The 121,896-nt window shown below is 40.4% G+C and overlaps 1 protein-coding gene across 3 annotated transcripts; it reads left to right on the top strand.

The window, feature by feature from the left end:
• Positions 1-252: 252 nt before the first annotated feature.
• Positions 253-99,956, top strand: TBC1D4 (TBC1 domain family member 4). Of its 3 annotated transcripts, XM_059493379.1 has the most exons (20): positions 253-735; positions 57,168-57,776; positions 59,113-59,202; positions 62,518-62,622; positions 65,164-65,296; positions 67,037-67,128; positions 67,906-68,016; positions 68,708-68,827; positions 72,304-72,378; positions 73,349-73,575; positions 75,529-75,678; positions 81,761-81,921; positions 82,839-83,048; positions 86,633-86,791; positions 88,106-88,264; positions 88,703-88,947; positions 91,688-91,847; positions 94,068-94,237; positions 95,939-96,115; positions 97,715-99,956. In XM_059493379.1, exons 1-20 carry the CDS (start codon positions 253-255, stop codon positions 97,940-97,942), a joined length of 3,864 nt encoding a protein of 1,287 aa, XP_059349362.1. In that variant the 3' UTR covers positions 97,943-99,956. The 3 variants fall into 3 exon arrangements, with proteins under 3 accessions (XP_059349362.1, XP_059349363.1, XP_059349364.1); XM_059493380.1 differs by lacking the exons at positions 253-735; positions 57,168-57,776; positions 59,113-59,202; ... (6 more) ...; positions 73,349-73,575; positions 75,529-75,678 and adding an exon at positions 78,956-78,995; XM_059493381.1 differs by lacking the exons at positions 253-735; positions 57,168-57,776; positions 59,113-59,202; ... (8 more) ...; positions 81,761-81,921; positions 82,839-83,048 and adding an exon at positions 83,358-84,963.
• The last annotated feature ends 21,940 nt before the right edge of the window (positions 99,957-121,896 follow it).

The following is a 121,896-nucleotide window of genomic DNA, read 5'->3' as shown; positions in this document are numbered from 1 at the left end:
GCCCGCTCGGGGCGTAGCCCCGCCGCTCCGCCCCGGGGCGTTGAGGAGGAGGAGGAGTGGGGTGTCTCGGCCGTCCTTCCCCGCCCCGCGGGCTGACCCCGCGCGGGCAGGCAGGAGGCGGCGCGGCGGCGGGGACGTGCCCGGCGGGATGCGCGTCTAGCGGCGGTCCCGGCCGAGCGCAGGCCCCGCTGGCTGCACCTGGCGCCGGGGGAAGCGGCAGCGGAGCCCCGCGTCCTGCGCCCGACACCCGCCATGGAGAAGCGAGGGGAGGGCGAGCCTCTCTCCCACCCCCTGGAGCCTGAGCCCGAGCCGCAGCCGGCGCCGCCGGGGGAGAAGCGCTTCAGGTTGTGGTACGTGGGCTCGTCGTGCCTGGATAGGCGGACCACGCTGCCCATGCTGCCGTGGCTGGTGGCCGAGATCCGCCGCCGCGGCCAGCGACAGGAGGCTTGCGGCGCCCCGGGCAGCGGGGTGCCGGCCCGCGAGGTGCTGCTGCTGCTGGGCTCGCCCACGCTGCGCTGCGTGCCCGCCGGCCCCGGCCCCGCCGCCGCCGGCCCCGGCCGCCCCGCCAGCCCCGCGCCCGCCGTCTTCATCTTCGAGCACAAGGCGCAGCACATCGCCCGCTTCATCCACAACAGCCACGACCTCACCTACTTCGCCTACCTGATCAAGGCGCAGCCCGACAACCCTGACTCCCCCATGGCTTGCCACGTCTTCCGGGCCACCGACCCCAACCAGGCGAGTGGGGGTAGCGGGCGGGGGCGCTCCCCGGGATCTCCCCGCTTGGCTCCTGTCCTCTCCTCGCCGGACGGGACCCCAGGCGCTCCGCAGCCGTGGAGGGGCTGGTGTGCCCGGGCGGGGCAGGGTGCTGCCTGCGGGGCGCTGCGGGACCGCAGCCTCCGCACGCCCACCCGGGGCGCGGGGCAGCCCGCCCGGGGCCGGCCGTGCCCGCCGGGCTCGTCCCGGTGTGCCCCTCCAGCTTCAGGCGGCTGCAGCGCCCTTGGCTTCCGCGGAAAGGGAGGGTGGTGGGGACACAGAGCCCTGCCTGGCCATGGGGTGCATTGCCAGCCCCTGCCAGACCGGGGTATCAGCCTCTGCGGAACGCAGTGCCCGGCGATATGAGGCCCCTTTCTTCCCGGGCCATCCTCCACCGGGAGGCCTCGCATCCTGCAGCAGCTCAGTGCCAAGGGCACGGTTTGCTCCACGATCAGGATTTGTGTTAGAGCGTCCCAGCGGTGCTGTCAGTGCCGGGCGGGAATGGAATAGTGGAGGATGGTGCTTTTCCTCAGACCCCCGTGGCACAGAAGCGATCGTTCGTGACCAGCGGGTCCTGTCGTGCTCACGGGTCACGCTAAGGACACGTGGCCGTGCTCAGGCATATGCAGTAGTGCTACAAACAAGGCTAGGTTTGGGTGGGGACATTTTTGATAAAGTGCCAACTGGAAAAAAAGACCTAACAGTAAGATTGTGTTTTCCTGACTATCTAGCCGGCTTTGGCTAACACATCAAATGTGCAGCAGACTTCTTTCTGATTTAGCATATGTGAGCAATAGTGGGTGGACAAGTCGGTTGGATAATCAATTTAGCAAGATGACAACAAGAAAAAGGCCTTTTGATAACAGTCCTTTGGTTGAGTAAGTCAGAATACCTTCTCCTCAGCTTTCACAAACTGGGGGAAGAACTCTTGCAGTTGCAAGTTAGCTGGCTTACTGCATGTACTGAACAGCTCCTAGGGTTTCTTTGTTTGTTTGGGTTTTCTTAAATGGGGAGGGTGGGAAATAGTAAGAAAACTACTGAAAATTTCTCGGTATATTAACCCTTTTATTTGAGGCAGCACACTTCCACAGAGAGCATGGAGGCGTTTAGATTGCATTCATAGCTGTGGCTTAAGGAAAGGCTTAGGACAGGCAGTATCCCAATGGAGGTAACTGTGCTTAACTTGTTGGCAACTGCTGTGGGTTCTACTCTGCCAGGAGAGCACGCAGCAAGAGCGTGGAGGGGATAATTTTCTGGCCGGGGAGGAGCCCAAATGTCCTTTTAGGAGTTTGGCAGTATGGACTGAGGCAAACTAAGGTTCATGCTGTTGGCAGAAGATGCTGAATCAAATTTATTTCTGGGGTAGGTCTGTACTGGTACCATGAGTTTGTAAAACAATTTTACTTTAAGATAGTGAATCCCTAGTACTCCAGTGAATGTGCAATGTACTACATAAATTTACATTTTGAAGGCTGTTTCTGACTACAGCTCTATCCATATGGCTTTCCTTCTTTCCTCATGAGGAAAGTGCCCTTATGTGCATTGAATTAAATCAAACTGATACTGTAGGTAAAGTCTTCCTATTGAAAGAAGTTGTTAGTGTGAACGTGTCTTGTTCAATTTTTAGTTATACTTGTTAAGATTTTTTTAAACTTTGTTATCATTAATAAAGACTATATCCCTCCCAGGAGCATTACTCAGCACATGATTTTGAACTACAGTGAGGGTAGTAAATGCAGAGCTAGCGATGTGATTCACAAGTGCCTGATTAACAGTCAGGTTTTATTAAGGTACCAAAAGGAAAAGGTGGATTCTTATGCCCACCTTCCTGCCCCCCACCCTGAGTTTTGTTATCAGTTTGCCCAGGCTTGGTTGGCTAAGCCTGTGCAGGTATCTAGCTGTTGGTCTGTGCTAAAGCTTAATCCTGAGTGGGTGAAGTCAAGCAGCACGTTGCTAGCTCTAAAAGTCTTCTTTCTAAGCTCTTAATTGTTTGTTATAGAATTGATGCTGTCCTTGCATGCTTTCAAGATCTTTATGCACTTCTGTTTCATAGTGGTTATATGAACCTTGTGTTGTGTATTAACTTAGAAAGTATTTTTCAGACAATCTCATTTTCCATCTTCGGCTGTAGTGACTTTCAGCCAGCCTAAGTTGGCACTGCTACTGAGAAAAGTGATCCTGTCCTCTTCAAGCCTCAACCCCTTGTTTCTTCCTCTCAGCTTTGTCCTCGTGGCAGCACAACTGTTTATGCAGCCATACAGCAAACAGGATCTGGGAATTGACTGGTGTTAAGCTTGCTTTTTCCTTACCTTCTCTGGAGTATTTCCAAACTGCTTCCCTCATTTGCAACCCTAATGACTGTTTACATCAAGGAAGGTGGATTGGAGGCACCTGGTATCAGTGAGTGGCTAAGAAGGGGAAGGGTCAGATAGCTTGTCCAGAAGTTCTAGAGAAGGTAATTTCCAGAGAAATTGTGGATACTCCATCCCTGGAATTGTTCAAGGTTGGTTAGGGCTTTGAGCAACCTGGTCTAGTGGAAGGTGTTCCCTGGCAGTGGGGGTGGAATTAGCTGGTCTGTAAGACCCCTTCCAAGCCAAACCATTCTGTGATTCTGTGGAAGTTATGCTAACTTCAGGTTCGCCAGGGCAATGCCATGGTATTGTCCACTTTGGCAGTATTAAGTTCGGCAGCATGCTAAGTAGCTCTGGAATGAAGGAAAGGTACAGGAGATGTCTTGGGGTCTCTGAGTTAGAAGACAGCTGGCCATAAGTAGATGTTAGTTATAAAAGTGAGACGTTAATGATTGGCTTTTGAGGAACTAGTGCTACCATGATAATTCAAAAAACAATGTACTGAGAGTGAAACTTTTGGCTTCAAGCCTGTAGCTTTGTCCACCAGCTGTACTGCACAAGGTTTAGGCTGCACATGCAATGCCTATGATCACAAAAAGGGCTGGTATTCATAGAAAAAAGCACTGCCTCTTGCCATTCTCTGCAAATTTCTTTACCAGATGGCCAGTGAAAAGCCAATGTAATATGTGCTCTGATGACATCAGGTGGGAAGATAACATCTTTTAATATTATTTGCTGTGACTGGAGAAAAATGAGAGTGAGCTAGCAGAATGAAACACCTTCATATTTTATTTGAAAGCCTGAAAATTCTAGGCAGAGCTGAAAAGTAGGAGCCAGTGGGGTGACCCTTGTTCTGGAGTAGTACTTTGGCAGATTGTCAAACCCAGAGCTTGTTGGCATTACAGTGGATGCTGAGATAGGTTTTCTGTGGGTATGTGTCTCTTTCCTTTGCTGTTTAATTACAAGGGGAGGCATCTGAAGCCATCTGACTGATGGAGATGGAAACAGAAATGTTTGCCCTTTTTTTTCCTCCCTCAGAGCTTACTACAGTGTTTGCTGCTTCTTGTAACTGTCCACAGCAGTAGCCAGCAGAAGTGGATAAGGGTAGTTGTCCATTTAGTGTTGCCTGGTACTTTCTGAGTAGCAGCCAGAGATTTGTTATTTTGTGTTGCTGTCATATGAGAATTATCAAGTATGCACAGACTGTATGTAGACATCAAATGACGGCATTGTCTCATTTTATATTTGACAGATTTTTTTTACAATCCTGGGAACAGATTATTTTTTTAACCCAAAAGTTAGAATTTATAAATATGGCAGGCATACTCTTCTTGCAGCCACTGAGAAAAGGCTGTTTAATTAGTATTTTTAAGCTCAACTTTAACACATTTTTATCATTAAATACTGATTGTGTTCTATAAACCAGATTTTAATTGTGTGGAACAATCAATGCAGTTTGACAATTGCCTTGAGTTCCCTGTTCTCTGGGGGAGAGGTTTGTGGTATGATCTCTTTCTGCAGGTTTTTTTTTTTGTTGTTATTATCATGCTGATCTAGATTGTGTGTTTCCTGCTTGAAACATGAATAAGCCTGTATGAGAGGATTATTTTTTTAACCTGAACTGCATCCTAAATCAAAGTATACTTTACTTGATTCTTATTAGTGAAAATAGTTGTTTCCTCCAGTTAAGAACTCATTTCATGCGTTTTGGTTTTCTCTTCTTAAACTTAAAAGCATGATGAAAATGTACTATTATAAGGTTTCAAAAGTAATCCAAGCTGGCTGTGGAAAAAAGATGTTCAGGTGGCCAGACCTCAGTTGAATTTAGTTCTTATGGGTATAATCTATAGCTGTGTTAAGGGTCTAGGCTTTCTCAAGGTGAAGCAGAAGTAATGGAGCCTTTTGGTGACAGTGTAAAGCTGTGATAAAAACTGGAGAGATGGAAACTTAGAGACAAGAGCCAGAGACAGCCCACTTGTCTGTTCCAAGAATGTGTTTCTTTTCTGTTGAATAATGTGTTTCAGTAAAGCAAGGATGTAAGACAATTGTTCTGGAAAAGCAGGACATCAGTACAAAGTCTAGTCAAAGGAGGCTTTTATGCTGTATGAATATCATGTTACATAAAGTTTCTTACTGAAGAATGTAAGTAAGAAATGTTTGAAGAACTAAGTTTGTCAAGTTTAGATGCATATTTCTGTTGTCCTTTGATTATTATGTGATATAGGAGCATGAGCTTAATGGCAATGAAGTCAAGGTGTAGGAAGTACATACATACAGCATTGTTGAAATTCATATTAAGGTATTGCACCGGTTGAGTTGTCTGATAAAGATGTGTTTTGAGTAGGTATAACAGACCTGACAAAATAGATACGCTCTATGTTTTGAAGGATTCTGTAGCAAATGAGAGAGCTCACGTTTGGTTGATAGCACAATTTGGTTGCAGGGGAAGGATTTTCCATGAGAAAGATATGTTGTCTCAGTTTTTACCAAGAAAACAAGTCTTGGAGAGGCCAAAAAAATGAACATTTTCTAAGTTCGTGTGGGTCAGAATTTCATTCATGGGTTGAGAAACTGAAAAGCAATGACTCAGAACAAAGCATGTATGTTAAGGGCTTGCAATGAATGCAGAATTGTTTGGTGAGCAGCCTTATTATCTCTAGCATGCACGGGCTATACAGCCTCAGATGAAAAGTCTTGCACTCTCTTTTTTGAAACAGAAAGTTGAGAGGTTAAGGTTTAATTTTTGATTTCCTTAATAGATTTGGCATTTTTTTTCCTGAAAATGAGAGTACTTTTAATTTTAGGATTGTAAAGTTATCTTTAAATTTTGGTTTTGAACATCCTGCCCATAATATTTTTTTTCCTACATCTCAAACAGAATAAATAATAAAATTGTTGAATGTTTCTAAACGGTGATGTGTAGCCTTTTTATTCCCGGCCAATGTTTAGGAGAGGAAAGATAATGGTTTTAAGTACCCTTGTCTGTCCTGTTAGTAGAAAGAATTAATTCCTTTTTCCTTTTGCAGTTCATGAAAACCACCTGTTATTTGTGGAGTAGAAGCAATGTCTTGTAGTTGAAGCAATATATTTTCAAAAAGGCCAAATAAAATACATGAAATTATGTATTTCACTGAGAGTGGCTGTGGATAAACAGTGACCAGATGATAGGGCTGTCTTTAAGAAAGGAGATTGTGTGTATCTAAGAATACCAAATCAAGGCTTCTCTTCTGATTATTTGTTTCTAGGTTGTTTTTTTTGGGGTTTTTTTATCCTGTCTGTCAATGTAGAGGCAGTTTCTTTTGAAAACAATTAAATAAAAATCTGACTTTAAAAAGATTTAGCTAGCATGTGTGTGTCGTCGCAGTAAGGAGAGTCGGATTTTTAGGGGTGATGGAAATCTCTGACCAAGATGCTTGAAGGTGGTTGTTTATAAAAGTGAATTCTAGAGGAGATTTAATTTCTGAACAGCCGTTATGAAATAGTGGTGTTCCTGATGCCTATCAATCTCTGCTCTTTGCTAAGGTTTGGTACAGCATTTGATGTGCACAGCTCACCGTTCCTTGGATCTCTTCCATGGATCTTCCCCACTTGGAGCTCCCTGAACATCTTGAGTTTCTCTGAGGTAAAGTGGTGAATAAATACCGCAGTGAATTGGGACCAGTTCAGAGATTGCTGTCTGCTCTGTAGGTCATGCAGATTTTCAGCAGCATTGGCATGGTCCCCTTGTGGTACCAGCTGTCCTCTGCCACCTGGTTTTGTTTCCTTTGTGGTTTCAGATACCATTTCAAGAGCAGGGACAAGGAGGAGTTTATTTCCAATGTGGCTTTTGTCATGTATGCAAACTGTGCCATCTTCCACTTGTATTATGTGCTGTTCTGAGGCACCTTTAGAGACCACAAGGAGATAAAAAGACCTACAAGACCTTCAAGGGTGAAAATCTACTTGCAGAGGTCATTAACTAATGTGGTGTTTCCAGGGCTGCTGAAAACCAAATTTAAGGCAGCAAAGTGAAGTTATTTAGTTCAGAAATAGGCTCTGTGCTTTCCCGTTCTCTGTCAGCTGTAATACAGTATCTGCCACCTTTCATTCTGACAAATACATACATCAAGACCACATGTAGTTATATGGGTTCTAAAATAGAGCATCACCAATGCAAGACAGCATATGATCATTTGACAAACAACTGTATTGTCCCTGGAGAGGTCAAAGTATAAAAAGACAATACTGAATTGTCACAGGGCAGGATAAAAATATTGGAGTGGTTACACCAGGGATGCAGGAACTATGTGACTTCCTATTTTGGGATTTGTTTTGAGTACCAGAGAACACACATAAGTTTTGGATGTGCCTGTTTTCACCCATGAACATGTTGAGGTTTTTTACTCCTTTTCAAGTGTATTAATCGGGTGACATCTTGTAGATCAGTGAGATAAGCAAATAAATATTCTTGATGGTCCTGTAGGTCTGAAATTACTCTGTTATTTCAGTCTTCCCCTTGGCATTGGTCAAAGGTAAATGTGTTTGGGCTGGATGGGTTTAGTTATGATAGTGTATTTAAGATTTCAGAGAAAAGAGCATAAAAACCCACACAAGCAACAAAACCACACACATTTGACTGAAGGGGCTCATTGCAGCCAATTAATTAGAGTCTTAAGTTTTATATTTTATAAAAGTTAATTATGTATCTTGAAAAATCCAGTTAATTTTTATTCTGAATGCAGTCACTCTCTATCAGTGCAAAGCCTATGGTTGTCTCAAGCCTCCCTCCCTTCCTTGCCTCTGCCTCTCTGTAGCAGCCACCCTGCTTGAAATGAGCAGCAACTGTGCCTTGCTGTTTGAGGCAAAGCCTGCTTAAAGCCATCCCTCTTAGGAGAAATGGGCTGCTTAGCCCCCCGCCCCCTCTCCCTGCTGCAGGGAATTAGGACTCAGAGTGAGAAGTTAATTACTTGGTCCTCTTCTGGAGAGGGTGATGCTGCCAGGATTTCCACTGCTCCCTTAGCAGACTCTTTCTGGAGGAAGAAAAAGGAAAAGCTTGGCACCAGCAAGACTATTAGGTATCATTTTACCTTCCCAAGATCAAGCTTTGTGTCTTGGCTTCAGCTGCAGTGCCTAAACGTGGTTTTTATGTCCTTTTGTGTGGTTTTAGTTGAGTGAACTGAAGAAAAACTTTCAACATGTACCTCAAAGGCTGTCACAGCATGAATAGATAAGGTTGAAGGCATATAGTAAATACATGTATGACATGTCCTAAATTTTCTGCTCAGAGCCTCAAAAAGATGTCATGAGCTTACAATTTTGTAGTTGTGTTACAAATCCTTTCAGTTTGGATTGTTTTAAGAGTGGCAAAATACTTCAGTTGAACCACTGCAAAAAAGAAACACTTTTTTTTCATTGTTAAATTTTTATTGGACTCCTAATGCTATTCAGAAACACTGCTTGATGCTTTGGAGGAATTGTATCTATTCAGCCACATTTTCTGACTTTATAAGCTACTTGTAGTAGTAGGTTTTCTTTTTTTCTGAGCAGATCTGGTTGCTTTCTCATGGAATCCATAACTTTCCTTTTAGAAATAATTTTATGTATTTGAAATTAGATAGGCTTTATAAAATAATATTTTCTAGAAATTTGGAGGGGTAACATGGTGAGAATTTTCTTCTGTATCTCTGGAACTGCTGAAGATAGGTAGGATTACACAGTATTGGACATGTGGCACTTTTGTGAAGGATTAAATAAATTTAAAATGCAAACATGAAAGAGAGTGTTGTTCAAAGCCACTGTGAAAGACTTGTAGAAGCTGTTGGATAAGATAAAACCAATAGCATAGAAGTGTGGCTTTTTTCCAGCTCTACCATCCCTAGCTCTGTGGTTTTCCCTCTCCCATTGCAACTGACTTTAAAGGTATATTTCAGTCATGAAGTTCATTTTTGTATGTTGATAAACCTTAAAGAGCTTGCTCTGTTAAAGTGACTGGGGTTATGTTTTGTTTCATTACTCTTCTTGGCAGGAATATGTAGATCTGCACAGCGCTGTTTAGAGATCCTTGATGAATTGAAAAACATGTTGAGGGAAGTCAGAATATTATCCTCCAGGGCACAGCAGTGACTGCCTTCCAGACTGTTCATGATTTTGTTTTTCCTAGCAAGATAAATAAATATTTATTGTTTTAGAATGCTGATGTTAAATATATTTCATGTATTGTGTGACACAGATATGGATTTCCTGTTATGTTAATTCAGAAAAAGGGCAAAAAGCTGCAATGTCCCAGGAACTTTGGGAATAGTCAGTGGTCTGTGGGTTCTTAAGTATTTCTGAAATAGAGTAAATACTCAATAACAGAGCAGTGAAAGACCAGGACGTGCAGTGCTAACTTGTTGAAGCATATTTTTATGTGCCTGTTCATGGTTGGTTTCTGGCTTTGGCTTGATTATTCCTAACAACTCCATCTCAAGTTACAGTAAGATTTCTAAATAAAAATAGAGTAGGCTAATGTATATTTAACAGTGCTGTATTTGCCAGGGAGAAACCAGTTGCTTGCTTGCTGCTTGGCTGAAGGGCAGAAATGAAGCATCACACCAACTCCAGCTAAAGCCCGTGCTGAAAGCTGATGTTTGATCTTCAGGTGCCATACAAATGCAAAGGTCTGCAATTGCTGCCTGCCCAGCTCTGTCACAGCGTGCAAAATTACAGCTTTGGTAGTCTGAGGTGAAAAAACTCATTCCTGCTTGTGTGCAAATTAGAACGGGAAGAGATTGTGTGTATGACCTGCTGCTGTACTTGGCAATGAAAACAAATAGCAGACTGCCCTCAGGGTCATGGTACTTCTGTGGCAATTAAGCAGTTAGGTCAAAAATTGCCAAACAATTTACTGTAAGTGTGCTCTACAAAAATGAAAAACCAAAACATAATTTAAGATCCTGAAATGCTGCTCTGATGTGCAAATCCCATAATGACTGATAAGAGAGCTTTCTGTGAAAAATACTGCTCTTTCTGTAAAATTTGGTTTAAGTTTTTGTACAAGACTTTTTATTTTTTTTTTTTTAATGGAGAACAATTTAAAACAAGTATCCCTTTTGTAGACAACATTTCAACACTTCTGGCCTGACTTTGTGGTCGTACTCACTGAGGGCCGCAATTTTCTGTGCAGCATGACTGCAAACTTTAGCAGTATGAAAAATAACTTGCAAAGAGGATACTTTTTTTGTAAACCAACTACATTATAAATAGACACAAGATGTTGGCTTTTCTTCCGCAGCAGTTTTTTGGGTGAACCTTGCCAAAAGAAAATCAAGTGAGCCTTTCAGTAGGAGTAACACGCCATACTTGTCTTTAAATTATTCATGGAGAAACACACCCAGATTATCCATGGCATATGTGTGCATATATTCAGATTTACCCTTGAGAAAATTTGCTGACCTAAACATGGGAGCCGAGTAGGAGCAAGGCAACATGATTAAAGCCAGCTGAGAAGGAGTGGGTTTACATCCTGGCACTGTGCCTTGGATTCCCTCTCTGCTTAATGCTAGGGAGAACTAAAAATAATATCTGCAGTTTAGTGGGGTAGTGTGAAGTTTACAAAATGAATAGGTTTCTTCCATAGTGACCTTCTGTCTGCTGAAATCACCACAAAAGGTGATATTAAGAAAAATAAATTAAAAAATACATACAGAGAGCTATCAATCTGTATAAATGGTGTGGAGTTTTTTAGGGAATTTTGTTTTGCTTTGTTCAATGTGTATGTTGTCCGTAAAATATACAGCATTACAGTTGGGAGTGTAGAGGAACATAGAGGCCAGCCCAGACTGCTAGGTTTGCTCGTTTTTTTGTTTCTTTACGTAACCAAGTGTTTTGTTTCTGTATGATTGCTCACTGTTCTGCATTTCATCTGTTTTACTTAAAATTGTAGCCTTGCTGGTTGTAGTTATATGGAAGTTTGTAAAGGGAACTTCATGTTTAGTGAAAATTAGAGGTTAAACCCCATTTTTAACAATACCATCAGTAGTAAGCTGACCAGGAGCTTAGCTTTGGTGCCATTTTATTTCTTATCTGAGTTTAAATTTTTGAGATTTGATAAGATATTTGATATGCTTCTGCTCTGAGTTCTCACATGACCACCATAAAAAGATTAGATTTTGAGAAGATAATTAATTCTTGTATTCCTCCAGCACAACAGACTGGGTGCTTTAGGATGTTACTTCTAGAAGTGTCAACCTCAGCAAGGCAGGGATTTATATGTACATGCTGCTGTTCATTACCTATCGAGTGACAAATCTGCAAGACTCACATTATTATCTGGATTATCACAAGCTTTCCTATTATGCTAAACTTGAAGTATCAAAATGAAATGTTGCAGTCCTTTTTCACTGTTTGCCAATCCTGCCTCCAATAGTGGAGATTCTTTTAGCTGTTTGGTCCTGCTGTTATGTTTTGCAATCCTACTGTCAGACTTTCTAGACCTAGTTTACCATCACCTGAAAAACTGACAGAGTTCCACTAGCTTTGACACTCATTTTGTGGACTTTAAAATTCTTACCACAGCCCTGTGGAGAGCTCAAAATATTCTGTGGAGTGCCACAGGTTGTTGCTGTCCTTGTGGAAGCACAGCACCCAGCCCTGTCCTGGGCTAGTCTGTTAGAAATAAAGAGTAGGGTTAACAGTGTCCTTTTACACAGGTCAGTTAATTCACTCCTGCGTACTGCTGCCACGTGGGCTCCCCAGCCATGGCACAGGGTGTCCGTGAATTGTGATGGATCACTGCTTCTGGAAGGGCTTTGGTTATGCACCCACAAGAGCCCTGCATGAAACTGTGCAGAGTCTGCTTCATGCTTTCATCCCTGTTTAATTGCTTTGGGTTGGTTTCAGGGGACTGTTCAGTGAACAACTTAAGACTGTCTAGAGGGCCCTGCTCTGAAATAGGATCCAAGGCACACAAATCATTGCCTGGATTGCAGGGTTTTCCTGCAGGATCACTAGCTGCTAGAAGATCATGCTACTTCACTACTCTGTTACTGCTTTAAGTGTCATTCTACTAACAAATATAGCAGTCTCTTACTATTACTGTGTCATAAAAATAATACTCTGGATGTTTTTTTTGTTTCTGCCTGTACTGTTCCTATTAAAATGTCAAAATATCTTTCAGCTCAATTGAATAAACAGGTGAGTAAGGATGTGATAGGTTTCTAATTCAGTTTCAGCACGGGTTGCTGTTGTCATTTGGAACATTGTAGAGATCTAAGAAAGCACCAACTCTATGTGCCAGTAGAAGTTTGCATAGCTTTGTGGTATGCACCCAGAGTGTTCTTCCAGGGAAGCACGCTTCCTGAAGGGGTGTTTTCTCTAGTTGACACCTGTGAGTGGTCACAGTGTAGGTAGGATTGGGAACCCCATATGAAGGTAATGGGGAATCTGGTACAGAAATCAGAGCTGCCCACAGAACAGTGAAGAACACAGATCCCTTTGTGATTGCCAACAGATGCATTACTTTTCAAATTTTTGGGCTTTTCCAGTCTTCTTACTCTATGTATGTAGAAGGTTACTGCTTATTATTTTCTTATGTCATATCTCTTGCTCCTCTGATTCTCTCATCTCCTTGAAATTGTCCCAGTCCAGGATTATAATCTTTGGGTTTTGAAGGAGTTGTTGGTACTGCATGCAGTACTCTGAATCATGAAGAGTCATGATTCTGACCATAAGGGAAAACAGATAATAATCCCTTTAACCCTGCTGCTTCCCACAAGCTGCTTGCCTCAAGTTAAAACTTGAAAGTAAAAAAAGCAGTCATTCATTCTTTTGATTGCTTGCTGCCAGAAGCTGAGCATTTCAGATACAGCTATCAGGAGTATAAAAGTTTTAACTTTATTCCTATTCATATTTCTTCTTTCAAGTTCCACATTTTAGAAGTATCACCAAGAGTAGCTTTTTTTTTTTTAATTGATATTAACAGTTTTTTTTAAGTGTAAATTCTGGTAGCAGCTGTTTATTGAATAGAAACTTGAACAAAAATGTGAAAGTAATAATGCATGGTGTTAATTTCAATTTTAATAGAGCTGTTCTAATGTTTTACTTGCTCAAAGTTCCTTTGCATTTGAAGTTCAGTTTCACCTTCATACCCTTTTATTAAAACACATGACCTGGCACAAATTTATTTTTAAGTTGTACTGCCAGTGGCTGATGGGAGGGGAAAGCTGGTCTCCTCAGTGACCGACACAAATGTATTCTGTTTCAGAAGGAAGGTATGAGTAACAAAAAAAACCTCAAACAGATAAAAAACCTCAGCCTGTACTGCAGAGGGAAGGGATGGTGTGCTGTATGGTAGAAATCTGTAATATTAGCAAAATAACTCCTGGGGCCTAATATGAGCAGCTGAGTCATTTATAGCTGGTAGAGAGACAAATTGCTGCTGAAGGATGTTTGTTATTGCATGGCTGCTGCTACAGCTGGTGGATTGCCTGCTTAAGAGCAAAGTAAACTTGAACCTGGTAAAAACTGCTGTGAAAAGTACACTGCAGATAAGCATGCTTTAATCTCTGGAACATTTAATTGGTTCAACAGCATTTTCTAGTGCCTCAGGTTTTCAAATGTGCAAACATATTTATTACATTGACATAATTATCAATTTCTAATTTATTCTTCTCTGTCAATCCACTGATAATAGTAGGGGAGAACACATTCTCTTGTACTATTAATGTAGATAGGGTTCATATATCAAATTATGGAGTTAATATCTGTCCTTGAAAGTCTCCTGACTATTACTTTTCTGCTTCTTAATGCAGTACCAGGCTGCTACTGTAGGTCCTGTGCAGATGGTCGTGTCTATCTAGTGAGGTTTGAATGTGTTTAATATGAGCCTCAGAGTATGCAGCTATGTAAAATTAATCCTCTCAAAAATTTATATTCAGTTTATCTCTGAACATCATGTCCATTGGTAGATTGTTTTGACAGATTACTTAATTAATTGTAAAATAAAGAGGGCTTTTACCTTCCTTAATATTTCCTTTGCCTCCCAGCTGCTTTTTTACAAGCAAAACTGAGCATCAAGAATAATTGCAAGCCCCTGCACTGTGGCAAAGGGTGAGTAGGTATAGTTTTTAACAATCCTTTAGCTCTCTCACTGGTCTTAAAGAAGCTGGCAAATTGGTGGGACTTCAAACAACACATTACAAAATTTCAGAGTGCCATTTTGGAGAGGGCAGCAGCATAGGTTAAAGATAAGGGCAAAAGTAGGGCAATTCCTCTGCTCCGTGGGGAAATGGTAATGCTTCTATGGCAGCCTGCTGGAGGAATGATTAGTGGCCAGTCATAGGAGAGGGAAGCTTTTAGTGTCCTGTATGATAATCAGGCTCCTGAATAATTAACCAGTGACTCTGACAAATACACTCCTCCCGTTTTTCTTGAATCTTGTTTTTTCTAACACTAAGCACAGTTAGTTGCAGGTTTGCTTACAGAGCTGTAGCACTGCAGCTACAAGTTTACAATATGAGTAACTATCTGAATACCTTCCTGGGCCTCATACCCTGTTAGCCATGTGACCATTTGTCTGCGTAGTTTGAATAACATAAAGGCAAAACCCCCAAACAGCAGTAATTTTTTCAGGTATATTACATCTAGCCACTCATGGATTTAGGTCCCACAGAGAACCATGCCCCCTATCTTCTGACCAGGTAGCTTAGAGTGCTCTGATACCTCTTTGCTACCCAGTAGCTTCTTCCTGATAACCTGGATGGTCTTAACCTGTAGTCCCAACATTAATGACAGAATACATCAGTGCATACCTCTTGCTTCAGCCTCCAGAGTATAAACTAGCAGATGGTGTTGGCTAAGAGAAGAGGGGACATTAACTACCTCAAAATTACTCATTAAAAGATGCTGTTGCATGAAAATGCTTTTGAATAGCTCAAGCATGGAAATTCCATTCATAAAAGCATTATTTCTTTGCGCCCCAGGAATAGGTTGGAAATAATTTTTTAATTATTAGACTAGATGTAATTTTTTTAGAGATGAGTAAATTAAATAAAAAAAGGTACTGATGGAGGTGGGTTGACTTTATGTGCAGAATGCTTATTAGGACTATAAACAAGATCAGTTATTTTCAAGAACAGATTGAGTCACTGGCAATTTTTAATAGTCCAGATTAACAAAAATGCCTGTTTCATGTCTTTGTTGAGATTTAATGCTTGTGTATTTCTCCAGCTTTTCAGTGAAGGATGATTGTGTCGCAGTAAAATTTCCCTCAGCTTCTACTATAATTACATTTTCTCAAGCATAAGTGGCTTTCACTTTGCTGTTTCAGAGTCTAAGTATCTAATGTTTGTGTTGCATCTTTCACTGTGTATCCCAAGAATTCCCACACATAGTGGTATAAAGCAAAAACATCCATGCCTGCAAAAAATGATCCATGATAACACTTGGACCTTGTGAAGTAATTTGGATGTCCGCAAGCAGAAGTGAAGTTTTTGCAGCTTGTTCTGCAGTTTCACATAAAGGAATCTGAAACTGTGGTGCTGATGGCTGCTTTGAAGAACACCAGTCCTGTTTCTGCAAACATCGAGCTCCTGTCTGTGGGACTGATCGTCTTTAAATGTCCAGCTCTCTCTATTGCATTGATAAATTCCTTTCCTTTAAGCCCTTCCTTCTAGATCCCCTGATGAGAACATGGGATCCTATCTATAATTTCTAGTAAAGGGCCTTACTACTTCAGGTTGTTTCCCAGCTGGTAAACACCCTTTGTCTGTGGCCTTGCAGTCCTTGCAGTCCTGCTGCCGCCTGAGCTGCAGTTCCTGCTTGAACACAATTGCCCAGTGTTACAGCTGGGCTGGCACAAAAATGCCAATTATCACACAGAACTACATTATTCTGCTGATTTTACATGCTTAAATACTTACAAGTGGTGATTCTTTCCAAGCTGATTTCTAAAGGCACAGGCCTTTCAGGTGTTCTTGGACAACTCTGGCTGACTTCAGGGACTTGGCTTGTCTGTGAATATTCTTGAAATTGGCTGCAAGCCCAATATTTGACTGGGTAGGTTAATCTGAATAGCACTATGGTTAGGCCTTGTTTCCAGATGAAAGCTTTTGGTAAATTTTGTTTTTCAGCAAGGTATGGTAAAAATTCTTTCATTTATTCACTAGCTGGTTTGCAATGTGCTTTAATAGAAAAGTGCATAAGATGTCACCTATCCTGTTCCAGCAGCAGCTTCAAATAATTGCAAGACATTCTAAGAATAAGCTGTTACTTGTTTTCCCACAAACGTAGGAACTAAAGAACCTGCTATTGGAGCTTTTCTTCCATACACCTCTTGTAGCTGATTACAGTTTTATGTAACCTTCTGATAACTTTGGAATGTTTTGGAAAAAGCACTTTTATTAGAAATGTGGCACAGACATTAAGAGTGAGTCCAAACTGAAGAATTCGCACAAGGCATTTCCAGGTGCCTTGAAAGAGTTGCTTGTGGTGATTCTATTTTTTAATAGAATCCAAAACTCAAGTAAAAGTGTATTTCTTCCTTAGCAGTTGCTGAACTATGTTGTGTTTTCTGTTGTATTTTAAGCACTGGAGCATTGTAGTTTCTCTCCAGATGGACTGACAGACCAGCAAGAGGAACTAGAGAGGAACCCTAGCCTTTGGGGGTAGGGGTAGCTCTAAAAATAGAGATTTCTTTTTAAGGTCATGTTCAAGAAGGATGGAAGATGTTGATGCAGTTATCTCATCCTTTGCCCATGGTCTCATATTCTTACTTCTGAACAAACACCAGGAGACAGAGCATCTTCCTGGCACAGCAGCTTTAGGGTTATGGAGAGGTGAGCCTCAGCAGCCCTGTTGGTCCTCTCTTGAACCTTTAGAGCAGACAGTAAAGTCAGGACACATGGACTATGTGTTGTGTGCAGTCTGGAGAGCTGGTGAAACCCATATGTGAGCAGTCCAGTGCTGAGCCTGCTTCTGCTAGAAGAGAGCCCTAAGGAGATGGTTTTCAGGTCAGAGTAAACTAGGAGGGAACTGCACATCTTAACCATAGCATCTAGAGCCAGGTGTGTGATAGATGTTCCCCTGATGCTATGAAAAAGGTAGATGAAAATCCAGCTATTTCTGTGAATTCAGAGATGTTAAGAAATATTAGAGTTTTATTAATTCCCTGTGCGGTTCAGTCACAGTAATTTCATTTTCAAGAGAAAGGCCTTCCAGTAGCATTAGAACATTAGAAGTAATTTCACAGCTTAAATGAACTCAGTCACGCCTCTGTAGTAAAGAGTGCATTACCCTTTTTATTGCCATCTGTGAAAAATGCTTTCAGCTGCATTTGAATTCGAGACACAATGGTTAGACTGGGCTGTGCACAGTTGAAAGTGACTGATCTCATTTTTGAGAAGGTATTTCCTGATAAATGCATCTGTTTATCAAATAGAGTTTCAGAAGGGAAGTGATTACTCATTTACTGAATTTGAAGGACAGGCTTTTATAGCCTAAATTTTAGGAACTGCTCTGAATATACAGCAAATACTTTTTAGAATGTTAGCATGTATTAAGGGCAGGTGTGACTGTCTTTGAGAGGAAAAGTCTGTCACTCTTAAAAATTCGCCATTTATCTTAAATGTGAATGTGAAATTCATTGATACCTCTGAGACATATATTGAGTATTTAGAAAAAAATTTTGGGCATTTCTTCAGATTTCCTTGGGTTTTCATTGATTAACACCTAGGTTACCTGTAAAGATAGGCTTGTCTGTCCATACACACTTCCATTTCTCTTTGAAGTTTCCAGGTCTGTCTGTTGGCAGCTTGGTCTCTTAGTTTTGTTTATAGAGAAACTGCAGCAGTTTTTGATCACTTGTAGGTATTTCTGAATTTGAAACAGTCAGCTTGGACAGACTGCATTTGAGACAGAAGCATATTTGGTGCCCTGTATCCATTCAGTATTACAAACTGCTTTAATAGGTTTAAAATAAATAGATCTTATTTTTAAGTATGAGCTGACATGTGAAGATCAAAATTCTTTGCCAGCTGTGGGCAGACACAAATGGGCCTTAGAGGGACAAAGGTCTCTTAAAATACATAACACTTTAAAGGGTCTGCATATGCAGGGTGGACCGTATGCTTTATTTAACAATTATACTTCTCTGAAGCATCAAATTTTACTTGGTTTTGGTTGTCAGCTGTTTTTATCAAATGGAGTTTATTTTGTACCTTTACAGGTCCAGCTAAATTGCCTTTCAAAAGAATTTTAAGAATCAGCCTAACATAAAAAATTCAGAGAGAAGCTGAAGTACAACTCTCTTGCAGAGAGAGGGTCATGGAGTCTGACTTCTTTTTGACATAATGCTGCAAAGAGTGAGTGCTATATAAAAAAACTCAAACACCACAACAGAATACAGACTTGATGGAGGATAGTCCTTCAGTTTCCATAACTTTTCACAAAGGTTGGAACTGGTGATGTGGAGCACTGTAAGCACTGTATCCTCACCTTTTGAGTAAGACAGTGACTTGGAACAAAAATTGTCATGAGTCTTATTGTTACATTAATATACATGTATATGCACACACCCCAACTATAGTATTTAAAGAGAGGAGAAATTCCATTCATTAAGATTGTTTCACAGTTTTTTTCTCAAGACTGTCAATGAGCCATTGAGGTTCAGAAAGCCCTGAAACAAACACTGTGATAGGAGCAGTTGAATGTTCAGTGGTTATTTACTGGCATATTGTTTCAATTAGGATTGCAACAGGAAGGAAATTTCCATGAGAGATTGCCTCACGTACCCATCAGAATACCAGTCTATTTTGGTTGTTCAGTGCAAGCTTTATATAGCTCTAACACGAGTTCAGCAAAATTGCTCTGTTTTGCACAATTAAGCTGCACAAATTGCACTGTTCTAGTTTTCAGATCAAAGGTAGGTGACAGATTTGTCTTTACAAGGTGAAATCTATTGGGATTGTTTCTTGATATCAGAAAATAAACTAGGTCCTTAGTTGGTAGTATGAGAGAGACCAGGAATGGTTTTCAGCTTATGATTCTGCTTTTCTCTGATTCTGCTTTGCTCTGTCCATGACATAAGGTGTAGGTTCACACTGCCTCCTACATGCTGTTTTTCATTAGAGAGTCCCCAGAGCAGGAGCAGAGCTGTGCTGTACCCCAGAAGACACCTCAGTCTGAGGAGCAAGCCTGCCTTGCTCAGTGGGCATCATGGAATGCCTCAACTCTGCCATACCGGAGTTGATGACATGTGTTACAGAAGGGAGTCAGAATCTGCCTCTGGAAACCAGGCAAACTAAAAAAATCCTTTTCCTCAGAAACTGGATCTGCTTTCTTACAAGAATTTTTTTTTTCTGCTGCTTTCTGCTTTTTTGAAAGCAGATGTTTGGCTGCTGACTGCTCGCTGATCCCCAGTGTGGAAAGATCCAGGCTACATCCTAGATCTGTGGATTAGCTGGAGTTGAGGCTGGTCCCCAAAGCACTGCTCCTGTCCTCTGAGCAGTGAATCAGAACATGATAGTTCCTGCTATCCAGGCCATCGCTGAGATGATACTATTTATTAAAACAATATTTTAAAAGTTACATGTAGTCTCACTTTACAGTGGCTCGAGGTCAACCATGTAGAACCTTCTAGTTTAGGGTTCCTAATCTACATACAGTCCTTTAAGCCTTTATTGGAAAGACCAGAATAGTTCTGAGGAACCCAACCTTCAGGCACCATGACAAGTATTGTGTTATGCAAGAGCTATTTTTAATGTATTAAAGATTAACATTGATGCATAAAGTTAATCGGGAATAAACATCCTGTGTTGGTAAGGTAAAAATCATTCTCCATTTGTTAATACCCCTATTTTTAAGGGATCCCAAATTAGATCCAAATCTTGGAGTTTTTTATAGCCAGACATTGGTCCATGGAGTAGTCAGTCAGGAATATAACTTTTTGTAAGAAATGTGTTGTTTACAGTGACTGACACTTTTTCCTTTGAATTTTCATCTTCATTATTAAATAGAAAAGGTAAATCTGTTCCTTCACTTTTCCACTGTTACACACGTAAATAGAGGTTGAAAAGAACCTAAAATCTAAGGAAGGACTGACTAATAATTTTTTTTTTTTTTTTTTTTACATCTAGCATGTGTACAGGCTGAGAAACAAAGTCATTATTAATTTTGGAATATTGGTTTGCATTTTGTGATTCCCAGTCTAAATTGGACACAAATAATGCCATAAAAGCACATAAAACAATAAGGAAATGATGAGCATTAGGACTTCCAGTGATGCATTCTGAAGGGTTTTCTTTAATCACAACTTGAAAGCAAAGTCATAACATTTCCAAGTACTTTTCAAGTGTTTTGAAAGTGTTAATTTTCAGGTATTTTGCATGGTTTGTAACCAAAACAAAAAACTCCTATGTAATTGGGGAAAACATGATGCAAGACTGCATGATTCTGCTGAACCTTTTTTTGGCTGCTTCTCTCATCAGTCAGAAACCGTGGTTGTACTTATTTCTGGAGTTTGCTTAAGCTCTCAACAATTATGCTTTATGATTAGCTACTACAAGCTCTCTTGTAGTCCAAATAAGCTTTTCTCAGAAGTGGAATAGGGGATCATAACTTGCACTCAAGAGGTTTCTTGGAAGAGAAATGCTCTTTGGTAAACATTAGAGAGGCTTTAGCATTGGCCCAGAATGGTAGGACTTGCATTCTTTCACATGCAGCCTCCCTTAAATGCCAGAAAGTTTTTATTGCTTCTGCAACTTTTTTCATTCACACAATCTGTCTACTTCCAGGGCCACCTTTTCCTCACCCATTTAGATATAAAAAACACAGCTAGAGCTAGTTTGCAGTGGCAAATGAGAGTAGTGGGTAACTTGGAGGCCTTGACCTTGGGGATATTTTCCTTGTCCTGCCCTTGCAGGAGAAGAGCAAACCACAGCAAGCATGTGTTACCTTGCTTCCTACTCCTGCCTGCATTCAAACCTTCTCCTGTTCCAAGCCAAATGCTGCTTCTTCTTTGGTGGGCTGTGAAATATTGGTAAGGATGTCGGGACAAAAATGCCTTTAGAAAGGCACTACATGCCCTGGAGGAGGAGGAGGAGGTTGCAAATGTGGCATCATTGGGCTTCCTTCCCTTCCGGCTCTCTTCCAGGGCAAAGGCAGTCTGTAAAGCTGTCCTGGTTCAGTTTATAATATTTCTAGCAGTTAGCAGGCTGCTAGCCAGGGTGTTTCAGTTTGTGTATAGTTCAAGCTGTCACATTTTAATTGAAGGGGAAGGATGTCAGTTATTTGAAGCTTCCTCTAAAGGTTTTCACAAATTTAAATCTGCTATAACAGTGATGTTAATTGCACCAATAAAACATTTGCATCTCAGCAAAAGCTTTTGCTAGCTCTCTTGGATATATTTCTTGAACTGTTTGTCTCACCTGCTTAAATTTAATTTCACTTGTTCAAGGGCTGTCAGGGTACCAAACTGGCTGAAAATATAATATCAGCCAGATACATTGGGAGGCAGCTTAAATTTTTAAACCCCAAATCCTGTAAAATACAGATAAACAGGGAAGATGTTTCTGCTACAGTCATTCAAATGAAGTTATTTATACTTCATCTGCTTCTATATTTAATTGTGTTGCAATTTAAGTTCCAGTAGCTTAGAAATATAGGAGTAAAATTATGATGTTTTTAAGCAATAACATTGTGCTGTTCTTTCCTGAAAAATATTAGTATATTAGATAAAATATGTCATAAGGGACAGGAAGGATTAATTTTGACAGTAAGCTTTGAAGTGATGTGGTTGGAAAAAAATTTAGCAGATGTGGATATTTGCTGAAGAATCTGGATTTGCAGATTATTAAATGTGGTATGAATTACAAATTAAGTCTACTTGAAGGCTTCTCCACCTTCTATGCCTGAAACTGTGTTCTTAGACTCCATATTCTGAGAAGTTTTTCGCCTCCGAAATGAGAAAGTGCTAAAGAGTAACTCTCAGTTTTGTTAGCTAATTGTGCCCTACTGTTCAGTAGGATAACTGGGTAACAATCTACAAAAGCATGCATTTTGCTAGTTACTATTACTTAAAAAACAGCCAAGAAAACATTTCCTCAAGAAAGGAAGAAAATGGTAGGTTTTTATTATATCTGTTACAATGCCTTTTTTTAATGTCTCTGTTATAATGCTTTTATTTTAAAATAAAAAATGTTTCTTAGGGAGATGGAAGCTCTTCTTGCAGAAGAGCTGGGCAAACAGCACCAGGAACTGCTAGAAACAATTTGGGAACAGCTAAAGGGAGAAGAGTTCAAGGGCTGTTCGTATCTAAGTTTGGGTATCCATTGGTTGAGTTGCTGTGGCTTTCCACTAGAAAGCTACAGACTAAGAGAAATCCAGACCTCTATTTACACGAGATGCTGTCATTCCCTAGCTTTAACTATAAGCTTTTAGGGTGATTATAATTTGCTGTATTTTAGGGTATTATTTCATATGTTCTTCTATTTTTGTAGGATGTGTGTTATGCCCCAGTCTGCTGACTTAGGGGAATTTGATTTTACGCTAGGTGATGTCTAGGAGTAACAACAAAATTCACAGGCTGTTCAGTAACAAAATTTTACTGGCAAACTTGGAAACAGTAAGGTAGAATAAGGTGCTTGGCAAATTTTAAAATGTATTTGTTTTGGTTGGAAATGCAACAACAGTGTAACGCTGAAGTGTAAAAACAGTTTAACACTTAAGAAAAGGTATAAGGGAAAGGAAGGAAAGGGTAGCAGTAGAGAGGTATCCAGGGTGACCACCCTTGGATCCAGCAGAGAGACCTCATTGTTGCAATTTCAGGGGCTGTTGGTTGAAGTCATAGTCCAAGTCTTGATCCATTGAGGTTGGAGAAAGCCTATGAAAGACAAAGCCCAGTGGGTTAGTATATGCTCAGCTTAGCTGAGAACACCCAGGAAATGTTGCCGTTAAATAAAGTATATGTCCCGTACTTTTTTTAATTTTAATTTAGTTTTTTTTTTAACTGCTAAATGGTTAAGCATATGCAAGCAATATGCAAGCATATTGTTCTGGATGGGACATCATCTTACAACAGGTCTGTAGTCTTATCTTCTTTTGTTGTAGCTACAGCTGTGCTTTATTTCACTGCAAGTTGAAAAGCTCGTATCAGACAGGTTTTGACAGGCAGATACAAAAAAGAAAAAAAATCAATGTAATTTAAATTAAATAAGGGCTTCAACTCACATTGCTGAGTATTTGAAAAGGCTGATTAGCATTTGCTTTATATAATGGAAACTTTGGCTAGGCTTTTTCCTTGGGAGCCAGTGACTGACAAAATCAACACCTTAATCAGCTGCTATGTTCCTCATGCACAGTCAAAGCCCTTGCATGTTTTGTCATTAACCAGGAATGTTTACATGTTCCTGACTGAAATGTTAGTTCAGAGCAGGTGTCCCATGGACCTGTTCTGCCTCCCAGAAAAGTTAGCTGCATTCATCTTGTAGGCTCTGCCCTCAGTTATCCTGATGAAACTCCAGACAAAATTTGCAGCTGTAGGAGAAAGTAGTGCAGTTGAAGGCAAAAGTTGCACTTTATTTGTCAGCAAAAAAAAAAAAAATACAGCTCCCCCTCTAAAACAACAGAACAATAGTGCTTGGTTTTTTTAATATTAAGCTGAGTTAACAGAACACCAATGGTGCTAAAAAAGATTGTATTATGAAAGGGAGGTTTTCATTGGAGTACCAGAAAGTAAACTGTCTCTGCTATTTTTTTGAAGCTACAAAAAAGCACATGGAGCTCCCGTTCTCCCATGCAAAATCTTTAGTCAGTTTTAGTATTCCTTGTTTTCCTCTACTTGCCTTTCTTTTTCTACTTATGCTGCTATGAGAGTTCCCTGGTGTTGCCTTCAGAGTAAAATATTTAGGGTGGTGATAACGGGATTGGCTCTTCAGAACAGGTTACCATGTGGGTTGTACTTAATGTGTCATCTGAAATAGTCCCTTTGGAGACAAATTCTAAAATGGTTTAGCCTTCAATAGGAAACTCTGATTAGAATAGCTACATTGTTGGGACATTGAATATTTTGAGGTGGACTTTGTACTGGATAAAAGCTTGAATGGAGATGAGAAATAAAAGAAGATATAGCCTATTTATAGAAATCATAGCCTGTTTATCTTTATAGATTTACAAGTTGCTTAAATCTCTGGTGTATAGAGTGTTTCTGTGTCTGGTAGAGCTGAGACATCAGTACTATGAAACTAGTACTTCAGAGATCTGTGAAAATGAGGGAGATAAAGGAAAGAAAGCTTGCTTTGGGCAATGGGTCCAAACATTTGGGGGGCTCAGGTGGAGTCTAATAATGATGTTCTTTCAGCTGTGGGAGAAGAAAGCTGAAGCTGGGGAAAAAATTTCCCTGTATTACACAGACAGAGGCTTTAGTGCACGATATTGTGCATCAAGTTGTTACCTTCTATCCAAAAAGCCTTCACCTGCTACCTTCACATTATAGCTGGGATTTCATATTGAGAGGTAGTGAGAGATAACAGGGAAAATCCTGTGACTGTGCACATATTTCACAAAACTACCATTTTGAAATGACATCTCCATCAGTCATACAAGGTGCATCTGTTTACCAGATAGGAGCAGGTATTAGATGTGTTATGAGCCCATTCCCATTAGATTCAGTGTGTTATGATGGGATTCATTCTTGGGGAAGAGTGCTAAAACAGTAAATGTTAAACTTGTACCAAGAAGCATATGAAGGCATCACTAGTTGTAACACCCTTGGAGGATAATGACATCAGTGAACAGCTTGTGCTGTGCTGGATGTTTAAAGTGTTTTAAGTACAGTTTTGAGTGGCAGATTTAATCTAATTAGCATGGAGCTGATAGCATTAGCAGTTGCAATCTCTCTTGCACAGCTGAACACTTACGAGTCAGCGCTGCATTGCAGAGGGAGTTGTGCAAGTATAAATAAAGACAGGATCTTGTCCTTGAAGAGCTTCCTAATTCAATTTTTGTATATCCTGATGAAGGTATCTGCTCTGTGAAGTGGCTCTTGACTCCAGCACCAAACAGATGTCAGTCCTGTGCTTGAACTTGCCCAGCTAGCTCCCTCCAGAGGGCACTGGCTCTGTCCACACTGGCCAGCATCTGCTTGGAGTTTTATATGAGTCTCTTCTGGTCACAGGACCTCCAAGGATAGGTAGGCACTTTGCATGGTTCAGGGAATAAAAACATGAAGTTGGAGTTGGCAGTCACAGGAGTGAAACAATGGCGTGGAGTTGAAGTGATTGTATCATGTCCTGGGAGTTGGCTGAATCGTGGAGTCACTGAATATCCTGAGTTGGAAGCTATGGGAATAAATCACATGGACTCCATTTTCTTCATGGGGGGAAAAGCCCATTCTTTATTCACATAACTCGTTTTCATACAATTTTACAGACCTCGTGTGTGACTGCAATTGGTTAGTTGCTTTCTTGCCAATTACTTTATTGGTTAGTAACAAGTTGTTACCCTGTATTGATTGATCACTGAAACCCCCAGTGTGTACATGCAGGAAAAGTTGTTTGTGAGAGATAGTTCTCATTTTTCTGTCTAATGGTGTAAAAACAGTTTATACAGGTGGCTAATTGTTTTTTTCACCCAGGAATAGATCGTTATGTTAACAAACTGCTCACACCAGGATTGCTTTCACATGGGGACTTGCAAAGTGCTAGTTTGAAACAGCCAGCCACTGATTTCAGTGCAACAGGAAGGGACCTACAAGAATCATCAGTTCCATTTCCAGCCCTGAACACAATCACAGCATGTGCCTGAGAGCATTTTTCCAATGCTTCTTGAACTCTGTCAGGCTTGGTGCTGTGACCATATCCCTGGGGAGCCTGTTCTGGTACCCAACCACCCACAGGGTGAAGAAACTTTTCTTTACGTGAAGAGTAGTAGGGGGTACTGAGGGTGGAAAACATATAAATTTTGGAGGTATAAGGGGAGAGAGGGTCAGATCTGATGTAGTTTTACTGTTTTTCTGTATTGCCCTGAAAGCAAGTGCTGCTGGGCTTCATTCTTAATGTCTGAGCAAGCCAAAGGGGCCAGATGGTGAAAGCCAAAAGGGTACTTGGGAGTGAGTTTGTAAGCATCGTGTGGGTGAGCAGGGATGAGATTGGGTCTGAAATTGAAAGCAAGTGGCAGGCTGAAAGGCATCAGAGGGCCTTAAGAGCACCAGTGAAAATATTTGGCCAGCATCTTATCCACAGTGAGCAAGAGGAAGCTGCTGAATGACTTGATAAACTGCTGAGGATCTGATTTTTTTAAAGGAAAGCAGGTGTGAGGAGACCTTTTTTGACTGACTGCTGCATTTCTCAAGAGGAGCTTACAGGCAGCTGTAGCCACTCAGTGTGATAGTATGAGAAGCAAATGACCGAACTGATCCCAGAAAAGCTTCTGGGTGTATAGGGAGAGCTAGTTGTTTGGAAGCTGGTTGCATCTAAAAGGAACAGCGTCTTCTTACTTTTGTAAATGAAGTGGTCTTAAACTGATGAAGAGGGAGCTCCTGCAGAGAACAACCGGGTTGGACCATCTTCATTCTGATTGATGTGGCAGTTTTGGCATCCATTTTTACAGCTCATTTCCTTTCCATTTATGCATGAAATAGGCCATTAAAAATTGTTATTTTTATTGGGGCAAGATAGAATGTTTGTGCATCACTGTTTAGCAGAATGCATCTTTAAGTAAATGAATTAGTTATTCCTTAAGAAAATTTATCTATACATTTATAAGATTGTAAGTTCTTTCCAGTATTTTGCAGGAATATGAAAAAAGTGCTGTCAATTCCTTGGGTTATAATTTATGTCAAAAAAGGAGTTTTCTAATGCTTCTCTTAATGAATGATGGAATGCTTATATGGCAGTTGGATTTTTCTGCCCTTGTATTTAATTAATGAGAAGAACCTAGACTCCAAATTGCAGAACCAGAAGTATTTCCCTAATGTTTCCACAATAAAGTTGTCAAATTGCAGGCAGATTAAAAGTATCATGATTAAAAAAAAAAAAAAAAAAAAACAAAAAACCATAGTAATCTTTTCTGCCAGGATTTGTGGAATTTCTCATTGCAGTTTAATATCACTAATGAAATCACTTCCATGCCAGACTAAAAAGAAGTGTCAAACTATAGAGACCCAGCCTATGCTAATCATAATCCCATGATTATGGGATTTGGTTGCTGACAGTGCTGATGTTCTCCTGCTCTGTTATGGTTGCTGTGTGAGTATGGAGTAAAGCTTTTTTTTTCCCTTTAATACTAGTATCTGACTTAAAAACATAGCAGCAAACATAGCCATGTGCTCTGGTTCTGCTGGGCACTTTTGTCCTGGGATTTCTGGTATATGTTTCTCATAGCTTGCAAGAAGGAATGTGTGCATCACTGATTAGGAAATTACTGCAAATGCAAAATACTAATTTTAAGATCTTCAGGTCTTTAGAACTAAACTGTTCTCTAGTACTTGTAGAACCTAAGTGGTATTTAAAATGCTTGTAAGGAATTTTCTGCTGTGCTGTCTCGTTACTATGATTTCTCTGGCTTATTAAGCAGGTAGGTAAGTAAGGCTCAAATGTTCTGCAGGAATAACAAGGTCAGCTATTGAAGCCAAGATGTAGCTAAAGAATCTGGTATGCAAGCAATGATGTAAACTGCCACTTAGTTATGAGCTACAGACATAGATTAAGAAAATAGATTAGTAATGGGAAGCGGGGGAAGAATCAGACAAAACTTGCATTATTTTTTACAGCATATATGGGGACTTCTTGTCTCCTTTGATTTGTTACAGTTAGAAATTACACGTCTGGTTCTTGCTGTTTATTCTTCCACTTGATTGCACTCAACAGCAAAGGTGGTTCAGGCTGCTCTGCTGATTAAGAATGCACATAACATTTGCACAAACATGAACTTCCTGGACACATGCTTCTGCTACCCATAATCCAGTACAGCACAACTGCAGCCACCAGCTTCCTAAGGAGTGTGTATTTTAACCTAAGCTCATTGTTTCATTGACCCAGCTGTATGTTGAACTCTTTTCACTCTTCCAGCAGTTTTTATTTAAAGGAATGTAAATAGAAGTATTCCATTCATAAGCTTAGTGTTTAAGAGGTCCAGCAGTGAAAATCATGATAAGATGGTGCTACTACACACATTAGAACAATGCCAGAGGAGATGAGAGGGACAGAAGAATTGTTGTTGCAGGAAGAGTTGAAATAGTCTGGAGAGAAAAAATCATCTGCATCAGTGTGTCTTTGCATTCTTCTATGTAATTTCTGGGATCTTGGAGCTCTGTTATAAAACTTTTTTAAAATCCTCCAAGTCTTACTACCTCCTTGTAACCCTGTATTAATCCATTGTGGTTTTCCATTGATTTGTGAGGATCATACCTCCATTAAGGCAAGAGATTACTTTTTAAAAAAAGTTTTATGTCCATTCCTTTGTAGTTTTTGGAGTTATTTAAACAATGTGCTTATGGAATGGGTGCCAAGGTTCCACATGTTCTCCATTTTTAAACTTGAGCACTAAAACCCAGTGAAATTATGTGCAGTCATGTACAAACAAATGATTTAGATCTAACTTAGCTACTGTAATGCTTACATTTAACAAAATGGTAAAAACGGAAGGATTTTGGCCCCCAATTAAGTTTCATTTATCAAAAATTGTAAGACCTTAGTTGGAAGACATTCTACACTTGTGCACCTCTCTGTATCCACTTTTTAGAAGCTGCACATGTTCAGTGTTTCACTACTCAAGCACTCGCTTTTATCATCAATGCAATAAACACTTGCATAGCAATACATCACTTATGTAGAAAAGTATCACTTCTTTCCTGCTTCCCCCACTGTTTCCCACCTTTCTGTCCATGTCCAGAGCTGAATGTGCGAGGCCTGGCCTCACAAAACATTTCTCATGCTGGATGAAAGAGGCTCCCTCACAGGGTGAGCTGTGGCTGCCTGTGTGCTTCTGTAGCTGCTTTCAAAAAGGGAACCTTTGAAGTGCTTCAAAGAACCCAGCGGTATCTGTACCTTTTGATTAAAAGGATGTTCAGTACAAATAGGAGAATATACTGAAATATTAAGATAAGCAAATTTTGTGGTCATGAACAATAATTCCTGGGGGGACCCGATGGTGACCAAAGTGTACCTAAGCAAAACTGTACTTTCACCCTGCTCATAAGGGCTGAATAAACAAACAAACAATCTTGATTAAAAAAAGAAAGTGGACTGAAACAAGTAGTGAATGTTGTTACTGTCCTGTGCTAGAAGAGACAAGTTATGGGTAAAGCTAAAATCTTAATGCTTTTGATTCTTTTGAATGTCAGATGAAATGTGTCAGGGTTTAGTTTTATATATTTTACTGCCAATACTGAATAAGTAATGGGTCTAGCTCTATCTTTTTAAGTGGGTAACCTTCCTAAAAATGTTCTTACTTATGTGGAGGTTTTTTTTCCCCTGTGGAAAAATGAGGTTAGAGTTTTGGCAGAGGAGAGTCGTCTCTAATGTAACAGAACTTAGTTCATCTCATGCCAAACACCAACACTTGATATCAATAATCGTCAACTCAGTATTGCTCTTGGGTACATTAATCATTCCCATTGTTCCATAACACAGTGGGAAAAACACTCTTTAACAATTGCTACCAGGGAAAATTGCACAGTGGGAGCTGAAGCAGTTCTTGCAGTTGTGTAACAGAACTCCAGAATGTTGGCACACTCTGGGCCTGGAAGGGGATTCTTGTTGGAGAATGCTAGCAGTGGATCCAGACTAAAGTGCACCATCATTTTCTCTCTTTGTGGTATTGAGTTACACTGCATGTGCAAAAATGTAATTCTTAAAGGATGTGTTTTTTCTGCTCGCTGTCCCAAAGAGTGTAACTGGTAGGGAATGTATGTCTGGCAGATTGTGACAGTATGAATTTGAATTTCCTTACCGAATGACTGTCACTGTCCATTTGATGGGTGATACATTTGTATTGTATAGTCAGATTAAGCTTTTATAGCATTTACTGGTGCTAGCCTATGCTTTAGAGCATGCGCATTTCAAGAGAAAAGAAGATACAGATTCTTTCCCTTCGGTTTCTTCCCAGTAAGAGTAACTAAAAGTCCAGAATATTCTCTTCCATGCCGTACCTCTCTTCATGTTGTTTTTACCACAAACTGCTTAGAAAGAGCAGCATCACATTCTAAGACAAATAGTTTAATTAAAACTTCAGGTTTAATTCTGACTTCAGAGGATCATTTGAGAAACAAAGATATTTCTGAGGAAGGCAAAAGATGATGTTTCCCCTGCTCCCTGTTAAAGGGATCTATTGCTTTACATTTGGAAAGGTAATTTGAAACTCTCTGATGCTTAGGTGCACTGTTACCCTGATGCTTTATGAAGTGGAGGAGGATGAGAATTCCCTATCTCCTAAATTGCTTTGTGAAGGGATAGAATGCAAGAAAATAGTGTAGAAGGTAGTCTCACCCCTGAGGAGTTGCAGCTGTACTAATCACCAAAGATTAGGAACAGCCCTGCCCTTAACAGGCCACAGCTGTGTCCAATAAGGATAAGTGCCCCAAAAGAGTGGGGTAGCTGGGTGAGGAGAGAGTTGGGGTTTGTTGGCTGTGCTGGGAAGAAGGATTCAGTGCTGTGAGGAGATGCACATGAGAAATCACTGAGAAGGTATGGGACTTTGCAATAAGATGACAACATTGTTTCAATGTGCCTTCCAGTACGTTTCCACTAAACCCAAGCTCTCCTTCGTTGGGCTGTGTCACTGGTGTGCAAAGCCTTCAGACCAGCTCTGGGACTGTTGGAGGTGCAGGTCAGAGCACGAGGTGTGTTCCAGCTCTTGTTGAGACCTGTCTGCTTGGCAGCAAAGGTGCAGGGAAAAGGGCTCAAGTGCTGACAGCTCCAGGGTAGCTGTGCCTTAGCTGTGTTTTACTTGCAATGGTAGCAGAGCAGGCGTGCAGCACTTCCCTCCCACCTCAGCCAGGTGTCAGCACAGCCAGTGTGGGAGGTGCTGTACAGAGCTGGTGAGCATCTTGTGGAGCTCTCCTGGGGGGTGATGTGGTCACTCATTAGCTGCAGAGGTGGCATTTGCCTGATAACTGTGCAGTGTTAGGTGTATACTTTGACTTCTGACTGGTCATTGAGACACAAGCATTTCTTCTCGGGGTCTCTTGCTGGTCAGAGTGACCCCGAGAAATGTTAGAAAGTCTCTTTTCCCAGCCCAGTGGTCGAAGAAGGAGTCAGAGCTCTTAATTTCTTGGTCTCAAGGTTGTTTATTGTATCTTATCTATAAAATTCTTTCTCCTGTCCTGCCGAGGTCCGCTCAGCAAGACAGTCTAAGGCACTCTGCCTGCCCCGGGCAGTGTTATGTCTGTATACTAAAAACTACATATGCAATGTTTACAATTACTTTCCAGTACCTATCATCTGTGTTAGACAGTGAGCTTCTACTCTAAACCAAGCTAAAAGTGCCAGCATCACAGCAGAAGATGGAGGCCAAGAAGAAGAAGGAGAAAGGCTGGACACACCCAGATTCCTCCATCTTGCCCCCTGAACCTCCATTCTAAAAACCCCAAAAATCTATTTTTCACCCCATGATAAATTCACTATCATTCTACTTAAACTTTTGTGGCTTATAATTCTTCATACAAGGTTGGTAATTGTTTTTGCCAAGGGCTAAATCAAAGGCACAGGGCTGAGCTCTGTGCCAAGGTCTCTGAGCCCCCTGGGCAGGGGCTCGAGTCCTCCAGGGCAGCCAGAGGAATTTCCTGGGTTCTGACATTTCTAAGTCTCCCTTCCATTAAGACTTTGAGTCTCTGGGGTAGTACAGTTAGATTCAAAGGGAGTTGGGGTTAGAGAGGGATTTCTTTATTAGGAATTGATCCACAGTAGAACTTATCAACTAATACATGTATAAGTTTTCTAATATGATCTCTTGAGTGTTTAAACATTTATTTCAAGTTGATAATTCATTCCTCTAGAGTGTTTGCATGCTTCCTTTCAGTTAGTTGTTTCAAAAGATTTTAAAAATAACCTCTGACTGGTTACATATTATTCTGCCTTTGTGGTTCCAGATACTAGGATCTGGGTAAGTTGCTAGCCTGAGCCTTATGCCTGAGAATAAATGTTACACCCACAAAAATAAACTTGCCCTGTCTCTGGCCATCCAAAACCAATTTTTGTTCTGGGTGCATTCATCTCATTTGCATGTTGCAGTGGGAACCACTGTGTTCAGTGCCCTTATCTTCCTGTCTGCTTGGTGCACAAGGCCTCTTCTGTTTATGTTGATGGTTTTGGAGAGATTGCCAGACTGAATAACTGATGTAGCAATAGTTTTTTATAGTGCTGTGGAATAGTTCCCTTGACTCCACACCATTTTCAGGACAAAAGTCAAATTAGGGAGTTATGCGCTGTTAGGAAGCGTCTGCCTATGTATCAGAAGCAGCAATGCTGTTCTTCCATTAGAGCTTTAATCTAGGAAAAAATCATGGCATCTTTTGAAATATTTCATGGTGTGATAGTTGGTAGTTGTGACCAAAATAAAGGGATTTTCCATTGTAGGATGTATGGTTGACAAGCTACATTGCTTGTTTGTTTTATTGGTCCTTTTCAGTAGGAGCTGTAAAGAGCAACTTCTGCCACTTAGCATTGGACTGGGCTCTCACTAAAGAACAGATCTCACTGCTGCTTGTGCTGTTCTCCCCAAAGCACTGGGAAAAAGGTGCCTGCTGCTCTTCTACCCTCTGTCACCATGAGCAAAATCCCTTACTATTTTTTTTCAGGCTTCCTAGGAATGTCTTTTCACTCCTGCCACAATTAAAGAAAAGCTTTCGTGTGAAGGATCTACATCTGTGTAAGCTGTAACTCCAACAGCATTCTTCATATTTAAAGCTCAAGTTCTTCACTCTTATGCAACTGTTTCTCCTTTGCAACTGTCTCTATAGCTGTAGTAATCTCTTGGATAATATCCTTTAGATGATAGCTGGGGGCAGGAGAAAAAAAAAGCAGCAGGGAGAATCTGTGTTAGTACAGGTGGTGTTACACTTGATTAAATACTTTGATAATGGCCCTTATGAGCCAGAAATTAGATGATATGATGTAGCTTGGGTTTTAGTTATGCCTTGTTTCTCAGACTGTGGCATTGGAAAGTGCTCAGAATGCCCTCACAATGCTGTGCAACTTGCAGCAAACAGGTTGTTTCCTACAGTTTGCTGTCAACATTTGTCGATGACACTCTCTAACCTTGTTTGCATCATTTCTCCCACAAACAGTTTTCCAGTTGTCAGAAGTTAAATTGCCAAAGATGATCTCTCCTGTATGGTAACTGCAAGGCCTTTGTATGATTTGAACCTTGATACAGATTTGTTAATTTTTTTCCCTTATTTTTTTCTGCAAATTTAGGTGAAAAAACAGCTTTTTTTTATCTAGTAGTTCAAACAGAATCAGTTACAAGCAATTGACAAGAATTTATCTTTCACAGGACTCTCTGTCCGAGTATTTTAGCTTCTCTTTTCAGGTCTGGTACACTTTGTTTTGTCTAAAATAATAAAAACCCACAACAACCCAAAAAATTAAGTTTCTCTGTATGTCTTCCTCAAGTAGAGAAGTTGGCTTTGGGGTGCAGAAATGTTTTCTTTGTATGTATAACTTTATCACTGCTATGAACCAAATTGTAAAGTTGTCTTTCTATAAAATCATAGAATGGTAGAATAATAAAGGAGGATTTCTTTGTACAACTTTCTAGAAAGATTTGTTTTTTCTTCAGCTTGCTAATACTTCTACAGTAGACTCTATTGTTTTCTGAAATATCATACAATTCTGTAGGAAACTGTCCATGCAAGAGACAGTTTTGGCAAAGCTGGTCTGTGAATTAGGGTCTGCCATAAAGAACTTTGGGCAGACTCCTTAAATTTCTTTCTTCTTAATCAATATTGTTGCCCAAAGTTAACCATTTGGACACAGCAGGACCACTTTGCGTACAGAAGGGAGTCTGTATCTCAGACTGATTTTAAAATGTGTAGTTGCTTTCTGTGAGCAAAGGTCATCAAGAAAACATTGATTAATGTCTAAAACTTGAGCAAGGATTTTTTGGAAGCTAGAGAATCCCTGCTATAAGGGAAGGGCTGGAAGGGCTTTCTGCAGCTGCCAGAGCTGTCAGAGTGTGTGTGACAAATTGTTCAGTAAATGCACATGAGCTGGTCCTATAGCAACTCACTGGAGCTTTGTGATGGGACTGCCTGAGGATGCCAGGCTTGCTAGACACAAATCAGCATAAGCCTCTTTGGATTTACCCTGCCAACCATAAACTCTGCCCAGGAAGGATCCAGAGCTGGGAGCAGGGAGCCTGCTCCCTGGGAAATCAGTGCCTATTTTCAGGCTTATGGACTAAAAAGGGAACAAGCTCTTAATGGCCATGTGAATATCATAGGAAATATCCTGCCATCCTGGCTGCTGATGCTTTGGGTGGTAACAAGTAGTACCCTGGTCAACGAGCTCAAATGGCAGTTGCTCATTTAGCCAAGCTTGAGAGTTAAAAAACCCTTTGGAAATTATTTTCTTTAGGAAGATAGGAAGAAGATATGATGGGTTTTCTTACCTTTTTTTTTTTTGTTTGTTTTTCCTTTAATGCAATTATTCTCTTCCCTGGAAAAGAAAGTTAAATTCTGGATAAAGGCAAAATTGAAGTACATAAGTTGTCATAATTAGGTAGTTGGATATTAGGAAGTACCCCTGTTGCCTCAATCCATTTTTTAAATCCTCGAGGAATTTATGAAGGATTTGCTCTAGGAAAAATACATTTCTTAAGAGTAAGCATTAATTTTTGACTTTTACAAGGCCATGAGAGAAAGGTAATAGCAAATATCTAGGAAGAGAATGGTAAGTAAATGAAAAGTTTTCATCCGCTCAGTATAATTTGAAATCCCAGATCAGGTTCAGTAAACTTGGTTCTCATTATAAACAAGTATTTCCAATTACTTTGGTGGAAGCCAGACTGGATTCTTTTTTCTTTATTGTTAGATATTTGAATAAACTGGTATCATGGTTTAGGAATGGTATTCTCTAGTTTATTGCTCCCACACTGCAGCTTCCTCCACCTCCCTCCTCCCTCATGCAGGTGGCTGGAGAGGAGAATTGGAGGCACCAGAAGGCAAAGATTATGGGTTTGAGATAAGAACAGTTTATTGGAAACAGCAATGAGATAAGAAAATGAACCATAACAGCAACACTACTAATTACAGAAAATTACATATAGGAAAAACCCCACCCAATAATAGATAATAATGGATGGCTCTGTCCACTGTATTTTCTCAACCAGATGGAACTCCTTCTCCCTGGAGGAGACTCTTTTCACCTTCCCCCCATCAATGGCACAGAGTGGTACAGAGTAACCTCTGTGTCCTGGCCATGGCCCCTCCCAGCTTCTGCAGAACCTGACCCTCTGCTGAATGGAACCAGGACAACTGGAAAGGGGAAGGCTGTGTTTATTTCTCTTCAGAATTAACTCTTGCCAGTTTGGGACACTTAGACAGTAACTTTGGGGTTTGTATATGAAGAGATAAAAATTGGAGCTGCTTGTAAGTGGATTCTCACTCTCTCTCAAGCTATTTCATGCTTTTTTCTTAGGTACCTACACCTGGCACATTACAGTTGGTGATGATCTACCAAATTGAGTCTGTGGAGTCTGGGGTGCCTGGCTAGATGTCAGTGAGCTGCAGGGCACTCTGCTGTCTAACTGCTTCTGCTGTGAGAATTCCGATTCTTCAGTCCAACTCGTTTCAGGGAAACACAAAGCTGTTTGGGGGTGGGACAGGGCAGGATGGGATTCAGCTACAGGTTTAAATCCCCTCTCCCAAATGAGATGGCCATTGTAGCTCATTCACATGGAGTAGTAAAACTCCTTTCCATCTTTTATTAACCACACACTAAATTATTAATCTGGTGTGTTCACTCACAATAAGTACTCTTGCCTAAAGCCTAAGAAAGTTGTGTTTTGATTGGCAGTAACAGAAGTACCGTGTGCATGAATTGCTTTAACTCAGTTTAGAAAAGACAGTCAGTATAAGACTCAGACTAAATAGTTAAATATTATATAGCTACCTAGGATTTGAAGATTCCTGGCTAGTCAAACACAGTACTTCTACAGTAGCATTTTATGTGCTGTTTAGAGTTCATTTTTCTGTTGAAAACAAGTATGCCAAAAAGTTGACTTTAATAATTTTTTTAATATTGAATTTGATTATAGCTTTGGTAGCTGTGGCATTGTCATACAGGATGGCAAAATCCTTGCTGTCTCTTCCAAGGTTGAAGATTTGTTTCTGTCCATGAGGGTTGTATAACACTCCTTGAGTTCAAACACTTCATCATTTCAGTCCTTGAAGGCACATAACAGATATTCTAGCTTGGTAGTATAAAGCCCTTGAAAAATATTTTGTAAAAGGAGGTGAGGGGATAGCTCTTATGCATTTGGAAAACCTAAAGTCTTAACATCCAGAAGCTCTGGATGTGCCCTGTGAGCCAAGCTGGTTGGATGTGTGAGGCTCTCTGCTGTCCTGCTGGGACACAGCTCCATCTGGGTACTCTTGTAAAGTTCAGCTGTAAGGCAGCACTTTGGGCTCAGAGGCAGTATCTAAGCTAGGGAAATGCTGTTCAGTGTTTTCAGTGTTCTTAAATAGTGGGTGGTGCTCAGTGACATGCTGCAAAGTGTAAATAGGAACAGGTTGAGTTTAAACATACAGAATTGATGTAGCATTGGAGATAATGAATAAAGTAGTCTTAATGTGCAACATTTAGCTTAGTGCTCTGGAGAGCTGTGACTGTAACTGGTGAAATGTGTCTGTGGCTAAGAGGGAGTAGGAAGGAGGGTTGAGTTTGGGAAGAAATCTTCATGCCTGAAAAAACACTGTGCTAGTGTTCATGTAAAACAGCTTCTCATTCACAAATTGAGAAAATCCAGATTGCTGCAGAACAAACACTCCTGCCACTTCATGAGTTACAGACTTTCTTGTTTTGATCCATTTCCTTCTGTTTAAAAGAGATAAGAAAGATGTATTATAATATACTGGGTACCTCAAAAGATTCAGCTAGGCCTTCAGCATTTCCTGGAAAATGAACGTGAACTCGTCCAGAGAGGTGGAGCCAGAAGTAAGAGGGAATGGAAAAACAGACAAATAAAATGCACAATAAGAATTTCTTTAAACTGCTTTCTATAAAGCAGTCTACAGTCTTTCAGTTTTCCTGCTAATTCTGTGTCCTTGGGTAGTTGCTGGGCAAGAAATAGTGTGTTATAATGTTTACAGTGCACACACTCGTGTGTGCATTGGCCAGCCAAGCAGAACAGATGCCCTCAGTACAAGCTTGTCAGTTCTGCTCTGGGTGACATCCCTGCTTTCCACAGCCACCTGGTCACTTCCTCCTCTCTGCACCCCACTTAGCCTTCCCCAGCACAGGTTACTCTGAAGGCAGACAAAGCAGTCAAACTTGGTGGAAGACATGAGCCTTAGGTGCTTATGAGAATGGAGAAGACAAAAAGGGACTGATTATGTCATTTCAGAAACCTTTTTTTCTGCCAGGAAAGGAAGTGTACAAGGTTCCTGTAGATGGTCCTTAATGTTTCACAAGGGACCTGTGATTGTTTCTTCCAGTCTCATGGCTGGACATGCAACTTTTTGGTTGTCAGAAGCCTGCTGGCACCCTGTGATCCCTTACAAAGGCAGATTGGGCACCTCCAGGTTAGCTGTGGAGACCCCAATAGGGTCTTTCACTCTGATTTTCTAAATAGTGGGTATTTTATTCCAAACACTTTCCTTTTGCTGTCTAGGTACTGGGAAGCTCTGCTTTTCCCTAAAAGGTTCAAATATCTGAAGCAAGGAATGAAGTTGAGGTGCTGCACATTGGGTGCAGCAAAAGAAAGCCATTAAATGTATGTTTGCTCTGTCTGTGCATGAGGATGCAATTTCTCAGGATTATCCTGCCATGCTTCATGATGCTGGGATGAAATACAACTGCCTGTGCATGAGCAGCATTCTTACATCCCTGACTGTTCCCCAGAAAATGACTACACTCACCTCTGTGATAGACTAGGCTCATTAAGGGTAGAACTAAGATATGCAATGTGGGATTCCAGTCTGAGTCCTGTTTCCAAAAACTAGTTTCATGTGAAAAGGAAGGAAAAAGCACGTTGTTATGGTCTGTTACACTGTACCTTTATTTTGATAATTTCATTCTGTGAAATGATAAATTATAATGTTTTATAAGCAGAAATCAGCCTTGCTTCCTGTGCTGGAATTTAATATAAACCAAAGGGTTTATGAAAAAATAAATCTCTCAGGTCCTGATTGCTGCTACAAGCACTTGTTAGCTTGTAGGAATAGTTAAGCTGGCTATGCTTTCAGCAAAAGTTCAGATGTGCAGATGTAGCCTACCATGTTGCCTGGTTTCTGAAATCCTGGAATTCTGAAAACAAGCTTTGAAAACAAGCTTTTGAGAACAATTGAATTTCTTCCCAGCACTACTGAGCTGCACTGAAGAGCCATAGGTAGGCAAATAACTTCATTCCTAAGAGATGAAGTTTTAAGTAGCATGTATAAATGTCCTGCCTGTCGTTCATGAGCCACCACAAATCAGATTATGCTCTTCATGCTACTTATGTGCTATGTAATGTAAATCAGCTTTACTAGGGAATGAAGTATATGAAATCTCATTTTTTGAAGTATGAAAAAAATATAACTTGATGCCTAAAAATAAACTTGGATATAAATTGAGTATTACTTCAGAAAATTAGAGCTTTTTATTTTTTTAATGCAGTTCTCACCAAATTTGTGATACTGCTTGGCAGTGCATTGAAGTGTTCCCAGTCAGAATTTGCTGTAAAGCACCTGTGTATCTTGTAATCTTACCTGCCCAAGTTCACCTTCAACTTGCATTGTTGCTGTGTTTTTGATTGCTTTGTGCATAAAGACTCCGTGCTGTATTTACAAAAAAAAAAAAAAAAAAAAAAATTTCATGGTGGCTATTTCCTGTTGCTGAAATTTGAGGGGCTGGCATCTTCCAATCTTCCGTCTTCCACCAGATTCCTGGAATGTGTAGAAAAATGATGCTAGCAGGAGCGACTTCTGAAACACTTAACAGAGATACTAGGTGGACTCTGCTGGTTCACCTTGTGTGAGCTGTTGTATTGTTTGCCAGAACCTGGCTGCTTTGGGAAGTGTCACTGTGCAGTTGAATGTACAGGTGACATAGGTGACTTTGAGGGAAAGCTTTGTCTGCTGTCATCTTCTTGGGAGAGATGGACTTCATTATTTGGTTCAAGTTTTGGGAAGAGAGACTCCTCCTCTTCTCTGTGCACATTTAACTTATTATTGGCTACAAGATGTAATAAAACCTCTTTTTTTTTTTTTTTTTTTTTTTTTTTTTTTGAGATAAGCTGCTCTTGTTTAAACATTCTGGTACAGAAAAAGCCTTTTAAAAAGTGGTACTAATTCTCATACAAAATTTCTTTTTTTAATTCTCTTTCTACTGCCTAGCCTCTATAATTACTTCATAGAAACTTACCACACACCTCAGATCATGACCCTTCATAGGCATTTAAAACTGATCTTACAGGTTGGTTTGAGAGGAAAACCTTCTGTCCTTTCACAGAACCCTGCTGACTAGAAATGATTGATCAGTCTGTCTGAACTCTTCTGGGCATGGCCATGGAAGGAAAGAGATTAAAGGCTGCACTTCTACAATAATGGAGAAACAGTGCTGGTGCAGGGGAGAGTTTACTGCCAGGGGTCTCAATTTCTCATTCAATTTTTCAGTGTCTCAGAAAAGCAAGTTCTTTTTTTTCTCCCCAAGCAATTATACTGTAGAAAATTAAATATTGTAACCTTATCCTTTTAGTGGTAAACTTGAGAGATCTACCAAAGAAATGAAATTGCATCTGTACATATAAAGAATACTGTGGTAAACAAATATTTTTTTCCCTCCAGAGTAAAATAAAGAATAATTTAGTAGCTTCTGCTTTTAAAATTAAAAAGCACTTGCAGAGGATCCTCGCAGAGCATAAGAATATGGCAAAACAGTGTGAATGGAGGTGAGCATTGCAGCCTCTTGGCCACACTTCTGTTCCAAGAGCCAAGCACTCTGCATTGTTACAAGGTTAATTTACTGCACCTTTGGTTGTGGGTGTTGCTTGGCCCCTTCCTTGATGACTTCAGGACCTCAATGAAAGAAAAAAAAAAGTCTTGCAGTCTCTTCTGGCTGGCCAAGTGGGAAGCTCTTGGCTAAGATGCTCAGCCTAATGTAGCTGATGATATTTGAAGGTAAAGATGACAAGATCTCAAGTTAAAATAAAAATAAAGCAAAGGCAGCCAGTGTTCTTTCAGGCTTGCAGGTGTGCAGAGGCTTCTGTGCAGCTCCTGATTCAATCCAAGCTGAGTACACAAAGCCTGAACTCATCTGTTTCTGTGCTGCTTGTAGTGGGGCTCAGGACACATGTTCACATCCCGTAGGTACAGCTGCCTTAGCACAGGGTGCTTTATCAGCAAAGTGCAGGGTGTGCTTTGTTAGATAGCACAGGATGGTGTTCAGATAAGCAGTGAAATGATATAAATGCACCTTTGTTCTCAATGTGATGAAGGGGCTTCTTGTGTTGTAAAAAGCAGCTCCCCCTCCCCTACTCAGTCTGTTAAATATTTTTTTAATTGTCTGGGAACTTAAAAGCTCTGAAGCTTCAGTTTAGTCAGTTTATGAGCAACACCTGCTGGGTACAGTCGCAGCCTCAGTTCTTTGTATTCAAGGAAAGTCTGCTATAAAGCCTGTGAAAGTGCTGGGGTAAAGCTGGGGTGGCAAAATGGATGTTTTTTGTAAATGAATGTTTGAAATTACACTCTTATCTTCTGTGGGTGTGAGCATCCAGCCAAGCTTAATAGAAATACAGTGATGTCTGCAATCCTATTTCTATGCAGCTCTCGAGATAAATCAAAGATTTAGATGTGTCAAAGTTGAAAAATGCCTGTAAGATCATCAAGGCCAGTTACCAATGTAGTGCTGCCAGGTTCACCACAATTTTTGGTCTCTTATCTTGAAAGAACACTGGGCAGGTGGTAGCAGAGAACCTCTTCAGCATCTCAGCTCTGAGATGAATCTCCTTCTTTCCAGCTGCATGTACAAACCCTTCTAAGCACCAGCTGTTGGGGAGTGGGGTTTCCCTTTCCAGTGGGAGTTTCCTCTGTCAGCTTGTCACCACTTGGTGTAAATAGGTGTACCACTTCTTGTAAATTTGAGGCTTTCCAATTATGCTGCATATAATTATAGGTTAAAAAACACTTAGGCTGTGCACTGTAGTTTTGATACATGCTTGGGAGTTTCAGTGTTGAGTTGACATCAAGTGTGTTTTTAGCAGCTTGCTCTTTTTAAAATCCTCTTTTTAAATCCTTCTAATTACATAAATATTTTTCCAAATGCCTGTTTGGGTTTTTTTGCAGAATGAAATTGTAGGATATTTCATAAACTAGGCAAAATGCTGCATTTTTTTAGGAGAATAAATCACAGCTATTGTACTGTAAATTTATAAACTATGAAATAAGACGTAATTTAAAGTTTGATGGGAGTCCCAGTTTCTGAGTAACAGGTGTGCATCCCCAAGTTTTATGAGGTGGGACTATTTGTGAAGTCTGTGTATTATGAACAGTTCTTATCTGCTTGGGAATTCACAACAAGCAGTCAGTGTATCATATAAACAATACAGGATTATTGACAAAAGCTGCTCACAAAGATGACTCTGCCTTGTTTATTTCTGGTAAAATACTTCTTGCAGTCAGCATTTATTATAGCCACATGACCTCATTTTGATCTTAATTTCCTGCTTCTGTTCATAGATAGAGAAAAAAAACCCTAATAAAATACTAGGATTTCCAGTTGTTCCTCACCAGTGTCCTAATCTTATACAATTTGTATATTTGCCATTGGAAATAAACTCCCACCTTCATGCTTCTTGTTGGAACAAGGTGTAATACCAGGATGTTACTACATGGCATGCATCTGTAGTTACCTAATCTGTTTCTTTGAAGTGCTGCCTTAAATCATCCTCCTACGTACCAATTTATCCACTTAAACCAGTGACTGATTTCCAGAAGTGACAATTTCTGACACTTTGGATCGTTTTGTTTTTTTAACTCAAAAGACTGTTATTCCTTGGTTGTACATAAAAATTTCATACCTGTCAATCCAGACTTTGTTCTGTGTCCCTGTAATTAACTGAGTTCGTGTGTAACAGTCTTTTTTGTTTTTTTCTTTCTTTTTCCTTTGATTAGCTCTTATTTCATGAATTACTTTCCTCTTGTGTTCTGATTATGAAAAGAGGGCACAAGTTTTAAATTTGCTGTTCAGTAGCTGTTTTTTACCATATGCTTTTTGGGGCTTACAAATTCCTTGCAGCAACTCTACTTAATTGTGTCCTCCTTGAACCCCTGTTTGCTGTGGTCAGCCTCAGAGCTGGCATCATCTAAATAAATTGGGCTAACAAGGATCATGAATTTGCTGCTACCTGTAAGGAACACAGTTTTTTAAGTGTTATGTGCTGGTAGCAATTCGAAATTGTTTAATTCCAAGACTGGTGTTTATATGTGATGCATCTTTGAAGGAGTCCAATAGATTGAACAAGGATTGTGATAAGCATAAATGGCATTAAATGGTTCCTTTCATACCTCCTGTGCTTGGGTAGAGGAGGTGCAGTACTTTAGGTGTGATATTAATTTGAACATCCAAGTCTCAGATAGTTATTCCCAGTGTTCCCATGAGGGAAAATAGGATGTTAAAATCTCTTTTTTGATGTTGAGCAACAGGGAGCAACCTCAGCTGGGCAGGTTGTGACACTGCAGAAAGCTGCTCTGAATTGTCACTTTGAAACTGTGTACATAGCCAGTACTGGATTTGGGAGCAAACATGCCTGTTCTTATATTTTCCTATTAATTTCACTTATGATTTTGTCATTGTTTGGTCCAATGGTTCATAACCCCTCCAAAGGTCTTCCCCACTTAAAAAAATAAACAGAACCCAAACAAAAAAATTTACATGCTGGTGGACTTGATGTCTTTTTATGAAAAAAATAATGAAGGGGATGTTCATATATTCAGTTTTATTTCTGTTCATGTAAATCCCTTTGAACTTCATTTTTGTCTATGAGTTCCGTAGTGGTTTCTCAAATGGATTATGTATTTTTTGGATTTTGCTTCTAGCTGAAGTCCACATTAATTTCTGAACTCTTAAAAGTTCTGATAAAATTCTCTTGATAAGGTATGGATCTGTTAAACCCGTTTCAGTGTATCATAACTCTATTTTGAATTTATCTAATTGATGCAAGATGTTTTTACAAGAGCAGAAACAAATAAATGATTTGTGTCCTCTGCTAGCTTCAGCTCCCTGAGAGCTCTTGAACAAACAGAAACTACAGCACTTGGGACTGTGCCAGATGGTTTAAAAATTCCCTAGAGAATAAATAAATCTAGCTAGTGTTGTATATTTCCATCACATTGGAGGTTACCCTTGTAGTTGAGATTTTTGTTGTTTCTCCTTGAAGTTTACCAGTATCTACTACATAGAAATGTATGGAATTGTTTTGGAAGCCTTTGTGGGTGTCACAGGTGAAACTGGAAGGCATACTTGTGAATCCCACCAGAGAGAGACACACCTTGTGTTCCAGGTTTGGATGCTGGGAATCATAGAATGGGTAGTTAAGAAATATGTTTAACTTTTATGATAAATTATTTCCACCCTGGCTCTGCAAAACAAGTTTCAGGCTTGACTTCAGTGAGAACAGGACATTCAGACATGACCAAGAATAGATTCCTAAGTTAGATAGTTCCCAGATCAACTAAGCTCCCCCAGGGGAGAGAGAGCTGATGAGCAGGAGGAATGAAGTTCACTGTTTAGGGCACCTTTTTTCTGGTTTCTGTTAATAGTTTGTGTGCTCACTGCTGACTCTCATCAGCAAGCCGACTTCCAGTTGCAGAGAGAGATCTTTCATAGTCTGAGCTATTGGAAGTAAAAAATAAGCTGTAGAAGGGCAAAGTTGTGGACAAACCTGAGTTTTAATTTCCTCAGTCAAGAGGGAACTGTTGACTTCCATGAGAGAACTCACATACTTATTTCTATTTCTGAAACTTTAAGTTATTTGAAGGCATATCTTGCTTTGATGGCAGCTGAGCATGACAAGTAATACCTTAGGTGAAATTATAAACTCTTGTAGTAAGCTGAAGTGAATGGGATTTACATTATCCTTACAAATAACTTATTTAAATGACATGAGAACACTGCTGTGTCAGTGACAAAATCACTCTTCCCTTCTCATCCCTTGCCCATCAGACCAGAAATAAGTTTCTATTTCCAGTCCAGGCAGGAGCCACATGATGGGATTTGTCACGTTACAGCTAAGTATATTTTTACCAGGCCCTAGGCATCAGGACTGTGCTGCCCATCTCCTTTCCAGGCAGGGAACATGCCTTGCCCAGGTATCCAGCTAAGATGTGCTATAGTACTGGTGTGGGGGCTGCCCTGGCTGGACACCAGACACCCTCCAAAGCCTCACTCTTGCTCATCCTCAGCTGGACAGGGGTGAGAAAATATGAAAAAAGGCTTGTGGGTCGAGGTAAGGACAGGGAGAGATAACTCACCAATTACTGTCGTGGACAAAGCAGACTCAGCTTGAGTTTAATTTATTACCAATCAAATCAAAGTAGGGTAATGAGAAAGAAAACCAAATCTTGAAAACACCTTCCCCCAACCCCTCCCTTCTTCTTGAACTTAACTTCACTCCTAATTTTCTCTACTTCTTCCCCCTCAGCAGCTCAGGGAATGGGGATTCATCACACATTGTCTCTGCCACTCCTTCCTCCTCAGGAGCAGGACTCCTCACACTTTTCCCGTGCTCCAGAGTGGGGCCCCTCCCAGAGGAGAAAGCTCCCTACCAGCTTCTCCAGTCTGGGTCTTTCCTACAGGTGCAGTCCTTCAGGAACAGGCTGCTTCAGCATGGGCCCCTCCCACAGGGTGTAGTCCTTCAGGAACAGGCTGTTCTAGCATGGCTCTCCTGCTGAACTCCTGCCAGCAAACTGTCTTCACTGCTGGCTTCTCTCTCTGTGGGTCCACAGGTCCCTGCAGGAGCCTGCTGCAGCCTGGGCTTCCCATGGAGTCACAGTCTCCTTTGATCTCCCACTGCTCCAGTGTAGCATCCTCCAAGGGCTGCAGGTGGATCACTGCTCCAGAATGGATCTGCAGGGGCACAGCTGCCTCACCATGGCTGCTCCATGGGCTGCAGGGGAACCTCAGCTCTGGCACCTGGGCACCTCCTGCCCCTCCTTCTTCACTGACCTTGGTGTCTGCAGGGCTGTTCCCCTCATGTGTTCTCGTTTTGCTGTCCTAGCTGCCTTTGCACAGGGTTTTCCTGTTCTCAAACACATTATCCTGGAGGGGCTACCACTGTCACTGCAGTGGTGGGTGGTGGGTCTGTCCTGAAGCTGACTGCCATTGACTTTGTTGGACACTGGGGAAACTCTGGGAGCTTCTCATGGAAATCACCCCTGCAGTCCCTTTGCTACCAAAATTTTGCCACATGAACCCAGAACTACTAAAGTAAAGATGCTGCTATGAAAGTTGAAGCAGTGTGGGCTTTGCTCTGCATTAATAATGAACTGAAATTCTAGAACTCCTGGGTAAATTTGTCATTGTGTTGCTAGGACTTCATAATACCAATGCTAATCGTCCTGTGAATATTGTTATCAAAAGGTTAGCTGCAGTTACTTAATGCAGCCTAGCTGTTCTTCTTACCTATGTGGTCTCAAGCCAGTTCCAAAAATCGTACTGTTAATGCTGTCAAGCAGTGCTGTGCAGCTGCTGATGCAGAAATACCTGCACAGTAAATTCAGAAAATAAAGTTTGATAGTACTGAAATGAGAAGTATCTACCAGTAGCAATTAGTGAAGCAGTGCAAAAGTTGCTTTACCTGATGTATAGGAAAATGGTGCCTAAAAAAATGAGTAGAACCTTCCTAATAAGCTCAGAAACAACTCCTTCCCACCCATCTTGACTGTATATACCTGTTGTGCTTTCTTAGTTACACAGTGATTAAGTGCCTCTATGCTCCCTTTTCCCCTTAAGTTTTGTAGAACCCATATTTATAACCAAAACAAAATGCTCTCACAGACTTTTTGGAAGTACATATGATGGGTCTCCTGGGTCTCTGTCGCACCCCTAGCTTATTTCATGTATGTCACTATTGGTGCAAGAATCTTGCCTTATAAAGCTGTTTCTCTGAAAGGTCCTTACTGTCTGTTTACTTTATTGACTGCTTTATATCAAAGCTTTCTGGGAAAGCATTTTCTTTTCTGTTCCCCAGGGTCTTGTGAGTTGGTTTTGTTTTGGTTTGGTTTTTTGTTTTTTTTTTTAATTATTAGTAGTAGTAACAGTAAATCTGTAGCTCTTTTAGAATTTCTCTATGTCAAAATGTAAAAGGACCATGCATTTAATTACTTTCAGCTATTAAATTTGAAATACTTCCCCATCCAGCTGTCTGTCTGGATTTACATTTGAATACTGTAACTACCTAATTATTTAATTCTCTTTACAGCGACTAACAAGCTGACGAAATCTTAATATTGTAAGCAGTTAGAGATTGACAAGATTAGACTAATGTGACTCCCAGGGAGAGCAGTAGTCAGTGCTTTGTCCTGTGCTAACTTTGCCTTCAGGTGTGGTATTCATTATTCCCCTGACTCCTAGGCAAAGTGGTGGTTTGAGACTTTGGTGCTGAAGGAAGTCTAGTTAGGTGGAAGCTCCCAGCACCTCATTTCAAAGCAGTTGGTAATTCAGCATCTGGATGAGTATGGCTTTGAAATCCTTCCTTGCTGTGTTTATGCTTGGGTTCTTTGCTGGTTGTTATCTGGGAAGAGTTAATTGTGCTGCTGGTTGCTCAGGCATTTGATACTGTCACAAGACAAGGCAGCTGCTCTTGTGAACTGTGAGATTAGCAGACAAGCTGGAACATGTACAGATGTGTGTTTCCAAAGTACTAGAAAACTATTGAACATTACTTGGCAGTGATGACAGAACTGTTGAAATGCTACTAGGTTGCAAGCTGTTTTCTTTATACTTTATTTATACTCTGTCCACATTGATGAATCATGTGCATTTGTCTTTCACAGTTTTTTAATGAATGTTCTTGTGACAAAAGGAACCTTGAACTCTTTTAACACTTTTTGTCTCTGCCACAGTATCACCTGCTGCATGAAACTGCTCTTGGTGTCCAACCTTCTGTAAGCAGAACCTTTTTAAAGGAAAGTTTGTAGTCTGAAACCTCCCACTGCAGTTGAGAGTTTGTGAGAAAACATCAAATAGGGAAAGAAGGAACTCCTTGGTTTCAAGTCATTGAGGAATTTCTAGCCTCATTAAGGGAGCTAGAAGTTATTGCAGTGCCTGACTTTTTGGATCAACTATACCCACATCTGCTAGACTGAATAAAATCTAACTTTTCCCATCTCCCAGAGCCAGCACTGAATTAAAACACCATCTTCTTCTTCAGTGATAATAGAAGAAAGTGGTTATTGTAGTGAATGAGTTATAAATGTGTTGTCATCCATGGGTATCATGGCAAGTTTTAACCAAATCTGGGATGATGCTCACTTTAGGGCTCTTCATGATCTGCCATGTAGGAAATCTTGATCTCTTGGCTCAGGAGATCTTGATCTTGGTCTCGGTCTCTTGGCTAGGGAAAACCAGACCAAAGCGTGTTCATTTCATAGTGAATCAACGTGTTAGTTAATATTTTAAATTTAAAATCTTGAGTACTTCTACCTGAAGCTACAGAATTAAAAAATTGCCACCTTCTTAAACGTGGTGCATGGAGCATTTATTTCAGTATTGCCACTTTAAATCTGCTAAAATGAAGTTCATGAGCTTCTGATCTGTATTGGAGAAGTAGATAGTGACCATAAATGGGCAAAATACTTCAATGAGCTCTCCAACTTTTCCTCCCACCCCCTCAAAAGGAAATGAATGCAGAGAATGTATTAATTGTTTGGGACTGTCCACGTGACAGCCTTATCTTCTCAGGCAAGCCCTTTTAAAAATAGGGTATGTGTTAAACATGATGGAGTTTTAAAAACAATATATTTAATAAACCTCTTACTAGAAGTGCCAAGTTAAGCTGACACACAGTTTTCAGGAGAAAATTCCTAGCTAATATCTGAATTTGTACTTTTGTAGCTTGTAAGAACGTGGGTAAAGAACTGCTGTTCCAAGCAAGCTGTACTTTGCTAAGTCTTTCCCTGGGAACTGTGTCCTAAACTTGGAAACAAACTTGCCTATGCTCAAAGTATGAAATTGGTGGATGAAATGAATTGTTTTACTAATCTACATATTCAAGAGCATAAGGATCATCATAAGACCTCTGTACTGACACTTCTGTGGGTTGCAGAGTACTCAAGCTGAGTGAATTTGAGCTGTATCTGAAAGGTGGAAAAGCATCAAGCCTGACTGGCCTAGACGTAGGAGCAAAATGCTGAGTGCAGAGCCTTCCTTGCACTGCTCCTCTTGTGTCTGGCTGTGCTGTCACTGCCATCCCTGAAGTTCTTGGATAGGCAAAATATTGCCTCTTCAGTGTCATTATAGAGCACTTGTTACTTGCCTCTTACATTGCAGTCTTGTTTGGTTGGTTTTGGTATTGGGGTTTGGTTTTTTGGTTTCTTTTTTTTTTCTTTTTTTTTTTTTCTCAACCAAGCACCACTGTCAAGTGTTTGAATGAGGAAAGGCACCTATTGTCTGCTCAGGCATCTAAACCATCTTGTAACTCTTAGATATTCTTTTCTGTTAAGTAACTTGATCCACCTTCTATCATTATACTGCTTACTTAAATTTGGATATTTGGCATAGAAGCACCTTGTGTGTGTGTGTAGCACACAGAATGTGTTAGGTGATCCACAAGTTTCCAGCTGCAAATTAACTGCTGTGATGGTTTGCTAAATGTGTGCTGTGTGAGCCTGGTACTTTTTTCTGCTTGTTGACTGTATCAAAACTCATCAGTGTAAGTAATTCCTGGGTTGTTCTTGAATAAGAATTATTTTGAAAACTGAATTTGATTTCATTTTAGCTTACCTATGTAAAAAAAGATCTCTCTTTAGGGTGGTGTAATAGTAGTCTTCAGCTTTGCCTTTGGCAGGAGTATGTGATCTCCCCAGTATGTGGCATGAGGCTGAATGTCAGAGCAAAATGCATGCACTGCTCTGTAGCAGCTCTTGAGAAGCAAACATAGCTGGGTCTTGACCAGTCATCTGGGAAAAATATAGGCCAGGCAAATAGGAGGAAGACTGTCTCCTGAAAGCAAAACTTTATTCCATGCAATCCTTTAATGTTCCTCTAGGCAATCAATCCTTTAATGTGTTTTCTGATGCTTTAAGCTTAGGCTGAATCCATGAGCCTGTAGAGAAGAAATGTGAAAGCACTAGCAGCCAAGGATGGCAGCTAGCTTGAAGCTCCAAAAACTGCTTTCACTGAAAGTTTCTTTGCCAGCCTCTGTGTTCCAGCTTTCTGCTACTGGGCTTGTGTTATGTTGTGTTGGCCCAGACATACAGCAGAATGATTTGGAGTTGATGGCAGATGCTTATTACTGCCTGCTGAGAACCTGACTTGGAGTTTTCTAAACTGTTATTTTTAGACTGTACAGTAAGTGCAGATGGGATATAGAAATGCTTAGTAATTTGGCTGTTACTCCTTTCTCTTTGGGACAGCATTTCTCTTGGCTGAAAATCCTCCTTATTTCTGTAAAAACAGAGATATCAGTATTCCTTCAGCAGTAAGTCAGCTGATGGAGGCAAATTCTTCTGTTCTAGTTTCTAAATACCTCTAGCATAAACCAAGTAAGCAAATTGCTTGTGTGACTGCATAAATTGAATGACATCAGGCTGGTCTTTTATCTTTTTATTGGAAAGATGCATTTTTAATGGTGAAAACTGGGAAGTGGAGCTCTGTCAGCAGAGTGGAAAGCAGCAGAATGCAGCAGTTTTAGAAGTACAACAGGTCTGAATGATCAGCGCTGGACTAACTGGATGGCAGTAAAAACATTTATAGCAGTTAAAGGAAAACAATTTTTTTTTCCTCTCCCACCCTTCTTTCTAGTTGAGAATAGTTACAGATATCTGCACTTTGGCTGGCATTTGGTTGTGGGTTTTTTTAAGATAAGAACTTTGCCTCCTTGACAAATGCCTGGTACATAGCAGGATATGATACACAGCTTGTTTTGTCTCTGTTTCACTGCTGTGGATGGGTTCTCCTATCTTGTGGATATGCAAGTTAACACTGACTAAAGGAGACTCATTCCAACTGCTCCTATTTTTTTCTCACATTGTGTTACTTTCTTATTGACAGATGTCAAACTCCCAGTACTTAGCAAAGCACAGGGTATTGATTTCTGAGCAGTATCCTGTTTCTCTTTTGTTTGTTTTTAAGTGTACATAGCTTGATGATGAGTGGGGTGCATTATTCAAATCCAGCAGTGCGGATGCTTCCAGCCCCAAGTCAGGAAATACTTGGCTTTTGAAGAATAACGGCAGCTGCACAGATTTCTGGCTCTGCTGTGATATCATGAAGCGAGCCTGAGGAAGTGCTGTGACAGCTCTGCCAGCCCTTTGTGAGAGGGGAATCCTTTCTGCACTTTCTTATCCTGAGTCTTGGTGTTCATGACACTGAGGTTTGGTGACAGCTCTGCTTGGACATGCCTCTGCTTCTGAGCTGGAGCTCCCGCCAGAAGGTACTGTCTGCTCCTGTGGTGTGTGTGGGAGGTTCATTCAGCTCCCATCTCTTTATGCAGTGGAAGGGATCTGCCACTGCACTTTGTATGGTGATGGAATGAGAGGGGTTGAGCTTTTTCCTTGTCTCGTAAGTAATTGCCTTGCTAGAAATGCTGTCACAAAGTAGCCACATTTGTTAGGCATGTTTGTTGGATCAGTACTTCACAGTTGCTCTTGTGTTTATAAGCTTTATGGTATGAAGAGGGACTTTGCTTTGTTAATAATTTCCAGACTTAAGTTTTTCATCTGGAAGCTAGGCACAAATTAGGACAAGCTGCAGCTTCTCTGCACAGTGAAATTCTGTTCATTTGTGGAAATAATGGAATCCAGCCAGTGAATTTTGTTGTTCTTTGCAATATCCATAGCATTCAAGTTCTAAGTTTGGATTAAAATTGAAAGTACTTCTCAGTAATTACAGAGGGATGCATTTGAAAGTTATCCCTCCAGCCAAAAGGGGACATCCACCTTTGTTCTCTGGAAGCTCTTGTAAATTCAAAGGGTTGGTTTTTTGGTTGTTTTTAATGCTTCCACTTCTGTCACTGCTGTTCAAGAAAGCATGTAGTGTTACAATGGAGATGCTCTGCCCTTTCTAGACTTGTGACAAAATGTGCTATTGTTATGCTGCATCAGGCATGATTTAGTAGGCTCAACAGTTTCTCTATTTTGCAACTTACAGATACTGGTGATAAATACTCATAACTGAAGTTCTGTTTTTGAGGTTTTAAGGGTTGTGGCAGTTGGAATTAATTTTAGCAAAAGCTTTTACATGACATGAGGTGAATTTGGTGGTAATTATTTTTCTGCAGTCCTCCCTTTGGTTTTATTCTACACTTTGTTCAGAGGAAAGACCTTGCATTCCTTATATCAGTTAGAGTGATGTTCCTTTCTAACATGAAGATACTATTCTGTGTAGAACACAGTGAAGTGTCCTGTAGAAAATTTCTTGGCAGTACTAATCACATGCCCTTTGTGCAGTGTGCTTCCCATGCATGTAATTCATAAAGGAAGCTGTTTGCTCTCCTTTATGAATTAACACTGTTGCAGGTCTAGTCGCAAGGGACAGAACTACATGTAGCCCTTGAATTGCAGAGCAGGAATTAGCTGAGTGCTGCCACCTTATTCTACAGTACCTGGCCAAATGGATGATGTGCTGCAGTAGCTCAAAAGGTCTCTAAGCAAGATCATAGGTGTGTGGTACAAATAGAGGAGATTGGGGATTATCTGGCTAAAACTCGTGCTGCCATTAGTTTCGACTATCAAAACTCTACTGCCTGTGGTAAACGAATTTTGTATCAGTGTCATGCTTTATTTATTATGTTGCTTTTTCAGATCAGGATGTAATTGTAGGGGATGTAGAGCTTGGCCAGTGCCACCTGTTCTCATTTGAGTGCAGCTAACTTTTCCTTTTTTCATTGCCACACATTGAATCTGGTCACTTTGGGTGACAACTGGTTCATACAATCTTAGGTCACTCGGATGTGAATCAAAAATTTTATGTTGGTTCCCAAGTGTGTGGTTATTTTTTTTTTTCTGTAATTACTCTTAGTAGATCAAATATATTTCCCTGGAGGAAAATATTGTCTCTTCAGTGATATTATAGAGCACTTGTTACTTGCCTCTTACGTTGCAGTCTTGTTTGGTTGGTTTTGGTATTGGGGTTCGGTTTTTTGGTTTCTTTTTTCTCAACCAAGTTTTTTAGTGTTGTTCACACTGGAGAACCAAACTAGTATCACAGGTTTAGTTTTGTACTTATGGTACCCACTGTACATCCTTGTCTTATTGGCCTCTTGCATTTGGGGGCATGGTTTGGAACAGGCCTGAGGAAGAATTTCTACTCTTGAGTTCTCTTGGCTCTGTTCAGAGATTGAGTTACTGTGAGCACTTTTTCAGGGGTCTTAAAGTACACATTTGCTGTTTCTTCCTGACAGGCATGGATGCTCGTGACATCCTGGAGGGGAAGAATGCTCTCCTGAAGCTCTCAGATCCATTTTGTTTGGTTTCAGGTTATTAGTACCCTGAGAAGGTTCAGTGTGCCTGTTGCTGTTCAAGCATGAGCTCACTGCTGCATTAGAGAAAGCTTTGTGTGCTGTTCACGCACATTTGAGGAGGTGTATAGGAGTGGGGGGTGATTTCCTTGTTCTGATTCATGGAACAGTCTGCTGCTACTCAGCAGTATAGGGAAACTTCATGAATAAAACCTATAATAATGCTCTACATTATGTTTCTGCATTTGAGAACTGGTGTACCAGCACTACACCATCAGCTCCTATCTGTCTGGACTGAGAAGCCCTGTGCAACTCCCTTTGGAACATGGCAATTTCCTTCTCCCAAACAATATTTGGAAAAAAGATGATAGGCCTCCAGATTATGGGATTTGGGAGGGGCAAAGTCTGGGAGAATTAAGTTATCTTGAATTGCCCCACCACAGGGTTTGTTTGGGCTGGAGGTGTTCTTCTCTCTCCCTGAGAACTGTGTAGCCCTGTCTCATCCAGTCTTTCTTCTTGATGTACCTAACTGCAAGGCTTGAAAAAAAAAATCTGAATATGTTAAATAGATCGATTGCTTAAACATTTTAAGGATTTAATTTCTTTATATTCAGGTGAATACTGAAAACCTATACAATATATACAACCTATACAACCTATACAATTTAACTTTTTAATTTTGCCCTATTGTAACAGCTGGTAGTAGATGTCCAGAAAGATTGTCAATGGCCCTGTGTGTTTCATGAGTAAGAATCCCATTTCTCCCCTCTGGCTGCTTAATTTAATGAGACTTCTGCAGGGAAATACTAGAACTTGGAAACACATTTTGTAAATTTTGCCTGTTGCAGGAGTCTATATCATCTTAATATTCCTAAACTGATTTCTAAAAGTAGTTAAGGATTTTCATCCAGGTAATTCAGTATTTTAAAAGCTCCATTCTGCTTATTATCTTGTCTAACTTTGCCCTGCAATTTTGACATTTAGAAATAATGAGCTAATATCCACATCCAAAAGTTACACAACTTCGATGGTGAAATTTTTGATTGAGGTTTCTTGATACACAGAGAAGCAAAATGTCAAAACCCAATGGTATATGTCAAAGAAATGTGTAAAAGGCCATGCTGGGATGTGTGATTGATAATTATGTAACTTTTTCTGCATCTTGCCTTTCAGGAAAACATAGATGTGATATGTTGTTATACTCCACTTGATCCCACTTAGGGATTTTTACTTAAAGTCAAATCTTTACATGAAAACACTACTTTGATTAGGTACATCTCAGAAGTAGCTTTTGGTTCTTGGTAAGAAAGAGTCATTCTGAGAGTGAAGAGGATCAGATCTAACAGCACAGGCTGGCACATTGTCAGTCATTGGGGACATCAGCAGCAGCACGCAGTTACTCCTGTACACTAAAGACCAATAAAATTCACGTGCACGACTCATAGCCTGGCAATGTTAGTATCAGTCTTGAATGTTATACTTGAAGCTGTCTTTTACACCATGCTAGTGAGAGTACCCACGAAACAGCTAACAAGCATCTGGAACTGGTTCTGGGCTGTCTGACAGATATTACTTATCAATTGTGACATCCCTGTATTGCATTACATTGTGCTTCTTTTCATCTGTATATAAGAAAAGTATTCGTATCTACAGAGATTAAACAGGTCCCAAAATGTTCACTTTGATATTTTGTTTTGATCTGTCTGTAGATTGAAAAGAAGAAAAAAAATGAATGCTAATGAGGGAACATCCAAAAAAAAAAAATAGCGTAGCCTGTAAAAAAGTTTACCTAAACAAAACAGGGAATGAGGATTGTTTGGGCTGTATGAGCTGAAACCCCTGCTCTAATGCTAGGGTCCCTCTATGCACAAGTGACAATACTGTAGGAATTTATGTATTGCAAAAGTCTTTTAAGGAGCAGAGATACTGAAATAATAGTTGTAGCTGAAATACTAGTGTCTGAAGAGCATACACAATCTGGAAATAAAAGTGATAAATGGCAGGGTTGCGGGTTTTTCTAAGTAAAATTGCAATTACTTAAAACTCTGTGCATTTGTGAGGGAGATCTCTGACAGAAGAGGGAATGGATGGCTATTACTGTTGAGGTAGAATTGGTAGTGTCTTATCCCCAGCCTGTTTGGACATTGGCTGGGGGAGAGAGGGGGAAGGATGTGTTAGGAAGCTATTGAGTATTTTTAGAAAGACTTAGGTTTATCCAGTTTTTTGTCTTAGAGGTGATGAGCAGGAGGAAGAACCCAGTTATTGGATTGGAAATGATGGTACAGTTCTAAAAAAAACTAAATTGCTGATTAAACAGCTGACAGTGGTTATTCTAGTTGATTGTGTGTAAAATTATATGCATTTTGAATAGAATTATTATTTGTCACTGTACTTTGAATAGAAATATATGGGAATTGCCCTGTAACAGCTTCTGGATTCTAAAAAGGGAAATTTTAATTAAAAGGTAGCTAGTTTGTGAATTTTGTTAAAACAGAGAACTAAGGAATTTAATCTCTAGAGCTTCTTTCTAGGCCATAGAGAGAATAAGAGACCAATGAGTGGAAAAAGAGCAAACAGGCAAGTGCAAGTTGAGGACTTTGCATGTCCAGCTGAACTGCCATGGCTGGGAGGAAGTGCACCTTGGGTGATGGTAAAGCAGCCTGGCAGTGAAAATGAGGGAAGAACAGTTCCACTCTGGTATCTGTGCCAGATCTAGACTTGGCTTTTAGCCCCACTGCAAACTGAGATGATGGTGACGTCTAAAGGGATAGAAGCCAAAAGGTCAGCAGACCTTAGGGTAATTGAACTTCATTTTGCAATAAATGAACTGGAAGCAGATTTGAGTTGAATGCCCAAGGGATGAGGAGTGTGTAATGGGAGATGGGGATTAAGATGAGGTAATTTTCCACTCTGACTTGCAGAAGTGTTGGTAGATGAGATTGCTGCCTCAGTGGCAAGTTTCAGCTGGTATCGTGTGACTGAAAGAAAGAGATACTGTAGAAAGCATGGATTATTTAAGGTGTGACTTTAAAGTTACCTTCTTTTAATAGAAAAATTATTTGAAAAATATCAAATATTGTAGTGGGAAGCTGTATAGAATACAAAAACTGTTGATAAATATCAAATATTGTAGTGTGAAGCTGTATAGAATACAAAAACTGGTGATTGATCATAGATTGTATTGGATTAGTTGAATGTTGAGAACTGATTTCTCTTGCAAAGAAAATTAAATTGATATTCTCTCTATCTCATTGTCACTAGTAACTTCCCCAATGCATGTAGTGTGATGCCATTCATTATACTTCTAGAGAAAATGGGACATGTGGGAAAGAGGGTGTGGTTCAGAAGAGTAGGTACTGTCAAAAGAGCAACTATTACCACTTTGATCTGCAGTTAGTAGAGTTGGGAAAGTCCTTGTTTTCTTTTGTGAAGCCAAAATGAAAAAGGAGCTCACATGTTAAATATGTTGATACTTTAAGCAGACTCCTCCCAGGGTGATTGGGATAAAATGGAGGAAGAACCAGGTGTCTTTGAAAGACTGTATGACACAGGTCTGCAATTGTGAATTTCTTCTGGAGATGTGTAGTTTGGCCCTACAGGGTATAGCAGGGATCTGTGCAGAGAAGAGAGATTTGTGTGTGCTGCTTTATGGCACAATGACTGAGGCAGCAGGGAAGTGTGACCTTAAGGTGAACTGTGTCACAGGATGGATGAGGCAAGGTTTTTATAGTTGATAATAAGTGAGATCTAATGCAGTTGTACATGTTTTATAGTTGATAATAAGTGAGATCTAATGCAGTTTCAACTCTGTCAGTTGAAACTGATGGAGATTGGTGGTCTCTTGTCCACAAAACTGTTCCTGAAAGTCTTAAGAATAGAATAAGTGTCTCTGCAAAATAAAAACAAAGGAGCAGTGATGACCCTTTACAGAGCACAGCAGTAAAACATGCCAATGTGGGCAGAGGACAATGGGAAAGAGAAGGCAGTCTCAGTAAAAACAAGCAAAAAAAAAAAGAATGTGAACATTTGCCAATCGACCTTCTGGTAATTTAAAACCTTATGTACTGGGAGACATTCCAGGAAAAAAATTAGAAATTATTTGCTCTGCTTCCACTACATAAATTGTCCATACACAATTTAGACTTTACTGATTTTATATTCTTTGCCAAGAAGCTTGTGGCACTCTGCTGAAGAAATAGCTTGTGTAAATACTTACCTTAACAAATGCTTGATGCATCACTGTCTCTGCTGTCTCATTTGTGGTTACTAAAAAGGCCTTTCACACTGTCCCCTCAGGTTCCTGATGTCATCAGCAGCATAAGACAAGTCTCTAAAGCAGCACTGAAAGAAGATGCCAAACCAAGTAAGGACAGTGAAGATGCCTTCTATGACTCTCAAAAATTTGAGGTCTTATACTGTGGGAAGGTGACAGTGGCTCACAAGAAAGCTCCCTCCACGCTGATTGACGACTGCATAGAGAAATTCAGCCTTCATGAGCGCCAGCGCCTGAAACTGCTAAACGAGCAGCGCAATAACGAGTCAAGTTTGGACCTGCCCCTGTGTGAGGAAAATATGCCAGCTTCTCCTCTGGACAGCCCTTTTGAGGAGCTGGACAGCCCCAACAGCCCCCCAACAGCAGGGCGTGCTGCAATGTTTACAATTGGCAGCCAGACCAACCTGACCAACCTGGCCAGCACTCGTGGCTGCTTTCCAGAGAGGATTTTGGAGGACTCTGGCTTCGATGAGCAGCAGGAGTTCCGCTCCCGCTGCAGCAGTGTCACTGCAGTGATGCAGAGGAGGGTTCACGACAACAACCTGAAAACACAGTCCCGCAGGAGACACGCCAGTGCTCCCAGCCACGTGCAGCCCTCTGACTCCGAGAAGAACAGGACAATGTTGTTCCAGGTGGGCTCTAGGATGAGCAGCTTCCTGTTGCTCTTGTACCGTATCTTCTTCCCCTGTGCAGTTTGAGACAAGTTTTGCAAGATAAGTAATATGGATCCAGTATGGCTTCGTGATTTGTTATAAATATTTTTGTATCTGTTCATAAATGATTGGAACACAAGTAGCTGAACTTTCACCTCAACTCATGAGCTCAGGCAAATTTTAAGAAAAAGTAATTATTTATGGAGTAATCACTTAAAGGAGCAGAGTTTTTAGTGAAATAAATATTTTATGTGCAGTTCTGGATTGTCTGTGTTGGTGATATTTAGAACCTAGCTGAAAAAAATGAATATTCTTTCAAAAAGAGAATCAATGAAGGCTACCATGCAAACAAAGCCTCTTTTTTTTTGTACACTTCAAAAGAAAAAACTTCACATGAAACTTCCACAGCTTTGTGTTTGAGCCAGTCTCTTTTTGATAATTTGTATTAATGTCCCCTTTTTACAAGATGAGTATTCAAACATCTCTGCACTGAAGGCTTCTTCCTTCAGACTCCAGTGGTTATTTCTTCTCTTGCCTGAAGTGCATTTCACATCTTTGAAACTTGTTTTGAGAAAGCAGAAGGACACATAAAGGAGGTGACCCATAAAAGGAAAAATCTTTGGACCTTAAAATAACAGTGGGCTAAATGCCTGGATTTTGTCTTTCCATTTGTTTTAAGGATCATTCTTGTTTTTATTCTCTTGGGGAAATGCTGTCTGAAGTGAATGCATTCCCCTTCAGAAAGCCGCAGTTATCACTAGTAATGAACAGGATTTCGCTGAAAAAATCCAAGGTCTGTAGAATAAATTCCATGGGCTTGAGAAGCAGTTTGGGAAAGCTAAAAGGTAGTTTGTTGCAGAAGCTACTTTTTCTCATTTGGAATGACTACAAACCAAAAAGTATCATCTTAGTTTCTTAGCTAATCTATGGTATTATTTAAAAACCAAGAATTCCCATTTTTTCCCCCAGCTTTTAATTTAGCCGCATTATTTCCTAAAGGTTTTAGTATTGTCTGACAAACATGTGATCTTTGGACTAAAATAGCTTGAAGAAAAGGATGGGGGAGGGGAAGAAAAGCTATGTTTTTTTCCAAGTAATTTTTGTTATTCAGCTGAGTGTATTGTACTTGCTGAAATATTCTTATTCAACATGGGCAGAATTACAGCACCCTGGCACCCTTGTTCCTGCTGAGTAAGCTGTTGTGCCAAAAGATACTCTATGTGAGCAAGAAAGGGCAAGATTCTGACATTTTTGTTGCTGTAAATGCTATACCCCTGAGACAGTCATAAATTAGATTTATTTTTCTCTCCCTTAGGTTGGAAGGTTTGAAGTTAACCTCATCAGCCCAGATACCAAATCTGTTGTGTTTGAAAAGAATTTTAAAGATATTTCCTCATGTTCTCAGGTAAGCATTAATAAGAAGCAATGTGTAGATCATCAGGAGAAAAAGATTTTGTTCTTCAGCTGTGTTGCCTTGCTGGTCTGTAGGCAGGAGAAAAAAAGAAATGTAGAATTCTTTTTCCAGAAAAGTCCAGAAAATATGAATGCAAAATAACCAGTCTGAGCTGTGTAATAGCAGCAATTTTAATCACTCATCAGCAAACAAAGTATAAACTATTTCTGATTTGGGAGAGTGTTAAGTATGTTTTGGAAGCAGTTTAATCTCCATTTAGGATGCTCTGAGTGTACTATTTATTTCTGAGCATACAAGTTCCTGAAAGCCTTCAGAATGAAAGGAGGAGAGCATCAAATCAACCCTTCAGAATAACAGCAGTTCACCTGCATAATTTTCTCTGGAGAATATGGTGATAGGTGTACCTAGCTATGTTCAGTAATAAGTAATTATTTCTTGTAAAGTTAAATGTCAAGGCTAAGATGTTCACCTTTCCATCTTGCTCTTGTTCAGCACTGGTGACACTTTTTGGTTTAAAGTTTTACTTTATTATCTCTTAATTTGTTATGCCACATCATCACACCATCACAACACTTAAACATGATTATTCTAGTTAAAGTATGCTTTTGTCATTCTCTAAACCTGTATTTTACCCCCAAGTGCATTCATTTTCATGCTAATAACCAGTCTGCTCTTGCATGACTGGGCTACCAATGCTTAGACAAATTAGGAATTAGGCATACTTGTAACTCAAGTAGAGTCTTGAGTTACCAACTAAAGGTCCTGGTCCTTAAATTGACTCTGCATTTAAACTACAATTTGTATTGCTTTTGAGAGAGGAAAAAAGCTGATGCAAATACAGAATGGGACAATATAATCAAACAACGTGGTAATAGCTTTATAATAAATACAGATCAAAATGATATTAAAGCAGAGGTATGGAACGTAGAATTTGTAGATGACTTGGATCTTCTCCTGCTTTTTGGGTGTACTGAAGTGACACATCAACTTTAGGTACTGGGCTCCTAGGTTTTATATAAAAGCTTAAAATAGTCAAACAAAACAGTCCTAAGCTGGAACAACTTTTTATCTGCTGACTTTAAAGTATGGCAACCAGTTAGACCATGGAAAACCTTCAAGGCCCAGCTTTCCTTCAGGAAAATAACTTTGTATAATAAATAGTGTCAGGTAATTCTGTGTGTTGGACTTTGGAGGTGTTTTTCATTCCACCTCTTCACTTTCATTTGGAGCAAAGCTTCTGTTACTTTACATTCATGAATAACTCAAAGAGACAGTCATAATACTCGGAGGATTTTGTTTGTTTTTATTAGGGTTTTTTTTTAGTTTTTTTTTTATTATGTGAAACCATTACTTTAGAGAAGTCGAGGGGGGTTTGCATTCAATAGAAATAAAATATTAATTTGTTCAAGACTAAGCATTGGTTGCATAAACTTCATCAGTACTTCCTTTAAGAACTTGGTGCTAGCCCCTCGGCTTCTCTGTTACAGATTTATAGGGCAGTGATTTAGTATGTATTGTGGGACTGTGGCTTAGGAATATTTGTCCTTCCAAACTTCACAAACAATGAAAAGGAGATGTTATTGCCAGTTGGCATTCTGGATTCTCTTAGTCTGGTCTAATAAAGGTATTTTTTTATCCTATAGGTTAAGCATGGTTGAGCTGCTGCATTCATGTAATTATCCACACTCCTTATAATTGTCAAGCAGCAGACATAATTGATGATAAACCTCTGTGTGTGCAGTCTAAACTCAGATATCAAATAGCTTTAGAAGTTTTTTTGTTGGAGCCTTCCCCTTGAGGGAACCCAGAACAACAGAAAACTTGGCTCTGTTGTCATGACCTCTTAAAGCCACCATCTTAAAGAAATATGATGGAAGTGCTGTTGATTTCGGAACATGCTGTCCTATTTGTGTTTCAGTAGGGCAAGTGTCATATCTGTCTCCCCCTCAAATGTTCTCCTGTCGAGACTGAAAAGTTAGGACAGCAGTAGACTTGTTCAGGCACTGTCAGAAAGGAGGGAACTGGCATCTCACCAAACCACCTTTAATAATTGTTTTCTTGCAAAACAGAGCTCAACACTTCACTGTTCTGTAGATCAACATGTGTATACATTTGACCTTTTTTATTTTATGCTTTTGAAGACTTCATCTGTCACGAGAGAATGAAGTCAAGATTAGTTGGACTATGGTTCAGCTAATGCCATTTGTGTCATCTTAACAACTCTCTGCACCTCTTAAGTTTTATGTGGTACAAAAGTGACTTTTGGAATTTTGTTTTTAAAAACAACAGTGTGTAGTGACAATATGTTCAGTTTGTCACGTACTGGATTTCCAATTTTGTCTAGAGTGTTTTCTGTAGTGACAGGCAAGTTGCTTTGCCTCCTCCTCTCTTTTATGGTATAGGTGTTTTCTTTGGAGATGGATCCAAGCAACTGTGTTCTGATTTTTGTTGTATTTGAACCTGAGAGATTAGGCTTTCATTTGGAGAAAATCTACTATTTCCATACTCAGATGATTAAAACATTGGCAAAAGCTTTAACAATAGTGAGTCATGTTCCATGAATTGAGACTGGGAATATAGTGCTTTTTAGGAAGCAGCTGTCTTTGATCTTCTCAGTGCTGTTTTTAGCAAGGCAGCGTTCCCTGTCAAGCTGTTACACTAAGATCTTGGAAAAAAGTGTCAGTAGTAATGTGTAGTAAGTCTCGAAACTTCTGGTATGTAACTCAGTCTCAAAGAATTTATTTCATAATTTGGTTGGAATTCTGTAGGTTGCCACTTATTCCCTCGTTTTTGTGGGGTTTTTTTGTTTGTCTGTGGTTTTTTTTAGGTTTTGGGTTGTTTTGGGTTTTTTTGCTTTGTTTTTGTTGTTGTTTTGGGGTTTTTGGTTTTTTTTGGGGTTTTTTTTGGCTTTTGGGATTTTTTTTTTTTTTTTGTGTAGTCCTAACACAGGAAAGCAAGAGTCTGCTCGTACCCTGATACTTCTCCAATCCTGTGTTTTAGCATGGCTTATAAAATTAAATTTTCACTGTGGAGGCAATTCCAAATCCAACCCAGCAGTCTTTAGTTTGCTTCCCTGAAAATTCAGTTTTGCTGATGGTATAAGTTCGGTCCAGATTTATTGCTGGATAACTTTGGGTTTAATTATATAAAGATCTTAATATAACTTAAATACAAAAAGCAATTTAAATACAATTATACTACTTGTAAAATAGAACATTAGGGGTATGCATTTATAGTTATTCAAATTTTTGGAAACTATACTTGTTTACAAAATAGTCCACTAATGCTGTTTTAAAATTCTTTTAGGGTATAAAACATGTTGATCACTTTGGTTTCATTTGCCGAGAATCTGTGGAATCTGGGTTAAGCCAGTATATTTGCTATGTGTTCCAATGTGCAAGTGAGTCTCTGGTGAGTATTTACTGATGATCCTGACCATTTCATCAGAGCATTTCCAAGGCATTTCCTGAACAATAGGAGTCTCTGTCGTTCTGCTGTGTCAGCTGAGACCCAGTGCTCACATCTGCTCAGGTGCAGGACGTCAGCTGTGCATATGCAAATTTGCAGTAGGAAATGTGAACATTCTCTTCATACACAGCCATATCCTGCTACTCTGCTGATGCAAATGTCAGCAACAAATAGATGAATCCGTATGGCTGTGTGACTGTGAGCATATTTGGGCTCTCTATTTGATTGTAACTCTTCCAATTCTGACTGTTGAGAAACTTGGTTCCCCATTAAACATGTAAAGACATGTATTGAATCAGTAACAAAGCTGATGATAAAAGCCAAACATACCCTTCAGGGTAGGGTTTAAACTACTGGCTGATCCTGCATGTGTCTTAAGCCTACATCTGGCTTTAGCTTCTTTCCTGTAGTCTGTTTTGTTCCTCAGGAGAAGAAAATAGCAGCACCTGATCACAGAAGAAGAAAACCATAGATATTCATGGATGTATGTCACTATAAAAAAGTACACTGAACAGTGTATGAAGTTTGTATCAATTAACTGAAGTTCCAGATATCACTGATTTTATTGATAACAGGTAGCTTAATAGTGTGAAATATATACAGGAAATAATTTTGACTGCTCCATTTTTATTTTAAAACTGTGACACTTTAAAAGAAGTTGTTTCCTTTTCTGAATTACATTTGTTTGACGGTGCTGGTAACAGCTGCTAACTCTTTCTCAGATAAACTTAAAAATCACTTTTTTAGCCTAGCTGAAAATGTAATTTGTTAATCTATTCAGTCTCCTAGTTTGAGAGTGAATAGATTTGCATCAGTAAAACTTCAAACAGCCAACAGCTCTAGATGTACCATGACAGCTGAAGCTGCATTTTTGTCAAAATGGGAGCTTGCTATGAGATCAGCTTTATCATTGTAATAACAGAAAATGTTATATCTGACCTATTGATAAATCTGACCATACATAATTCAAAGGCTTAAGTGGTGCATAACACTCCCATGTTTTTATGAACCTCTTTGCTTATTCTGGTACTGATTTGTGTGTGTGTGCCCACACTGCAATATGAAATAAACCTTCCTGAGCTACTTTTGGATGCAGTCACTCAGATGGACCCTGGTGGCAGTTTGACTGTGGCAGGGCAGACCTTTCCAGGTTCCCCACTGCCAGCCAGGCTGTGCTGGGAGGCTTGTGTGTTTTTGCTCTAAGCCTACTTACAGTTTGTGCTATAGTTCTTATGATTTTAGGATAGTCATATATGCTTAGCACTGTTCTGTGGATCTTGCATTGGAGAGGGATTGTAGCCAACTTAAAAAACTTCCCAGTCCATGTTGCAAGATGGACATGCACTGTTCAATGTTCTGCTTTATTGCTAAGAAGAGAAAGCGCTCAGAAATTATTGGTAATGCTTAGAACCTGAGGCTTAAAGCAAACAAAACAAACCTACATATACTGGGACACAAACTAGTTCAAATTTCTATATTCAGGTTCCTTTTCTACTTTTTTTTCGTTTTCTCCCCCAGGTGACAGACCCCCCCCCAAAAAAAGTCTCTATGTTTTTAATGTTAAACTCTGTGGTTTTGGTCTCAAATATTTCAGCTTTGTTCTTCCTGCTTATAAAACAGAGTAACAAGCAGAGTGGGGACCTGATTCTGAAGCAGAATACTGATTTTGTTCCTAAAATTGCTCTCAGGCTGCTGTCTCCTTTCCTTACTAATGCTGAGACTGAGCAAACAGCTTTTAATAAGCACTGTATTCCCCTGAAATACAGAGAGGGGAGCTCCAAGTGCTTTGTGTGCCAGGTCTGGGGGCATGTTTGAATGAATGTGGAGAAATGCTGTGAGCTCAACCCTTGTTAGATACAAGCTGAGCTTTTCTAGTGCTGGTGTGTGGGAACATAGCAGCACTGCTGTGTGGGTGGGAGCAGGAAAGGAAGGATCAGGTCAGGCCAGCAGTGCCTAGGGCTGTGTAGTGATTGTGATGAAGCTGGTGGGCACTCTGGGATCCAGCAGAAAAGGGAACTGCTGTAGGAAGCTCCTGTCTGGCAGCAGGGATGGGTTTGTGGGGGTTGCTGCTAAAATGGTTTAGTGGTAGGATGACAGAGGTTAAGAGGGAACATGTGCAGTTTACAATAGAGACTTGAAGCTAAAGAAATTAATGCTTTTTATTTACCCAGCATATATTCAAGCTAAAAATTCTCACTTATAGTTTCAAAAAATAGTGGGTGCTTTCCCAGCAAGCTTGAGTAGCTGCAGTTAGACATCAAAATTACACTGTCTGGCAGACCTTAAAGATAGTGATCATCTACAAAAAAGGCAGAAAGCTGGGAATTCAACCTTGGTCTCTTTAAAAAACAGCAGATTGGTTTCTATGGTTTTGTCTTTTCCTTTAATTGTAAAGCACCTGTTTGAGATGTGATTTATAAATCTAATTTTGTGTATATGGCATGTATTTTTGTTTATACACTCTTTTCCCTCCTTCCCATACAGGTTGATGAGGTAATGCTGACCCTGAAGCAAGCCTTCAGCACTGCTGCAGCCCTGCAAAATGCCAAGACACAGATCAAACTGTGTGAGGCCTGCCCTATGCATTCATTGCACAAACTCTGTGAAAGAATTGAAGGTAGCAGCTGAGTTTATCTTCTAATTGTGGTTTGCTGATTTTTCTAGAGGAATAACTTAGACAATATGAGCAGAGGTAGAAGTACCCCAGTTTTCAATTTTTACTGTCACTTCGCATTCTCTGTATTTAGGTGGAGAGTTAGCAGTAATGATACTGCAACAGAATATGGAGTTGCTTCTGCTATAAATACTCTTTCATCATCATACCTTTCTTAAGCAGAGCAGCAAAACCCACCAGTTGACCTTCCATTTGTTTGGGTTTTTGGTTTTTTTTCCTCAATTTGCATGCTTTCAAAATGACTCATAGAAAGACAATCATGATCAAAAAGGATCTTTCTTTCCTGTGTGTTTCTTCTTTCCTGTCTGGGGTTATATTTTCCTTCTTTGTATTTATTCCCTCACACACTTCAAGATCTAGTTATGTTATAGGAAAATAAACTATTAAGTTAGGAGATTAATGTCTAATCAAGAAAATTAAGACAACATCGTACCTTCAGATAGGAGTAGACAAACTTTTGTAATGTCTCTGGAAGTGAAGTATGCTAGAACACATGCAAAAAGTCTTACAAGATAGAATTTTTAAAATAAAAAGTTAGGATCCTGTTTTTATAATCATTCTGCTAGGTGTTCTTGCAAAGCATTGTATGCAAAAACAAGAAATAAGTATGTTATAAAAAGCAAATAGTAGAGTATTTTCTGGTGTGGTTATGGTGGTGCTCGATATTTACAGTTCTCCCATTCATTGAAAGTCACTGCTGCCACTTGCTTCCCTCTGGTGGATGAAAAGTCAAGTGTAAAATCTTAGTGGGATGAAATTTTCCTCGTCTATGACTTATAGTTTCTGGATATAACAACAGGTATTCAGAAGTGGTAAGGATAAGCTGGTAAAGTTTTCTGTAAATGATAAACTACAGAGGCTGCTGTTGAAGGCAGTGTAAGTAATTTGAAAAGTACCCAGTATCAAAATAAAATCTCCTCTTGGGGCATCAAATAGAGTAATGTAGTAGTAGTAGTAGTTTCATAAACTTTGTACTTAGTGACTGAAAAACTTACTTTAATATCTCTTTTTTTTTTAATCCATCTGCTTTGAGTCTAGAAGTTTAGCAAAATAAAACCTAAAGCTGCATTATTTGGAAAAAAAAAATTATTTGTTCTGATTACAGTTTTCTATGAATGATACCCACCATGGATGGAAAAAATCTTCATCTGATTCAAGGGATTTGTTTTCACTCACATTTTTTGTCGCTTCCTAGAAGTACCTCTGTGACAAAATATGCACTTTGTTGAGTGTCAGAAATTCTTTACTTTATTCTTAATTTTTTTTCCTTATTCTTAATTTTTCAGTTAAAACTATCTGAAAACTTCCAAGTATCCTATGTATTGATTATCTCTCCTGTTATAACCTTGATCTGTTCCTTTCCTCCTCCCATACAGTTGTCAGGCTTCCAGCTGTCAGTGATCTCTTGGCATTAGGACAGAAGCCATTGGTGGGGTAGGGAGCACACAGGAGCCAGCCACCTAGCTGCTGCTGGTTATATTTTTGCTGCTAACGAGAGGAAACAAAGCCATGTGGTTTAGCAAAACCTCAATTATTTTGTATCATGTGTATGTTGGATATACAATTGTCATACATCTAACTTGTATAAACTCAAAGGCAGGTTTATATCTTCTACTGTCATTTTGCTCAAAAAGTGTTTTGAGAGTTCATTTGAGAATCTTTAATGGTCCATTCTTTTCCTAGGACTCTATCCACCAAGAGCCAAACTTGTAATTCAGAGACATCTGTCATCGCTGACTGACAATGAGCAAGCAGACATTTTTGAACGTGTTCAGGTAGTACCTTAGAAGAAGTTCTTCCTAATTTGAGGAAGACCATGATAAAATGGACTAGATATTTTTGCTTTTGATTTGTTTGGTTTGTTGTGCAGTTGATGTAGAATTTATTATTTTTCCACCAAAAATCATACTGAAATAGCATGCTCCAAATTTAAACTCATGTGTGATACACACTGCTGTTGGAAAAGTTCTCTTTCCCAAATTTGCTGAGATACTCTGTGTTCTTATGTAGACTATTTTTTTTTTTTTGTTCTGAGTTAGTTTTCACCTGTAAACAAGTTTCCCTGCTTGAAAGTGACGTGGGAGTAGGCTGAGAGCATGAGGGACATGCAGGTATCAGGAACATGTCTGGCATCTTCAGAATTTGTCTTTTTGATTTATTTTGGCACATCATTCTGGTGTAAGCTGATGTACTCTAGTGGATGAAGTATACAATGATTTAGGCTTCCAAAGGATGTGCTCCCCTCTGGATTCCTGAAGAACAGAGTGGCTTGGTTTCCTTATGCCACTTAGAGGGCTATGTAGTAACAGGCTTGGAAAACAAAATGTATGGGTGTAAAGCTCCCTTCTCTCTACAGCCTGCAATATTTTTCAGTTTTTGTTCTATTTTGCCCAGGAGTGTGAAGGTACACCGAATTGCAATTCAACATAATAACAGTGCACTCTGGTGTTTGGTGTATCAATATATTAATTTCAAGGAATACCTACATAGGAAGGAAAGATAAGCAAATCATGGCTTGAAAGAAAAACTCCTTTCTTTGCTGTTACTGACAGAAAATGAAGCCTGAAAATGACCAGGAAGAAAATGAACTTGTGATCTTACACCTCCGTCAGCTCTGTGAGACTAAGCAGAAAATGCACATCCACATTGGTGAAGCGCCGTCGGTAAAGCTTGGTTTAATTATTTAATATTATTTATTATTACTTTAATATTTTTTATTATTCCTCTTCCCCTTTCCAGACTATTAATATGCTGTTTCAATTACTTGTAGGATCACTGCTCAATTTCTTCAGAAGTACCTCAAGCTGAGTATTATAATTAAGAAACGACTATACAGGAAAAAAAAATCCTATTTAATTCATAGTGGCTTGCCTGAGTTTTATAGGTTGAGGGGACATGACAGGAAGAAAGACAACCAATGAATTTTATGTCTGTATTTCCTTATAATGTGAGGATAACTCTTCTTTTTCTTTCCCCTTTCATCTGCATGCCCAAGCAATAATGTCTAGGAAGAGTAGGACTGAAGAAGGCATTTGTTTTAGTTTAAACTACGAACTTATCTTGCAAAGGGAATGGGCAACAGTGTTGTTAAATTGATATGCCTTTACAATATAGTCCTTCAGATGGAATGTGCCTTTAACTGTGGGTTTGTTTGTTTGGGAGACTGTTTTGGTTTTTTGTTTGGGGTTTTTCTTTTTGGGAGGAGGGTAGTGTGTTTGTGATGTTTTTTTTTAATAAGGCCAAGGCTATTTTGTTTCTTATGTAACTTGGTTCAGCTCTAGTCTTTGGAAATAGTCTTCACAATTAAAAAAAAGAGTTGCCAAAGCTGAATGGTGTCCTTGCTTGTTTCAACAGGTCATTTCTAACAGTGCAATTCCAGAAAGCACCACCAGTGGTGGCCGGTTTAAACTTGACATTCTGAAAAACAAGGCAAAGAAATCCTTGACTAGCTCTCTGGAAAATATCTTCTCAAGGGTAAGTTTAACAACTCATTATCATCAGCTGTCCCAGATATCCTTGATAGCAGAGACCTAGCAGATATTTCTTTGTTTTGTCCTCAATATGATAAATGCTTAATGAAGCAATATCCCTGTTGTGAAATCTGAGAGTTACAGCTGGGTTGATTGTGATTTAAGAAAGTTTACTGTAAGGCCACAGATATTGAGGGGAAAAAAGGACAAATTTCTGAATAATGAACATTCATTGTAGGTGGCAAGTGAGCTAGCTGGGTATTGTTGCATGTGTTGCTTCAGAATAGAATTCAGTCAGGAGGGTTGAATGATCCCATAAAGAGACATGTTATTGATTTTGCAAAGTGTGAATAGATGTGCCTGCATATATGGGAAATCTCTCTATTCAGAGAAGCAATACCTTCCAGCTCATAGATAAAATTGCTCATATTAGGCAGTAAGAATCTTTAGAAGCTAGTAACAAAGTTCCTTTTGCGGGGGGTGCAGGAAAAGCAAAAGTCTTAAAAAGTGAGCTGATATTCATTTTAATGTTCCTAGCCAGATATTATGTGAAATTACAGATAATCACTGAGACTCTCTTACATTAAATAGTCTTTTGGTAAAGAGGTCTGAATGGCAAATTTTGCTTAGTGCCCTCTGCTCAGAAGGATGAGTCAGAGAAGAGGCATATGGAAAACTACCTGAAGAAGGCCGTGTGCCTGTATGTCATTACAGAGGAAATGTGATGAGCTGAGTACAGGATAATTCAGACCAGTGACATTTCCTTCTGCTAGTAACTTCAAAAGCACTAAATTGTGCTTGTCCTGCTGTTTACATGGACATGCCAGAAAGTAACCTACAAATGTAGGATGCTCCCTGTAATGGAAATAGAATACTCTAAGCCAGAGAGAATCCTTAGAATTTACAGGTAGGTGTCAATTTGATCTAGGGCTAAAACTACCATTAAACTCTCCTGGTCAAATTTGACCTTCTTTTGTAGCAGATTTTACAAACCAGAAACTTGGTCTGAATATGGAGAAAGGTGACTCTGTGTAAAAGAGAGCAAAAGAGTTATGGCAGTCAGAAAATTTGGGTAATTTCAGCAGTTTGGAATATCATCAAATGGTGACAGCTACAGTTGTGCCTTTGATGTGTCTGGTTTCTTTTCCACATCTAAGGGACATGTGACTGGCAAGTGATCTAACTCTAGTGGTGGGTCACTAACCCTGTGGTGACTGTGAAAGAAGTCATCACTGAAATAAAGCTTTTACAGCCATGCTGGCACTCCAGTCATGTCAAGGAAAAGTCATTTGGATGAAATACACTGCTTAAATTGAAAAATCTCTGAAGGGAAATTTCTTATAAATAGATGTTAGGGGGGTTTTAGTATAGTATGTTTCTTCTCACCAGGGCCACTGAGACATTCTGCATATTATAATATAAGGCTCTCCCACAGCTCATGATTGAATTCAAGAGAAGGGGATACCTGAATCTGAACTAGGGCCATTTCAAGTTTGCTGTTTATGAAGTGGATTTGTGATTGTGAGAAAGGTCACCTCATCTTTACCTTGACAGTACAATAGATCAGGAACAGCAGTGAGTCATGATACACGTAGGGGTTCATCCTTGCAGATCCACCTTAAGGTTACACGGTAGAAGACCAAGAAAAATTACTTGGAATGCAGCTCAACCACTAATTATTTGTTTAAAGCAGTTACATACCAGTGTCTCTGTGCAGTTGTGCTGTGTGTTATGTGCATAAATGTGATACACGGTGACTGTTTCAGTAGTTCTTATTCTTCATCAGGCTATTACAAGAAGCCTCACAGGTCATGCTTAATTCTTAACGGTATTTAAGCACTAAATACTTATTGCTGTAGTGGGTTTTCCCCTCCTTAAGCCAGGTGCAGATGGCATTGATTCAATAGAGCTAATTATGCATAAGTTGCCATCTTTATTTAAAAGTCCATTTAGTAACAGAGAGACCATGAAAGAACTTAAATTAATTTTGGTGGTTTTTTTTTTTCAAAGTGGCATTCAGCATCTTTTATAGATAAATTTTTTAAAATAAAAGTTAGAAGTCAGTGTAAATTGGAGAGAGTCTTAGACTGCCTCAATCTTAGAAAAGTTAGAAAGAAGTATGTAGTAACCAGTAACTAGGAACAATTTAAGTGGACACCTTCTTAGCTAGGTAAATAGCATCAAGTGACATTTTAAGCCACTCACTACTTGCCTTAGGAAACTTGTTGGTTTCTGTGCCCTGGCTTCACATAGTCCCAGAGGAATGTCACTTCTTCACTTGTTTGTTTTGCTGGACTGATCTTGTTTTTGTGAGGCTTGAACCAAAAACAGGCTTCCTAATGAGGTAATTCAGAGAAACAAATATAACCTTTCTTTGACCTTTTCAACAGATTTCATCCACTCCATGCTGCACTAACCTCTTCTGTTGTTGTGCTTTCTTAACCAAAAAGTCCTTCTTACAGTGCCAAAAGTGTGCATTTTCAAAGGTAACGAGAAACTTCCAACTTACACTTTGCTCTTGATTTTTTGGGAGATCAAGTGAAGAGATGCTTCAGGCAGAGTGTTTATTGGTAATGCACTTAAGTGGGATAATGTACTTAAAGGGCACTCTAAGTCTTGAAAATAACTCTTACTGGGAAAAAGTAGGCTAAATAAATTCTGGTGATGTTGACAAAACTTCCCCTGGAGCTGCAAGCATACCAGGAGGAGCTCTGTCCATAATTTTCCAAAAACCTAGGCTATTTTTCCCCTTATAAAGTACTGAAAGCAACTTGCTTCAGCAGTCAGAAGTGTCCAACAGCAAACATAACCAGGGAGTTAACATTAGGAGAGAAAGCTAGTCAAAAGTGTTGTGGATCTATTGCCTTTTCTTGTGAAACTAAAGGACTGTTAAAAATTCAGCAAAAATCCTTCAGCATAGATTTCTAGCAAATTTGCATCAGGCTTATCTGCATTTTAAATGAAAAATCTTGTCTTGTCTGATGCTGTTTGGCTGGATTTGCTGCCAAGACAGCATTTCTCCCCAGTTTTGTACTTTTACTCCTTTTGCCCAGGTGGACTTAATTTGTCTGAAATGTTCAGATATTGATAAACTGTATCTCATAGGACTGTAGTGTGTCAGGAGCATCCATCAGGAGCAGTGCATGCACAGTACTGAAGTCTGGAGTTTTTTGAACTAAGCTGTTTAAGCCAACTTAACTTTTTTGCCTCAGAAGTGTCAGGAAATACTCACTTGCCTCAAACAATGGAGTGCAGGGTTAAAACTCCTGGGAGCAATGTGGGAGAAGATGCAGTTTGGGCAGCTAAAGATCCCACTTACTTGTCAAGACCAGTGCTTGACCCATGATCTTTGGTCTTCTGTCAGCCGTGTCACATGCCTGAACTGTCCTGTGTTCACCTGTGCAGGTGTTGCCATCTTTGCCTAACCTTCAGAAAAAGAGGAAGAGGACCAGATTAACTTTCTTGCCTTTCTTCTCGCAGGGAGCTAACAGGATGCGAGGGCGCCTGGGAAGCGTGGACAGCTTTGAGCGCTGCAGCAGCCTGGCCCCTGACAGAGTACGTAAGGAGCTTAGCTCAGACCCGTACACAGCTCTCAGTGCAGCGTAAATACAGCACTCTGCTTTCATTTGAAGGAAGGAGAACAAAGCACATCAACTTACAAAACTCAAAGATGTTTCCACTGGGAGGCAGAGGGTGTAAGAAAGCTGGGGTTTATGTTGACTCGAAGCTTCAGCTTTAATCTGATTGCCAGTCCTTTTTTCCTACACTTCCCTTGCTTTTACAAAAAGCAAGGAATTTCTGGTTTCTGCCTTGTTTTAGTGAAGTAATTAAGTAAGGTCATGTCTCAACAAAAGGAAGGGCTCTGAAGGTGAAGAATCCTTTCTGTAAATAATAGTTGCTTTAGGGAAGTAAGAATTTTTGACCTAAGCCCAGCTGTTGGGGATGCTGTATGGTAGCAAGAGGGCGGAACTCTGTTCACTTTCTTTTTATTTCCTGTTTTTAAAGTTTTACCTCACATGTGGGTTGGTTGCTGGTGTTCCCAGGAGGTGAAGATTCTGTTTTGGTTTTCCTGCTACAGTTACTCATAAACTGGCTGTGTAATAACAGTCTCTTTTCCAGGATGTTGCTGTGACGGTACAGGAAGTATGCTCGCGATATGTCGAGGAAACTAGCAAAAAGCAGTTTCCCTAGCCTTTTCCATTCCTGTGTTTTCCTGAAAGAGACACAAGTCTGGTAGCTGGAATGCCAGTCCCTGTGAGAGGATGCCTGGAGTAGTTAGTATGTTGTTTGTGCTGCGTATACGGTTGTATTCCTCCCTCCACTTTCACTTTTTGGAAGAAGGACGCTGCTGGTTTGGAGCGAACTCTCAGAGGATGTCTGGTTTGGGTGATAATTAGCATACAATAGGCCATGACCCAGAAGGGGGAGAGGCTTTGGTGCCCTGCTGCTGGCTGCCTGTGGGTTAAGTGAGAGCTCTCGCAGGGCACAGATCCTCAGGCCTTACTCCGCCAGCACTTTCTTTCAGGACACTTCTCCGGGCGATTCCCCGCCAGCGACTCCTCCAGCGTCCCCCGTGTCCTCGGCCTGGCAGACGTTTCCCGAGGAAGGCTCGGACTCTCCCCAGTTCAGGAGGCGCGCGCACACCTTCAGCCACCCGCCCAGCAGCGCCCGACGCAGGATCACCTTCCAGAACGGCAGGTCCCAGAGCGCCCGCTCCCCGCTGCTGCGCCAGAACGGCCTGGAGGCGCCCAGGTGAGTGAGCCTGGGAGCCAGGGCACACCAGGGAGCCAGGGCACACCAGGTGGGTGAGCCAGGGAGCCAGGGCACACCAGGGAGCCAGGGCACACCAGGTGGGTGAGGGAGCCAGGGCAGCCGTGCCACTGCCCGCAGCCCCCTGCCCGCCCTGGCCAGGCTGCAGCAGCCCTGCTTCTGGCAAAGTACAAGAGGAGCTTAGCTCAGGTGGGTTTCTGCACTTCTCCAGGGTTGGTTTGTTCATTTATTTTTTTTTTTTTCAGCCTGTTTTCTCTGCCTCTGAGTAGTTTGGTACTTTGCAGTAACTTCATGGTCCCTCAATTAGTGGTTCAGGGGAGGCATCAATCCATCAAATTGATGATTCAGCCAGATGCCCGTGCCAATCTGTTTATTTATTTATTCGAGCCTTTTTGGCAGTCTTGTTAGTCAGACCTTTTGGAAAGCAGGCTCTCAGTGCTTTAAGTGGCAGAGATGGCAGCCTGAAACTTTGATGCCAGGATGAAAAGGGCACTAATAGCTTCAAATGTCTGTAGCCATGTTAGTCAAATCTCACAGAGAGTATGTCCAGCGTTAAAACTGGTGAGGAGTCTTGCAAAAGGACATAAGGATTAAGCACATCCACTGAGGCATGTGATTTCCCTATTTGCCTTTCTCCAGAGCTTCCCTCTGTAGCTTCCCTCTGTAACTTCTTTCTGCTTCCTTTTTGGAGACTCTCCAGCTATTAATATATGGAACACTGTTCCTTCAGGAGTTCTGCACTCAGCAGAAGATGTCCCCACAGTTCATTGTGGGCCTCTTTGGTTGTGCCTTCTTTTTCTCCTCTAGGCTGGCTACCTGCAGGAAGTGACTATACAAATTCCAAACCCTTTACAAAACTCAGGTCCAGATGAGCTGAATTTTTTGCTGTTGGAGCAAAAGTTTTTTGCTCCTGGGAACACATTCTCCAGCCTGTTTGATGTTTCAGTGCTTGGCTGTAATTCTGTTTGTGGGCTCTTTCTAAAAATGGCTTTAAATAGTAATTTGTCACCTATTTGATGTCTACATTAAAATATCAGCATGAGTGCTGCACCAGCTAGTAGAGAAGGGTAACAAATTTTATTCTGTTTTAAGGGAATGGAAGGGAGTGAAGGGTAAGAAAGTAGCTTTTGTTACACTGTGTTTCTAGAGAAGTAAATAATGTGTTTTTTTACTGAGATAAACTTTTTTTCCCCACTGACTGTGTTGTATGCAAACAGGAAACCCTGACAGTTTAAAGTGAAGGACTTGCTGACTGTATTACTTTGTAATAACTTGTAAGAAGTCACTGATTAAGTGGCATCAGCAGATTTTCAGTCAAAACAGTTTGTAGCAGCGTGGTTCTAGGCTGGAATTTTTCATTCTTTCCTTCTGAGGATTAGTCATAAATGTTCTGCAAAAGAAACTGAATTAATTTTTATGTCCTCTCCAGTACTTGTCACTGCTACTAAGTAATGTTTAACTGTGAAATAGGACTGCCTTTCTTAATTTAGTTACTTCACAAAAATTTATCCAGGAGGACTGCATTTACATAATCTCTACTTCCTAATGTGTTGTTTACAAAGGTAAAAGAAAACTAAAGGGGAAGAAACAATGCGGTTTATATTATTGGAAGAAGGTGTCTAAGGATATTCTCTGAATGTTTAAGAGATTCCTTTTCTGAATATGCTTTGGGAATAAATAAAGCTAAAGAAATAAGGTGGTCTCCCTGTTCTGCAATGTCATTGAGAAGTTTTTAATAGAAATCAGCTCTAACAGCAAAATCAATATCCCCAGGGAGTCTGCCCAGGAATGCACGAGGTACATTTTATCTTCTGGGAAACCAAGTTAATGTAAGGCCAGATGAGGTATTTGGCCAGTGTCTCTAATCTAGTGGTTTTGTTGCTGTATCTGAATCCGTGCTGACCCCTCTGCTGTGTTCTCTTGTTGCCTGCACAGTCCTGTGGTCGGGCTTCGGCGCGCTCTCAGTGAGAGTGAATCTGCGTCACCTGGTCTCCCCTCCTCTCTCTCTGCCCCTTCTTTCCTGAAAACCATTTACCAGGGCTCAGGAAGGTTGCTCCAGCACTCAGAAAGTGACCTCTCCAAGAGGTGAGAGCGTTGTCTCCTGCCTAGTTCTCCAGTGCCACTAGCTTAACAGCAGGATTCCCGGTGGAATGCAGCACATGGCATCTCTCCCACTCTGCCCTGTGCTCCTGCATTTCTAACAGACTCCCATGATGCTAATGGGCAAACAGGCTTTTGGATCAAAAAGCCTGTTAAAACTTGAGGCTTCTGTGCTGACATCAAGTAGCTGTCACCTATTTCTGTTGCAGTGTTGCAAATCTGCTGCATTGGTTTGTCACATGAAATGCAATGGATTTTAGGAGTGTTATGCTAATTTAATGCTTTCTTTGCTGAATGCAAACCAGCATGTGTTGCCATGATCACTGGCATGTGAAAATAAGAAAAGAGCAGTGTGAAAAGTGTACAGTACTAATGTGGGATGCCTGTGCATGAGGAATGGGAAACACCAAGTTAACTGGGTGATACTAACTGTGAGATGTTTAGAGAGAATTAACAAATAACTTCCAGCTGAAGAGGATTTGGGAAGAAGCAAAGGTATGAAAAGTGGCAAAAAATCCCCCAAACCCATCTCTCACAGGCTATCTCTAATTTGGGTTCCAGTCCAGCTTTGTTTCTGTGTTCCCTTTAGACAGCGGAGTTGGTCCAAGCTGAAAAATTGCCCAGCTCAGTTTCTGCAGGCAATGGACAACATTAAACCCAGCTTTCTGGGTTTTGGGAATGAAGGATTGAGCATTGTATGAAAACTGTATTTTAATGCCAAACTGAAATTGGAAATTTCTGAGATACTTATTTTGGCATTGGTTATGCAGGCAGTTCAATTGCTGTGTTTCATTATAGTGGAGTTTTGAACTCTTGGGGTGGGGAGATCTTCAGGGGGTAATTCCCAGAAGACCACTCTGTTTCTACAAAGTTTTACAATATACACATTTCTGATACCATTTGATCTTTAATTTGTATGGAGACTCTTGTGAAAATCGGATGTCAGTAGCTACAGGTCTTTCAGTGGGCCTGAACTGTCATGGTGAGGAAATGGCAATAGCAAGAGTACACTGGTAGCATCTAGTTGGGTTTGTGAAGGGAATGCAGCAGATGCAGTCAGAAAGAAGTGCTGAGTGAATAATACTGATGTGATAAGGGTCACTGAGGTAATCCATCACTTCAGCTGGCTAACAGAGAATGAAATATAATGTCCAACTAGCAGTGGCCAGAACTTGCAAATGTATGTTATGGCCTCAGGTTTAGGAATGAGAAGTTGTTCTGATTTTTTACATCAGAATTTCCTCTCATTCCTAATGACAAGAACGTCTTTACTTGTGGATTGCTTCTTTGGTTTGTTGGGGCTTTTTCCTTTGGTTCTCCTTCTCAGAGAGGACCACCATCTATCCCAATAAGATCAGTGTGAGGTGTTTTTGGCATTCTCATGTGAGTGAGTGTATGATAGGTTGGAATTCAGCACAGTGTGTCAGTGCTTTGCAATCTGCAGACTATAAGCTGTTTGACTGTTAGGAACCCTCATTAAAACTTCAGTGCATTTTCCAGAATAATCCTGGTCACTATGCATTCATGAAGTGTGGAATTCCTATTGCACAGGAGAAGAATTCTGTAGAGTCTCTTTTCTTTATCCTATAGCTTTGAGATTACACATGATGCAGCAGGCAGCGTTTCTTGGTGTTCTGGCAAACTTCAACATGCAAGAGCAGAGACAGTTTCAGTTGGAATTCATTTTAGAAAGAGTTTTGAATTGTAGCAGTCAGATGGGCTTATGCAAAGAGTATGTTATAGAATGGCATGGGATTTTTTGTTGGGTTTTTTTTCTTTGTTTGTTTTAATTTTTTCTAGAGTTTTTTATTGAATCACTTGGGTAGGAAGGGACCATAAAGATAATTTAGTTACCGCCCCCCCATACAGTTCCTTTCTTTAAGAAATCAACAGTATAGTGAATTTTGGCATCATAATATTTATGTTGATGCCAAAATGAATATTTTCAGAATGTTTCAGCCTTCAGAATGTTTTTATAGCACTGTCAATATATTTCTCTGGAGAGAAGGCTGGGATGGAAATGGTCTCCACATAATCTTGACTTTTGACAAGTGTGTTGTGCAACATTGAACAGAATTGCAGATAAGGATTAAAAAAAATCTGGTCAACGTAAAGGTAAACAAGGTTTTTAAATATAAACACAAAAGCAACACTTTTAAAAATGGAACAATCTTCAGCATAGGTTTGACTAGCCCACAATTTCTCTGTTCATTGTGTTGTTGTGCAAGGATAATTTAAGCTGAATTTGAACAGATTCCTTTTTTAAAACAGCTTTATGTCTCATGAAAGAAGGAAAATACTTGAGAATATTCTTTAAATAAAATAGCAGAAAATAATTATTCAGAATAAAAATATATGACAGGAGTGAGAACCAACAGAGGGGTGTAAGCTGGTAAAAACTGGTTTTTCTTCTTCCCAGAAGAAATGCTTCATGTAATAGTCTTACATATAGGTCTTCCAGCTTAAGTGCTAGGAAGTTGAATTCTGTACTTGATCTGGGGGATTTTGTACCATCTCAGCCTCCAAATTGTAAAGTAGGTTGCATTTATTCAGTTGCTACTTAGAGCAGTCAAGAAGAGACATTGAAATGAAAGCAAAAATGGGAAAAATACAAGTCTTGGCATGAGCAACAACAGTATTTATTCACAAGTCATTTGGCTTTCATGGGCTCAAGTGCAAAATAATTCAGGTAAGTATTATGTAAAGAGTTCACAAGAAATGGGAGGGTAATATTGTGGTTTTTAATATGTCAGTCTTTGGGAGTATTTTGAAGAACAGTTTTGGGAAGAGATTTAGATAATTAAAACCAAGCAATGAGAATATTTGTAATCTGACCAATTTTTTGAGATTTCTTCTTTCTTTCCTTTTTATTTTCTTCCCCTGAAGTACCTGTCTATCCTCATGCTGTGCATTATCTGATAGAATAGTGAATGGTTGAAACTGACTTGCAGTTACCTGAGACAAAACCTTACATGATCAGTACTCTGTACTCTTGAGTACTTGGGGTATTGCTTCAAACAGCTTCAGGGTGAAAGTAGAGACTGAAATATTTGAGGCATTATACTGAATTTACAGCTGCTTAATTTTTATTGTATACAAGCTGATAAATGTGTTTTGGTTTCTGTATTGGGTCAGAAGTGTAGGGTAAGTAGCCCTGCAGAGAACCATCATTCTCCAAATTGACTTGTGATGCATATGTCTTAAATACAGAATATTACATTGTTATCTTTTTGCAGTGATTCTTCCATTAGGCGACCTTGCAGCCTGTTTCCCTTGTAGATGGGAAGATGTCCACCTAAGAGGTCTGTGTAGGTGGTAGTGAAAACTGCTCTGCTTTTCCGTGGCAATGACTGAGCTCTACTAAAGAAGTTGTTTTTCCTGTTTTGGAGATTCATTAGCTTAGTCTCTCCACTCACATTAATAAACCTCTTCATTTTGTGGGAGCTGATAGCTCATTTTTTTTTTTCTTTACCCCCACCCTGTTTAGAGAAACTTTTTGCACTAACCCCCTGAATCTTTTCATTAGGGTAGGAGACACTACCATTTTACTCTGACTTCTTCCTACTTTTGCTTTGTTAGGGTATTTTTTCACACCTTTAGATCTGATACTAAGCTAGGAGTTGTCTGTCTTGAAATGAGGAAACTCTTTTTGCTCCCTTTCTACCCTCCCTTTCTAAATCTTGGTGTCTTCCTGGGTTAATATGACAAGGTGTGTTTCTGAGCATTGCAAAAGTTTTCCTCTAATCCCTTACTCTTTGAAAGCTCTTTGAAAGAGAAGGTGACTAGTATTAGTTGATTAAAGTGACAGGGGATTATTTTGACGGGAGGATTTAACAAGAGAAATACAGGTCTTCAGAGCAGTATGATTTGCATGCTTCATGAGGTAGCATATGTGATTAGTTCATCTCAATGTAAACTCCATGACTCAGATGTTGTAAACAGGTTAGTTTCATACCCTATAATAGCCACCTTCTTATTCTCACTTTTCTGTGAATTTTGCTGCTATAAATTGAACACTATTCCTAGGACTGTTTAGAAGCCCAGTAGCTGAACATAGATTTTTGTACATAGCAGCATAAAAGAACTTTTCATTCCCTTGTTATGTAGTGTCTGTTTAGTAAGCCCTGGAATGACTCAGTTTTTGTGTTATAACATGTGATGATATGTAGGACTTGAAATAGTAAGAAGTAGCTGTGATGCAGTTATTTATAGAAACATAAGTTAGAATTATGTATATCCAAACTCAGTACCCCATTTCCAAGAGCTGGACTGAAATACCTTTTAAAAACAGCACCTACAGGTTCAGAATGTTAAAGTCTAAGTAGTCTGTGTTTGGCTACCACGAGCAGTGGTGACCCATCATCATCAGAGACACAGAGTTAGACAAAGAAGGTTGTCACAGTTGCTGTTTAGGTTAGAGCAGCCTGGGGATCTCCTTAGACCGCCCACCAATAAACAGTGTGATGCTATAGGGAGCTGGGGCACCATGGAAGCTGAATCAGGAGTGGAGGAGAGTTCAGACCATGTGTCATCCAGGGCTCCCAGCTGGCAGAGCTGTTTTTAGAGCAGGGGTTGGTGCCTTGTGCTGGGTAGGTGAGTTTGAAGTCATGGCTATTTCTCTGCCAGGGTACAGAAGGAGGGTCTGATACCTTGGTATGACAGGGAGTCTGGTTGGTCACTCAGGCTCACAAATACCAGGAAGCTGTTATAGATCATTAGCATAGTGACAGCTTTGGTGACCAAAAAGGCCAGTTCTAGCTTGGTGAATTCAGCACATTCATTCAGCACAAGTTTTAGTTATGAAGTGCTGATTAAGATAGTGTAGCTGGTAGACTGGTGTAGCTGAAACTTCATAGTCCTCCCTTGCAAATCTCTCCTGTGCAAGCCAGATGTGGGGGGATGAGCTCCAGCTGCAAACTGCCATCACCTGCAACTACCTTTCCCCTAAAAACATAGTGATTGTGCTGGGCTTTCCTTTCATCTAACTTTTTAGGATCCTTGCACTATAGCATTGAAATTTCTTACAGGATGAGGGTTTAAATGTAGCTACTGTTTTGATATAGCAGTTTTCCCTGTGATGAAGGTGAAGCTGTAGAAACAGCTCCCTCTGATGCTCTTTTCCTAAAAGTTTGTAATTGTGCCTTGTGCTGTTGAATTTACATGGAAGGATTAGTGGCAGATAATCAATGTGCCCATTGCTATACAGTATCTGTGCACCTAATTTGCTACCACAAATGCAAAATTCTGAAATATTTCTGAAATTGGGTAAAGTACTTATGAAAGCTAAATGTCTTTTCCTCTGGCAGTAGTCAGTAGAAAGGTGTATTTGGTCTGTCCTCCCTGTAAAGCTTTCCTGTATCCTCTCCTTGTTTCTTCCAGCAGCATAAGATTAAGTTATTCATTATTAAAATTAATGTGCAATTATATTTCTACATGGCATCTGGAGAGAAGATTAGCCCTCTGTTTGCAGGGTCTGTTCCTACAGCTGATGAAACATGAGGACATGTGTCCCCATTTATCCAAGTGAAGCATCCACTTGTTGAAGCTTAGGAAAGAGACTATATGGGAAGGCAGAACATTGTCTCCAATGAAATATTCACCTGTGAGCTCAGCATGACATTTAAAATGGCACTAAATGGAGTGTTGTGCTCCACTGGCACACCATCTCTGCTTTTAGGGGTGTTACATCAGATCCCACCCAAAGACTGATGTGTAGCAAAACAAAACCCATTGCTGTCAAAGTTAGAGGCAAAGTATTACTGTGTTTCTCTCTTAGCTTCTCAAAAAGTTAAGCTTTTATTCTGAGCTTCCAGCTGAGCCCTGTATGAATGCTATGAATGCTTCCTGGTGGTATATAGTGCAAATTTCACAGCACTGTGCACAAGAAAACAATGGGGCACTTCAGCATTCAAGGTGAAGCTCACACACAGCACGTTTTGCCTTCCTAAGCTTCCCCACAGATGCTCCTGCAGGTTTGGTTATATATTAGACAGAGTTAATAAAGGGTTTTTTTCCCCTACAAGGAATACTGACTTTAAATACCCCATCTGCTTTTTCTTTCCTTCAGTGATGGGGAGGGAAAGAAAAGAACATCAACCTTCTGCAGCAGTGAATCTCTAAATGCTGCGGGGGCCACGCTCACACCTCGCCGCATCTCCTGGCGGCGGAGAATATTCCTGCAGGTAGCTTCACCTATGAATAAATCTCCTTCCAAGATGCAGCATCCAGGTCTGTGTGTGCTTTTAAAGAAAATAAACAAGCAGTTGTTACTTAATATTGTAGTGAACTGCAGCATGTGATAATAAGAAAGGGTGAAGGGAGTCAGCGTGGTACAATATTCATGCTAGAACCTCGCCAGAGATCAGTTGTGCTCATAGACTATGGGGCTTTAGACTATGTAGGTTGTTGTTGCTTTGAAGAGAGGATTTTAGCATCAAAGTCAAATGAATTGCAATCTGCCATAGCTGCTGTAGCAAAGGAAATTAGGACAGGTCTCTTTACTGACAATAATATTTTTAACAGTTAAGAAATTTTGACCCTGACCTGTGTACATAATAGGAGTATTTGGTAAGTTTTATATCTTGACCTTGTAGTGCACATAGCACCTGTTGATTGTGTTAGTAATTCTTACAGCTTTAAGCCATTTAAGGTAGAAACTCCTGAAATAGCTGAAACCATGCTATTCATAAATTCCCATTTGGCAGAAATCAAAACCATAGACAAATGGTAAGCTCTATATTTAGTGACCACAAAGTGCTATAGCACTCTCTGTAGTGCAGTTAGCAGGTGGAAAAAATAGCTTTAATATAGAACCCATGGTAAATCATAGCAGTAAACAAGTTCAACAGTAGAGGAGGCTTTATGGATAAATGTCTTGTGGTAACTGGATGGAGCTGGCAGGGGAATGGTTTGAAATACTGGGTGACTCTTTATCTAACTCTAGTTGATTTAAATATAACTTTATTAATGTAAACAAAACACTTTAAAAATGATTCTCTACTGTTGCACTGCATTTTCTCTGGTTTTGGAATTGGCAAGTCATTGCTGAATGTGAAAGACAGATATTTTTGTTCTGCTATGACATAGATTTTCATGATGTGTCCAACAATCTGAGTTTACTGTAATAGCTTTCTGATTCTTTGCAGATGGTCATGATGGATGTGAATTGTTACCTTTATCCCCTCTTGCTCCACCCCTGGAGGAAGACCCTCTTGTTCTAGTATTGCAAAATGAGGATGGTCCAGATAAAACTGGAGAGAGGAAAAACTCAGAAGAACTACAAAGTCTGTGGAGAAAAGCCATCCATCAACAAATTCTGTTACTTCGAATGGAAAAAGAAAACCAGAAGCTGGAAGGTTAGCTATTTAGAAAATACCTCTAAAAGCTATTGCAGATTCTGCTGCCTGAAGATGTAAATTGTTCTGGTGTTGGGCACCTCAAACAGAGATGTGGTTCTGTAACTTTTTAGTTAACAGTACTAGAAAAAACCTGTGTTTTCTTAGTCCTGTCTCACAGTCTACCAGGTTCTCTATCTAGCTGACTTTAAATGAGTAATCTTAGTGACACAAGAAAGTGATAAATTTTCCTTTTTGGATGCATGTTAGACAGAGAATGCTACAGTCTGTGTTGTATCTGTCTGAGTCTAGGAGTTCTAATGTGAAGTGGAGTGAGGAGAACAGGTGCTGTGTGAACACTTAGGTGTGGTAAACCTTACCCTTTCTATCTCGTTTCAGTCCTTTGCAGCTCATGGCCTTTCTCTCCAGGCTTTTTGTTCTTCATTAACCACATCACAGTGGTTATTTATTAATGCTTGAATCCAAATATGATTTTTGAGCAACTTTCTATTGAGGTATGTCTGGCTTTTTGGAACATGAGCACTGTACACTGAAAACTGAGTGCTGTTAGTGAGGGATCTAAAGTTGACCATTCTGATTGTCAACTGCCTCAGCTTCTGGCTAGGACATTTTATTAAGACTGGTCAAGATTCACACAAATAAAAGATGGGATGCAATGTCTATCCTAGCATACATAATTCTTCACTATAATAGACAGTATAATAGACTACCCAGCTCTTGGTGTCAGTTGAAAATTCCAAGTGTCCTCTCTACAACTGCTGCCTTCATCTTCTCCTTTATGCTGTATAACCTATCTGGTAGTCTGATTCTTCACACTACCATACTACTTCAAACATAATGATCTTGTTAAGATCAGTTAACTCTTTTTCCTTCTTTAGGCTAGCTTACTGGGAAGGCAGGGAGAGGAAAGAAAAGCATCAGGACAGAAATATTTCCATGTCCCTACAAGCGTACATCCTTGAATGTATTTCCTACACACATAGTGTATTTCTCAGTGCTGCTTCTCTCTACAGTTTGTCTCCTCGTTGAGGAGTTCTGTGGAAACTCCTAGATTCATAGGGAACGTCAAGAGAGAACTTCAGCCAAAATCTTCATTTCATAAACCATTTTAGCAAATAGTCTATTTTTGTGGGGTAAGGAAGCTGGAGGTCTGCTGTGTTGACTAATTTAATGTTATTCCCTCTGATACTTCGAACTGCTGAGGGATAAATGCTTTGCTATACTTACCCTGTATGGCTGGGGGTACTGAAAACTGTTAAATCACTCCAGTTCCTTAAGACTCAGTTACAAGTTGCTTCCATTCTGTAACATGTAGAAATCAAGTTCTTCCTGCCTGATCATTCAGGGTGAAAACAGGAGTGTTGGCAGTGGAAATGCCAAATGCCAGCCCACATTCTTGGTTCGTGTGTGAAGGAGCATTTCTCCATTCTTGTATTCAAGTTCATGAGTAGCCCTGCTGAAACGGGTGCTCTTACTAGCTAGAATTCATCATCCTGTTCTCAAAGGGTGAAAAGTAAACTGTTCTAACACCTATCTCTAGGTTTCCTTCCTGTGGTCTGTTATAACATGGGCCATTTTATGGACAGGACATGGGCAGAGCTGATACATTCCAAACAAGCATAGGGTTGGGTGGTTCTTTGCATCCTAGCCTACAATTAAATGTAGATCTCAGGAAAGGGCAATGTAGTAACAGAAATGCAGAAATTTCTTTACTTGAAGTCAAGTTCCTAGCTGAGAATTTATTAGCTGTATATATTAGACTGGTTTAAGACTGGAATTGCTGTGAAACTGTTTCTAGTGGATTTCTGTTAATCATTTGTTGACTTTTATGTACCAAATATTAATAGAACCTCTTTTCCTATTCCTTTTGCTGTCGAGGAGACTTGAATGCTATTAGTTCTTTCTTTTACAGAAGGTAAGTTCTGTCAATAGCACAAACTTGTTTTCTTTTCCTTTTTCTTTCTTTTTTTCTGAGAAGCTAGAAGTTCCTTTTTCCAGTAGGTCACCTACAAACATAAGAGCTGCAAAAAGTAGCAGGCCACCTAGCAATGATTAGGAAAAATGTTAACAAGGATGGTTGAAAACAATGAAGGATGGGGTACTAGGGAGGGCACGTATGATGGACAGGCAAACTTGCTGGCTTTCACAGGGCTAACTGCACAGTTAATGTGGGAGTTTGTTGTCACACTGAAATATGTTACTGCTGGCTTGGATCTGTTGCATGCTGCTTACAAGAGTGAGGATTCTTGGGTGACATCATACAGCAGTAGGGCAGCATTTGGAATCGCCCCAGCTGAATTGCAAATTCCTGTGGTAAGATCACACTCCCATTTTCTGGCAGTGCACTGCACCTTGCATAATACCTGCTTCTGCAGGGGCCCCTGTAGTCTTGAGTGGGTAAGATCTCAAAGGTGTAACATTGGGCTTTTGGAAATAATTTGTAATTTTTGGAGTGGACTAGGCAATGATCATGTGGATTGATCCAATTAATATTGACTCTAGCTGAAGTGAGATGAGTAGGCAAAGGAACAGATGGTCTTGTTTTGCAGGATGTATAAAATGTGAGCGAGAGTTTGCTTTCACCTAGAGGTGATAATGGAAAAGAGGATGCATTTGTAAATGAAAGGGGGCTTCTGCAAGAAGTAGTGTGCACAGATCAAGGTGAATTTGGGATAAACTCAGTTGCTTCTCAGAGGTGATGTTGTGAAATGTACAGTTCACTCCAGTGGCAGTTAAACTAATCTCTCTAAATTGAGACATATTCAAGTCTTGGTTTCAGTTTTTTGTACCAGTAGTTAGAGGAACTAGAGTGGTTTTCTGCACATGCATCATAAATAATAAAATACCCAGAATTAATTTCTTAGTAATGGAAATGAAAACTGCTTCTCCATGAAATGCCAGGGTGACAACGCAGCTTTATTTCAGAAGTAGCACAATAAATACTTTGTACCAGGTAGTCCTGTGCAGCAAAGCTTTTAAGTTTATAACAGCAAGAGTTCTGTGCTTCAGCACAAACGTGTCTTTCTGGATATTGTTCATGCTGGTTTATTCTGTTTGCACTGGTCTGCCTGATTTTGCCAGTGCCAGGAGCTCTTCTTGCTCTCTTAAGGGATGTGTAAGAACTGGAATCAGTGTGACAGACTTCAGTTTAGAAGACTTGCCTAACTTGCTTGCCTAAATCTCTAATACAAACATTCACATGTTTGGGACTTTCCATGCTCAAAACAGTTGTAATGTTCAATAAAAACAAGAATAAAATTATCAAAGGTGTTTTTGCAGAGCAGGTGCTGTGGGGTTTTGTTTAGTGGATTTTTTTGCCCCAAGCTTTAAAAAATATTTTTATTTGCGCCATTAATTGCTAATATTCATGACCCAGTAAGAGAAGTTAAATTGTCATATGCAGCATCTTATGACAACTGGCCCCAAATAAGCGATAAACTAAAGAATTCTAGATGTATTTATCACCAGTCAGATTGTTGGATAGATATATCTAACTTGAATGGAATAAGTGTATGTGTTTTTACCTTGTAATTTTCTGATATTCTGGTTTTCCATGTGCTCTTCCTTTTTGTTCTGTGTTCTAGCAAGCAGAGATGAGCTCCAATCACGAAAAGTAAAACTGGATTATGATGAGGTTGGCACATGTCAGAAAGATGCCATAAATATTTGGGATAAGAAGTTACTAAACTGCAGAGCCAAAATCCGATGTGACATGGAAGATATTCATTCCACTTTAAAAGAAGGTATTTATTTAGCTCTGAAGTCTCAACATCATATTTTTTACTCCCTTCTGATACCAGCAGAAATCAGCAATACTCTTTTCCAGTAGCAAAAAACTGCCTTCTTTTCACAAAGGTGCTGCCTTCTGCAGAACAGAAAATAGGCTCTGCTGTGTATGCAGGTTGCAATGTCAGCAATGCAGAAATATGTATAGTCATACTCCTGAAAGTAGCATCTTGTTTCCATGTGTCATTACATTCAAGACTGAACTTGGAGCCTCAGCAGCCAATGCTATGACTTTTTGGTTTCTGCTCAGTGGATCCAGTTCTGAATTTCAGATGTTCTGATTTTACTTGCTTACTGAGATAGCAAGACCATAATGTCTGCTGTGGACTGTGCCCAAAACCTAGAGGAATCAGAGCCAAGTTTTGGAGAGTCTGGAATATGGTCACTTTGTATTTCATTTCCTGGAGTGAAAGGCTGGGAATTTTGTCTTGAAGTAGATATTCCTGTGGACTAGCCATAGGCCAAGAGGATATTCAAAGGGTCTTGTTAGTATAATGCAGCTGTGGGCCTGATTGCACTGCTCTGCTCTCTTCCATGGAATCTCATATCTGTGTTACAGATGCTGAAAAATAATTCAGTGTAATCTGGCTGTGGTACAGAAGGGAAGTTTAAATTGCTACCACAGTAAATTATTGTAGATATAAGGCAGTTCCTGTTAGTGACCTGCAGAAGTCTGCCAACAAATTATTTATGTTGATACCCTGTTTTCTGCTGTTGGGTTGCAGTTCAGAGTTGGGAACAAGGATATGGCTATTAACTTGTCTTCTTGTTAAATAATTGTTTACCTGGAAGGTATTAGTAGAGTTGACATTTTGACTTTCAAAGCTGGTTTACAGAGTCAGATATCAAAGGGGGTATATCTCCCCACATCTATGGACTGACATGGGCAATCCTTTGCAAAGGAAAAGAGGACTTCCCTGAATTTTACACTTGTGAATTTAGTTCAGCTTTTCTAAACAGGTCATTCTATAGTCTGAGTGTAGTTGTGCATCTTTTCCTGCTGGAGACTAACAGGTCAGAAATGGCAAAGCAAGGGATGTCTGTACCTCAGTTGCCAGGATATGCACAGTGTAATTGCCCTTAAGTTTGTAGTTCATGTTTAGTTTGTGGGACTGAGCCGTGGCTGCTGAGTGAACACACTGAGAGTGGAGTTCACTCTGTAAGGGATCCTCCAGAGTGGTTCAGCCAAAATTATGACCAAGCAAATTCTTTTGTTGTAGCACTAAAACCATCCCTCTGCTTAGGCCTTCTGTTTTCTGACTGACCTGCAGGTGTACCAAAAAGTCGTCGGGGAGAAATTTGGCAATTTTTGGCTGTGCAACACCGGGTCAGGCACAGGCTGCCAAACAAGCAGCAGCCTCCTGACATCTCTTACAAAGAACTTCTGAAACAGCTGACTGCTCAACAGCATGCCATCCTTGTAGATCTAGGTAAGTCTGTTCTTTCCCACTGGTTTGTGGGTCTTTGAGTGAAAAACACACCAGTCATTGTAGAAGCTGCTGCTGAAGATAGATGCTGCTCTATGAGCTCCATTTTCTATGTCATCAGGATACTGTGTATGCCACTTAGAGTCCTGGAAGCAGATGGTTTCTTAGCCTATGCCATTCATATTTATGCCCTTCTGCATCTGTCTGAAAAGAGAAATCAGACAGCTGGTTCTGCAAGTTCTGTACAGATGAGAATATTTAGTGGATTCAAAAGGTATAGTCCAAAATCAGTGGTAAGATACAGACTAATGTGATTGAAGGCAAAATGCATATGAAAGCAAAAAGAAGCTGTCTGAGGGAGGAGAAATGCTGTTTGTCAGATGGATTGGGGCTTTTCTTCAGAAGAATTGAATATCAACTACTCCTCTCTTTTTACATCAGGACGGACATTCCCTACACATCCTTACTTTTCCACACACCTGGGAGCAGGACAGCTATCACTGTTTAACCTCTTGAAAGCCTATTCTTTGCTGGACAAAGAAGTTGGTTATTGTCAAGGTATAAGTTTTGTAGCTGGAGTGCTGCTTCTACATATGAGTGAAGAGCAGGCCTTTGAAATGCTGAAATTCCTCATGTATGACCTTGGCTTCCGTAAACAGTACAGACCAGACATGATGTCCCTACAGGTAAGTCAGCCTTTCTGGAGCAAACCAGAATTTTAAATTACTTTTGAGCACTTATAGGGGTTGCTTAAGTTCTCCAGGGCCTTATGAAGCTTCTTATACTGTTTTGAGGTACATGTATATTTTACTGTCTCTCAATTTGCAAACAGAGAAGTTTAAAACTTGCAGAGTTTTTCCTGTCACATAGTCCTGTCATCTCTCCAGAAATTCTGCTTCCTGCTGTTTTGCTTTTCTTTTTCTCTTCCTCACTGCTCTCTCTTCCTTATGCCAGAAAAAACCTGATATGCTTTGTCACATATGGATGGAGTTTAAAAATTAATTAGATTTTGTTTTTCTTCAGTCCGTGAGCACTTGCATGTAAATGTCTCTCTTGTAAGGCCAAGTCAAGTCAATAGTGACACACAGTGGCCAGTCAGTGTATTCTGCAGGCATTTGTATTTGAGGCTGCTCTGCCTTGACTCCTCATCTCAGCTCTTTCTCTTGTTGTCTTCTACTCCATCACCCTCAACAGAGAAAGAAAACAGATGAATTTTTAATCGTTTAATTATCTTATGCAATGATGCATGCTCTGCAATATTATCTGCAGTCTTGATACTTAAGACTGTTCAGGAGGGAAACAAAACATTTTTCAGATCTGTATAAATTTTAGGGTTTAAAGTTTGAGAAATCTTTCACCTTGACATGCAACTGTCCCCTGATTTGAATAATTATAATATGCTATAAACCCTTTATATTATAAACGAATATACCATTGATGAGTTAAAACTTCTATAATCCACAGTGGAGGAAGAGAAAACAAAGCAGCAGATGGAAGAGTTTCCTTTTTTCCCATGTTCCCTGCATAGCAAACACTTAAGTAAAACTAAAGGGAGAGTTTAATCCCACTTTTCATGGCCAGTCACTTTAGGAGCTTATTTGGCAAATCTCCAGAGCAATGGAATAGATTGTAGTTAAAGAAACTGTATGTGCTTATTCTAAAAACGCTAGAGGACTGTGGATGTAAGTATGCTATAACAAGTGTGTTTTTGATGAATTAAGACTGAACAGCCATAAAAAGCATTGTTTTACTTCCTCTTGTTCCATTTCCCTGCAAAAATATGTTTTAAACCACTGAGGGTGAAATTCTGATAGATGTGTGTTTGTGGGGTTTTTTACCCCTGGTAGATGCTCTCTAAGTTAGTGTGTGTTAAACTGCAGATGTAGACTTCTAACAGCTGATGATTTGTCCTGGGCTTTCACATGGCCAGGATTTGACATTTTAGCTCAAATGAGTGTGACGGTTTCATTGGCAGAACCTCTTAGTAAGAACACTCTTAAATTTGAGGAGGTTTACCACTTGTAGTACTGTTTGCCTTTTAAATTAAATTACTTGTCTTTCCCCACAGTTTGCTTCTGGGCAGTTCTTATGTTAAAGTTCTGTCTGCTCAGGACAAATTAGGCAAGAACACTTAGAGGGTCTTACTATATTTAGGTTGTTTTCTAGTAGGAGTAGAGTACTGCAAATTCTTTTGCATTTACAGTAGTGAAACATGAGCAAGCTTATGGGCAGAACTGGCTTCAGTCATGTAGAAGAAAAATGTTGGATGATTCTTGAGGATAATGAAAACTTACTAGACTTAGATTTTTTAGTTGTTGTCTGGAAAAAGTAGTAATCTAAATCTTTAGTCCATAATGAACTATTCCAATTGTTTTATTCTGTGATGCAATTCTGACTTCACACATGTGTTTTGTATTGACACTGTCCAATCTGGGCTTAATTGGTATCTTACACAATTAAAGCAAGAACTCAAATGCATGCGCAAATTTAGCTGCTTTACTCAAATGAAAGTGATCCCTCTGCTTGTGTGCAGTGCTGATGAACAGGTAGCTTCAAGTGCACTCCACTTTGGTAGGGAGCAGGCATGAACTCAAAAATAGGAAAATAGCTGAATCTAAAGCCATTTTCTTATTGAGGAACAGATTCACCTTAAGCATAAAGCACTATTGACAATAAAATTGGACCTGACAATTAATCAATATATGTCTGCTTCTTATCTTCTGCTTTCTGAGAGAAGCATTGCAAGGAAATAACTTAGCACAGAGTGCTAAGTTATTTTTAGCCCTGAAGAGCACATTTCAACCACTTTCCCTTGCAACCTTTTATAGTTGTACAGCAACACTTTTTTTGCATCAGTATCTCAGTATCTTAAATTCCATAGGACCACTGGGAGATGTGCTGGGAGATCTCTGTGTAAAATGTATTCTGTGGGTACAGAAACTGTCTAAAGTTGTGATGGCTGGAGCATTGGAGTTTTAAATGCAGTAAAAATAAGGCCAAAATTCAGAGAATGAAAGCTGAAATGTGTAAATTTAGTCACAACTCATGGAGAATTTTCACACTTGGAAGAGGTACAACTACTTTCATTGCTGCAAGACTGAAAGTTCTGGTTTGTTGACAAGTTGGATCAATATATTCCCTTCTTACCTTAAACCTCTGAATCTGAAATAGACTTCATTAGTAATCAGGTTCAAACTGTTCTTTGTTATTGACTGCCCTGTTGGTTTTAATTCATTAGTGGCAGGTTGTTTATACATGAGTAAATACCACTTGAGGCCCCAGGAGGCAATTAAGCTTCATTTTACTGTGCCATCTGTACTGAAGTTAATTTCCCTTGAATGAAATAAGAATAATTTGGAAAACTGAGTAAAGCTGAACTTTTGTTTCTTTACTTTCTCCCCCCTCCAATCCCCTCATGCACTGTAGATTCAGATGTATCAGCTCTCAAGGCTTCTGCATGATTATCACAGAGACCTGTATAATCATCTTGAGGAGAATGAAATCAGTCCCAGTCTTTATGCTGCACCGTGGTTTCTTACACTGTTCGCATCTCAGTTTTCATTGGGATTTGTCGCCAGAGTGTTTGGTAAGAAAGTTTATTCTATTGAAATAATAAACAGAACAATATCCATTGTGTTTTGAAGCACTCCAGGGGTAGTTTTCTACATGCTGGGGACGTTTGGGGTGATGGTTGTGCGTGGCAAGTAACAACACTTTTCACAGTGGGATGTCAGCTCCTTTGTAAGAGGAAAATCCAAAAGGTATTTATTGAAACATCAGACTTGAGCAAATAATTATATCTTCTCTTCCTACCTAAGAGACTTCTGAAATGTAAACAGCAGAAAGTTTATTGTTGCAAATGTATTTTATGCAAATGTATTCAGTTTATATCAATAGAAAAGTTCATCTTGCCGAACTCGTGAACTGAAAAAAGAAAATGCATTTCTGAATTCCAATTCTAAAGTGCTTTCTAAAAAAATTCAAGAAAATTTGAACTTAAATGCTGATTTTGGCATTCAGTTATATATTGAACAATTTCCAATTCATAATATGCCTCTGATTTCATTTAGATAGTTTTCTTATTAAAAACTCCTCTTCGGGTAACATCTAGTACAGAGCCTAAATATTGATTTTTCCTGGTAGTGTTTACAGTGTCAGAATGTCAAGTAATTATTTTTGTGTTCTTTTCTTATCCACAAGAACTTCCAGCTTAGTCAAATCTCTGGTGATGCACCTTTTTTTTTTAAATTTAAATTTATTTATTAATGCAAAACTCACTGTACTTGTATATGCACCAAGAATCTAAATGCACATGTAAGGTACTTCATCATAAATCAGATACCTTTTTTCCCCTTTGATCTTTCTGTTTTCATAGGGCACCTTTTGTCCTTTCTTAGGAAATTCAACCTGACTTTGTCTCATGTTTTAATACTGGAGTGTGTTAGGTTCTCAGTTTGTGTGGTGTATTGGCTTGGGGGCAGGAAGAGGGTTTAGGTTAGTTGGGTTTGATTTTAAGTTTTGAATTTTTTTTCCTCAGTACTTTCTCAGTTGCAGAAGGTTTTTTTTCCATTTACAGCAAACCCTTTTGCTGCTGTCTGGGTGAACAAATGATTGGTGTATCTCTTTCTCAGTGGTGTACTATTCATGTGAATATCTGTTTCCCAGTGGGATTTCTGAATTCTGGGACACCTGAGCATTTTATGTCTCTGTCTTTTTTGTTGCTTGGTTTTTTTTCTTTCCTAAATGTATTTTTTATGGATGAGGAAGATGGGAAGGAGTTTTGGTGTTCACTTCTCTGTAAATAAGCTGAGCAAGGCATTCCCATTTTAAAATTGAAAATTTACTGTGTTATTTTAATTCTTAATGCTTTGAATTCCTGAATTTTCAGTGTCTTATAGGCCATTGTCATATACCAGGAATGGCTATTGTCTACCTTTCACAAATTATATACTTATATTTATGCTGTTTGAATGTCCATCATAGACTTGAGAAGGGAGAATTTCAGGAGCTGCATTCAAGGGAGATGGCTGCCTCATCAGTGTCTTTGTGATCCTGGATTAGGCCAGGGATGACCTCTTGAGTATCAGGATCAGGAACTGAATTTCTTCAGTTGTGTAGCCCTGAACAAACACCCTGTGGTGTGCCAGAGGCAGCAGCTCAGGAGGTTTATTTGAAAGCCCCATGTGCTGCCTTCATCTCAGTAACTTCAAATCCACCACTGATCATGAGGCAGAATCTCTATTTACTGTCCTCAGGATTCCTATTTCTGTACAGTCTGTATCTACTGACCTGCAGAGCCCAGACTTTCCTCTCTTATCCATGTAATTATACCTCAAAGTAAGGGTTTAGGGCTTAGATTATAGCTAGTAAGAGCGCTACTATGAATTTTGAAAATAATATAACTGGTTATAGAATTAATTTTTTTTTTTAAGAATAGCTTCTGCCTGTAGAAGAGTTGTGTTGTAATCTCCCCCCCCAACTTCTTTTCAGAGCACTTAAAACCAGTTAGCAGTTGGATAAAGTCTCTGGCAGACAGTGGTGAAATGCTTATTGCAGATAACTGCTACAGACATAATAAGTATGCAGTATTTTCCTTAATGCTCTCTCACGTCTGTAAGATGAAAGAAAATTCATGCTTTATCATGCTTTATCCTCATGTTGAAATAAAACAGATAGCACTTCTGAGCTGAATCCATCTGCACTGTGTTTGATTACAAAGAACATCCCAGTAAATATATGTATTAATCCAGTGACTCTAGCTCCTATTTTCAAAATTAAAATAATTTTAAATTATTTTCTCTTTTAGACATTATTTTTCTTCAAGGAACAGAAGTCATATTTAAAGTAGCACTGAGCCTACTTAGCAGTCAAGAAACATCTATAATGGGATGTGAGAGTTTTGAGAACATTGTTGATTATCTTAAAACCACTATTCCAGATATGACTAAACCTCAAATGGAAAAAATTATTACTCAGGTAAGGATGTTTTTCTCTTTACATTTCCCCCCCCGTATTTAGTTTATTTTAAAAGAATAATGCCTACACTATAGGCAAAAGTCTTCTCAGAAGAAGATATGTAAAGCTTCTTGAGAAATACTGTCAGTGGCTGGAATCTTCATATCTGTAACTTAATTTCCTCTGCATTAAAGCTGCAAATTGAGAGTGAGCCTGTCTAGCACTTAATTGTGAAACCTTGAGCAGCGCTCCCCCTTCAGGTGGGTAGTTCAAAGATGACAGAAGAGCTCTAGAAAACCATGTGCAGGGGTAGAGTAAACACTTGTGCATTCCTGTGGCTTGTTCAGGTTTGACTCTTTCAGGGGCTGTTAGATAAGAATTCATTTTTAGACAATGTAAATCTTCATTTCCTCATTGCATGGACTGTCATTGCCGTGCTAAACCTATGTCAGGCACTTTGGTGTCTTTCACAACTCATTGATTCTGGAAATGATAGAGATGGTAATTTAACACTTCTAATACTCTTAGACTTTAAATCTGTTCAGTGCTCTGCATGGGCTGCAGAGCAGCCCTGCTGTGTGGGCAGGGTAGAAAGGGCTTTGTGCAAAGCCGAGTCTGATAGAGTAAGAACGGGTTATGGTGCCTGCAGAGCTGAATTGTGGTTACATGCAGGGCAGGGCAGCTCAGCTGTGCTGGCCTGGGGTGTGCCCTCATGCTGAGCAGCCTTCCACATCTGCATCCTCTGCCTGTACCCTGTGCTGCTGCCTAGCCTGGCTGCAGGGGCAGTTGTTTGGCTCAGTCTTGCAGTTCCCAGGACCATCCCCTTATAATGGGAAATGAAAGAAAAATGTTGATATGATGCGGATCTGTAATGCACAGATGAGTGATCAGGTAGCTATGTAGAGGAAAATGGTATTTACTGAGCTTGAACACTACATAATTTAAATTTTATCTCATTGAATACAATAGAACAGTGAAAGTAAAACAGAACTTGTTTTGTCAGGGAATCTGTGTGTGTCTTGTGTTGGTGGAATGTTTGTGATCTCTAGGATAAGAAACAGAAAATTGATGTCCCTGTAGACATCCTTCCAATCCTAGTCTTAAAATCTTTGGTAATTTTCTGAAGCCGAGAGGCTGTAACATAACTCGATTTGTAAACAGATCAGGGTCGTATGTCCCATCACTGTTAGAAGCTCAGTTCTGTGGTCTTCACAATGCTTTGTCCCTAATGTATCCCAATAAAAAAATGGCGCGCATCATGCAGGGATAGAGCACATGGAAACTGTAACCATGAAGAATGGTTTTACAGAAGTCTGTAAATGAGCTCTTGGAGTCAAGGGATCCAGATTTGAAGGCAGAGATCTGATTAATCCAAGATTTAAAAATTATGTCTTGAACTACTTAATATTCCTGAGCAACAGTCAATAAAACTTTGTCATATTATAAAATTCTTGGATTGCATAAGACTTTTCTGATGATACATCTCGTAGTAAGAAATGGTATTTGGTAATTGTGAAAGGCAGGATCCAATTTATTTTGAAGTCTATGATTTATTATGGCTACAACTCTGTTATAATGCTCTTACTATAGGCATCACCTTAAAATACTTTTTTGAAGGGAACAGGAAAAGCATTAATCAGGGAGAGTTGACTCTTAGTCAAACATTCACATGGAATAAGTCCTCCCTACTGTAAGTAAAAATGGTCTTTTCTCTCATGGCAGGTGTTTGAGATGGATATTTCAAAACAGCTCCATGCCTATGAAGTAGAGTACCATGTTCTTCAGGATGAACTGCAGGAAAATGTGAGTCCCTGTGATGAAGGTGAACCTCTGGAGAAGCTGGAGAGGGCAAACAATCATCTGAAGAGGCAAAACATGGATTTGTTGGAGAAGCTACAGGTAAACAACTTAGGCTACAAACTCATGGTGAAGTCATTCCTGTGATTCAGCCAATAGAGCAAAAAGTATTAAGTGTATGTAAGAAGTCTTCTTACTGCAAGACCTTGTGGAGTTGAGCAGTTCTCTTAATTACAGTGATTCACTTCTGCTAGGCATACTTCTAACTCCTTTGTCATTCCTTGGACTTCTCCTTCTTGATTTAGATTTATTTCTTCTCGAAATCTCTCTACCCTTATCTGCCATAAAATCTGTTGGCAAAATTTGCTTATCTTTCTGAAAAGTGAGTTCCCTGTCCCTTCATCTCTCTGCTTCCCTGTTGGAAAGGTTTAAGAAATAATTCATCGTACAGCAGACTTCTTTGGTCCAGGCCTTTGTAGGCAGTGTTGTTTTGTTTCCTTCTGCTGAAACTCATAGTCCTACTTTTGGAAGGTGGTCTCTCCTAGCAGACCTGATTACATCTGAAAGCCCACCAGACTTTTCCTGGTCAAGTTGTGCTTTAAAAAAGCCCTTCCTCCTTCACTGTTTACCCTTTGTCTCATAGCTTGGCCAAGACTTGTTTCAGTTGCAATATGTTGTATTGTCTTGCATTTTCTTGAAAGATTAAGTCTTGTTTTTTTCATCATCAGGCTATTTCTTGCTATATTTGTTAATTTGAACAAGTATTGCAAAGAGCTCAGAAAGCACTTTCAGCTTCTGAAAGAGAAAAATGGTAGGAAAAACCGGCAGATCAAGTCCTCATTATTTTTGTGATTGCGGGCTAAGGGTGCTGTGTTCTTTTGATACTGAGAGCAGGAATCACTTGAACTTTTTACTATTACTGATTTTTCTTTCTTATTTTTCTTTATTTATTTACTGCAGCTGTGGCTTTTAGCTCTGTTCTGAAAATGCACCAAAGGCATAGAATAATTGAGTGGCTGATTTGAAAGGCTCTGTGAAAGCTTTCCTGCTCTTTCAGAGTGCCTTACAATAATGCATCTTTCTCAGTGCTTAACCTCTTCAACTTTTTGTTTGCATAACTTCTTCATTCCTCTGCTTATACCCTTTCCTAGGAGCAGTCAGAATTCTTCCAGTACCCACAGAGGGAAGTGCTGCTGCTGTGGTACAGGGTTTCTTTGACTAGTCAGAGGAAGCTGTAGATTTTTAATTGGAGAATAGGGAACACAGTCTGCTTCTAGACTTAATGTTGAGCTTCTCCTTCCCTCCAGTCTCTTCATCCTAACTTACTTTATCACAGAGGGTTCCCTTTGTTCCATCTCTGTCAGACAGGTCACGTCTTCCAGTGCTACTTCAGCTGCTGATTTCCTTTTTCTCCCTTCGGCTCCAGTTCCTTGTTACTCTCAGCTGTCCCTTGCTTGCTGCAACTTGTATGTCTCCTTCCCTCTGTAAAGCTTGGAGAAGTTCTTCAGATTGATCGGGTCACTATGAGGAGATTTTGTGTATGATACACAGAGTGCATTCCTTGCATTGTCTGCCTACACAGATGTCTTTTAGAAGTAGCTACATAAAAACATCATAATTTTAATATTATGATACTATATAATAATAGTGAAAGAAAACTATTCAGAATGTATGAATTTATTATAATGTTATTGTTTGCAGGTTGCTCATGCTAAAATTCAGAGTCTGGAAGCCAGCCTGGAGACTGTTTTGACACGAGAGAATAAAATGAAGACTGCAATTCAGTCCCTGGAACAGGAGAAGATAACATATCAAAAGACTCTTGAGCAGATAGTGAAGTATTTGCCAGCAGAAGTGTTGTCTGACTGTGAACTGCTCCTGAAGGAAGTAAACTACAACCCAAATAATAAAATATGGAGTAAGCCATAAACCAGGGTTTTCTAGGCAGCATTTCTTCAAAAACAAAAAGGGAACGAAAAAAATGAGTATGCTGCTTTCAATAGCTACTTAGCAATAGGCAATGGTATTACCCAAAAATAGTGCTGGGACACTCATAGCTACAGATGGGCCATCAAGTGTCAGAATGCAAATTCAGGCTATAAATTTTTTATGATTATGTAAATAAATCACAAGGGGGAAATAAAGGATTCTCACATGTAATTATGATGAGTAGATGTATATTTAGAGTTGACCTAAAGGAAAGGAGAAATTGGAGTAGACAAAGATAATGGTGATCTGCAAATTCACTTTGGATGTGCTTGTCTTGTAGTGAAATGAGGATAATGTGTCTTTATATATATGTATATTGAATATGTTGAATAATACTTGAAGAAAAAAGAAAAGAGAATGTAATTTTCCCTCCAAAAAGCAGCATGTTTCACATCTTCTGTGGAAAACCTGTGTGAACTCATGCGTGCCTCTCTTTTAATTCTACTGACATTGTGAGCACAGACCAATAAGCAGAACCAGTACAGTGACATGGTTTGCACAGAGGGAGCTGTAGTGCCACCCGCTGCCTGGGCTGCAGCAGTCAGCAGTGCAATTCCAGGTGCATGTTGGAACTGGAAACGAGCAAGCATCGCATCATAGCTCTGCCTCCATTGCCCAGAGCTAAGGAATCGTGTCTGCAAAGGCAAGAGCTAGCCGTGACTGCCACTTCCTTCCTGGCCTGTTTGCTTCCACCTGCCCTGGGTGTGATGGTCAATGGAGAAAAAGGAAGCACAACAGTGGGATGGGATTTATCCTGATGTTAATTTTCCACCCGAGACTTGTCTGTTGTAAGAGTTAGGTGTGTCAGGGGCTCTCATTTAACCAAAGAAATGCTGCAAGAAGCCTTGTCTAATTGGGTTGGGATGTAGAAAGCTGTTTTAAATTTTGTTTGAGAAGAAAATTGAGGTAGGTTGCAGGAAGTTAAGTGTGAGTGCACAAGAGAGGACCAAGCAAGTCTCAGATACTATGTACCTTTCAGTTTTCACATATACAGTGGCTATACATTTCAACGGGGATCCTGAAGTACAGGCACAGTTTTAATAACACTTGCCAGGCTATTCCTGTTTTAATACTACTTTGTGGTCTTTTTTTTTAAACATGAATTTGTGTGTTCTGGACAAAAGGTGGGATAAACTCTGATCATTTCAAGGGAGAAATTATGTTTATAGAGATATAAAAAGTTGCATATAGATTTGAAAATGTTTTTGAGTGGAATTTTTGAGAAAGCTTAGACAAATGTGAAATAGACAAGTATTTTGGAGTGCATGTCTGAACCCTTAATTGCATTTTACTGTGGCTCACATTATCCCTTTCTGTTTATACTGTATTTCAGGAAACACTTACTCGTTTTAGTAAGAAAACCAATTAAGCAAAGTGCCAAATACAGCAGTGTCTTTTCACATCAGATTGTCCAGTTTAGAAAGCAAGGACTGACTACCACTGCTTTCTAAGTATTATGCTTTATGTTACCATAAAAGTGAGAAACAGCAGTGCTTACTTGCTGCACACTGCTGTGGAACTCAGGGGCTTCGGCTCTCCTGGGTTTTTTGTTGTTTTTTTTTTTTACTTCCATGATGTTTTATTTGATTAAAGATACTGATTTACTTAACAGTCTCTCTTTTTACATTTGGGGTGAAAGGTCTTAACACTGTGTATAAAATTATGTGGAATCTGTCTAGATATTTTAAGAATGTCGTATTGTACTAGATGGGGAAATGCCAAGTGAAAAAGCAGTTCTTTGCAGTTTGGTTCAGAGTGAGTTTTAGCTGATGTGTACATAAAAATCTAATCCCAGGAACTGCAGCAGCGTCTGTTACAAAGAACCAAGATTATTCAGATACATCTTTTTTTTTTAAAGATGCACTGAATGAGCTTTATCCTCTGTTTCACTTTAAATTTTTTTCATGTAATGCCTGAAGAAATTCCAATAAATGTCATTGCTGCATTTCCCATAGCCTCTGGCTAGTTTTATTTTTCTACCCGTCAAGTACCAATCTCATTCTCAATAGTATCATTCACAAAAAATATGGAAAGGGTCTGGCTTTAGTTTCTAGTTGTGGGGAAGAAAACCTGCAGGATTTGTAAAAGTACACAGAGTACAAGGATAGATATTCTTCTTGGGGATAATAATCTTACATTGTTCTTAACTGAAGATGAATTTCTAAAGGTTTTTTTTTCTTTAACAGTTCAGTTAGTATATATGCATGTTGAGAATAGTAATTTGATTAACTTTGTGTATCTAGCTTTGAAGGGGAGGAGGGTGAAACAACACACGGGAATAAACTACAGAAGTAGAACCACAGTGGGGTGAGTTCCTCATGGCAACAGGACACTTCTGATAATGTTTGTGTGTTGAACCCAAGAGCCTTGTAACTGGGCATCTCTAGGCCATGGAGCTTGAAGTCTGCACTCAAGCAGGCATCCTCCAGCCCGTCTTCTGATGAGTAACCAGCAAGATCATCTAGAAGACTGAACTGAATGTGTGTTTGGTATAAACAGCTTTGTGGAGGGGTGGAATGTAAGAGAATAGTGCAGAAGGCAATCTCACACCTGAGGAGTTGCAGCTGCACTAATCACCAAAGATTAGGAACAGCCCTGCCCTTAACAGGCCACAGCTGTGTCCAATGAAGAGTGCTACAAAAGAGTGGGGTAGCTGGGTGAGGGGAGAGCAGGAGTTTGTTGGCTGTGCTGTGAAGAGGGTTGGAGTTGGTTGTGCTGTTAAGAAAAAGGAATCTGTGCTGCAAGGAGCTGCTCATGAGAAGGTGTGGGAATTTTGCAGTAAGATGGCAACACAGCTTTACAGTTGTTTTGTGCAGCTTGTGAGGAGGGAGGTCTTAAGGTGCAGTGGGTCAGAGGCAGAGCTTCAAAGATAATTGCTTGGGAGAAGGGGCATTTCCAGGGATCAGAAAACTTGTTTTTCTATTTCTGTATCTTGTTTTTCTGATGGGAAAAAAGTTTTCAGAACAAAGCTATTGTTCTCTCTGAGCTAAGAACAATAGAGCTCTCAATTTTTTCTCTCAACTTCTGGAGAACTCACTCTTGAGGGAAAAGTATCTGCTGTTTTCAGGAACAGGCGACTCAGACTGCTTTCTGCTGGTAGAGGACTTGTTTTGAAGTCTGGGAACACATATGTCCTAGCTTGCAAACTGGCTGGTAAGTGAAGAGTATCACTTGGCAGCAATAGAGCTGAAATAAGTCAGTCTGGTAAGCAGGGCTAATGTAGGAGACTGGTATTCCCTTCTTTGATGGATGGAAAACCTGGCCAGAAAGTTGTCGGGATTTTTTTCTTCTCCTACAAAGTAGAGTATTTATTTCTCTCTATGAAAGAGGAATGTTTATTTAAGGTGCCTGAAAGTTGCATTTGTTCAGTTTCATTAAAAAAAAAAATCAGATTTTACAGTAAATCAGCCTTACTTGAAATCACAAATCTAGTTAATCTTAAGTGGTTTGATTGTGCCCTCTTCAACATGACACTTCCCAGCTCAGTATCACTACAGGAAAGCTGAACAATTTGTAACGTACAAAAGAATTTCAGCAGTTTATCCAAGAATTTGATATTACTACTGTGATCCAGGGAGTCTGCATCTGGACACTTAATGTAAACCTGAAACCACATAGGTATTAGTGTGAATAGCTTTTTCTGGGCTGAGGTGAATAACCCCAGGCAGTGTTAACAGTGATTGTCCAGTCTGTCTTTGTAGTCATAGACTGGTGTTGACAGGCATGTGCAGGCTGTAGCATGTCAAGATTTATGCCAGGCTATACCATCCTTTAGAAGAATTGTAATTGATTCTGTATTTCTGTGCTTCATCTTTTACTGGCAGTGTTAGCCCTTTAATTTAACCTATACTTTTCCTTCCTCAGTCTTTCTAGTGACTAGAAAAAACCAAAATTTAATGCTCTTTTCAAAAAAAGACATACCCAATGTTTAGCTATATCCTTGCTCCAGTGTGCAAGAGAGAGTTTATATGCCTAAAGTTTAACATGTTAGCTCTCTCTGTCTCAAAGTGTATTACCGCGACCTGTGTGGGTCGCAGTTGGTGAGAGAGAGACGGTGAATCTTGTATCTTGATCAGAAGGCTGAATTTATTAATATATGATATAATACATTATAATTATACTAAAAAGAATATAGAGAGAGGTTTGCAGAGCAGCTAGCTAAGCTGAGAAGAGATAGAAAAAGAACCCACAACAAAGTTGTGGCCAAGGACTCAGTCCCCTGGCTTGAACTGGTGATTGGCTCTTAATTATAAACATAGAAAATGAGCCAATCAAGGTGAATCCTATTGCATTCCACAGCAGCTGATAATAATTGTTTACCTTCTCTTCGGGGGCCTCTGGCTCCCGAAGACACAGAAATATGAAAGGAAGGATTTCTGTGGAGAAATGTCTGCGACAAAAGTGTGTTGAGCTATGCAGTAAGACTAAAAAGCTGGGCAGTGAAGCAAAGATTATGGTGTGACTGAGCAGCTGACAGGTTGTGTGCTGACTGGCTTGCTGTGTAGTAGAATCTGCATAGATTGGCACTTGATCTGTTTGGTTTTAATTTAATGTAGACCTTAACTGTGGACCAAAGGAAGGAGCTGGCAGTGCTCCTTTACCAAAATTGTTCTCTTGGTGTTTTCTTTGAGTTGAGAAGTCTTCCAGTCCTTAACTGTTCTCTTCAGAGCTCTTGCTCAGCAGCCACCTTTAACAAGAAGTTTGGGAATTTTTGTTTGTAGTCTTACCATTAAAAAAAACTTCTAGAACTTATCCAGATTCTTTCTGTGCTCAGATTGCAGCACTCAAGTCTTCACTCTGATAAAGGAAAGTAAGAAGGTTTTTTATTATATAGGTTTTGTTTTCAATGAGAGTGTGTGCTGAGAGATGACAGAAGTGCCATATGTCATTTCTTGCTGGAACTTGCTGGGAGAAAGTGTTCCATGCCTGATGCACCCTAGAGCATGGCTGGCCCTTTTGCTGTCATGGCCCTTTTGCTGCTGGCTCAAATTGAACTTGCCATCAAACCCATAGATCACTTTCTGCACGACTGCTCTGTGGCCTCTCATCCCCCAGTTTGTACACAAGACCAGAATTGCCCCATCCTAGGTAGACAATACAGGACTTGCTCTTGTTAAATTCATTCAGTCAGTCATTGCCCAGCTCTGTAGTCTATCCAGAGGTCCTTTTATCCTTGAGGAAACCCACAGCTCCTCCTAATTTGATACCAGCAGCAGACAGGGGGACTAGAGATTCCCTGGGGGACAGTGTGAGGTGCAGATCCAGGTGCAGAACCAGCCCCAGTGACACCACAGTGAAACCATAGTGACACCAAAGCCTGGCTTGCTAAACACCCAGCAGCCTGTGAAGGCTCTGGGCAGGCAGGCCACCGCTCCATGCTGCATGTTTGGGCTCCTTGCAGCAGGTGAGGCCAAGCCTGGCCTGTGCACTGTGTGCCCATTTGTCCCGTGTAATTTGTGCTCCCAAATGCTCTCTTCCAGTTTAGTGTTACGTGCTGGGACAGCACTGGCATGCAAACCAAACTGCAGAAAGTAGATGAGGATGAGATGTCCTTTGTGCACACCTGATTCTAATTCAAACTGCTGCTGTGGGCAGGCCCCAAGTGCCAGCCAGTGCTCCTTTGGTACTGCTCCTGCAGGATACAGGACTGGTTCTGTGTGGAGCTGCTGGGCTCTCTGCATTATCCTCTGCAGCACTCAGTAAAGGGTGGGCTTTTTTTCCCCTCCAGTGCTACAAAAGAACATATGCCTGCATTTTTTAAAAATGATCATTCTCCTAAAGCTGATGTTCTGGAAGAAATCATAGTTATTAGCTTTGTGCTTGACTATTGCCCACGAGGTGTCACTGTTGGTTTGTACATGCAGCTCAGTTTTTGTGGCAGTTTGGTGGCTGCTGTGGCTCTTCCTTTAGAGAGGAGGATGAACTTGGCCCTCTGTCTAATGAAACATGGTGCTCTATTTGCATGCTGTTTGTAATAAAGTGTCATGTTCGTGGTCAAAAACTTTATTATAATGAGAGGACTTACTAAATGACATATAGGGCTTTCTCAGAAATCAATGTCTTGCAGTGTTCAATCTTCACTCTCATGTAAGAGAATTATGGAAGCACTTCACCCTTAAACAGGCATATATTTTTCTCAGCAATCTGATCCAAGGTGTCATCTTTTCCACTGTTCTGTTTGAGCAGAATTTGTGTTTCTTGAAAGCAACATCGAGTTGATCTGGTCTAACTGCTGTCTGATTTCACACATAACCTGTTTTTTTTCTTTTTAAAACAAGGCTTCCTTGCAATAAGCTTCCCCATGTCTACTAAATCTCAACTAATCGGTTATTTTTTCCTAGTTTTCTTTTAATTATCTTACTGGTTTTAGTGATTAAAAGGAAGGTGGGGGATTGGCTCCTAATTTTCCTAGATCTACAGAGAAAACATGATTTGCTCCTTCCATTTTCCAGTTAACACATTTTACCTCCAAGGCCATTGCTTTCATAGTGAGCACTGTGTTTGCCCTGAAATGTGAGGACATGTTCAGATAATGTGATGTTACAACCACCCAGACACAGCTGTTCCCAAATGCATCTGGATACCAAGCACAAGACATGTCTACCTCCCAACCAGAGCCCAAATGCTCAGGTAATTATGGCATCAGCAATTCCCTGGGGACCACTGGGCACAAGCAAAAAAGATCACCGCTCTTCTACAATGTGTTTGCTTTTCTAAAAGCACCGAATTATAGACGGGCCTAATGGGTTGAAGGTGCTTAAAGCAGGGCCAGTGCACTTCATGTGCAATATACCATCGTTTGAAAAGCTATCACATTGTGGAAACATCATTCAAGTGCTAATTTAAATAATACTAACATCTGAAACGAAGGCATGTTCTGACATTTATAGGTTTAATGTCTATTTCTGCACTCTACCAAAATAGATGGGCTGTGGGTGGTTCTATGATTATTGCTGTGCATTAGCAAGACAAAAATCGTGTAGGCAGCTGCTATTATGCCTGAGTAAATATAGATGAGGGAGAATCTATAGAGTAATTTTTTGATGTCACATGTTTATTTAAGATATAATTAGGAACAGCATTAACTTCAGCAGTGCTTAAGGCTTTGGAGAGGGAGAGAGTATCTTAAAAATTCAGTGACCAATATGCCTCCGTGCTGCATAGCCTGGGGTCCTGGTAGCAGGCATGGGGTTGCACAGTTCTGGGAGCAGTGATTCCCTCCAGCCCTTTGCCTACTGAGCAGTCACAGCTATTGAGGCTGGATGCATTGTTAAGCATCATCCTGACCAAAATGTGAGACCTTTGTATCCTCTTCTGTTGCAGCGATCCTGAAAACTTCGGAGGGCTTTGATAGGCTAAAATGGGTATTTTTGCACTGACTTTTGGAATTGCATGTTGTGGAAGGAGGAAAGGCAGCAGTTCTTTTGAAAGAACATAATTTTATCATGTTTTGCCTTAGACAAGTAAAAGCTATATCATTCCTACTCTAAATGGGAAGGGAAACAAGGAATGCTGAGCTCACAGTGGCATAACTGCATTTAGTAGTTTATATTCTTGGCAGGAGGATAGGATCTTTTTTTCCCTTTAGGCCAGCTGGCCCCCGCATGTGTAGCCACCATAGTCCTGTTTGCATTCTTCACAAAGAGTGACCCTTCTGACCATTTCCTTGACTTGTGATTGATGTTCTTATCAACATCAACCTGCTGGAAAAACATAGTATCTAAGCTCTTGTGTCTTCCTAAAAAATGTATTTCCATCAGCTCAATGGACAGTAACATGGCTTTCCATCTTCCTTTTGTGGAAAGGCAGAGAGCCTTGTCTGGCTGTTCCTTGGGGTTAGTTTGCATGCTCCTGCAGAAATTGTGCATAGGCATTAAAAGGTCCAGAGTTTGGATCTTGGTAACACTCTTAGCAAATGAAGGTGTTGGGTTTTTTATTTCTAGCTGTCTCTCAGTAGAAGACAGCCTGATGTAGCTAAACAGCCCTGGAGGAAACTTCAGCTGAGGGGGCTGGAGATGTGTAAAGTGGTTGTGTGTGGGAGGGCAGGAAGAAATGGAATTAAGGTAGGAAATCATAAAGGAGATGTGACAAACACTTGTTCTTTTATAGCAGCTTGTTTATACCAAAGCTTATGATACTATGTCACTTTTTGAGGAATTCTGGCTTCTTGGCATTTGTCCTACTTACCGATTACAAAAAGTACATATTTTTCCTAGCACCACCTGAAAAGATTATAGCATCCTGGAGAGCCAAAGCACTCAAATGGTGCAAAGCTGCTAAGAGAAGAACACTTGATTTAGGAAACTAAATCAATATTTAGGAAATATTTATTTGTGATGTAACAGAGCCTAGACAGATGCTACAACACAAATCTTGTAAGATGGCAAAAGATGCACACAGTCCCAAAAATTTACCATTAAATCAAAGAGCTGGGAAGAGCAGCATCAGCCCAGAGTAATTATGGTCAGTTTAGGCAGATGTACAACTGTATTATATGTGCCTGTAGAGGTGGGATGATTTGATTTAACATTCATCAAGCTTTTTGGGCAACAGTGACTTTTTAGAGACACCTCCAAAGAGTAAATCTTACTCATCTAATTTTGATGTCCACCTTATCCTGTCCATGATGAGTCCTAAAATATTTACTCCTTCCTTCTCTCCCATCCACTGCAAATAGCAGCAAGAAAAGTATAGGTGCAGCACCTCTTTTCACAGCCTCTATATAATAGCCTAATGGTTAGCACAATTGTTAAGGAAACAAAAATAATGGTTTCTGGTCAAAAATGCATCTTGGAAAAAATTCCAGCAGTGGAAACATAACACGGACAGCTTCCATAGCCTCTTTCTTTGTTTGTTCTTATTCAAATCATGAGCAGGATTGAACCCTCAAAGGATCTCAAGTACTGACCCTCCCACCCCCCTGCCCCCCCATTTCTGACATGCTTTGAGGGAAATTATAATGAACATGCTATTAAACAAAACATGAACCCTCAGGCTGTCGAGGCTGTGGCAGATCCTCTGCTCCTTTGAGGGTGCTCCCTCCCCTGTGTGAGCTTCAGTCCTGACAGGACTTTCCAGTCCATTCTTGCTCCCAGACTCAAAAGCTGGGATCTCTAGTCACCACATTGGGGAGGGCAGGAAAATGAGAAGAGGGAAGTGTGATGCTGTCACTGTCTCTCCACACATGCCAAAGCTGCTGTTCTTCAACTGCAATGTCGCCTGAGCTAGAATTTTCAGGAGGGTTTATATTTCTTTTTATTTTCTTCCTTTTCTTTCCCTTCATCTTAGGGGAGTCTGAGTGTGAAGAGAGTCTCAGTGTAAACCTCTGAACACAGAAATAAACTGTAGTCCATCCTGTGTGCAATAGGAAAATGAATAGCCATAAAACCTTGCCTGGAGCCGGAGTGAAAGGTGAAGGAGGATTTGCTGCTGCCTGGGGCTGCAGGGGAAGGAGAAGGATTTGCTTCTGCTGCTGCCTCAAGTAGGTAGAGCATCCTGGAGTTTAGGGCCTGCTTCCGTGTATCTGTCATGAAATAAGTGTGTGCTTGATCACTATCCGTAGTGTGTGCGCAGCAGCAAACCACTCAAACACAGCTAAAAGTGTAATGGCCCAGAGGCAGGAAAGGGAAAGAAGAAACAAGAGAAGGAGGGAACACATACTGCAGGAGAGGACGAGGGCTGGGATTGCATTGGGCATGTGAGGAGAAACCCATGCCACTTTTCTTTGCCTGCTGGAGGTGCCTGTCCCCATAAGGTTTGGAGTCACAAAGTGGGTTGGGATATCTGGCTAGAGCTCTGCCAGCAACGCTCTCCAAGCTGTAAACATGTCAAGTTATAATGTTTACTGCCCTTTCACAGTAAGGATGTAGGGAGGAGAAAGCACCTACCAACAAAATCCTTTGTAGACCTAAAGCTAACTGATGGCACCCACAATCACAGCTCCCCACGAACAGTGTTCCTTTTCCACAGGAAACAAGTCACACATGAAGTTTTGCCACAAACACAAAGTCACTGTAACACTGAAAACATTTTCCTCTTCCCAAAGAGCAAGTTCAGCAAGTTCACTTAAAACTTCTGAAGTCATGAAAAGGAAGAGGTGAGCTTCTGAACAAAGATCCAGTGCACAAAATCCCTGCATCTCTTCAGCTTGGCCTCTGACCTGCAGGTGAAGAGGAGCTCTTGTTTTGAGAAAATCCAAATGCCAAGTCAGGCAGTTAGAGCACACAACCTCCTTGGCATTAGCTTTTTTATAACCCTCCAGATGTAACAGCACCCTTACAGTCTGATTGTTGAACTTTTATTTTTTCTTTAATGTCAGAATATACATTCGTCTGAGCATGTAAATGAAAAATATAATTTCATTACAGAGGAATCAAGGATGTGTAGCATATTTCTTTGATTTTGTAGGGTCAATAAAACTTGTGTACTGAAAGTAGCTTCCTTTAGTCGTCGTTTTTCAGAAGCTTTTATTACTCCCTTTGCCTTCACATGAAAAGCCACACATAGTCATGGCTATTAAACCATGTAGGATTAACTGAGCTTGCAAAGGTTTGGGATGTTGAGCTCTCTGCAAAGTCTGCTACCTAAGCATTTAAGCACTTTTCTCATTTACATAATCTAATTGTTACATTCATTGAAACATATTCTCTCTTCCAAATCCTACATCTGATCTCCACTAGGTAAATGTCAGAGCAATTAGATAGAAGTGCATTAGGTACAGATGGGAGGAAAAAGAAGATCACCAGTTTCTCAGCAGCAGGGTTTGCAGCCCTTTAACCACAGTGCAGAGCTGATGTGATCACCAATCCTATCTCCTTATTCAGTTTTGCCCCTAACAGCCATGGGAATAAAGAAATGTCAGTAAAAGTAACTGTTTCAGTCAATTCTTTCCTGACCACAGCTTGCACTAAAAGCTTTATTTTCTCTGTGCTCTGCATGCTGGAGGGAAAGACAGAAGGAAGCCAGGTAGCTCACAGAGAGCACGATTCACCACAGCTGTGGCAGGGAGGGATAAGGAGCAGAGCATCAGGCTGAGACAGAGATGAGCCAGGCAATTGAGATGTGATGCAAACTTCAGAGAAAACAAGACCGTGTCGATGTGCCCTCCCTGTCTGCCTCCTATCCCCTGCTCCTTCTGCTGCAGCCCTGAAACCTGAAGTGAAGGGGCAGATGAGCTGCTCCACAGAGGAGTGAGGGCAGCAAAGGCAAAATGGGCTCTTTAGGGCTTGAGGAACCCTCCTCAGCTTTCCTCTGCTCTTTCACCAGCTCTTTGCAGCCCTCTGATGATGGCTGAGATAGGCTGTGGAGCAGGAATGTGGCTCTAAGGAAAAGGAGCACAGGTACTGAGGGCTCAGGGAGAAGTTTTGGGGAGGGCACTTGCCATTGATATGGGAAACAGGCAGGAGGCATCTGGAAACATTAAGGCTTGAGAGAGGAGAGCAACCTTTCTTTAAGAAAATGGATGGGGGAAGCAAAAAACAGAATTGAGGGAGCCTACCTGTGGGTCATGGAAGACATATCAAACAGGACAGCAGTGTTTCCCAGATGAGGGCTGTGCAGTGCCCTCACTGGAGTGTGAAGTTCAATGGGCTGTGCTACTAGTAAAAATAAATAGGGGGGGGGGGGGGGAAAGAATGAAAAATATGCTCATATCTGATAGATGTCAGTAGTCTTGCACGATGGAGTACTTGATGATGGTGATAAAAACATCTCATGCTCTTTTTGTAAAACCCTCGACTGTGAGAGAACTTGATAGGAAACAGTCAAAACTGTTGGTTTTAATTTGTCTCTATCACCCAAAAAGAAAAATAATGTCACAATCAAACAACAAACTGATAATAAAAAAAAAAACCCAAAACAAAACTAAAAACCAACGAAACAAAAAAAAATCTCAAGAATTTCACTCATTCCTCTAACAAAGAGAGCTACATGTAATTGCTGCTAGATTTTGGAGACTGAAAAGACTAATGAATCCAAACCCCAGGCTTTGTACATTTGTAAATTTGTACAATATACACAATAATAAAATTGTATAGAAATTTTTGGTTAATCTTTGAAGATTAATTAACCACAGGGCTGTAGTGCCTAATTTTTATCACCTTGATTTCCAGATAAATACTTTCCAGGGATTCCTGCTGACTAGAGTTACCCATACAACCTGGGGTTGGTCCTGTGTAGTCATGAGCTGTTGCTTCAATACTGCCCCTGAGGTTTTCCTTAGAAACTGATGACTGGGAGCTAATGTTAATGGGAAATCATTTTAGAGTATTAAGCCATGACTCAACTTTCTTAAATCCAAAGGAGATTTGGTGTATGTGAAGAATGATTGCTGCTAAGAGCAGGATTGAAAGGGAAGTACTGTATTAAATACATGCTTCATAAAATGCTTAATAGAATATATACTTATTAAAGTAGATAGTGGAAGAGAATAGAAAGAGAATTTCTCACCTGAAATAGTTAGGTAGGACTGGAAATCTTGGCTGTGTCTTGGATGTCCTTCACTGCTGCAAAGAGAAAGTCTCATCTCAAAGGAGGTGGGTTAGAAGACATTTTTTGTCCACATTTACCCCAAACTGTTTAGGCACGTATTTGAGTATTTCTGCAGGAGGGGAAGAGTGGGAGAACTTCAGAGGATAATCCTGGCTTTATGTTGTCTTTCAAGTAGTTTGGTCTAAGACTAGAATTACTCCCTGGAGAGACCTCTCTTGTTTCACTGACTTTTGAAGAAGTGCTCAATTAATTGGTGTGCCTAACTTAGTTGGGTAAACCTAGGCCTAAACTATGGGATTTCCCTGTTGGTGCAATTGTGCCATGCTGTGTTGTGGCTGCTGAACTCTTTGTGGTTTTGGGAGTCCCTCTCAGAACCCTGGTGGCTGTGATGGAGGCCTCTGTGTCAGAGGCCTTCTGCAGCTGCTGGTTCTCCTCAGTTCTCCCTGACAATGGTGGTTTTTAGTTCTGAGTGGTTTTACACCACCCAGGGAAAAGTAACAGATCTCACCGAAAACCCTTAGATTTCCAAATGAAAGGAATGTAAGTACAAGAAGTATTAACAAAATCCTGCTCACCAGGGTTAAATCTCTCCTGCTGTCAAGGAATCTCTCTGAATAGCAGAATTTACCTGTGCTATTCAACACAGCTGGAAACAACAGGGTAAATATTGCATAAGGATGAATTCCAATATGTTATGCAGATCTTTTTAAAGGTATCTGCTGTATTAGTACCAGTTATTTAAACAAGAAGCTTTTCCCCTGGATTCTGAAAACAGCATAACAAAAATAAAATTTGTTTTAATTTTATTTTTTTGCATATGTATGTGTAACTTCAATCATGTTTCTGTATTTCAGGGCTGAAATATAATCATAAAAGTTAACACAGCTCTTCAGATTGTTCTTCTTTCTGTAAGCATGGCTTCATAATGGAGATTTAGTGGGCTGTAAACAGGATGTCATATGGTGCTCTCTGTCAAAAATTAATGATGGCAATGAAGATTAAATTATTCTTCCGTGAAAATACAGCACATATGCAGGGAGATGTTTGCAAGCAGGCTTAAAATAGTCCATTCCCTGAGGACAGCCTGGGAGTTTACTGGCTGCTCCCTGTTCCTTGTGAGAGTCCGGGTCTACCACAAAGAGGAGCTGTGTTTAATTCCTGCAAAACCCTGGGACACAAAGGGAGGCTTTTGTTTCTCTGCCTTCCAGGTGGAAGCTGTAGTCCGTGGAGCCTGGATAATGTGATACTCAGCTACCTGCAGTGTGCTCCCAGCGCTCCAATTTGCACTGCTGGCCTCCATTTGCTGCCCTCCCTTGTCAGAGCTCAGAGCGTTTCGGTCTGTGAGGATTCATTGTCAATCTGACTCTGCATGTTGAGCTGGGTGGAGAGAGGGGGAGAAGGGATTTTCCACAAATGGAATCCAAAAACCTGCAGCATGTCTGTATGAAAAAGGTTTCCATTCCATCATCTGCTCCTGATTTTTTTCCCCTAGATGCAGCACTAACATGTCAGTGGGAGAAGAAAATATTACATTTTCTGAGACAGGTTTGTCCTGATGCTGGCTAGCATGGATAGCTTGATGTGCCAAGCAAAGCTGTTTCCTGTGAGGCACGGTTTTCTGTAAATGCAGCTCTCAGGAAGCCTGTGGGGCTGCTTTCTATTTCATTTGTTGGCAGTAGATGGCTGTCTGCCTCTGCAGAGCCTCAGACCAAGCCAGAGTATTCCCCAAGCTGCCTGCTTCTACACTCCCTGAACCTGTTTTCCATATTACCACTCAGTAAAGATGTAAATATTAAGCAGAAGATTTCATGCCTTCCACAAGGGCACAGCTTTCTCAGTGAATTCATTCCTGGTACTGGGGAGAAAATTAGGAAACTACATCTTGGAGAGAAGACGTCATTGTGACCTTTCTTTCCCTTGTGAAAAAACTACCACCAATATTTCAGCTCAATGATCTTTGTCTTCTCACAGCTTCAGCAGTTACTAGTTAGGAACCTGAAATGCATCAGGTTTGGGGATTTTTACATTTTTTAATGTTTTGGTTTTTTCTTAGCCTTTTGAGCTGTCTTGATTTATTTTTTTATTCCCATCATTTATGTCCTGTGTGTCTTCTCATGTGAATCCCCTTGTGAGTAGATCTTTATAGCTGCATAATCCTTTGAGCCACCTAGCCCTGGGAAAACACATCTTTCCCCCTTGTTTTTGAAGCCTGTTGTCTGTGTTCACGTATGCTTAGAATTTATGAGACAATAAAAGTGAAAGAGGGGGGAAATAAGGTGACTGTGGGACTGACTCCATCCCCTGGCACAGGGAACACAGTCCTTTGTGGCAGGAGGCAGCTCATTTCAAACAGGTACTGTGCTGGACCTTTGACACATATGGATGTAAACTGAGTCACACCTGACACTTCAACTCTCCCTTGAAGTTTTGTCTCTACAGCAAAGCAAAAATATATCTGATATGTAAAAACCAACCAGTCCCATCTCTGCTCCTTCAACTGCTTACATATTTCATGGGGAAATTTACTCCCCTTAGAGACTTAGTCTCTCAGTAAGCAGTGAATTTTGTTACTGTTGCTCAGGAACTAGCTGAACAACATAAATTATTCTGGTAAAGCAACCAGAGTGCAAGCATACCTTTCTGATTTGAGCTGTTAGAGATTATCAACACTGGCTCCTGTTTTGGGGCAGAGGTGACTTTTTGTTCCATAGGCAAGGGAACCTGGCAGGTCTTCTCAGTTTTGCCTTTCAAGTGGGGAGATGTGTGGCACTTTCAATGTTGCTCAGGATGCAGGTGTTTGCACTGCCTCCTGGATTTTCCAGGCCATCGAAGTCAGTTCTGAAATGTGGTTAAATCAAATTTTATATGGGGAGTGGTGTATTTAATGAGATTTTTTTCTTCTCAGAAAAGTAGTAGATTTTACTTGATATGCTGAGATGTGATCCTTGGCTCTTCCAGTTGTTTTGGGGAAACCGGTAACTGGGATGTAGCCACCTAGCAGGGATTGTCTAGAAGAGAGGGTGAGAGCAGAATAACCCCCTGTGCCTCTGTGGCCATTGTCCAATGCACTGTGTACTCCTATGCTGTGTGATGGGCAGCTGCCTGCACCCATTTTCAATCTCCATCATATATACACTTCAACATTTTCCTATTCTGGTCACTCTGTTGAGATCTCTGCCATGGTTCCAAAGTCTGCATTTTGCATCTCTGGATTTAGCACAGCGGGTTTTATTATATCCAGCGAGCTGTATGACCATTTTTGTGTCTGTGAATGCAGGTAAGGTCTAAACCACCTTCCCAAGAGAATCCCCTCAGCCCTGGCGTGGATCAAGGATTTGCCACCTGCTCTGTAAATCCAAGTCTGCAGCTGCTTTCATAGCCCAGAGATGAGTATCTGTGGGCCTGGGACAGAGACCAGACATGTGGGCAGCCTATGGAGAGGGAATGGCAACATGCTCCAAATGGCAGAGCGAGGTGGAGATGTCTGCCATGAGTTACTGCAAGGCTGCCTTCACATGTTGTTTGGTCTGCTGTGGGCAAGGAAAAGAGATGGTCAGAGCAGTCATTTGTAGATCACACCTGCTGTCCAGGCCCTCTGTTTACAGCTGTGGTATTTCTCATCAAAAACAAAGCTTGTGGAGAGTGATTCTTGTGTGGCTGGGAGAGGTCCTTTGCTTTGAATTCCATCCAATGTAGAGTGCTTGTCCAGGCATCCCTTTACCACAGCTGCCTATTTTTCAGTAGGATGGACTCTTTGAATAATGTATTGGCACTTCTTGTAGTGTCTGTCACAGGTATTAAGTGCAGGCAGTGACAAAGGTAGATACTGAACTGCATTTTCAGATAACTCATCTGTATTTCTTCATCCATCCTGTGAATTAACTTGGGTTTACAGAATGAATGCTTCCAGGGATGGTGACTCCACCTCCCTGGTGGCAGGGCACCCATTCTAATGCTTAACCACTCTTTCAGTGAGGGAATTTCTCCTCACATCCAATCTCAACCTCCTCTGGCCCAACCTGAGGTTGTTTCCTCTCATCCTTTGCCTGGGAGAACAGACTGATGCCCACCTGGTTACACACTCTCCTTTCAGGCAGTTGTAGAGAGGGACCAGGTCTCCCCTGAGCCTCCTTCTTGCCCCAGAAGCCCCAGGAATTGTCTTTAAGCCTCAAAATAGAAGACCAGCTGAAGTTTTAGAAATGCTACCTTGTTTTGCTCTAGCTGCAAAACTGCTCAAGGAGCACAGTTTAAGGGGTGGTATAGCCACTGCTCACACTGGCCTCAGGATGCAGGTGTTTGCACTGCCTCCTGGATTTTCCAGGCCATCAAAGTCAGTTCTGAAATGTGATTAAATCAAACCCCATTTTATTTAATAAGTAATTTTCCTTCTGGCTTAAGTCAATTAAGTGGTCATTTCTAGATTTCTTTAAAAAATCCCCCTGGAATTTGGCCAAGGAAAGCCAAATTCTGGTATTAGCCATACTAGAAGGTAAAGACTTTGCCCCTAAGCAATGTGCAGCTCAGCTGAATCTAAAAATGCTGTTTTGTACTCCTTGACTGAACAAGTATACGTAGTGTTTTCAAATAAACTATATTCTTCTTGGACATGGCTATCAGTGAAATTGAATCCTAACTACTGCTACAAATGTGGCCCACCTTGAAGGGAGAGTAGCAGAAAATATGAAATTTGTTGCTGGCAACATAACAACTGTGATTGCAACAGAAGCAGCTCTGGAAAGACTGCTGTCCTTCATGTACCGAGAGGAAAAACAGAGGTGAAAACAGTCAAGAGTGAATGACCATCATTAAATTTCTGTGGAAACAAATAGATAAATAGAGCCCTCTGTAAGGGTAGCAATGAACATAAATAGGGAATAATGTTGTCTCATTGTAGACAGTGTTCCCACATATGACAAGAACAACTCTTGAAATTATTGAGAGGTTGTGTGTATATTTTGGGAAATTTACAGCTATTATCTGTGTATTTCAAATAAGCCAACAAATGGATGGTTATCTGAATAAAGCATCCAACTTTTGTCTTCTATTTGATCTTTCTAGCCATATGAGTAAGCCAGTCAACATCAGAGGCTATCTCAAGCCTAGGAGAAAGTAGCTGAGTGGAGATATTATCTTTCTTCTCTGACTTATCTCAGAGAAAAAGCCCATGAATAATTTCATGACTTTCTGACACAGTGGACTGCAAATACCTACACAGTGGAAAACATCTCACTGCTGCTGTATATTTTCTTTTTTTTTCCCAAGTTCTTCATTGAAGAAAAATTGAAATATGTTTTTCCTCAATCCTGTCTCTTCCCCTAGTTCACTGAAGGAATCTTTTTCTGGATACCTGTTTTCAATAAATTAAACTCTGTGTATTCAGTTGCAGTATAGAAAGGCACATCAGCTGGGACATCAGAATTAATAACCTCTACTCTTTGTATCTATGGTGGTCTCAGAAAAGTACAAAGGCAGATAAATATATCTCTTCTCATCAGTACAGGCTATATTTGGAAGATCTCATGTGATGTAGATTTCCATTGTTTAATCGTTCCAGAAAAAAAAAAAAAACCACAACACAACAAAAACAACCAAAAACCCCCCTTACAAGTTCTCAACCCCTGAAACAATGACAGAAAATCATGGTGTCCCCCTGTGTCTGTGGGTCAATGTGTCCTTTGGGAAATTAGAGGTACCTTTGTGCAGCATTTACAAGATTACTGTGGAACTAAATGAGCGCTCTCTTTCCCATCTGAGTTGCTCTTGAACCTCAATGAACCTGATGTAATCACCAGCTCTGTGTGTAGGGCAGCAGAGGCTGTCTAACAAACTAGGGAGTCCGTGCTGTTGAGACAGAAAATGGGCAGCAGGAAATATCAAAGGGAAACGGACCATAAGGATGGAGTCTGGAATGCAACTGGCTGGTCTTGCTTACTCTGTTTCTCAGGTTGTGCAGAAGAAATGAAAGGTGTGGGCTTTTTTTTTTCCCCCACAAAGCTTGCTCACAAAAAGGGGCATCCCCTTGTAGTGGGGACTCTCTAAAATCTCCTTCTCATTATTCTGGAGTGGGCGGGAGGCATGGCTGGTGTATTGTGTCCTTTTTCTTTTCAATACTGCAGTTTCATTCACCCCCTCTACCCCTGGAAAAGCCTAGATAAGTGTGATTGATTACCTGCTTGGTTCTGCAGCAATTTATCTCATTCAAAATGCTAATTTGGACCTATTCATGCCCAGGTGAGAGAGAATAATTTTAAAGGCTTATTTAAAATCCTCCATCAGTTCCTAAGTTCTTTATTAGCATGGAGGGAGTATATTAAATAAACTCGAGGTTTTCCCCTGAGCATCAGGGTGTCACACTGTGTCAGGCCCATGAGATACATCATGGGTGCTGTGACAAGGATGGGCATCTGAAACACAGGTTCGCACTTGTGTGAGGCCCAGTGAGGACACAGTGCTGTAGTTCACTGCAGACCTTATCCAAAGTCCATGACTTTGGGTATCCAAAGAACTCTATGTCACCATTAGTCCTGAATTTGAATTTTTTTTGAAGTTCAGCTCAAAGAAGAGCAAAGTGACAAAAAATATCCCATTTCACTGGAGAAACAGCCATCACCTTGTTGGATATATGGATGTTTTTAATTTATTTAAGAATCACAAGTAAGACTTCTCTTTATTACTAAATCATTGGTAATGAAAATAAGTCTGGAAAAGCTGGATCCATTACACATTTCTTTGTGTTTCTCTTCATTGGTTAAGATTTCAATTCCTGAGTATTCAACAGTTCATTCAAAAGGTGAGTCTAAATGTAGTTCATATTCTGGACTGCATTTTTGTTTGATGATTACATCAAGTCTCATAAATATTGTGTACAAACACCAAAGAGAATGTTAATTTCTAAAGTGACTGTATAATTATCTTGGGGTTGTTAGGAAGGAGTTAAAATATTTTAAACATCTGAATTAGAAAAAATTAATCCCACTCTCATGATGTGATTGCCAATCATCATAATAACATCCAGATTTTTTTGGACTCCACAGCTATTTATAGATGAGGTCGGTATTGTTATCCCTGATTAAGCTGAGAAACCCAGGGTAGAGCAAAGGAACTGGCCCAGCATCACTCAACCAGTGATGGAAGTGACAAGAACAAAGTCCAGATCCCCTTCATCCCAACCCAGTGAACTTTACAGAGGCCATTAAATGTCAATATCCTCATTTTTTGAAGGGCAGAAACTGACCCTAAGCAGAATGGAAAGGCATGGGACCTCTGTCCTAGCTGGCATCCCAAAACAGGATCCCTCACCTGGGGCATCACCTTCCCAGCTCAGACTCTGGGCATCCTTCCGTTCCTCGTGCTGTTATTCTTCCTGATTTCTACATAGTCTGTTCTGGTATTTGTAAAAAAAAAAAAAACCAAAAAGGGGAAAAAACCCACAACCCTCGGTTTTCTTTTCTGAATTGCAACCAGACCATTATGCTGAGCTGAACATTTCTGAATTGAAGCAAGTCCAACTGCAGTGGCCTTGCCATAGGCACACCCTAATTAACAGCAAAAATTTCCATATGTTCCACCCTTCACACAGACGTGACTGCTCTGTGACCCAAATGCTCTCATTTGTCTCGTGCAGGAGAGTTTTCACACTGGGGGCCACTTTGACTTGTGTCATTGCCTACATCTGCTTACCTTTCAGGTGCTTTTATCTTTTTCTGTCAAGCCTCTGTGGCTATTTTCAAAGGCATTTAGTAGCTGCTTTCAAAGGCTTGCTTCACCAAGTATTTTTAACCTCACTGCCTGTTTCCTCTTGCTTCATCTCACCGTAAAGTTATGATGTTGAATTTGTGACATGGCAATTATTTAGTGACAGACTGGCACCATAAAGAAGAATTATGGTGACTTCACTGAATAACCAAGCAAAAGTAGCCCAGTTCTGGGTAGAGAAAGTTCTTTTTTAAGAAAACATTAATATCTTCAAAACAATGGGAGTCAAATAGTTAAAGTCAAATATTTAAAGTCAACTTGCTAGCTGCATGAACAAGTCCTGTTATCTCTCTCCTAGTAAGCAAAGCCTTCCACTGATGCACAGTAGATTTTTGAGAAACATTCAAACCCTGGAAACCCTCATAATGCTAATTTTTAGTTTACACTTATGTATTTGGATTTCTTTCTTTTTTTTTACTGGGCAAGGATGGGTCTTTAAGCCTTTTGCTTGAGCCTTGCATTGCTGCTGTTATAACTATTAGTGCTCTATTGTATGTATGGGGAAAGAAGTGTTCATGGGACTTTTTGGAGCAATGAAATAATGAGGTTTTGCCTCCAGCTGCCCTGAACCATCTAAACAAAAAAAGTGAAGCTTGAGTGAGGCTGGAAATAAACTCTCCTGTGGTAGTTCTGTACTTGGAACTTCAAATGCAGGCAGTTAATGATACTTACTATTTGCTCAGGTTTTTTAGCCAATTTCTCCTTTTTCTGACCACAGCACTGGTGGGACCACTCTAGTGTGGGAACAAGCTTGGTCCTTCTCCCCCTCTCTTTCATGAAGGCATTGAACATTGGGGCAGCCTCTGAAATACCCAGGCTTGTGACAAGATATGGCCTGTACAATGTCCTAAATAAATAACCAACAGGAAAGAACAAGACCTGATAGTATTGTTTTTGTAAACATATGCAGTGAAAAAATCACACCAAAGCAGTGGATTCTTGTGACTGGACTTCTACAGCAGAAATTCATCACTTTTGTAGCTCTTGTGTTTCTGGCCAATAATAGCTGTTCCTGCCTTGAAGAAAATTGCTATGATATATTTATTTCCCCTTCCAGGTGCTAGTGATAGCTGTGTCTTATGGCTTTTGTGGGATGGTATTTTCTGACACTGCCTCGCGTATTTTTGGAGCAAGTTGGAAACACCGTGGGCATCCAAGCCAGACTGGTATTCCTTAAGGGGAGTATTTTGTCTTTCCAAAAGATCTATTTCCATCTCAGCTGTGGAGCCATCGGGGGTTAATAGGGTATTTCATGGGTCTCAAGCCAGCCCTCTGCAACAGGAATGAATTCACTCTGATCCTGTTCGTGTTAAACCCTATGCAAATACAACATTAGACATTTCTCTCCACCTGACTATGTACCACCTATCTTTATTTTTTGCTAACTCCCCAAAGCCCTAATTTGCAGTGCTGGTATGAAAAATCTGACAGGAACATATGACAGGTGTGGCCAATCTCTCCCCTCAGATGTAAGAAAGACAGTTAATAACCTTTTTAGCAGGATGAGACAAAGAGCCTGTATATATCATCTCTATGTATTAATATGCTACATATGTGGCCTATCCACTGCATCTGTCTAGGGAAAACAGAGGTTTCTGATGTTGCTGTAGGCTGCTATTTTCACAGTGCAGCTGAAGAACGTGTTGGTGCCATCTTAGCCAGTTAGGTCAATCAGTCACCTGAAACACGTCTGTGCCCCAAACCATTCAGGCATCCCAGCTAACAGGAACACACCCTCCATCATAATTCGAATTTGGGTTTCAAAAAGAGGATATAAAGAGATTCTTCATGTTGCAGATTCTCTTAATTGTCTGTGTGTTTGGGGGAAAACCCAAATTTTTAGTATTTAAAACAGTTACTAATTGCAGCTTTTTTTCTTACAACTTATATTTATCACAGATATTTCCTAGGTATATTCTAAGGCATTTTAATGGACTGTGTACTCACTGACCTATCCTGAAAGACCTTCGTAAGGCTGCAGAGCTGCACTGGGGTTAGTCAGCATCGGCCAAAGGGAAGGCAGATTCTTGTGAATGCAGATCCAGAGACGTTTGGCAGTGATCTCTCCGTGTTAAAAATAAGGTAAGATGCCCGTCTCAGCCTCCTTTTAGGGTAATACAACACTCAGAGACAACCTGGACACAGCAGATGTTTAGCATCAGCCTCTGAACTGCTGCAACAGAGGTGGGACAGGATTGTGCCGGTGCTGCATCCATCAAATTCCTTTGTCTTTCTTCTTTCCAAGGATCTGGCAAGAAGTGCAACAGAGTGAAAAAAAAAAAAAAAAAACAACGTTGCACTCAAGGATCACAAAGCCAAACTACAAGTCAGACTTAGCTAGATATCCAAAAATACTAGCTTACAAATGAGAATGGAAACACTCCCCAAACAGAGTTCAACATTTTTGGCAGCCTGGCTTGGCCCAGGGCTGTCGATACCTCGGATCCACAGAAGTCAGTGGTAGGGGCTGTGTCTGTGTGTGCTCCCTGAGCAGCCCACAGGTTTGCTGCAAATCCTCCCTCCCAAGGCTCAGCTGCAGAGCCATGGGGCCATGGCATGCTAATCAGTTCCTGGGATCCACTGGCCAGGAGAGGCAAAGCCGTGTGCAGTCTGTTATCCTGCCTAAATATCCGTGGCAAGATAAAACAAACACTTTATAATGATAACAGTTATTTGATTCCCCCAATGTAATTGTGCTACAAGAACATATTTATTACGTGGCTGCCTGGTTTCTGAGGGCAGTGCAACAAAACCTTGGCATGGCAGAGGCTCTGCATTTGTCAGCAATTTGCCAGGCTTTCCCACTGAGGGCTAATTTTGGGAGAAAGCGAGAGCAGTGCCAGCCGACAGCGTCTGGGTTAAGTGAGCATCGGCGGCGATGCGAGGGTGTCCCGGGGAGACACAAAGGGATGCAGGAACGCGTTTCCTCACCTGGGGGAGCAGGGAAAGCGCGTGATGGAGTCAGGAGCAGAAGGGAGGCTTTCAATCCCGCTCAGCTGTCTCCTCCTGGCGCTGGGGAGCGGTTGCCATGGATATCTGCTGATGGGAGGGCATCGGCAGCGCCGCGCCCGGGGACCTGTCTGGGGTGAGGGATGAAGGGGAGGATGCTCATGGCTGTGGGGGGCAACAGCAGGGATGCTCCCAGTGGCAGGGAAGCTGAAGCGATTTTGGAATGGGATGAGGCCTTCCCAGGAGTGTGGCATCATTCCCCCCACTGCAGCACTGATGGGGTGACTCAGGCTACTGAGCCTTGGGACGAATCAGCTGTGCCCCAAGAGCTCAGGGTTATTTCTGAGCCAGACTTTTGTTATTTCTCTCTTGCTCTCTCTCACTCTCTCTCTCCCCCTCTCTCTCTCTCTCTGTGAGTGCATACAAAATTCATCTTTGAAGCCCCTGGTTCTGCTCCCTAGCTGCAAGGCAGGTGCAGAGCTGGCACTGTCCATAAAACTGGCACAGCATGGCTGTGTGTGCATGTGTGTGCATGTGCAGTGCTGCACTGGAGGTTATGCTGTGTGGCTTTTTGTCTCGGAAACAAAGAGCCCAGTTGCATAACTTTATTTTTGTGATCCTGGCTGCTGATTTCAACGGTGGTTTTGGGTAGACTGAAATATTTCTTGTGTGGATGAAAATGCTGTGATTGTTTGAACCTG

The sequence above is a fragment of the Ammospiza nelsoni genome, chromosome 2 (genome assembly GCF_027579445.1).
Source record: "Ammospiza nelsoni isolate bAmmNel1 chromosome 2, bAmmNel1.pri, whole genome shotgun sequence".
Classification (NCBI taxonomy): domain Eukaryota; kingdom Metazoa; phylum Chordata; class Aves; order Passeriformes; family Passerellidae; genus Ammospiza; species Ammospiza nelsoni.
This window is presented reverse-complemented; position numbering and strand designations above follow the sequence as displayed.

What these genes read in the sequence shown, in the direction of transcription:
- TBC1D4 (XM_059493379.1), top strand. Translation starts at nt 253, where the DNA reads ATGGAGAAGCGAGGGGAGGGCGAGCCTCTCTCCCACCCCCTGGAGCCT. An exon ending in CAGACATGATGTCCCTACAG is followed by an intron (nt 88,948 to 91,687) that starts GTAAGTCAGCCT and finishes CATGCACTGTAG; the next exon opens with ATTCAGATGTATCAGCTCTC. An exon ending in TGGAAAAAATTATTACTCAG is followed by an intron (nt 94,238 to 95,938) that starts GTAAGGATGTTT and finishes CTCTCATGGCAG; the next exon opens with GTGTTTGAGATGGATATTTC.